The sequence below is a fragment of the Oncorhynchus masou genome, chromosome 11 (assembly GCF_036934945.1).
Source record: "Oncorhynchus masou masou isolate Uvic2021 chromosome 11, UVic_Omas_1.1, whole genome shotgun sequence".
In the NCBI taxonomy this organism is placed as follows: Eukaryota; Metazoa; Chordata; class Actinopteri; order Salmoniformes; family Salmonidae; genus Oncorhynchus; species Oncorhynchus masou.
Window position 1 is genome coordinate 60,013,053 of NC_088222.1, and position 114,919 is coordinate 60,127,971.

Here is a 114,919-nt window from a genome sequence, read left to right on the forward strand (position 1 = left end):
GAATGTAAACCGATGCTTGCATTATTCAGTGGCACATTGTGTTCAAAATCTGTGTCTCATTTAATATTAATATTCAGTGTTGTCTAAAAGTGGAAAGATTAAGTTACCCTTTATAGTAAATTGCACTGTATTAGCAAATGGATTTCAAGTTGCTCATTTGTATTTATTATGGATCCAAAATTCAAAAGGCACTCGCACATCTGAGCAATCTTATTTGCAGGTGCATGGCAACAATTGAACAAGATGAAGGAAACAGGAACCCGCACACTGCTCTTGGTAGTATCACTGATCTTTAATAAGCTTACGTATCGGCCTCACAGCCTTCGTCAGAGCTTTTGTGATTTTTTTTTTTTTACATTTGCACCCTTATGTAGACCTAGCCCCACCCACACCCGTTCCACACATCAAAGGGGATTGGAGGCAAAGGAAAAACAAATAAGTGCTACCAAATATAACAATATGCATTTCATAAATATTACAAAAATGTATAAATAAGACATATGAAACATGTCTGTAAAACCACAATGAGGACATAGCAAGATTTAATTCGTCATTGGGTACATTGTACAAAAAACAGGCCTGGGTTTGATCCCTATGTCACAACCGGCCGTGACCGGGAGACCCATGAGGCGGCACACAATTGTCCCACAATTGTCCCAGTGTCGTCCGGGTTAGGGGACGGTTTGGCCGGGCCGGGATTTACTTGTCCCATCGCGCTCTAGTGTGGCGAGCCGGGGGCTGACTTCGGTGGCCAGCTGGACGGTGTTTCCTCCGACATAATGGTGCGGCTGGCTTCCGGGTTAAGCAGTGTGTCAATAAGCAGTGCAGCTTCGCATGGTCGTGTTTTGGAGGACGCATGGCTCGTGAGCTTCGCCTCTCCCAAGTTCGTAGGGGAGTTGCAGCGATGGGACAAGACCGTAACTACCAATTGAGGAGAAAAAGGAGTAAAATACATTATATATATATATTTTTATTTGGCCTTTTGTTAGTAGCTTGGTGTTATTATGTGACGTGGGGTCTCTTTGCCAGGGCAGACACTGCCTAAAGCGTCCCTCCCTGTGTGCTCATTGGCTGGTCTGGGTGAAGAGGACATCACGTTGCTGTATAATGGCTCTGCTCTAGTCTGCCAGAAGAGAAAGAAGCTATGAACAACTGGTCATGGAGATGTCACTAGAAACATGCTTCACAACAGCTGTACCTAGATGACCATCATGTTTGGATTTATTGGTGAAGAGGAGGAAGTGGTGATATCGTCATAGACAGCCTGGGTCTCTACAATAGGAGCTGTGTCTGCAGTAGGAGTTCATCTTACAATATATCCAGCAAACCAAACAAAAGTGCACACTCTTAGGCTGAATCTCAAATGGCACCCTATTCCTTAGTGCAGGGTTTCCCAGATTCCAAGCTCTCTCTACAAAATCAAAGAGAAATAATACAGTTTGTAACCATACTGTACCTGTAATGAAAGAAAGCTGTGAATATATACAACACAAAATATTACATTTAGAAGCAGACCATTGTGCAAAAATGATTAAACCAGTATCCAGCTATATTGTGTTGACAAAAACACTAATCACATTCACATACTGGTTTGACTTGGTTTTCAATTTCAATTAAAACTATGGGGCGCTGCAACAAATCAATTGAGCGAATCAATAAAAAAGTACTACTGTACCATAATGTTGTTCTTCATGCTCATTTTCAATATGTTTTTTTTGCCATTTTCTTCTTGATAAGGCACACAAGTATCAGAAGTAGAACAGTAAAAACTACTGGCAGCCCAACGTACAATTCTGTCGTCCCTGTAGAAGTAAAAAATACAATACCCTGAATTTGTATTGTAGAACCTTGACATTCAATAAAAAGTAACTTGACATGAAATAGTAAGAAACATAAGATGTAGTAGGAGAAATTATGATGAGTGTCATTATAGTCAACATTTGAAACTCTTTAAATGAGGCCATGTGCAGATCAAAGATGGAGTTGGTGATCAACAGTACGAGAGGACTTCCTGTCCAACTCATCTTTAGTTCCCTGCACACCTCCTACCATTCTTCTTCACTGGAACCTTCTGCCCTCCATTTCCTATAACCTTTAAGAAAGCAACTTACATTTTCAAAAACTACAACAGGTTTCTAGCCAGGGGGAGGAATTTTTCAGGTTCTTTGGTCACAGTGAAACTGATTTTATTTTAAATGGCCCCCGATTACCTTTTCTTTTTACCTTTTTGACTACAGAATGGAGAAAATTGCCATTTTCACAGAGAACCGGTATGATGCTGGCTATAATGAAAATGAATGAAGGTTAAAAAGTGGTGAAGTTCCCCTTTAACATGTATCTCACACATTTTCAGTTGCAGTTACCTCTGAGAGATTCTATATGTATCCTGTTCATCAGGCAAACAGTATGAATGTAAAAACAAATATATGTCGTTACCTCTTAGTTCTTTTTTTCTTCAGTTAGCAGAAGCATGATGCTGGTGTTGGTCTGTCTAAACTGGTTCTTTGCAATACACCAGTACGGGGCCTCTGGTGCCTCTCCTAGAAATGATAATAATAGAAGATTTCAACAACCAAAAAATGGGAATAATGAAACTGTCCTGGTACCTGTTGTCAAACTTACTGAGCTCTATTTTAACAAACCTAACTCAAATGGTAAATCTTAGCACTGGCAATAGCATTATAGGTTCTAGAGTGTATCTGAAATATTTTGTTGTATTTTCACAACCGGGATTATGGGCGCAGTAGCTGGCAGTGGCACAAACGGGCTGGGTTTTGATGACTAAACAAGTTGTGGGTGTGTCGAAGCCTTGGCCCCTCACTTGTCAATCAGAATGTGCTCCATGGCTAAATACAGTGCCTTCAGAAAGTAGTCAAACCCACATTTTGTTGTGTTACAGCCTGAATTTAAAATGTATTAAATGTAGATTTTGAGTCACTGGCCTACACACAATACCCCATAATGTCAAAGTGGAATTAGATTTTTAGAAATGTTAGCACATTCATGAAAAACCAAAAGCTGAAATGTCTTGTCAATAGGTATTTAACACCTTTGTTAGGGCAAGCATGAATTAGTTCAGGAGTTGCTTAACAAGTCACCTAATAAGTTGCATGGACTCACTCTGTGTGCAATAATAGTGTTTAACATGATTTCTGTACCCCACACATACAATTATTTGTAAGGTTCCTCAGTCAAGCAGAGAATTTCAAACACAGATTCAGCAACAAAGACCAGGAAGGATTTCCAATGCCTGGCAAAGGCCACCTATTGGTAGATGGGTAAAAAAAATACTAACATTGAATATTCCTTTGAGCATGGTGACATTATTAATTACACTTTGGATGGTGTATCAATACACCCAGTCTCTACAAAGATACACGCATCCTTCCTAAGTTAGTTGCCAGAGAGGAAGGAAACCTGTTTTAAAGTCAATGGTGACTTTAAAATGGTTAAAGAATTTAATGGCTGTGATAGGAGAGAACTGAGGATGGATCAACAACATTGTACTTACTCCACAAAACTAACCTAAATGACAGATTGAAAAGAAGTTGTTCAGAATAAAAATATTCCCAAAATATGCATCCGGTTTGCAATAAGGCACTAAAGTAAAACTGAAAAAATGTGTCAAAGAAATTAACTTCATATCCTGAATCCAAAGTGTTATGTTTGGGGCAAATCCAAAACAACACATTACTGAGTACCACTCTCCATATTTTCAAGCATGGTGGTGGCTGCATCATGTTATGGGTATGCTTGTCATCGGCAAGGACTACAGAGTTTTTTGGATAAAAATAAACGGAATTGAGCTAAGCACAGGCAAAATCCTAGCAGAAAACCTGGTTCAGTCTGCTTTCCAAGAGATACTGGGAGACAAATTCCTAAGCCACAATAACCTAAACCACAATGCCAAATATACACTGGAGTTGCTTACCAAGATGACTTTGAATGTTCCTGGGTGGTTTAGTTAAAATTTTGACTCAAATCAGCTTGAAAATCTGTGTTAAGATGTGAAAAAGACTGTCTAGCAATGATCAACAACCAACTTGACAGAGCTTGAAGAAAAAAAAAGCAAAGCTCTGAGACACTCACCCAGGAAGATATTTCTGTATTTCATTTTCTATACATTTGTTTTCAAAACATGCTTTCACTTTGTCATTATGGGGTATTGTATGTAGATGTTTGAGATTGAAAAAAATAATTTTGAATTCAGGCTGTAACACAACACAATAAGGAATAAGTCAAGGCACTATGTGGTTGCTTCAAGTTTAGTATTTACAGTTTTTCATGTATTGCATTGTCATCAACTCCAATTCGAATGCTAGTCCATTATAGCCTAGTTATATAGCCTGCCCCATACTTGCTAAATAATTTGAACATGTTTTCAGTCCACATTGCATTGCTTCGGTATGGAAATAAATTGCTATACATCGGCTATAGCATTCACACTTATATAGGCACTAGGCCAGTCTGGACATGGACATGCCACACGTCAATAAGCAATATTCAATTCACTAGGCTAATTATAAGGCCCAAAAAGACAGTGTATAATTCTAATCAAATTCTAATAAAAACAAAACAACTTGTTTTAAATAGGCTGTCTAAATAAAGGTACAGGCACCATATGTCATGTCTTGTTATGTCTGTTCCTGTCCTTTCTCTTCACTCCGTCTCTCTCTGCTGGTCTTTTTAGGTTACCTTCTCTGTCTCTCATTCTTCAGCTGTTCTACATCTCCCCTAACTAGCTCTTTCACTCTTTCCCACCTGTTCTCTCTTCCCCCTCTGATTAGGTCTCTATTTCTCTCTCAGTTCCTGCTACTTTCAGTGTCTGATTCTTGTTTGTGTTTTTGATGCCAGAAGCAAGCTGTCGTCTCGTTTGCTTCCACCTTGTCCTATCCTGTCGGAGTCTGCCTGGCAGGTGCATCCTGCACTATACTACGTTCTTTTTGTTCCATTGTCAACGTTGGAAGAGGATTTATGCCATTCCTGTTTTTCATTAAAGAACTCTGTTTTCTGTTAAAACCGCTTTTGGGTCTTCACTCAAGTACATAACAGAAGAATCAGACCAAGAATGGACCCAGCGGCTCCGGACCCTTTTCACTCCGCCGTCGAGATCCAGGGAGCGATGCTAGGCAGACACGAGGAGGAATTGTCTGCTGCTCGACATGCCGTTGAGACCCTGGCCGTCCAAGTCTCCGACCTCACAAGACAGGTTCACCAACTCCACCTCGATCCACCGCCCACTTCCAGGGTTTCCGAGTCTCCGGAGCCCAGGATCAACAACCCGCCCTGTTACTCTGGGGAGCCCACTGAGTGCCGCTCATTCCTCACTCAGTGTGATGTGGTGTTCTCTCTCCAGCCCAACACTTACTCCAGGAGCGCAGCCCGCATCGCCTACGTCATTTCTCCCCTTACCGGACGGGCGCGTGAGTGGGGCACGGCAATCTGGGAGGCGAGGGCTGAGTGTATTAACCAGTTTCAGGACTTTAAGGAGGAGATGATACGGGTTTTTGACCGTTCTGTTTTTGGGGAGGAGGCTTCCAGGGCCCTGTCTTCCCTATGTCAGGGGAATCGATCCATAACGGATTATTCTATTGAGTTTCGCACTCTCGCTGCCTCTAGTGACTGGAATGAGCCGGCTTTGCTCGCTCGTTTTCTGGAGGGTCTCCTCGTCGAGGTTAAGGATGAGATCCTCTCCCGGGAGGTTCCTTCCAGTCTGGACTCCTTAATAGCCCTCGCTATTCGCATAGAGCGACGGTTTGATCTTCGTCGCCGAGCTCGTGGAAAGGAGCTCGCGTTCTCCGTTGCTCCCCTCTCCACATCACTGCCACCTGCCGCATCTCGGCCAAGGAGAAGGAACGGAGAATCACCAATCGCCTCTGTCTCTACTGCGGCTCCGCTGGTCATTTTGTCACCTCATGTCCAGTAAAAGCCAGAGCTCATCAGTAAGGGGAGGGCTACTGGTGAGCGCAACTACTCAGGCCTCTCCTTCTGGATCACGCACTACCTTTCCGGTCCATCTCCGCTGGCCCGGTTCATCTGCTTCCTGCAGTGCCTTGATAGACTCTGGGGCGGAGGGCTGTTTTATGGACGAGACCTGGGCTCGGGAACATGACATTCCTCTCAGACAGTTAGGGGAGCCCACGGCCTTGTTCGCTTTAGATGGTAGTTCCCTCCCCAAGATTCAGAATGAGACGCTGCCTTTAACCCTCACTGTCTCTGGTAATCATAGCGAAACCATTTCTTTTTTAATTTTTCGTTCACCTTTTACACCTGTTGTTTTGGGTCATCCCTGGCTAGTGCGCCATAACCCTTCTATTAATTGGTCTAGTAATACTATCCTATCCTGGAATGTTTCTTGTCATGTGACCTGTTTAATGTCTGCTATCCCTCCTGTTTCCTCTGTCTCTTCTTCACAGGAGGAGCCTGGCGATTTGACAGGGGTGCCGGAGGAGTATCACGATCTGCGCACGGTGTTCAGTCGTTCCAAGGCCACTTCTCTCCCTCCACACCGGTCGTATGACTGTAGTATTGATCTCCTTCCGGGAACTACTCCCCCCCGGGGTAGATTATACTCTCTGTCGGCTCCCGAACGTAAGGCTCTCGAGGATTATTTGTCGGTTTCAGACTGTTGGTCGCATTTTACGCAGTCTTTCTTTTCGTAACCCTGCGTCTTGGTCAGAACAGCTCCCCTGGGCAGAGTACGCCCACAACTCGCTTCCCTCGTCTGCTACCGGTCTATCTCCTTTTCAGAGTAGCCTCGGGTACCAGCCTCCGCTGTTCTCATCTCAGCTCGCCGAGTCCTGCGTCCCCTCCGCTCAGGCTTTTGTCCAGCGTTGCGAGCGCACCTGGAAGGGGGTCAGGTCGGCACTTTGCCGTAATAGGGCGCAGACTGTGAGGGCCGCTAATAAGCGTAGGACCAAGAGTCCTAGATATTGTTGCGGTCAGAGAGTATGGCTCTCCACTCAGAACCTTCCCCTTAAGACAGCTTCTCGCAAGTTGGCCCCGCGGTTCATTGGTCCGTTCCGTATTTCCCAGGTCATTAATCCTGTCGCAGTGCGACTTCTTCTCCCGCGCTATCTTCGTCGCGTTCACCCGGTCTTCCATGTCTCCTGTGTTAAGCCCGTTCTTCGCGCCCCCGCTCGTCCCTCCCCCCCATCCTTGTCGAGGGCGCACCCATCTACAGGGTTCGTAAGATTTTGGACATGCGCCCTCGGGGCCGTGGTCATCAGTACCTAGTGGATTGGGAGGGGTACGGTCCTGAGGAGAGGAGTTGGGTTCCCTCTCGGGACGTGCTGGACCGTTCGCTGATCGATGATTTCCTCCGTTGCCGCCAGGTTTCCTCCTCGAGTGCGCCAGGAGGCGCTCGGTGAGTGGGGGGTACTGTCATGTCTTGTTATGTCTGTTCCTGTCCTTTCTCTTCACTCTGTCTCTCTCTGCTGGTCTTTTTAGGTTACCTTCTCTGTCTCTCATTCTTCAGCTGTTCTACATCTCCCCTAACTAGCTCTTTCACTCTTTCCCACCTGTTCTCTCTTCCCCCTCTGATTAGGTCTCTATTTCTCTCTCAGTTCCTGCTACTTTCAGTGTCTGATTCTTGTTTGTGTTTTTGATGCCAGAAGCAAGCTGTCGTCTCGTTTGCTTCCACCTTGTCCTATCCTGTCGGAGTCTGCCTGGCAGGTGCATCCTGCACTATACTACGTTCTTTTTGTTCCATTGTCAACGTTGGAAGAGGATTTATGCCATTCCTGTTTTTCATTAAAGAACTCTGTTTTCTGTTAAAACCGCTTTTGGGTCTTCACTCAAGTACATAACACCATAACTGCTCCCCGTGGCCACATAGTACAGGCAAGTTAACTTAGACTATGGATGGTTTTACACATATCCAAACTTTTCACAGGAGCTGGATAAAGATCCAATATAAAGAGAAGGGGACATTTCCACTATGCTTGGTGTTTAATTCAATTAAACTAATTAAACTAAATGTGAGGAAACAAATTGTTTTTTTTATGTTTCTAAATACGAGATTTCTCCTACTATCCAGTCGTGGGTGTCATGGCTGGATAGGCTGTGCTTTGGCACTGAAAATCCATGCCATTATCAACTGAATCACCATTAAGAACTGCCTTTTGTGGGTCTTAAAACTTCCCATTTATAGCTGCATTAAATTGCTTTTAAGGACACACCTCAAATATTGCCACCCCTCCCACCTTTGTGCAAGTGTGCTGATGTTAGACAGTTAAATTGCCAAACCTGGTGTTAGGGCTGGAAAATGCCCGTGTGATATTTTAAACTAATGTGAGATTACACTTGCACCTACTTAGCACCAGCTGAAAATAGAGCCCAGTGACTCATTATGCGCTAGGTCTATGACAGACTTGTGGGTATCATCAGTAGTATATTTTCCGCATTCACATGCTAGTCGGAACAAGAAATCTCTAAAATTTCAGACTTGCTAATTGGTTGTATATAGTTATACACGTGCCGCGTTCAACCAGTTAACAAATTTTACATTTCTGAGTTTCCTTGTTTCCGACTAGCACATGAATGTGGCATATGATTATGTTCATGTAAGCTCTAGTGTTATTATTTGAGATCTGTGTTTCCTGACATTGGGGACGTGAAGAGCAGAATCAACAACCTCTGCATCAGAAAGACAGTTGATTTGTGAGAAGGTGTTAAGCGTGGACGGTGTTAACCCATGTTAACAGTTAGCCAAATGCCAGCTGCATAGTACCAGTTGCCTGACCTTGGCCCCAAGTCAGAGCAGGTCCACTGAGGCCATGGTCCGGTGAGACACTGGAGGTGCCAAGGAGGTGAAAACACCAAAGTCTGAGCCTTTTGGGTAAAACACTGGGGTAAGACCTTTGTGGAAATTCAACATATTAATATAATATTAGTATAATAATAACAGTATATTATTCTTATATAATAATATATCAATAGTAATGTACTATTGTCTGCCTACTTGATCATACTGTCCGTTGGACTGTACCTGAGCTGCAGGGATGTGGAGAGTCTCGCTGATATTGTGGCTGCTACTGCCTTCCCGTTGCCACCACATCTGTGGCCTGGGACTTCCATCTGCAGTACAGTTGAGAGTCAGGGAGGATCCAACAGCCACGCACAGGGAGTCCTGTGTCGCAGCCCCATAGTGGTTCCTCACAGTCACAGTGCTGGGCCCATCTACAATGGAAAGACAGACTACAATATTACTGTACATTCAGTGTGATGCTACTTTTAGCATGATATCAGTACTGCACATACATCTCAATTTAGATTGTTGCTACTGGAGACTCCGATTGTGGGAGTGAGTCACATATTCTGTGGTATAGACTCAGATCCATTTGTGTATCTTGCCCTTTTCTCATTTGGCCAGAGTGGATGAGACACCATACAGGTGCACTCAATGGACTTGTTCACTGCCACAGGGATGGACCTGAGTTGGCAGTGCAGAGAGAAGGTGCCATCTGTACTGTTTATGCTGATGGTGTCATTGCCTGGTGGTACATGGTGAGGACCACAAGATCAGAGAAGATGTACATCTCTGGCGTAGAACCTGGTGGTGGTGCAGACAAGTTGCCCTATCACTCTCTGAGCTTTGCTCTCTGGTCTTATATGAACAGTGGTGGGCTCCACTTTGACATGAGAAACAAAACAGAAACTGATTACTATAAATAACATGATACTTGATGATTATTTATCTTTTCTATATTGGAAAATGGTTTCTACTCTATTCTTTGACTTACAGTACGGTTTAACCTTGGTTCCGTTTCCTTGAATTCTGGTTGCCCGGTCAGGATTTGGCATTTCACTTGACAATATTGCACTTGGTTGAGCCGGTGGCCCTCAATGGTAATTGAGTATGCACAGACTAACAAGTATTTTGGTGAAATAGCATTTAAACAGTTCATAACTCCAGTTCCATTGACATCCCTACTGGGTGATGCTATGTAGAAGTTGTTAAAAATCAGTTTAGTTCCATTTCCAGTGTATGTGAATTGGCAGTGTCAGGTTACAGCGGCTCCAATTCTAGCTCTGATATGTGCAAGCTGATATAAGATCCTCACTGAACTTCTGGAGAGAGTTTGCTGCACTGAAAGTAAAGGGGCTGAATAATTTTGCACGCCCAATTTTTCCGTTTTTGATTTGTTAAAAAGGTTTGAAATATCCAATAAATGTCGTTCCACTTCATGATTGTGTCCCACTTCTTGTTGATGCTTCACAAAAAAATACAGTTTTATATCTTTATGTTTGAAGCCTGAAATGTGGCAAAATGTCGCAAAGTTCAAGGGGGCCGAATACTTTCGCAAGGCACTGTATATGTTGATTGTGGCCTGTGGAATGTTGCCCCACTCCTCTTTAATGGCTGTGCGAAGTTGCTTGATATTGGTGGGAACTGGAACACCCTGTCGTACACGTCGATCCTGAGCATCCCAAACATGCTCAATGGGGGACATTTCTGGTGAGTATGCAGGCCTTGGAAGAAACGGGACACTTTCAGCTTCCAGGAATTGTGTACAGATCCTTGTGACATGGGGCTGTGCATTGTGATGCTGAAACATGAGGTGATGGTGGTGGATGAATAGCACGACAATGGGCATCTGGACCTCGTCATAGTATCTCTGTTTATTCAAATTTACATTGATAAAATGCAATTGTGTTCGCAGTCCGTAGCTTATGTCTGCCCAAACCATAAACCCCCCTGAAATGTATGTGGATGTTCAATGATTCAGTAAGCATTCATTAGGCATCATAAGTGAATGAGACGAACAGACAATATAGTTACAGTTCTCATGGACAAGGTTTTCCTCACCACACATTTGTAATGTTGATAAGATATAGGACACCAATAATGGGTACATGCCTAATAAATCAGCTCCATGAAAAAGCTCTCTTTTCTTCACCGCACTGTTTCATTCGGATAAAAAGATACCTCACTTGACTCATGACCTATTCTGACCTCAATTGATTCCACCCACACAGACAACCAGACTTTCAAGTCAGGATGACCAAAGGGGTATATTACAAAGCAGGATCAATGAGTTAGCCAACTAACTTAAATATTCTGAAATAAATATATATTTTTAAAGTTAAGCTTGAAATAGGTATGGTCTCATTGACTCATCAACCAAAAACACATACTTAAGTGAAGCTTTCTTAAACAACTCGAAACAACTATTGATTTTCTGGTTCATTATCAAAGTTAGCTGGCTAACTCATTAATCTTCCTCTCTGATCAACTGCATTAGCAATAGTCACTGGAGAGATCATTCACCTGTAGTATCTCTCTTGCACTAAGTCCACATGTCACATCCTTCTCTGTTTCACAACATTATTTATTAATGCTGTGATATCTACTATACTTGCCATGCATGTTGATTTTGGATTGGAAGGGGTATAAAGTCAGTTACGGTGACATCTTGCAGAACATCTAATTGTTGCCAACCAGTATGGCAATGGAACATTTAGAATGAACGACTGGGTAGATACAGAACAAAAAGACTGAACAACTGGATCATGTCTCTAGCAACCGAACCGATTTAGCAGCCGGTTTGGGTACAACTCTGTATTTGTGTTGAGACTATATCTTGTGGAAGGATGAAATAGAATGAATCAAATTCATCACAATAACATTTTTTATGAAAATGTGTCAACCATTATTTGAATATGTTGGTAACCTGTTGTATGAAAGTGATTATAAACTGGGTGGTTGGAGTCCTGAATGGTGACTGGCTGAAAGCCGTGGTACACTGCTCAAAAAAATAAAGGGAACACTAAAATAACACATCCTAGATCTGAATGAATGAAATATTCTTATTAAATACTTTTTTCTTTACATAGTTGAATGTGCTGACAACAAAATCACACAAAAATTATCAATGGAAATCAAATTTATCAACTCATGGAGGTCTGGATTTGGAGAGACACTCAAAATTAAAGTAGAAAACCACACTACAGGCTGATCCAACTTTGATGTAATGTCCTTAAAACAAGTCAAAATGAGGCTCAGTAGTGTGTGTGGCCACGTGCCTGTATGACCTCTCTACAACACCTGGGCATGCTCCTGATGAGGTGGCGGATGGTCTCCTGAGGGATCTCCTCCCAGACCTGGACTAAAGCATCTGCCAACTCCTGGACAGTCTGTAGTGCAACGTGGCGTTGGTGGATGGAGCGAGACATGATGTCCCAGATGTGCTCAATTGGATTCAGGTCTGGGGAACGGGCGGGCCAGTCCATAGCATCAATGCCTTCCTCTTGCAGGAACTGCTGACACACTCCAGCCACATGAGGTCTAGCATTGTCTTGCATTAGGAGGAACCCAAGGCCAGCGCACCAGCATATGGTCTCACAAGGGGTCTGAGGATCTCATCTCGGTACCTAATGGCAGTCAGGCTACCTCTGGCGAGCACATGGAGGGCTGTGCGGCCCCCCAAAGAAATGCCACCCCACACCATGACTGACCCACCGCCAATGCTGGAGGATGTTGCAGGCAGCAGAACGTTCTCCACGGCATCTCCAGACTCTGTCACGTCTGTCACATGTGCTCAGTGTGAACCTGCTTTCATCTGTGAAGAGCACAGGGTGCCAGTGGCGAATTTGCCAATCTTGGTGTTCTCTGGCAAATGCCAAACGTCCTGCACGGTGTTGGGCTGTAAGTGCATCCCCCACCTGTGGACGTCGGGCCCTCATACCACCCTCATGGAGTCTGTTTCTGACCGTTTGAGCAGGCACATTTGTGGCCTGCTGGAGGTAATTTTGCAGGGCTCTGGCAGTGCTCCTCCTGCTCCTCCTTGCACAAAGGTGGATTTAGCGGTCCTGCTGCTGGGTTGTTGCCCTCCTACGGCCTCCTCCATGTCTCCTGATGTACTGGCCTGTCTCCTGGTAGAGCCTCCATGCTCTGGACACTACGCTGACAGACACAGCAAACCTTCTTGCCACAGCTCGCATTAATGTGCCAGCCTGGATGAGCTGCACTACCTGAGCCACTTGTGTTGGTTGTAGACTCTGTCTCATGCTACCACTAGAGTGAAAGCACCGCCAGCATTCAAAAGTGACCAAAACATCAGCCAGGAAGCATAGGAACTGAGAAGTGGTCTGTGGTCATCACCTGCAGAACCACTCCTTTATTGGGAGTGTCTTGCTAATTGCCTATAATTTCCACCTGTTGTCTATTACATTTGCACAACAGCATGTGGAATTTATTGCCAATCAGTGTTGCTTCCTAAGTGGACAGTTTGATTTCACAGAAGTGTGATTGACTTGGAGTAACATTGTGTTGTTTAAGTGTTCCCTTTTATTTTTTGAGCAGTGTATATCAGACAGTATACCATGGGTAACATTTTTTTTTTACTGCTCTAATTACATTGAGAGTCCTGTGTAGTATTTTGATACTTTGTGCAAGGCAGTTGATAAGCATTCAAAACTTTGTGGATGGAACTTCCCGAGTGGCGCAGCTGTCTGAAACACAGCATCGCAGTGCAAACTGAACAGTAGGTTAACTACCTTGTTCAGGGGCAGAACAACACATTTTTGCCTTGTCAGCTCGGGGATTCGATCCAGCAACCTTTCGGTTACTGGCCCAATGCTTTATAAACTGTGTTGTTCGAGCCCTGAATGCTGATTGGCTGACAGCCATGATAAATCAGACCGTATACCACGGGTATCACAAAACATTTATTTTTACTGCTCTAATTACATTGATATCTAGTTTAAGGCACAGGGAGGTGAGGTATATGGCCAATTTAGCATGGCTAAGGGCTGTTCTTAAGCACAACGCAATGTGGAGTGCCTGGATACACAAACCCCCGAGATGCCTTATTGCTATTATAAACTGTTTACCAATGTAATTGGAGCATGCGCGTGGTATACCACGGCTGTCAGCCAATCAGCACCCAGGGCTCGAACCACATAATTTATAATGCTTAATAATGCCTTCGAAGCAGGTGTTTGAAGGATATATTGGCACAGTTGCCGGTCCGAGGCGATCCTCCAAACACTGGCTTGTCTGACATTATCACTAAAATAATGCAGAGTATATTTGTGTGGTGGAATTGAGTGTCTATAGTTCATTCTTATATGTTCTATGTTTGAGCTGCTTTTGAAAGCAAAAGTCGAATTGACAACATTATTGGCATTGTTGAGTTTTATTTTCATAATGCAAGCTAGGACTGATAGCTATTAGTTGCCGTGGTAATCAAACTATCTAGTAAACTTGCTACCTAATCGGTGGATGTTGAACAAATGTCTACAGGCAAATTAACACATTTCTATTGGCAAATGTGTTAAGTTATTGCCATGGTGTAAAGGGTATAATCAACATGGGTCTCTATGAGTTCTCTGGAAAATAACGCAACTCTGTGGAAGGTCAGTTCCACTCCGATAGCGTGTCATGAAACATCCCTTTCGAGTCGTTCATTATTTTCCAAAGAACGCATAGCCCTCGTTGACTATTCCTCACATAAGTGTTGTGCTTTGTAGATTTGATGTTTTTTTAATGTGTGTATAATGCCTGTATACATACCCATATGCTACACTACAGGGTGAGGGTGCTGTTGTGTGTTTAGAAATATGTGGATCAAGTAGGACACCTAGTGGCCTTTTAAATCAACTTCACATTTTCCCTTACAAAAACAGATTACAGTTTCGAAACTGCAGTGGAAGTGCAGTAACTGTCGTCAACTGTAGTATTTTGGATGCTGTTAAAAGGGCTAAGACTTACTTATACCGTATTAATTTAACGACTTATTGTTCTTCAGTCAATAGATGTAATTATTTATTGACTGGAAAGCAGAGAACAGAGAATTACACAAGCTGGATAGAAACTAGTCCTGTTTTTACTATGTTTACTGTCAACCAGAACTTACTTTGAAATTGGAGGGGGACCCTTACCAAAATATGTTGCCGTTTTGAAACTGCAGTAAAAGTGTAGCAACTGCAGTTAACGGTGGTATTTTGGAAGCTGTGATTGCAGAATAACTGCAGTGTACTGCACTGTTATTTTGGACGCAGTATTTTCAGATATACTGCATTCTAACTCCAGTAATACTGCACTCTTTTTTCGTAAGAGGATATTTTTCCTCAACCCTAACCGACCACAGTCCCTCATGATTACAGTACTTAACACATCACACATCTTTCAGTTATCCACAGCAAAAACCCTTATGCTGCAAAGGGGACTCACTTTCATGTCCCCATAGCCTGATCACCATTCTGTTTTACTGATGCTTGAAGTGAAACAGAATGGTGAAGGCTGCGATCAGGCTGGTTCCAACTTGTTCATGTCCCCATGGGTCAAGGCAATGTTTTGATAGTGCTGGTGTTATTAGGGGCTGTGTTAATGGCATGAGAAGGAGATGAAGGATTGTGGCCTGTCATGGAAAACCATCACCAAACCAGCAGCTCTCTCGTGGAAGCTTCATGTTCCACATAGGAACAAAGACGAGTAAGTTAGTAGGTTAATGGCTCAAAGCGACTTACAGTAGTGAGTGCATATATTTTCATTTGAACTGGTCATCTGTGGGAATCGAACCCACAACCCTGGCATTGCAAGTACCATGCTCTACCAACTGAGACACGCAGAACCACACTGTGACACATGGGAATGCTTACTTTGGCCATCGGTACACAGAGTGCTGATCTGCATTGCAAAAGAGCCCTAACTTTGTTTCATCGGTCCACAGAACATTTCCCAAGGATTAAAAGCTTGGAAAGTTCAATCAGGACCTTTTCCATGTAATTTTTAGCAGTGGGGTCTTCCTATGTTTACCAATGACCAAATGAAGCATTCAAAGAAAATAACACCCAATCAAATGAAGCATTCAAAGAAAATAACACCCAATCAAATGAAGCATTCAAAGAAAAGAACACCCAATCAAATGAAGCATTCAAAGAAAAGAACACCCAATCAAATGAAGCATTCAAAGAAAAGAACACCCAATCAAATGAAGCATTCAAAGAAAAGAACACCCAATCAAATGAAGAGGAGGCCAGCTAATACAGCGGGGTTGCTTCACTGCCTCTGGTACTGGGGGCCTTGAATGTGTGCAAGACATCATGAAATCAGAAGAATATCAAGTTGTTTTGGAGTGCAATGTTCAAACCAGTGTTCAAAAACTGAGTCTACGTTGAAGGTTGTGAGTCATCCAGCAGGAAAACAACTGCAAACAATCAAAAAGTACACAGGAATGGTTAAAGAAGAATAACTGGAATGTTCTGGAGTGGCCAGCAATGAGTCCAGATCAGAAAATCTATTACGAGATCTGAAAACAGCAATTGGTAGAAGGCACCCCTCAAACATTAAAAATTGGAGCAGTTTGCAGCAGAAGAGAAAGCAAAATTGCCAGTAGAAAAGTGGGGCAAGCTCACTGATGGCTACAACAACAAGCGTTTGTCTGCAGACAGTTATCTTGGCTGTGCAACCAAGTACTAGCTCCGGGGTACCAAAAACTTTGTCAATGCCATTTGTTTATATTTTCAAAATTAAAGGGGGGCTGAACTGGCTGATTTCGCCTTGGTTATCCTCATTAAGAAATGCGAATGAGAAGACCATATTTGTGTGTTGGCAGTGGGGTTTGATGTAGGTGTTCCTTAGGTGTGTCGTTATCTCATGTCACTCAGAGTTTGATTAAGCTGAATAGTGGTGCACCGGGCTATGGCCTGTTACGTGGCTGGGCAAAAGCGGTGAGGGAGAAGCGCCCTTCTCAAATCGAACAGTAATCTGCGCCGCAGGGTCGTATTGTCCACAAGGCAGCAGGGTGCATCATTAAGAAACACACAACATGTATTTTCCATAAAGTATACACTGGGTGTAAAAAACATTAGGAACACGTTCCCCTTTTGCGCTCAGAACAGCCTCAATTCGTCAGGGCATGGGCTCTACAAGGTGTCGAAAGCTTTCCACGGGTATGCTGGATTGCAGTTCTTGATGCACTCAAACCAGTGCACCTGGCACCTACTACCATGCCCCGTTCGAAGGCACTTCAATATTTTGTCTTGTCCATTCACCCTCTGAATGGCACACATGCACAATAAATATCTCGATTGTCTCAAGGCCTAAAAATCCTTCTTTAACCTGCCTCCTCCCATTCATCAACACTGATTGAAGTGGATTGAACAAACTACATCAATAAGGGATCATAGCTTTCACCTGAATTTAGCTGGGTAGTCCATGTCATGGAAAGAGTCGGTGCTCCTAATGTTTTGTACACTCAGTGTACGTTTGAATTTTCAAACTAATTTTACTTGAAAAGGCACATAGAGCACATACATTTTTATTAGGAGAGCAAACCCTATTGTGAAAACTGGGGATTCTAATTCATTACTCCACGTGGTTGAAATACTTCACTATGGTCAAGTTCCCCTGCACAGACGTCATCTCCATCAACCAATCGTTGCGTGCCATGCCATTGACATTGCCGTTGGTCACCAGATTGCTATAACATATTAGCTAAACACATTATATGTAAAATACCTGGGCAGAGGAAGGGGTCCCTTTGTTTTTAGCCAAATTTGCCATCAGCAATGAACGGGACACCCGGCTCACACCCGGAAGGGAACCAGGTTTCAAAAGGAATGCAATCACTTAACCCAGTGCAAACTCTGCCCTCCCCCTCACTCAAACATGTCCTAGGCCAGGGGTGTCAAACTCATTCCATGGATGTTCTAGGCGCTGCATGTTTCCCATCTCCAGTTCTTGAGTACCCCCAACAGTACACCTTTCTATTGTAGCCCCGGACAAGCACACCTGATTCAACTTGTCAACTGATCATAAAGCCCTCGATGAGTTGACTCAGGTATGTTTGTCCAGGGCTACAACAAAAATGTGTACTGTTGGGTGTAATTGAGGACCAGAGAATCACTGCTCTAAATAACTCAATTGGGTAGTTATGCTGTCTGTAAAGTAATGGGCACGCTCTAGGTTGAACCTGCTGCTATGATTGGATAGAGCGCAGCCGTTTCTTCATTCATCGACTCCTTATTGTATGACAATTTCTCTGGTCAGTTCTCCTCGCATGTTTTGCTCCAATCATTTAGTTTGTCGTTGTCAGCTGGTTATGATAAATAGTTTGGCGAGGACAATATATAATAACTAACAAGTGGAGCAAAAGTACGTAAAAAATATGAAACGCAGATACGTGTTCTGACTGCCTGCTTCAAGTTTTGAGGACACTCACACACACACACCTCGGCTGCTTCTGATCTGCAGCTTTCGTGGTCTATAAATGTGCAAAGCATTTTAGGCATTTTAAAACAATACTCGATTATGAGTATCATCCAATCCAATATATCAACTGTCAATTAACGAATATGACTATGGCCAGATCAATTACTGTGATTATGTTTCCCTTGAAACAAAGTGCCTGATTGGAGGCTACTTGAGGGCATAGAATGTTAGCAGGGGGAGCCACGAGGTTGGTCAGGTTGGCCGGTGGTAGCTGCTGGATTGACCAGGTTTGCATGGTTAGACGCTAGTTTGGCCGGGGTAGCCGCTTGGAAGGTCACTTAGTAGGCCACTTGGTAGGCCCGTGTGGCCACGTGACTGTTTTGGCAGCTTGGTTTGCCATAGGAATGCCAGTTGGCCGAAGTTCCCTTCCCCCACCATTGCGTTACCTTCCCGGGTTTCGGCACCATGAAAATAGCTCTAAACTGGGTGTAGGATAGGTGGGAGGTCATGCAATAAGTGTATCTGTAAGAATACAATGAGAGAGGAGGGTGTCCTTTGACCATTTAATAATTAAGGTTAGCTCTTTGGTCTTCCAGGCTTAAATTATGTGTCACGTGGGACTAGGTGGGTGCAGGAATCAGACGCAGAGAGAGTTCCACTGAGGTTAAGTGCTTTACTCAGGGACAACAAAATAATAAGCTCAACAAATACAGGGCGCTGGACACACAACGAGACAACCCAAAAACCACAGGGTGCCAAGTTTAAAGAAAATAAAATCCACCACTACCTAACATGCACACACGTAGCATAAAGACAATCCACCACTACCTAACATGCACACACGTAACATAAAGACAATCCACCACTACCTAACATGCACACACGTAACATAAAGACAATCCCGCACAACACAAGGGTGGGTCTACCTACTAAATATAGGGAAGCTAATTAAACCAAACAACAGAAACACAGGTGAAACTAATAAGACAAAACAAACAGACAAACGAAAAAGGGATCGGTGGTGGCTAGTAGGACGGTGACGACGACCGCCGTGCACCGCCCCAACAGGCAGGGGAGACAACGTGACAGTACCCCCCTCCGTGACGCGTGGCTCCCGCCGAGCGCCGCCCGAACAGGCAGGGGAGCCAACTTCGAGTAGGATGGTAACGACGACCGCCGAGCACCGCCCGAACAGGCAGGGGAGCCAACTATTTGCTGAAGAATTTTTCCTGGTAAATATTTAGCTATCCTTCTGTTTATGCATGCTGTTTTAATATTTTTTTTTACATAGATTAGTTATTTGAGACGACCATGATAAGCAGTTGTCGAGCTGCACTCCCAGGAGTTTGGTTTCTGCCACTTCTTCAATTTGTACTCCTCCCATACTTAATTGTATCCCATGCTGTTTTGGCCTTTTCCTAGTTGAACAGATCAACATAACTTTGGTTTTCTTGGTGTTTAAAGCAAGTTTGTTTTGGCAAACTCATTTCCTGATATTCTCCAAATCTCCTTGTAAAGCTTGCTGTACCTGTTGAACCGATTGTCTTGCTGCATAAATTGTAGTATCATCTGCAAATATAGTAGCTTGAGTTTCAACCAAGGCATAGGGAAGGTCATTGGTATATATTAAGTAGAGAAGTGGCCAAAGGCAGCTGCCCTGCGGTATTCCACAGTTTAACACATTAGAGGAAGAAAATGAACCATTGATATAGGTGGACTGTTTCCTGTCAGTCAGTCTGAGACTTGGAGTAGTTGTTCCTCTTGCCCTGCAAGGGCCATGGCTTTTGTGGAGCGATGGGTAACGATGCTTCGAGGATGGCTGTTGTCGATGTGTTCCTGGTTTGAGCCCAGTTAGGGGCGAGGAGAGGGACGGAAGCTATACTGTTACACTGGCAATACTAAAGTGCCTATGAGAACATCCAATAGTCAAAGGTATATGAAATACAAATGGTATAGAGAGAAATAGTCCTATAATTCCTATGATAACCTCAACCTAAAACTTCTTACCTGGGAATACTGAAGACTCATGTTAAAAGGAACCACCAGCTTTCATATGTTCTCATGTTCTGAGCAAGGAACTTAAACGTTAGCTTTTTTACATGGCACATATTGCACTTTTACATTCTTCTCCAACACTTTGATTTTGCATTATTTAAACCAAATTGAACATGTTTCATTATTTATTTGAGGCTAAATTGATTTGATTGATGTATTATATTAAGTTAAGATAAAAGTGTTCATTCAGTATTGTTGTAGTTGTCATTATTACAAATAAATAAAATTGGCCGATTAATCAGTATCGGCTTTTTTTGGTCCTCCAATAATCGGTATTGCGTTGAAAAATCATAATCGGTCAACCTCTAGATTCCAATTGGGATTAAACATTGCTTTGCAAGCAAGCATGATGTGACTTCATGCTAGTTTTGCTGGTGACCAAGTTCATGTGTCCAAAACACAGAGAAGGCTGGTCAAAAGTGAAAACACAGTGAAACCCCAAGCACCCAGAATTTTTTTCCCTATCTGTGGTGAGTTTGTAAAGCCTATCACGACTACCCATGGACCCCGCTTACCTCCTCCAGAGCGATATTCGGGGAATCCTGATACCTGCCTGGGTTTTCTTTCTCAGTGCTCGTTTATTTTTGAGCAACAGCCATCTTCGTTTTCTTCAGACCGATCGAAGATAGCGTATATATAATTAAGCTAATGTCAGGAAGGGCGCTCTCCTGTAAACAACAATCTGCTTTTTGCGGTCATTTGGAAGAATTCATGGCAGAGTTGAGAAAGGTTTTTGAGTCTCCGGTATCCGGGAGAGAGGCGGCCAGCAAACTGCTTGACTTATGTCAAAACTCCCGTAGTGTGGCAGACTACTTGGTGGACTTTCGCACGTTGGCCGCCGAGAGAGTGCCTGGAACCCGGAGTTTCTTTTCGATACTTTTCTGCACGAATTATCTGAGGAGGTAAAGGATGAGCTAGCTGCTCGGGAACTGCCAGTGGACTTTGACTCTCTTATCGCCTTACCCATTCAAATTGATTGATACCTAAGCGAACGCAAGAGTGAGAGGAGGTCTGGTCTCGGGCACACTCACATGGAACCCAAACCGGCTGCGCGTGTGTTCCATCATGCGCTATCGTGCATAAATTTATTTTGCCCCCCCCACACCAAACGAGATCACAACATGCAGGTTAAAATATCAAAACAAACTCTGAACCAATGACATTAATTAAGGGACAGGTCAAAAAGCATTAAACATGTATGGCAATTTAGCTATTTAGCTTGCACTTGCTAGTTCACGTTAATTTGTCCTATTTAGCTAGCTTGCTGTTGCTAGCTAATTTGTCCTGGGATATAAACATTGAGTTGTTATTTTACCTGAAATACACAAGGTCCTCTACTCCGCCAATTAATCCACACATAAAACGGTTAACCGAATCGTTTCTAGTCATCTCTCCTCCTTCCAGGCTTTTTCATCTTTGAACTTATATGGTGATCGCACAACAACCGGCAACAAAGTTTGTCTTTCAATCGCCCACGTGGGTATAACCAATGAGGAGATGGCATGTGGGTACCTGCTTCTATAAACCCATGAGGAGATGGGCCAGGCAGGACTTGCAGCATGCGATCTGCGTCAGAAATAGGAATGACTTCTATTTTAGCCCTTGGCGTCTCAGACGCTCGTTGGCGCGTGCGAGCAGTATGGCTGCAATAATTGAAGAACATGGATTTCTACATTTATTTTGCGATGCTGGCGCACACGACATATCCGGTCTGGTCAGCATGTCATGTACCCGATATGGTGCATTCACCTCATATGAAATCTGGAAGTTTCCGAAGACAGCTCTTCCGAGAGGAGTCTAAGTCGCCTGAGCTCTCTCGTGAATCTACGACAGGTGAGTTGGATACTCCTGAGCCTATGCAGTTGGGAAGAACTAGGCTACCAGTTTGGGAGCACTCACAGAGGATGAATAATAACTGTTGTCTGTACTGTGGAGGGGTAGTACATTTTATAGCTAACTGCCCTATTAGGAAACCCTTGTCTCTAGTGGGTACCAGTACTATGGTGAGTCAGACTCGGAGTTCCCTAATTCCCATCACCCACACACCCCTTTTTGCTCTTGTACTGTGGGGAGACCAATCGAAGTCTCTCCAAGTGCTCATTGACTCTGGGGAATGTCTTATGGATGCCACGACAGCTTCAGAGCTTGGTATTCCCATTCAGCCTCTCTCGGTGCCCGTGGATGCTAAGGCATTAGACGGCCGCTCTATAGGGTAAGTCACCCATAGTACTGTGCCCATTCAATTACAGGTTTCTGGTAACCACAGTGAGACCATACAGTTCCTCCTCATTGCATCGCCCCATGTTCCGGTTGTGTTGGGATTTTCCTGGCTACAAAAACACAATCCTTTGATTGACTGGACCACAAACTCCATCCTGGGTTGGATTCCTTTTTTCCATTCCCACTGCCTTCAAGAAGCACAGCCAACCTCAAGTCGTCCTCCTCAAGATGTTAGCAAGACTGTGGATGCCTCTGCTATTCCTACTGAATACCAATACCGTGACCTCCTGGAAGTGTTCAGTAAGGCACGTACTACTTCCCTTCCCCCGTGCGTGCCATCCTTATGATTGTGCCATTGACCTTCTCCCAGGCACTACACCACCTCGGGGCTGGTTGTATTCTCTGTCCGGACCAGAGACAAAAGCTATAGAGGAGTACATAGAGGAGTCTCTGGCCACTGGGGCCACCCATCCTTCTGCATCTTCTGCCGGAGCAGGGTTTTTCTTTGTGGAGAAGAAGGACAAGACCCTGCACCCATGCATTGCCCACTGGGGACTTAACAATATCACTGTCAATAATTGTTACCCCCTACCTCTCCTCTCCTCTGCATTTGAACCTCTCCAGGGGGCTACCATGTTGGACCTTCGGAAATGCCTACCACCTGGTTTGGATATGCGAGGGGGATGAGTGGAAGACAGCCTTCAATACAGCCAGTGGACATTATGCATTTTGGACTCACCAGCACCCCAAGCTGCCTTGGTCAATGATGTACTTCGGGACATGTAAAACCGGTTTGTGCTCGTCTACCTGGACGACATCCTGTTTTTTTCCCGATCTGCACAAGAACATGTACTCCATGTCAGACAGGTCCTTCAGCGCCTCCTGGAGAATCAATTGTTTGTGAAAGCCGAGAAGTGTGAGTTCCACCGCTCTTCTATCACCTTTCTGGGATATGTCATTGCTGAGGGCAATGTTCAGATGGATCCTGGAAAGGTGAAAGCAGTGGTGGATTGGCCTCAACCAACGTCCAGGGTGAAGTTGCAACGGTTTCTTGGGTTTGCAAACTTCTACCGTTCTATCATTCGGGAATACAGCACCCTGGCGGCCCCCCTCTCGGCATTCACCTCCCCCAAGGTCCCGTTAAAATGTTGGAGTGAAGTGAGAGCCATCCTGTCCCAGCGATCTGCCCAGGACCAGATGCTTCATCCCTGTGCCTTCCTGTCCCATCTTCTCAATCCTGCTGAGAGGAACTACGATGCTGGCAACCAAGAACTCCTGGCAGTGAAGATGGTGTTGGAGGAGTGGAGGCACTGGCTGGAAGGAGCAGAACAGCCATTCCTGGGCTGGACCGACCATAGAAACTTGGAATATCCCCGTTCAGCCAAGCGCCTCAATTCAAGGCAGGCCAGGTGGATCCTCCTGTTTACCAGATTCAACTTGACCATTTCCTACCGTCCTGGGTCTAAAAATGTGAAGCCTGATGCTCTCTCCCGCCTATACAGTTCCTCTGCCACACCCTTGACTTCCGAAACTATTCTCCCTGCCTCATGCCCACAATGGTCCCTGACGTCTTTGCCTTCGTCACCGCATGCACTGTTGTGTGCTCAAAACAAAACAGGATTCCACAGAATACTCATTCTGGCCTCCTGCAGCCACAACCGGTTCCTCATCGTCCCTGTTCTCATATATCTCTGGATTTGGTCACTGGGCTCCCTTCATCTGATGGCAACATTGTCATTCTAACGGGTGTTGACCGGTTCTCCAAGGCTGCCCATTTCATCCCTCTCCCCAAACTACCTTCTGCCAAGGAGACGGCCCAGCTTATGGTGCAGCATGTCTTCTGGATCCTAGCTACTGCTGTTTGCCTTACCACTGACTGCTGGACATCAAGGGTAACCACTTCTTACATGTCAGTTACATGTCACTTCATTGAAGATTTTTGATGTCTAGCTGTCTTCTGGACTGCTTTGAGTTCAGCGGCAGACACACCTCAGAAAACATGGCAGAGGAACTGTTGAGAGTGGCCAGAGAATGGCAAGTAGATGGAAAAATGGTCTGTTGTGTTAGCGACAATGCAGCTAACATAACCAAAGCCATGAAAATGTTTAAATGGACCCATCATCTATGTCTTGCCTACACAATCAACCTGATTTTAAGAGATGCTCTGAATGTGATGAAGCCCACTGTGGGCAAAGTGAAAACAGCTGTGTAATACTTCCACAGGAGCACAGTCGGTGCTGAAAAACTAAAGTCTACACAATGCCAGATGAGGACGCCTGAGCTGAGGCCTGAACAAGACTGCACTACAAGGTGTAATTCAACATTTTATACGTTGAAGCGGTTTCTTGAGTCAAAAGATGCCATCATCTCTACCCTGGCCATTGTCAATGTCCCTGTTGATGCTCTGACCCAAGAGGAATGGGAGGTGGTGGAGGAGGTGTGCAGAGTCCTGAAACCCTTTGAGCAGGTCACTGTGGAGATCAGTGGAGAGAGGTACAGTAAGCAGTTATTACTACATCATTATTTAATCCAGTATTATATATGTATATGAGCAGAGGTAGAATGTAGTATCAGTAGACAAAACATGAACCTGAACTAATAAGTTACTGATCTCTCTTTTTAGCTATGTAACACCCTCAAAAATTATAATCCTGTGTAAGGGTTTGCAGCGAATCACAGCCAGCCGCCACAGAGAAGCAAATGTAACCGCAAGACATGTGACAGAGTTGAAGGACACCCTATGTTCACAGAAAGTTCCACGGAATGGAATATAATCACGTGCTATCAGAAACTGTTGCACTTGACCCCAGGTTTAAAAAGTTAGCCTTCAGTGATGCCAGAGCAATTGATGAGGCTCTTCAAAGAATAACCTCAGCAGCAGGGAGGGACAGCCCCAGCAGTCAGCTGGCTCGGGCACCAGGGCAACAGGAAGAAGAGGGATCAGATGGAGAGAAGCACCAGCAGTAGTGCCACAAACGTCTGCCTTCAAGAAGCACAGCCTTCCTCAATGGAGGTCCATAATGGAGGTCCGATCCTATTTGGAGGAGCCCCCCCTCATCTGCAGATCCTCTGAACTGGTGGAAGAACAAGGCCTCTGTCAACCCAGGGAGACTCTGCATTGTGGCCACATCCGTTCCCTCTGAGAGGGCCTTCTCGAAAACGGGACAAATAATTACTGAGAGAAGAAACCGCATCAGCTCCTCGAAAGTGAGGCAGCTTGCATTTCTGAATGCAAATCTCTCATAAAAGCAAAATATGGTCAGCATTGCTGTGTGCTGCTGGTTATAACATGGCAATAAAGAAGAGAGAGATGAGGGACCAGTTTAATGTTTTAAGTGGGATGCTGCAGTTTTTCACATTGTTATTTATTTTTCTTTGATATGGGGCAATATTCTATAATTATGTTGTTCAGATTCTATTAGTTTTGAATGGGTAGATTCATATGCACTTTGTTTATATGCATTAAAAAGTTAGACTTTAAATACAAATGTTTAATAGCATTAGTTTTCATAATAAGCCAATGCATTGTTAAATACATTGTGGTTAATGTAGAGTATGATTTCATTTAATAATTTCATTAGAATTGTTTTAACACAAATCATAGTAAAACTATCGCAAAAAAAAAATACAAAACATATATTTTTTAAAGAGTTGTTTGGGAGCCAAAAGACCCGGCTCTTTTTGGTGAGATGAGCTGAACGAGCCGGCTCACTGAAAAGAGCCAGAATAGTCTTTCTAGTCTCTTTCTCTCGTTGTTGGACAACATGCCTCAGACGCTTCAGAAGCTTTTGGTTCGTAGTAGTGATCGGTTACAATTGAAGAATACCTATTTTTGTAGTACAGTGATTGGGCAGTTATATGGCAATGATTTGACTGTTTTATGCGATAATAGTGCAGTGATTGGTCAAATGTTCAAGCCCTTGCATAATATGCGGGAAATTGTTGATTTTGTAAAAAATCTAATGTGTGATAGCAAAATCCTAGGGGGGCTGCTTAGTGGTGGTAGTAAGAATACATGGATGAAGTCATCGGATTTCCTTTCTCGGACTATATTCAAATGCCAGTAAGCATTCTGCAAACCGTGGCAAAGGGAAAATTACAATGACACAACTTATTACAGTAGCTAACTAAATACTGTAGCTAGCCGGCAATGTAGCTAGCAAAGCTAAAGGTAACAGGTTAGCAAAACCATCTATATCATTTTAACCAAACAAATTGTTTTCAAAATATTAGCTAGCTAGTATTGATGAGGCCATGCAAACACTTTCCTCACGCTTAAACATATGTCTTCAAATTTGTGGAAATGTGCCTGGGAGCCTAGTGGTTAGAGCATTGGGCTAGTAACTGAAAGGTTTCTGGATTGAATCCCCGAGCTGACAAGGTACAAATATGCTGTTCTGCCCCTGAGCAAGGCAGTTAACCCACTGTTCCCCGGGTGTTGTGGGTGTCGATTAAGGCAGCCCCCCGCACCTCTCGGATTCAGAATGGTTCGGGAAAATGCGGAAGACACATTTCAATGAAGGGATTCCGTTGTACAAGTGACTAGGTATCTCGCTTCCAAAATACAGGTTTTCTGGACACTTGTAGGTGAAATGGTAATGAGCTCCCCCACTGTATATGCTTTTGATAGCCTATTTTGTGGCTGCTATATCGTTTAAAAGCCAAATCTGTGCTCAGATGACTCAGCTTGCGTAACTGTCAAGTGTAGACAGGGTCTATGAATCTCAGTGCAAGTGTGGTTCAGTGGAAGCTGGTGGGAGGAGCAATAGGAGTATGGACTCATTGTAGAGGCTAGAATGGAATCAATGGAACAGAGTCAAATGTGGTTTTCATATGTTTGATCTGTTCGACACCGTTCCATTAATTCCATTCCAGCCATTACAATGAGCCTGTCCTCCTACATCTCAACCTACCAGCCTCCACTGGTGTTGTTAGTGTCTGCCCTGAGATTAGAAGTTTGGGGGTTCAATCCCCGGTTTTGAATACCAAAGACTCTAAAAATGGGATCCAATGCCTCTCTGTTTGGCACAGCATTATACACTGCTCAAAAAAATAAAGGGAACACTTAAACAACACAATGTTGCTGTTGTGCAAAAGGACAACAGGTGGAAATTATAGGCAATTAGCAAGACACCCCCAATAAAGGAGTGGTTCTGCAGGTGGTGACCACAGACCACTTCTCAGTTCCTATGCTTCCTGGCTGATGTTTTGGTCACTTTTGAATGCTGGCGGTGCTTTCACTCTAGTGGTAGCATGAGACGGAGTCTACAACCCACACAAGTGGCTCAGGTAGTGCAGCTCATCCAGGATGGCACATCAATGCGAGCTGTGGCAAGAATGTTTGCTGTGTCTGTCAGCGTAGTGTCCAGAGCATGGAGGCGCTACCAGGAGACAGGCCAGTACATCAGGAGACGTGGAGGAGGCCGTAGGAGGGCAGCAGCAGGACCGCTAAATCCACCTTTGTGCAAGGAGGAGCAGGAGGAGCACTGCCAGAGCCCTGCAAAATGACCTCCAGCAGGCCACAAATGTGCATGTGTCTGCTCAAACAGTCAGAAACAGACTCCATGAGGGTGGTATGAGGGCCCGACGTCCACAGGTGGGGGTTGTGCTTACAGCCCAACACCGTGCAGGACGTTTGGCATTTGCCAGAGAACACCAAGATTGGCAAATTCGCCACTGGCACCCTGTGCTCTTCACAGATGAAAGCAGGTTCACACTGAGCACATGTGACAGACGTGAGAGTCTGGAGACGCGGTGGAGAACGTTCTGCTGCCTGCAACATCCTCCAGCATGACCGGTTTGGCGGTGGGTCAGTCATGGTGTGGGGTGGCATTTCTTTGGGGGGCCGCACAGCCCTCCATGTGCTCGCCAGAGGTAGCCTGACTGCCATTAGGTACCGAGATGAGATCCTCAGACCCCTTGTGAGACCATATGCTGGTGCGGTTGGCCCTGGGTTCTTCCTAATGCAAGACAATGCTAGACCTCATGTGGCTGGAGTGTGTCAGCAGTTCCTGCAAGAGGAAGGCATTGATGCTATGGACTGGCCCGCCCGTTCCCCAGACCTGAATCCAATTGAGCACATCTGGGACATCATGTCTCGCTCCATCCACCAACGCCACGTTGCACCACAGACTGTCCAGGAGTTGGCGGATGCTTTAGTCCAGGTCTGGGAGGAGATCCCTCAGGAGACCATCCGCCACCTCACCAGGAGCATGCCCAGGTGTTGTAGGGAGGTCATACAGGCACGTGGAGGCCACACACACTGCTGAACCTTATTTTGACTTGTTTTAAGGACATTACATCAAAGTTGGATCAGCCTGTAGTGTGGTTTTCCACTTTAATTTTGAGTGTGACTCCAAATCCAGACCTCCATGTGTTGATAAATTTGATTTCCATTGATAGTTTTTGTGTGATTTTGTTGTCAGCACATTCAACTATGTAAAGAAAAAAGTATTTAATAAGAATATTTCATTCATTCAGATCTAGGATGTGTTATTTTAGTGTTCCCTTTATTTTTTGAGCAGTGTATATTGAACACAAATATAAATGCAACATGTAAAGTGTTGGTCCCATGTTTCATGAGCTGAAATAAAGATCCCAGAAATGTTCCATATGCACAAAAAGCTTATTATCTCAAATGTTTTGCACACATTTGTTTACATCCCTGTTAGTGAGCATTTCTCCTTTGCCAAGATAATCCATCCACCTAACAGGTGTGGCATACCAAGAAGCTGATTAAACAGCATGATCATTACACAGGTGCACCTTGTGGTGGGGACAATATAAACCCACTATAAATGTGCAGTTTTGTCACACAACACAATGCCACAGACATCTCAAGTTTTGAGAGAGTATGCAATGGGCATGCTGACTGCAGCAATGTCCACCAGAGCTGCTGCCAGAGATTTGAATGTTAATTTATTTACCATAACCTGCCTCCAACATCGTTTTAGAGAATTTGGCAGTACATCCAACCAGCCAAGGACCTCCCCATCCGGCTTCTTCAACTGCTGGATCATCTGAGACCAGCCACCCGGACAGCTGATGAAACTGTGGGTTTAAACAATCGAAGAATTTCTGCACAAACTGTCAGATACAGTCCCGGGGAAGCTCATCTGCGTGCTCATTGTCCTGCGTGCTCATTTCGAAAACAATTTGACCTGACTGCAGTTCGGCGTTGTTAACCGTCTTCAGTAGGCAAATGCTCACCATCGATGGCCACTGGCACGCTGAAAAAGTGTGCTCTTCACGGATGAATCTTGGTTTCAACTGTACTGGGCAGATGGCAGACAATGTGTACGACATCGTGTGGGCAAGCGGTTTGCTGACGCCCACATTGTGAACTGAGTGCCCCATGGTGGGCTTATGGTATGGTATGGGAAGGCATAAGCTACGGATAACGAACACAATTGTATTTTATCGAAGGCAATTTTAATGCACAGAGATACCGTGATGAGATCCTGAGGTCCATTGTCGTGCAATCCTTCCAACGTTTCAGCAGGATAATGCACGGCCCCATGTCACAAGGATCAGTACACTGCTCTGGATCAACATGTACGACAGCATGTTCCAATTCCCGCCAATATCCAGCAACTTTGCACAGCCATTGAAGAGGAGTGGGACAACATTCCACAGGCCACAATCAACAGCCTGATCAACTCTATGCAAAAGAGATGTCACACTGCATGAGGCAAATCATGGTCACACCAGATATAGACTGGTTTCCTGATCCACACCCCTACATTTTCTTTTTAAGGTATCTGTGACCAACATGCATATCTGTATTCCCAGTCATGTGAAATCCATAGATTAGGGCCTAATTTATTTATTTCAATTGACTTATTTCCTTATATGAACTGTAAATCAGTAAAATCTTTGAAATTGTTGCATGTTGCATTTATATTTTTGTCGATTGTAGATTGGGGGTAAGGCTATGGCCAAACAGAGATTTTGTGTCCAAAAATTATGGATACTCAGTGGCGATTTTAGCATGTAAATCTTGGTGAAGCAAAGAGCAAACTCCCCCCCCCCCCAGTAAACCCACTACACTACACATTAATTGCACTATAATGGTGACAAACAGTGCCCATAAACTGTTAGGGCCTACATAAAGCTGTCCCAACAGCAGTCCCAACACCTTACCACTGCTACACCTGGCTATCAGTGGAGCCTTATCTGGCAGCCAAAAAATTAATTCAGGCTCATAAAAAACATATGGCTGACATGCTTTTAAACAAATGTGGTTTGTACTGACAATTGAGATGGACAAACTATGGCATAAGGGGATGTTGAGCGGATAAGAGGCAATCCGTAATTTCGATTAAGACATTAATGAGCGGCCTTGGACGGACGTAGTCAATATAACTATTTGTTCAGCTCTTTTGAAATGTACAGCGACAGAATTTAGAACTGTCACAGATCCCTCCGGAACTTTCATCATGCACACCTGTATCCTATTCCCACTGATAGTTATTTGTATATATGTGCCCTTTGGTTTCCATTGGGGGTCGATTATTGTTACAATGTCCGTTGGTGAGTGTGAGTACCTGTGCTGTGTGTTTTGGCTTTCATGCCATTGTGAATTGCGCAGATGATTATGGGTCTCGTCCCATGTGTTAATTATTGTGCTCGTGTGTATTTATTCGAGACAGCCTGAAGGAAGGAGGTCAGAGACCTGGCCAGGTGGTGCCAGAATAACAACCTATCCCTCAATGTAATCAAGACTAAGGAGATGATTGTGGACTACAGGAAAAGGAGGACTGAGCATGCCCCCATTCTCATCGACGGGGCTGTAGTGGATCAGGTTGAGAGTTTCAAGTTCCTTGGTGTCCACATCACCAACAAACTAGAATGGCCCAAACACACCAAGACAGTCGTGAAGAGGGCATGACAAAGCCTATTCCCCCTCAGGAAACTAAAAAGATTTGGCACGGGTCTTCAGATCCTTAAAAGGTTCTACAGCTGCAACATCGAGAGTATCCTGACTGGTTGCATCACTACCTGGTACGGCAATTGCTCGGCCTCCGACCGCAAGGCACTATGGAGGGTAGTGAGTACGGCCCAGTACATCACTGGGGCTAAGCTGCCTGCCACTCAGGACCTTTATACCAGGCGGTGTCAGAGGAAGGCCCTGAAAATTGTCAAAGACCCCAGCCACCCCAGTCATAGACTGTTCTCTCTACTACCACCTGGCAAGCAGTACCGGAGTGCCAAGTCTAGGGTCCAAAAGGCTTCTCAACAGTTTTTACCCCCAAGCCATAAGACTCCTGAACAGGTAATCAAATGGCTACCCGGACTATTTGTATTGTGTGCCCCCCCCAACCCCTCTTTTACGCTGCTGCTACTCTCTGTTTATCATATTTGCATAGTCACTTTAACTATACATTCATGTACATACTACCTCAATTGACCCGACCAACCAGTGCCCCCGCACATTGGCTAACCAGGCTATCTGCATTGTGTCCCGCCACCCGCCAACCCGTCTTTTACGCTACTGCTACTCTCTTGTTTATCATATATGCAGTCACTTTAACCCTATCTACAGGTACATACTACCTCAATCAGCCCGACTAACCGGTGCCTGTATACAGCCTCGCTACTGTTATAGCCTCACTACTGTTATAGCCTCACTACTGTTATAGCCTCACTACTGTATATAGCCTCGCTACTGTATATAGCCTCGCTACTGTTATAGCCTCACTACTGTATATAGCCTCACTACTGTTATAGCCTCACTACTGTTATAGCCTCTCTAATGTATATAGCCTCACTACTGTTATAGCCTCACTACTGTTATAGCCTCACTACTGTTTTTCACTGTCTTTTTACTGTTTTTTTATTTCTTTACTTACCTATTGTTGACCTAATACAATTTTTGCACTGTTGGTTAGAGCCTGTAAGTAAGTATTTCACTGTAGGGTCTGCACCTGTTGTATTCGGCGCACGTGACAAATAAACTTTGATTTGATTTGATGACTGCTAGCTTGCTAACTAAGATTTTGAAAGTATGATGTTGACATGTCAAATCAATGCTATTGTAGATATAATGTTCTTTGACGCCATTTTATGTGTCGCCAATGACCTTGAGCCTTCTTGGATGGGCACTTCTAATGTAACCCTATGGCAACACGCAAGGGGCTTAAATATTCAAGCTCTACCCATAGATTTTTCGGTGACATAGTGTCCCCATGAATGACAGAACATTGAGCCAATCACGGCGCTACTAGAGAACATTATCAACCCCTACGCTCCTGTATTTTCTGCTGGCTGTCCCACCTGCACAGAAAGCACTGAGCTTGGCTGAAACACCTGCATTTTGATGCTGCCTTACTCAAGAAAGTAATAAAGAGACCAAGTTTGTATAAGGCTTTATTAACTCAATTAATTATTATTATTTGTTTTACATTGTTTGCAAACTGATATGTGACACATATTAATGCCAGAATAACATCCAAAACAGCCCCCCCCAAAATAATGACCACTGCTCATACAACAGAAACAGGAGATCCTGTTTTCTGTCTGGACAAGGCTTAGATAGGCCATACCAATTGTATCAAATGTTTAAAGGCCCGTGCAGTCAACAACTTGATTTTTCTGCGTTTTATACATATTTCCACACTATTATGTTGGAATGGTACGTTCAAATTAAGAACATAAATATAATGCCCTTTTAGTGTTTGAAAAGACCGCCTGAAATTCAGCTTGTTTAGGTGGGATGGAGTGCTGGTGGTAAATCACCAGGCAGTAAATTAGTTAACTGTGTGCGGACAGTTAGCAGCACACGTATGTGGGTTTCACTGATATCGCTCGTTGTGTAGCTATTTTAGAAAGAGTGAGTGTAATAGACATAAGCACGTGCCGAAAACTCAATCCACAGCTAGCTAGAAATGTTGCCAATGGAGCTAGTAAATATGATCATTTTCTATAGCTCAATAAGGTTGGTTTGTTTCAAAGACGGTCACGTGTATTTGCAAAAAGAGGATCAATGGTTTTGAGCCCGGTATGGGGACAGTGGAGGAAGATATAGCCTACTGTTAGATGCACACAGACATCGGTTTCTCCGCCCCATTTCTCTAAAAAGCTAAGGGATGGGAGTTGAAAAAAATGTAACCATTCTCAAATTCATAGACAAACCTATGGATGCAAGGACTGATCATCCATGATATCAAATAGTTTTAACCATGTTTTGGGGCTATACAGTGTTTGTTTACATGCACGTTGTTTACAAGCATTGGAGTAAAACAAGCGTATATTTGGGGTTATGACGGTACGATAGTTGAACTATGCTTATGAGACAAGTTATATTCTTCAAGAATCAATTATTAGGCCTATATATCATTGATTTGTAAGTCCAAAAATTGATGTAGCAACTAACGATTCTAGCTTTAAACATGACTTCATTTGAAGCGCTTATTCCGTGAAACATTATAGCTGCCGGTCGTGTCAATTTGTAGGCTATGTGCCAGTATAGGCCTATACTGTGTACATTTAATTTACAATGAGATTCCATGTGCGAGTATGACTTCTGAATAATTGGTGTGCATTTTCTTCGTTCTACCCTACCTGGTTGTACAGTGTAACTGTACATGTCCTGAACATTATGAAGACATTATATCTTGCTGTCTCAGAACAATACACAACTGTAATGTTCTCTCTGTTTGGTTGATTCGGGCTGTCGTTCAAGCCATCCTCCAATCACGATCAGCCTTACATGATAAGGCTATTTTCACTCTGTATGTACAGTACTCTCTGTATGTTGTAAAAACGGTTCTGGTCAGAGAAGAACATTAAGCGAGGGTGAATGAGGTTGACAACGGCTCAGTTGGAGCACCACGCTTTAGTTACCTTTACATTCTGGGTGGCCTGTTGTAGGTGAGTGCTGGAATACTTTGACTGTTACACTTTATTTTCCAAACACTCCGATCCCTCACTGTAACGCAACACCCAGGAAGCTATATTAAGTAGTCACACACGACTGAGACACAGGCAGTGACTTTCTGCTTAAAACAGTCTTTTTTTCTCGCTAGTCACATCTTTTCAGTGACGTTTTCAAGCACGTTGCATAGAGAAAGTTTGTTTAAAATATGTGTGTTGTAAGGCCAGAATCTGAATGGGTGATGACACGGCTAGGCCAGTCAGTGCTTGGCTGTAGACATCATACTGCACAAGGCTTTACAAGACCATAGCCCTAGAACAGTTCGAACGGGGGAGGGTAGATTAGAGAAGATGCAAAATTTGTTCGAGGAAAACGAAAGTACGCCACTGCGACCTAATGTAACTGATCATTTATCTGATTTCGATATAATTCGTGAATTTTCATATTTAGTTTGGTGATTTCAGATTGTTGAGTTGCTCTGTAGCGTTCATCCGGTGAAGAGAGTTCATATTTGTGTTATTGTACAGCCAGTGCCGAACTGTTATGTGTCAATAAGTTTTAAGGTGGACGCAGCTGGGGATGAGAGGGCCCTGGCATTCGAGCTGGGTATCAGAGGTATGTTTGAATATGTAGTCTAGGCTATATGCCGTCATGACAGAGAACTTGTTGGTATTTTAACCCTTATCAAAATCACAGTGTCGTTTTCACCTAAACCACTCAGTCATCCAGTGTGAGGTTTGTATCAGTGTATCGCCGCTCTCGAAGTGGTCAGCGTGGTGCTTTTTTGTTTTTCGTGAATTATTTAATGTCTTCAATGGGCTTTCATTTATAAACGTGTTGTTATAATCGTAAATTCCATCCCCCAAAGCCGTTTGGTGTACATTTTAAGTCATTGTTCGGTAAAAAACGACCATGCAAAAGACTGAGACAACATGTACGACATGGTAAAGCGAGAGTATTTGCATTCCTCTGAGAAACGGGAGCACTACCCCTATGAAATGCACGGCTACATTGTTACTAAACGAATGATGGCAGCGTTCGATTGCGTGAAAACAATCAAATTAGTGAAGTTTGGTTACAATTCCATGGATGTTTGTCACTTGTAGTCGCTCGTGGCCTTTTGGAACCATTGCATGTTTTGCATACGACACGTTCAGCAGGCGGGCTGGAGCAATTTGAGTCTGAGAGCTAGCAAGCTAACAAGCTACTTTTATTCCTAGTAACTGGTAGGAAATGGTGACTATGATGCCAATTAAACGTATTGCTGCAAATATCTGGACGGAAAATCCCTAGTTTAAGTAATGAAAGGTGCCGATTTGTCCATGTGGAATACCTTTGTCAATGAATGCATACGAGTTTGACAGGAGTGAGATTTATACTTCATTTTCCCCAAAGCAAGATGGACTCTCATTCGCTTGTCTATCCTTTCAGACCCTAGATCGACATTTTGCATAGATGCTAATGTGAGCTTTATACTAAGGACTTTGTGTTAGGTAAACAAAATATTAGTTTATACTAATTTATGAACAATGTTGCTCATGTAATGTTTACGGTGGGTTCACTTTATTGATTCCTTGACAGCCTAATCGGGTTTACAGTCAGCACCGGTCTTAGCAGAAAATAACCGCTACAATAGTAAGGTATAGCCAATCTTTTCGACTGAACTGTATTTACCTGATATTGCGTATTTTATTATGTACTGAGCGTTAACTGGTCTATTGTCTACGTTCATGGGTTTCTGAAAAGCGCCCATGTACGATGGACTGCACAGATTTGGAATCGACACCGTGTTTCAACAACAACAAATAATGTCCCACAATAGTTCGAAGCCTAATCACATATTGAAGACTAGACTACACACCCGTTTTAAGTTATTGTCACGGTGATGATTAATAAACATGTTTACTATGGCTACTGAAGAATAAAACTAGAATCCTAGCCTCTGTGGTTCTTTGGTGCGTTAACCAAGCATTGCAAATGTATCGCTTGACTGAGAGCAGTGTCTTGTATTTTATAGGTCATCATCATCGCATGACAAAGCCTGACTGACAGATTCATCTTCATCTTTCAGATACAGCTTTTCCATAGTCTGTGCCTAAGTAAGTATGCCTGCAATCCATCCCATATCCTCCAGGTCAAGGTTTCTTCTCTTCTGTTTACCTATTTGTCAATTGCCCATGGTATCCACTCATTGATATGCCATAATGCCTCATGTTATTATACCCTCATATTAACAATATAGCCTGTGTCTCATCATATTAATATTACATCATTGTCATACCTGATTTGAGTGTAAGCACAATAATCATTTCTATGGTTATGTCAATAATTGCGCAGTGTAATTGAGATATAGCCTTCTAATTAAGATGATTTATGTTTCCAAATTACATAATTACTTTATTTAAGAGTAATTCCTACAATCCTGTGGTTGCATAACCTGCACACTAACGAGCTGATTCAACAATGGTGAAACAGTGTGACTCGGTCTCAGGTGTGTATGCACACTATGCATGCCTCCCCCATAGCACAACCCTCATAGGGCTCTGAGCTTGTCTTGACCAACCTGACCAGGAAAAACTCAGGGCCCTTGTTAGGTCACATGGTAAGGAAAAACTCAGTGCTCAATTCTAGTACATGATTTGTAGTTGACGCTTTAATAGTATGCAAAGATTCAGATGTTCACTGCATAAAAGAGACCAGTTTGACCAAAGTTAAAGGTTATGCAATGCCTTCAAAAAGTATCCACACCCCTTTACCTTTTTCACATCTTGTTGGTACGAAGTGGGACCTTTTTTTGTGGGTCAACGATCTACACAAAATACTCAAATGCTTTGCACACTTCACTTGTATAATATTTGCCCATTATTATATAAAACAAAAAAATGTCATGTTGATTATTGTTAGACAGTCGATTTAAGTCAAATCTGTAACTAGGCCACTCAGGAACATTTAATGTTGTATTGGTAAGCAACTACAGTGTGTATTTGGCCTTGTGTTTTAGGTTATTGTCCTGCTCAAAGGTGAATTTGTCTCCCAGTGTCTTTTGGAAAGCAGACTGAACAAGGTTTTCCATTAGGATTTTGCCTGTGCTTAGCTTGGTTTTCTTTTTATTCTAAAAAAATAAAAAAATAAACCTAGTCCTTGCTGATGACAATCGTACCCATAACATGATGCAGCCACCACCATGCTTCAAAATATGAAGTGGCACTCAGTGATGTGTTGTTGGATTTGCCCCAAACGGTTTTTTATTTATTACCTTGATTCAACTAGGTAAGTCAGTTAAGAACAAATCCTTATTTACAATGACGGCCTAACCCGGACAATGCTGGGCCAATTGTGCGCCGCCCTATCACACCCGCCCAATCACGGCTGGGTGTGATACAGCCTGGAATTGAACCAGGGTCTGTAGTGACACCTCTAGCATTGAGATGCAGTGCCTTAGACTGCTGTGCCACTCAGGGCAAAAAAGTTGATTTCGTTGCAACAGTGTTTGCAGTATTACTTTAGTGCCTTATTGCAAATAGGAAGGATGCCTGTATCTTTGTAGTGACTGGGTGAATTTATACACGATCCAAAGTGTAATAACTACACCAGGGTTATTCAATGTCAGATTATTATTATTTTCTACCCATCTACCAGTAGGTGACTTCTTTGTGAGCCATTGAAACCCCCCCTGGTCTTTGGTTGAATCTGTGTGTGAAATTCACTGCTCGACTGAGGGACCTTACAGATGATAGTATGTATGGGGTAGCCATTTGAAAAATCACGGTAAACACTATTACTGCACACTTTTACTTCTGAACTTACACTGAACAAAAATATAATCACAAGTGTTGGTCCCATGTTTCATGAACTGAAAAAATAAGATCCCCAAAATGTCCCATATTCCCCAAAAGCTTTTTTTATTTTTTATTTTGTGCACAAATTTGTTTACATCCCTGTTAGTAAGCATTTCTCCTTTGTCAAGATAATCCATCCACCAGACAGGCATAGCATATTAAGAAGCTGATTAAACAGCAGTCACCGTTGTGAACAAAGTGCCCCATGGTGGGGTTATGTTACTGGCAGACATAAACAACGAACACATTGGCATTTTATTGATGGCAATTTTAATGCATAGAAATACTGTGACGAGATCCTGAGGCCCATTGCCGTGCCATTCATCCGCCACCATCACCTCATGTTTCAGCATGATAATGCACGGCCCCATTTCACAAGGATCTGTACATAATTCCTAGAAGCTGAAAGTGCCCCAGTTCTTCCATGGCCTGCATACTCACCAGACGTGTCACCCATTGAGCATGTTTGGTATGCTCTGGATCGACATGTACGACAGTGTGTTCCAGTTCCCGCCAATATCCAGCAACTTCACACAGCCATTGAAGAGGAGTGGGACAACATTCCACAGGCCACAATCAACATTCTGATTCAACTCTATGCAAAGGAGATGTCGCGCTGCATGAGACAAATCGTGGTCACACCAGATACTGACTGGTTTTCTGATCCACGCGCCTACTTTAAGGTATCTGTTGACCAACAGATGCATATCTATATTCCCAGTCATGTGAAATCCATAGATTAGGGTCTAATTAATTTATTTCAATTAACTGATTCTTATATGAACTGTAAGTAAAATCTTTGAAATTGTTGCATTTAATGTTTAATAACACAAAACAACAAAAAGGCTGTAACATAACTTTTAATGTGGAAAAAGTTAAGGGGTGTGAATACTTTTTGAAGGGACTGTACATGTAACATTTCCACATGCAAATAGCACAAGATGCCAATTATAATAGTAATGAGGGATAGACTTGCACATGAAGACAATTAACTGTCTGATACCAGCACTCTAATCATTGTTGTTAAAAGACAAATGTCTTTTTGTTTATTTTATCACCTTGTTACTCCACAAGATATCTGAGAAATGTATCAAGATGTTATATGGTGGATTAATGGGGCAATCTGCAGTTGCTACATTCATTTTTGGATTTTTAATTAATGAAATGTACCCATTGATTCATCAAGAATATAACAAATGCCTCATGAGATTAGTTAAACTGTCGTCCCCCATCAGAACCCAAAATATAAGCATGTTTTACGCCAATGTTTGTAAACAAAGTAAATGTAAACAAACCCTGTAAAGCCTCAAAATGGACTGACCATCCATGTTGATATGGATGGTTGGTCAATGCATCTATCTCTATCCATGCATTTGAGTGGTTACATTTCTCCCACCCAGTCCCTCAGCTTTTTACTGAAAGACTGGTGGGAAGCCTGCTCTCTTATTGTTTCAACTGTGGATTGCTCCTATTAAGGAACTTAGAGGCAAGTATCTATCAAAGTCCTGAGGTGAATACTCGGATGGTAGCTAGATCTATTCAGGATTTTTTTTCATTTTTTTAACTAGCCAGCTTCAGATTCACATTCCAACGGGCTTCATCCATTTTAGGAAGGTGGATATTGATATTGTACCTGCCGCTAACGCAAGCCAGGTTTGTAACCGCACGTGCATAGCCCAGCGAGTCGAACACCAAACTCTTAATTGAGACAATTCTGAAGCCGCAATCCAAGAACAAGTCAGTGCCACATTTAAATCTCTAAATCAATATGAAAGAAAAGTTATCCTGCAAATAAGCTATTAGAAGTGCTGTCCTTTTATTTATGCGTATCGCTCTTGACGTCTTTGGTGTCCTTGTCAAAAAGCAACCTTTTTTCCCACTGCTATCGATAAAATGATTTAAGTCATACGAAAGTTTTTACTGCACAGGAAGTTTGAAATACATCCTGTAATTGCTAAATGTTTAGTGTGATAGGTAATTGAATAAGGGCAATTCCACCACTTTTCAACCTCATTTTCATTATTTCCAGTACAATACTAGTGTCTACATATGTGAAAACAGTGCATTTCTAAAAAAAAATATGAAGCTTATGTTCTACCCGATGACATCATCAAAAGCATGAGTTGGCGCAGACCCAGAGATAATTAGTTAGTGTAGAGGTGCTGACTAACAGAGAATAAACTGTAAGCTATAAAGAGTCTCTTATTTATTTTATCTTTATTTTACTAGGCAAGTCAGTTAAGAACAAATTCTTATTTTCAATGACGGCCTAGGAACAGTGGGTTAACTGCCTGTTCAGGGGCAGAACGACAGATTTGTACCTTGTCAGCTCAGGGATTTGAATTTGCAACCTTCCGGTTACTAGTCCAACGCTTTAACCACTAGGCTACCCTGTCGACACACCTAGTCAAACCAGGGTTTTTCTTAATTTGTACTATTTTCTACATTGTACAATAACTTAAATAGCGAATAAAGGACACTTTTCCCCGTGATTTATTTTCATGCCAACCAGTTATACTATACTCCTCTTTTCAAGAGAAGCAATGTGCTTAATATTAGGAAGGTTGAGAAATGAATATATTAGGCCTAGCCTATAGAAAGCTGATAGGATCCTCTTTTTGATAGAGGCCCATCACTGTTTTCTAACGCAATTGCATAGTCTATGGCAGTGGTTCTCAATCCTGGTCCTGGGAACCCAAAAAGGGTGCATATTTTGTTTTTTGCCCTAGCACTACCTGATTCAGGTCAAAGTTTGATGAGTTGATCATTTTAAATCAGCTGTGAAGTGCTAGGGAAAAAGCAAAAATGTGTACCCCTTTGGGTAGCCAGGACCAGAATTGAGAATCACTGGCATATAGAAATGTTGTCCAACATGAGCTCATGGGCTCTTATGAAGTGTTGGGTTAGATTTTCGATTACATTTGCATTGATATCAGGGTGATTTGAGAGATCATAGAGTGCTGGGTACCAGGTAGTTAGCAAGTTTGGTAGGCTACTAATGACGTCAGCCACATCAGAGCTTGGAGAAGCCTAAATACCGTGACGAAACGGTTACATCGAATTAGACTGCCATACTCGTGACCGTTGTTGTGGTGGTAATACGGTCACCGTAAGTATTGGGACAGTGACACGTGTGTTGTTTTTGGCTCTGTACTCCAGCACTTTGGATTTGAAACAAATACATTTGTTTCCCTGAAATGGGGGTGGGGTGAGAACTACAGTATGTACAAAAAGTGCTGTAATTTTTAAACAGTTCACCTGATGTGGATGAAAATACCCTCAAATTTAAAGCTGTGTCTGCAGTGGTGTAAAGTGCTTAAAAAATACTTTTAAAGTACTACTTAAGTCATTTTTGGAGACATCTGTACTTTACTATTTATATTTGACTACTTTTATATCACTACATTCCTAAAGAATATGTATATACTTTTTTACTCCATACATTTTCTCTGACACCCAAAAGTACTTGTTACATTTTGAAAGCTTAGCAGGACAGGAAATTGATCAAATTCACACACTTATCAAGAGATCATCCATAATGCCTCTGCGCTGATGACTCACTAAACACATGCTTTGTTTGTAAATGAGTGTTGGAGCATACCCCTGGTTATCCATAAATTAAAATATGAAAATTGCCATCTGGTTTGCTTAATATAAAGAATTTGAAATGATTTATACTTTTACTTTTGATACTTAAGTATATTTCAAACCAAATACTTTTAGACTTTTACTCCAATAGAATTTTACAGGGTGACTTTTACTTGAGTCATTGTCTATTAAGTTATCTTTTACTCAAGTATGACGATTGAGTACTTTTTCCACAACTGAGAGTCTGCACCTTAAACCTCAGTTGTTGTAGCGTTTCAAATCCAAAGTGCTGGAATACAGAGCCAAACATGTCACTGTCCAAATACTTTTGGACCTCACTTTATGTAGACTCTGGTATGGCGCTGTAGATAATGAATATGAGGTTGAAAAGTGGCGGAATTGCCCTTTTAACAAAAAATATATTTTTCTATTATAATAAAATATGAGGGCAGTGAAAAAATATTACAAATACATTGGACCCAGCTATCAATTACATTTATTTTTCCTAAGTATTGAATACAGTAGTTCATTTACAGAAATTGAAGGATAGATACTGCATACCCTTTACAGTAGAGTAAATACACACAGATGTGAGTTAATCTGATCAAATGCTGTGGTATCACAACCTGCCCTAAAACACAGACTTGTCTTCTTTTGTCAGATATGAGGTTCTTTCTATACCCAAGTATTGAAGTGTAGAATCTAATGGTTGTCAAATCATATTTTATTGGTCACATACACATGGTTAGCAGATGTTAATGCGAGTGTAGCGAAATGCTTGTGCTTCTAGTGCCGACCATGCGGTAATACCTAACAATTTCAAAACAACCCATATGTAAAATGTATGCCCACATGACTAAGTTGCTTTGTATAAAAGCATCTGCTAGATGGCATTGCACCACACACGCAGGGGTCCTGTGTGGCTCAGTCGGTAGAGCATGGCGTGGGTTCGATTCCCGCTGGGGCCACCCATATGTAAAAGTAGTGGCCCCAGCCGACTTGTAAGTCGCTTTGGACAAAAGCGTCTGCTAAATGGGATATATATAAGTCCAAACTATTCTGCAAGCGTATATCTACACATAGAATTGTGCACTCCATTGACCACACCCTGGCCACAGTGATGATGCCATCAGCCAATTAGAGACATGGGCAGTCTGGTGTTCAGTCTCAAAGTACTTTTGAAATGGCAGCCTCAATTTACTGCTAATTCTGTATCTTAGTACAAAACTGAGTGACCTTACCAAGCGATTTTGGCCTTTTGGTATAATATATTGGTTTTGGAAGGACAGTCACAGGGACCAGCGTTTGAGCCCTCGTCAGGGTGTCTAATTAAAGGGATCACTTTTTCATGACCTTTAACCTTTAGTCTCTGTTACTACTATGGCCAACACCAGCAGTTGCTCAAGAGACTAAAGAATTCAGTCAATTAATCAATCCAATGTATTTGTATAGTGCTACTTACAAAGTCATTGATCAGTGCGCTCAACAAAACCCAACACCAAATGCTCCAACATGAATTTCCCCTAGGTAAAGATCTGGCATCTGCTTCCCCTCCCCCAATCCTAACCTTAAAACAACAATCCATATTGGTGAAACTGCGTGTCCATTTGTGATATTACAACAACAAAGAAGTTACTGCAAACAACATACTGTTGCACGGGCGATAGAGCACAGTATGTATTGCACCTTTTTATTTTTTTTGCGTGATGCTCAGCTCAGCAACAAAACCAATACCTGTGGTGGAGTGGCCAGTGACGCTGTTTCGCAGATGCTTTAAGCATTAATGGGGAAAACTGACCCAAGATCAGTGTCTAAATGGAACTTGATCCTATGCCACAATAAGTTGTGAGTGAACTCTGACTATCTTTCTCCCCCCTCCAGGCTTGGCTGCGCCATGAAAGGTGGAGGAAGGGGTAAGGAGCCTCCTGTGGAGGTGGAGGTGAGCGGCAAGCGGCCCAAGCGCAAGTGTCTACAATGGCACCCGCTACTCTCCAAGAAGGCCCTGGACTTCTCGGAGGAGGAAGAGGAGGAGGACGAAGAAGAACTGGAGAAGGTTGGCGTCTTCTTTTGCAGATCTGGGATGCATTCAGTAGGCACGTTTTGAAATGATGAAAACATTTTATTGGTCAAGTACAGATAGTTTCAGACTAGAGGTTGACCGATTAATCGGAATTGAGGATTAATTAGGGACGATTTCAAGTTTTCATAACAATCGGAAATCGGTATTTTGGGTCCCGATTTGCCTTTTTAATTTTTAATTATTATTATTATTATTATTAATACCTTTATTTAACTAGGCAAGTCAGTTAAGAACACATTCTTATTTTCAAAGACGGCCGAGGAACGGTGGCCTTGTTCAGGGGCAGAACGACAGATTTTCACCTTGTCAGCTCGGGGGAGCCAATCTTGCAACCTTACAGTTAACTCGTCCAACGCAATAACGACCTGCCTCTCTTTCGTTGCACTCCACAAGGAGACTGCCTGTTACGCGAATGCAGTAAGCCAAGTAAGTTGCTAGCTAGCATTAAACTTATCTTATAAAAAACAATCAATCATAATCACTAGTTAACTACACATGGTTGATGATATTACTAGATATTATCTAGCGTGTCCTGCGTTGTATATAATCTGACTGAGCATACACGTATCTGACTAAGCGGTGGTAGGCAGAAGCAGGCGCGTAAACATTCATTCAAACAGCACTTTTGTGCGCTTTGCCAGCAGCTCTTCGTTGTGCGTCAAGCATTGCGCTGTTTATGACTTCAAGCCCATCAACTCCCAAGATGAGGCTGGTGTAACCAAAGTGAAATGGCTAGCTAGTTAGCGTGCGCTAATAGCGTTTCAAACGTCACTCGCTCTGAGCCTTCTAGTAGTTGTTCCCCTTGCTCTGCATGGGTAACGCTGCTTTGATGGTGGCTGTTGTCGTTGTGTTGCTGGTTCGAGCCCAGGGAGGAGCGTGGAGAGGGACGGAAGCTATACTGTGACACTGGCAATTCTAAAGTGCCTATAAGAACATCCAATAGTCAAAGGTTAATGAAATACAAATGGTATAGAGGGAAATAGTCCTATAATTCCTATAATAACCACAACCTAAAACTTCTTACCTGGGAAAATTGAAGACTCATGTCAAAAGGAACCACCAGCTTTCATATGTTCTCATGTTCTGAGCAAGGAACTGAAACGTTAGCTTTCTTATATAGCGCATATTGCACTTTTACTTTCTTCTCCAACACTTTGTTTTTGCATTATTCAAACCAAATTGAACATGTTTCATTATTTACTCGAGGCTAAATTGATTTTATTGATGTATTATATTAAGTTAAAATAAGTGTTCATTCAGCATTGTTGTAATTGTCATTATTACAAATAATAAAAAATATATTTTTTAAAAATTGGCCGATTTAATCGGTAGCGGCTTTTTTGGTCCTCCAATAATCGGTATTGGCGTTGAAAAATCATAATCGGTCGACCTCTATTTCAGACCTACTGAACATGACCCTGGACTTCCAGTCTTTAGTCTCTTGCCGTAGTCTTACTTGGCTATTGCTCCATGATACATGTACACAGTCTATTTGTTAGTTCACTGTATATGATGCAGTGACCTTTGACTCCAGTATAGAACCACCAGCCTCAGTACTTAACCCCCTCTATGAAATATCTCTCCATGGCTGGATGTGGGGGCAGACAGACAGTGCTGGTCTGAAAGGATGTGCGAGGCTGCTGCAGCCCTTGGATTTGAAGTACCTCATTGTTTCTGATCATGTTAAAACAATTTGTTTCTGGGTTAGGGGTCAATTCTGAATTGGGAATTGCTGATTAATTCCCATTCAATTTGATATACACTGAGTATACAAAACATTAAGGACATTAAGGTCCATGACATAGACTGACCAGGTGAATCCAGGTGAAAGCTATGATCCATTTTAGATGTCACTTGTTAAATCTACTTCAGTCCATGTAGATTAAGGGGAGGGGACAGGTTAAAGGAGTTTTAAGCCTTGACATGGATTATGTATGTGTGCCATTCAGAGGGTGAATGGGCTAGACAAAATATTTAAGTGTCTTTGAACGGGGTATGGTAGTAGGTGCCAGGCGCATCGGTTTGAGTCTGTCAAGAACTGCAACGCTGCTGGGTTTTTCACGCTCAACAGTTTCTCGTGTGTATTAAGAATGGTCCACCACCCAAAGGACATCCAGCCAACTTGACACAACTGTGGAAAGCATTGGAGTCATCGTGGGCCAGCATCCCTGTGGAACGCTTGACACTTTGTAAAGTTCAAGTCCCGATGAATTTAGCCTGTTCTGAGGGCAAAAGAGGGTGCAACGCAATATTAGGAAGGTGTTCCTAACGTTTTGTACACTGTGTATAGTAAATGGGTTGTTCCAACAATTTAGGGGCCTTTTGAGTAGTGTAACTTGGTGAAAAAAAGATTTATTTCACCTGATTTCTACATTCTGTCATAAAGAGCACATGTTGAACTTAATAAAAAAAACATGTTTTCCCAACTCAAAGGTTAAATAAAAAGATAGTATATTAAGTGACAAATAAAGTAACAGGGCTGACAATGTCATCTTAAATCATCCATGAAGCCCCTTGTGACTGGGGGAATGGAAGCTTGTTCTTTGCAACAGGGAAGGACAAGAATGTAATTGTTAGACATGCTAGAGGAAATGTACTATCTATGGATAACAGGGTTGATGTGGTCGACCCGCTCAGCTTTCCACCACACAACACCAGAAAAACCATCAAAAACAGTAGAACTAGTTTAACTGCTTTTACACTATGATTTGACTATGATGTTCAATGTTTCTTTCGAAAAATATATTTTAAAAGCAATAGTTTCAACCATATTAAAATGAGATTTAAGTTCAAATAACAGTGTTGACCTTAAAATGAGAGTGAGTTTTGTTTTTTTAAAGTATTTGTGCACAATTTCTACTTAAAATATCAAACGGGGACATAAGGCACTCATTTTGTGGAATGACCCAAATACCTTGTGTAAAATATGATTGAAACAATGTAACTGTCCAGTGTTTCCAGATTTCTATGAAATATTACCTAAATATTGATGCGAGTAGAGCGCTGATTGGCCAGCTCAGCCAATGAGCCAACAAATCATGTTCTATGAGGAAATGGCAAGCATTTTTAAAGCCCCAGTGCAGTCTAAAATGTGATTTTTCTGTGTTTTTGAAATAAATAATTCCAAAATTCTGCCAATAACAGCAAGTTTTCTGTTTTCCCCTCCCTATTCAGACAGTCCTAGCAAAATTCTTGCTTGAGAAATTGGTCTTTGCTAAGAAGCTATTTTTGTTTTAATAAATGCTAATAATCAGTAAGGTACTTAATTGTGATCCAGAAATGATATTGAGATAAAAATGGCTGCATTGGAGCTTTTATTTATTTATACAAATTTATTTAACAAGGCAAGTCAGTTAAGAACAAATTCTTATTTACAATGATGGCCCACACCGGCCAAACCCGGACGACGCTGGGCCAATCATGTGCCGCCCTATGGGACTTCCAATCACGGCCGGTTGTGATATCTTTAAAAGGTCTGTTTAAAATACAAGATTGAGGTAGGGTTCTTTAAAGTGTTGTTTTTCCCCCTCCAACTTATGCTTTGGCCACAAAGGAGTATAGGATATGTCAACAACCATTATTTGTGTATGATTTAACAGAATATTCGCTTTTTAAACTTTTTTTCAACAGTTGCTTAATTTCTGAATCACCGTTTTTGATAACTAGTTTTGTATGTAGTCTAGAAGTATTCACTTTCATTTTGTCATGTTTAAAAATACATTTAAAAAAAAAGGTAAATCCATTTGAATTCAATCACTTTTTGACAGCACCCCATTTTGATTTAAATGAAACCATTGTCCAAATCTTTGCCCATTGTAGAAGTGCTCAGAAAGTGACTTTTTGGACCTGAATGGCAAAACATTCAAGAGATAAGGGTGCTCAAAGTTAACCCATTTTGCATACTCAACCATGATATGAGACATCCATGTTTTCACCACTGGAAAAAATAAACAGTTGAGATTTCTATAATTTAAAAGCTTACAAACTATTGTCATACTATTTTATAATTTCTTGAAAAACAGTTGAACAAATTGTCTTTTTTTAACTTAATACAATAAAATAATGATGCATATTTGCATATGTTGTAGCTTAGACTCTTATTTTAGAACTGAGGTTGTGTTGTGCCCACCTTAGTTTGAGATGCTCCTGAATACAGTGTGGGTGTTATGTTTTGGCTAATACATCTACTAAAATGAGAATAAAATTGACATTTCAACTCGCAAATTAGTACAACAAAGATCAATGGAGGTCCACACCAGAGAATGTTGACATGCATGGGAATATATGTTTTAAATTATACTCTCAATCCTAGAAATATAGATTATCCAATAGACATGACCATTTTAAGTTGACATTTGACAGTGGGTGGACCGGTTGTCATCTTTGTGGTAGTAATTAGAAGACAAAATGTCAATTCAATTTCAATGGTGTACTAAATTACAGTGGTCTGAAGGGGTAGGTCCATTCTATGAAATCTATTTCTAAGATTTGAAATGACACCCACCCTGTATTCAAGAGCAGATGATGTAAAGTAGGGTCTAAGCTACAACATATACGAATATGAAACAAATCTGAGTTTACATGTTTTTTTTTTTAAATCATTTACATTTAAAGTTAAAAGTAAGTTTTATATAACCAAGAAATTAAATAGTTTGAGAACCCTGTTTGAAAGCTTTTACATATCAAAGTCAACCATTTAACTTTTCAACTGATGAAGACATGGATGTCTCATGGTATGGTGGGGTATGCAATATGGGTCAACTTTGAGAATTGTTATCTCCTGAATATTTTGTCATTTAGGTCCAAAAAGTCACTTTCTGACCACTTCCATGGACAAACCGGTATAGAAAGTTTGGTTAAAATCAAAAGGGATGCTGTCAAAAAGTGATTGAATTCCAATGGATATACCCAAAAAGGACATTTTGAATTATTCCCAAAGAAATATCAACTGAAACAATCGAGCCTTACCATTGTTATGATGATGATGATGATGATAGTGGTGGGGTAGAGATGATAAAGATTGAAATATCTATCACTGATGCATCTGTCCACAGCCATTGCTGGTCAGGGAGAGCCGGGGGCCGGAGGTGGCATGCGGGGGGCCCATGGAGGTGGAGGAGGACTCTTCAGAGCACCGGGCCCGCCGACCCATGAACGCCTTCCTGCTTTTCTGCAAGCGCCACCGTTCACTGGTGAGGCAGGAGCACCCTCGGCTGGACAACCGTGGTGCCACCAAGATCCTGGCTGACTGGTGGGCTGTGCTGGAGCCCAAAGAGAAACAGAAGTACACAGACATGGCCAAGGAGGTGAGCACCGCCAAAACCCTGTTCTGGAACTGTCAGGGGGCGAATCCTAACGTCATTTAAGTATAATTTTTACATCAATGTATGACTAAGTTAAAATTTAACTAAAGTTAGGATTCGCCCCTTTCTGTTTCTCTAAACAGACCATTCCATTTGATTTTGTCATTTGAGGAGAGTACTTTAAATTGAGATTATTTTTCCTCTGGACTGGCAGAGTTCAGAGCGAATGAACCCTGATTTGTGCGGTGTGACAATCAGATCAAGCGCTCAAACTCTAACACAGGATCACAAGCAAACTAATTTGAAAGACTATACTGAGACAACACCTCTTCAGTATGTTCTGCATTTTGCTAGAGTAGGTATTAATTGCTTTGTCTTTCTTTTGCTGATAACCATTCTGGCTTTGTGTCGTCTTCCAGTACAAGGATGCCTTCATGAAGGCTAACCCAGGCTACAAGTGGTGCCCCACCACCAACAAGCCAGTCAAGAGCCCCTGCCACACTGTCAGCAACGCACGCAAAAAAGTGTGGTCTTTCCCTTCCAACTCCCCTAAGGGCTGTGCCACTGCCAAGAAAGTGCCCAAGACTGACAGCACACCACAGCTTAATTTCGCCATGGCAGGTACGTCAAGTGATACATTTCTGGGTAAAACAGCTTATAAAATATGAATGTCATGTCTCAGCATAGCTGCCACTGAATTACTGTCGAATTAGTAAAGATTAATCCCACCTTGCCTTCATTTTGTGCCTTCCCAGATCCCACAAAGATGGGTGGCCTAAGCATGCTACTGTTGGCTGGGGAGCATGCCCTTACTGCCAGAGAGGTATGTCACAAACTGCACTGAACAAAAATATAAATGCAACATGTATAGTGTTGGTCCCATGTTTCATGCGCTGATATAAAAGATCCCTGAAATTTTCTACATGAACAAAAAGCTTATTTCTCTCAAATGTGAGCCTTTCTCCTTTGCCAAGATAATTCATCCACCTGACAGGTGTGGCATATCAAGAAATTGATTAAACAGCATGATCATTACACAGGTGTAGTGGGGACTATAAAAGCCCATTCTAAAATGTGCAGTTTTGTCACACAACACAATGCCACAGATGTCTTGTCTCAAGTTTTGATGAAGTGTGCAATTGGCATGTTGACTGCAGGAATGTTCACCAGAGCTATTGCCAGCAAATTGAATGTTAATTTCTCTACCATACCATAACCCCACCGCACCATGGGGGGCAGGCATAAGCTATGGACAACAAATACAATTGCATTTTATCTATGGTTATTTGAATGCACAAAAATCAGTGACGAGATCCTGAGGCCCTTTTCTTTTTAAGGTATTTGCGACCAACAGATGCATATCTGTATTCCCAGTGATGTGAAATCCATAGATTAAGGCCTAATTTATTTATTTAATTGACTGACTTCTCCAAATGAACAGTATTTCTGTAAAATCAATGAAGTTGTTACATGTTGCGTTCATATTTTTTTTCAGTATAGGTCCTGGGCTGTAGTGCAGCAATTCACCACCAGGGGACGTCAGAGTTATATGAGTTTATAAAATAACGTAAAGGCCCGGTCTAGTGGTTTTTCAACTCGTCAAACTGAGTTTATCCATGTTGTGCAACAACTTTAATCTAGAAATCATTCTTTTAGTGGAAATATATCTGAAGGACTTAAGTCATTCTCTCATTTGTTGGAAAAGCACTGTGAGATGCAAATTCAAAGATCACGCTATTCAAATGTTTGTGATGAATGTGTGAATTTAAGCGTGAATTGAACCTCCACAGATTTCATCTAGTTCTTCAAAGTCTGGAGCCACAGATGTCACTAAGCACCCTGAGAACTCCTCCCTATTCCAACTTGCTGAGGTAAGACCACATAGAATGGGATGGTTCTCTTGAACGTCTTGTAACACTATTTAGTAGGCCTGTCACGGCAACCGCAGTCTTACACAAGTTTGTTGATTTTATGCCAATATGCATAGATGTATAAAAAAATTGCCTACATTACATTTATTATCTATTTGCATAGAAATGGTTGTTTGCTCTTAAAGTAATCCTACCATACCCAACACACCAAATATGCCACAACCATAACGTTCCCTAAAATGATGGCACTACTATGCCTTTTCTGTGACCTATTCTGCACTGACTTTACATCAAGCTGCAATAGGGAAAAGGAAGTGAGGCTCATTCCTATTGAAATGGGTCAGCCAACCATCCCTTTGTCCCTTTCCAGCTCTCCTCCAGCACACTTCAGCCCAGTTTAACGGACACAGCTGGCAAGGGGAAGCCCTTGAGTCGGGGGGACCAGGCAGAAGTGGGTATTCTCAGGAAAAGGCTATTTGTGACTACATCATTTAGCTCAATGTTATTGACCTGTAACATTCATAGGCGAGGTGCCAACTGCTCAGCATGCTTACATACTGCATGAGTATGTAATTTTATCATTCTACATGATATTTTAATGTGCTATTAAGTAGTTGGTTTTTAAACCGAGTGGGGTACCTTCCTGCTTACTGAAATCCACATCAACAAAATTCAAATCTGCCAATACTTCCACTATTGGCTCTTCCTAATGTGTGGGCATGCCTTAAGGGAGGGCACAAATGAAAGCATTCAGTATATACCTACCATAATATTTAGTCAAGTCACAAATATGAACATACCGGTACATAATCCCAGGATCTTTATCTCCCTTCCCATTTTTCCCTAGACGTGGTCTGGCACCTCACAGCAGGGAAAATCTGACGTACCCAAGATCAACGTCAAGGCCCCTCTTTTTCAACTGGCAGAGGTACAGTCATTACGCTATCTCAAGTCTGCCACTCTGCATGACTACATGTACTTTATAGTATTGTCTTTACTATGCAAAGTGATGTTTTGTCTAACTATCCTCTGTTGTCAATTAAAGCAGATCTCTGATTCAAGCCAGTCGACTGCACCGGAGGGAAAGCAGTGTAGCCAGTCGGCTCTCTTCCAGCTCGCTGAGGTACTGCATGCCCTCCATCACAAAACCTTTAAGGGTCCATTTAAGCCCATTTGATATTACTAAAATCTTCAAAACCCCTATAGTGGAAATTACTAATAGTTATCTCCAGCACTTTCACAATCATGTGACTACTGAAATGTTAATTTATGTGCACTGTTGTGTTTGGTATAGATGTGTTTGGCCTCCGAGGCAGGGAAGATGGAGACACAGGACGATACCTGTGCCCCACACATCAAAACTGAGATGGTGGTCAAGGAGGACACTGGAGGCAACATCACCGATTTTCCTCTTTCCTCTCCCCCATCTTCCTCCACTTCTTCCTCCTCCACGCCCACCAACGCCAGTCCACCGCTGCTCAGCGTTCAAGCGGCCAGCGTCAAAAAGAAGAAGAAGAAGAAGACTCAAGAAGCTACTGCCAGAGAGCCACCCAAAGCGGTGGACAAAGACAAGATCCCTCGTCCTGGCTCGCCCAAAAAGACCCTCAAAAAGCGACCATCGTCTGAGTCTGAGTTGGAGAGCCTCCTCTACACTATCGAGGCAGTGGCTAAAGGTGCCTGGGGCAACGCCGAGGAGGATATACCCAAGAAGAAGGCTAGTACCGCCGTCGTTACCATTCCAAGAGAGCCCAGCTCACCCAAAAAGAAGTCCAAAGCCAAGAGGCCCCTGAAGGCTAAGGAAGAGGATGAGATGGAGGAGGACAAAGAGGATGGAAGTCGCACAGAGCTGCCATCGACAGTGGAGACGGCAGCGAATCTAGCAAGCCCCAAGACAGAGGCTGAGGAGGCCAGCATCGGCAGCACCCCGGGCAGCACGGAGAAGCCCACTGCTCCTCCCAGCCCCCTGCACAAAGTCGAGGAGAAGCAGAGGGAAGCGGAGGCCAACGCTGAAGGGTGTGGCTCAAGGAAGTCTGAGAGAAGCTGCAAGGGGGCGCTGTACAAGACCCTGGTGTCGGAAGGAATGCTGACCTCACTGAGGGCCAACGTGGACAGAGGTATGTATTAGTAACCCCCTGCCCAATCTCCACAATGACTGTCAGTATGCTGTTGTTTTGCACCCATTCCGAGTAAGTTCCTGTATTTTAATTTTACAGGTGGCTCCTCTAAACTCTGTTTCTGTATGTCTGTGTGTGTTAATCAGGCAAAAGAGGCTCTTTTCGAAGTGGTTCTGATGAAGGGGGCTGGACTGACGAGACCTGGGCTTTCTCACAGATGGGACCCACTAATCCCAAGAAGCTAAAGAAGTCAAAATCCAAAGACGAGACGACGCCAGGGTGAGTTCCCGGTCCAAGAACATTTTACCCCAAAAAGTGCTAGGTTTTATCACTGAAAACTAAATGAAATATGACTAGTGGGAGCAGAATATAGCGAACGAACAATAAGCCCGTTTGACAAGGGGCACGTCCATCATGCGAGGATTCAAGTTTGCACTAATGGAGATTGGCTCAGTGCGTTCGTGGTTTGATGCTCTTTGCATTTACGCCACAAGTCTGTTTTGTTTATAGACTATTAGTGAATTGTTGGATGTGGAAAATACATGATTCTTTCAGTGTCTATTTAACTCGCTCCGCTTTCTTTGCGGTGTAATGGGGTCCTCTGTGTGCAAGTTTACATCTGACTTTGAGGAATCCCTGAAGAGAGCAAATAGGCCAGGTTAGGTTATGGGCACTCCTACGTGTTTGAAATATTAATGAGGGCACCTCCATAAGCATTTACAATGATGTTGGTTCGTCCCATTCATATTTTTAGGGGTTTTCAAGGGTCAGTGTTTAATGGGTCAATGTCCTGCTTGAATGACATGGATAATAAGCTACTTCGTAAAACGGTTTATAGCTCAGTAATCGAGGAACATAGCAACAGTGGGCCTTAGTTATCCGATCAAGGCACACTTAAAACACGCAAGAGGGAACTTGAAAAGGTAATATTGTGTTGGCATTTCGATCAAAATATTAAAAACAACAGTGACAAACAAATGACAACGCGTTTCCGCATGATGAAAGCCTTCATGAAGAAAGTGGAGCTGAGCATGTTCCCACCCGTATCTAATCAACAACATACCTTTGCAGTTTGGGGAAACTGGAGGAGGAGTTTGAGAAGAAGTTCAACAGCCTGCCGCAGTACAGCCCTCTGACGTTCGACAAGAAAAGCGCCATCGTCACCAAGAAGAAAAAAACAGACGTTAGCACAGCACCGGAGGAACAACCCCCAAAACCTGCCAAGGGTAAGCTGGGAATGTTACTGGAATGTTCACCGAACATTTCAATATGTTTTGACAGAAGCCATCCATCCGCATCCCATACCGCTCCTGTTGCTCCTCGCTGTCAGGAACTTGACCACATTGTTACCATTTAACATGGCATGCAATGCTTTTTTTTCTATTTTTGTTTTTTGTTATATCAGGTCCATCTTCATCTCAGAAAAAGACTTTATTCCACAAGATTGTTAGCAAGTACAAGCAGAAAAAGGAGAAACCCAATACTGTGGACAAAGGTGAATTAGAGCATCATGTAATGTCTGTGGATTGTAATCCTGTTGTGAATGTTCTTGGCATGGTATTTACACATAGTTGGAGATAATGGACACATTACTCAATGTAAAAAAAGTGACAACGTAAGTACCAAGCGTTTTTATTTCACATTGAATTTAAACACGCGTAAAATATTCTCTCTTTAGTTGTTGAACAAGTTTTAAACTGCAAAGTGAGGAGTAAATAAATAGTGAGCCATCGAGCAGAAAAGGGTCTTGGCCAAATCCATTTTTTGCAGTCAATTCATGATTTACGCTTTAATTATCTTGGAGTTAGGTGCCCAGATCTCAAGTTAGAATTTTGGTTCAATAATTCTAAAATGAGTGGGTCTTTTCAAATGTTATCCCCTCTCAGACATAGCGATGCATAGTGACTCCCCCATGTCAGACTCGGCTGCCAAGGCCAAGCAGACCCTCGCCCCATGTGCCACCGCCACGCTTTCCTCAGAGGCCATGGGAACTAGCGCTAGCATACCGGTGGGCAGCCAGAAGAGGAAGGCTAGGAAGAGCAAAATAACCCACCTGGTGCGCTCGGCCGACGGCAGGGTGTCCCCAGCAGAGGGTAAGTCTTTCCTAACAGGCAACAGTTTATTCTGTATACTGTATGTGAGCTGGAAAACGCCAAATGAGGGATTAGCTGTGCATGCCATTTGGAGAGGCCATTTTGAATGACATAGCCTCATGGCATCTGCTTTGGTCCGTTTTATCACAGAGGACAAAGTCAGGGACCTGACCCCGGAGCAGGACGACAAGCCATTACCCCGAGAGACTTTATGCAACGAAACAGGGTGCTACAGTGCACCCAAGCTGGAGGAAGCAGATAGAAGCAGTGCACCCGAAGTCCTGCCCGCCTTCTTTAGCCTGTCTGCCCTTGCCGAGGTGGCAGCCATGGAGAACATTCACAGGTAGGCAGCCAGAAATATAGGAAGAGGGACTCACCTTTGCTTCAAGGAAGCTGTTCCTTTTCAACTTTTGTTGAAACACTGTTAAATTTTTCTCTGTACCCTTTGAACGTGAATGCGCTATGTTTTATTTTCTATCAATTTGTGTCCTTAGATAACCAGGGAGTTTCACATCTAATCTATGACCTTAAATTATCAATCAAGTACAAGGGAGGAGCCAAAACACTACTTCACTATGCAGACAAAAAAACATCCGAACACAAATGCCAAGAACAAGAAGTGCATACCTTGATTGGTTGACCTTTTACCAACTTCTCTTCCTCCTGTACCAGAGGCCAGTGTGTGATTGGCGACAGCCAGAAGGAAATGGCCCAGACCCCTGTCCTCATCTCCTGCGCTGACCAATGAAGTGGATCAGCCGCCCTCCTGCCTCCAGCAAAACGAAATGGACGCTTGCGTGTTGTGTGCGTTTTAACTTTTAACCTCCGACTCCTCATCCTGTTCTGGAAGGAAGGAGATGGAACGTGACTTGTGGATGGATCCCTCTGTGGTGAATTAGCTCTGGTCTGAGGGGGAAAGCGGGGTAAGAACCCCCCCCCCTCCCATCCACTCACCTTCTAAGTATTCTCCTGAACCCTTCCCTTGGCAGTAGGATGTCGCCTCCCTCCTCTTCCTGTACGGTCCTACCTACTTAGAGTACCCTGAGGAAGGCAGGTTGTGTTCACGTTAATGTGTAATCTTTGTCCGATATTACGCCATTTTAAGGTCAAGTTTTGCGAACAAAAATTGCATTTCAAAAAAAGAAAGGAAACCTACACACGATCAGCTTGACCACTTGTAAGAGAACATCTTCCCCCTTTCACACACTGTTGCAAAGTCCCCTCCACCTAGCATACCTCAATGTAGGGATGAGTCGAATCTTGTGGCTTCCTGCACACCTTCCTGCTTGAACAAATTGACACAGCTTGGTAGATAGTCCTTTGTGATTTATTTCATGTGCTACCCTCATTTTGATTTGCCTATTTAGTGTGGTCTAGAGATAAAGCAGACCTCTTAACCTTCCACACCATGGTCAAGTATTCCATATTACTCCATTCCTTGCCTTCCCACCAGCTTAGTAACTGCTACTACAGTGATCTGTGTAACCTTCCTTGTCAGTTTGAACTCAACATATTGAGGCTCTTGCATTTGAACTTAAGCTTACATTTAAGCTTAGATGGGAGGCCTTTGGTTAGCATGTTGTAAGTCTGAACCTGCCTGTTTTACCTGGCAGTTGGTCCCCTACAGTGGGGCTGAATTTGATGAGAAGCAAAGTTACTGACAGGATGGATGGTTCTCCATGGCCGTAACTCTCTCATTACGACATTAGCCGTACCTCAACCACTGCCATCCCATCCACCGCGCAACCATTCACATGAATCTTACATCCGTTTGAATATACTTGAATGATGAAAATGCATTTTGTGTCAATACTTGATCTTATCGCAGTCTGCGTAGCATCTACAAGGCTAATCCAAATGTGTGCTACTAGTTTCCTAAGATAGTTTTTTAACAAAGAACACTGCACTAACGTAGGAGGCGCTTTTAAGATGTAACTTTTTCTCAGTAGGGCAATGTGTTTTCCCCGGTCTCTCTTTGTTTTTCCTACTAGCCTTTGAGATTTTCTTATGCCAAGTAACGGTCCACTCTTAGGCAATGAGAATAATTAAGGTTTTGCTTTTGAACGTATTTGTTTTTCAGTAACAAGACAATTGCTTTTAATGCTTTGTTTTATTTTTTTATTTAGTTAAAAATGTATTTTTTTTGTATGTTCTAACCGAGGTAGAACAGGCTAGTATCCATTCCATATCCAAATAGCTGATCCTTGTGTCCATTCTTCTGTTTACAGTGTGTGAGCTGTAGTAAGGTTGGGGGACTCTTGAAGTCTGCACTGGGTGTAAGCTAATCAGATGGAAAAAGCTGTCTCAGGCTTATACAAGTAGTGCAAGCCAGTTCCAAGATCGAAGAGTCCCCAATGATATGTCCTCCATGAAATTATCATTATGCTATATTATTATGAGTCTTCTGTTTCTAAGTTGACCAATACTCTTTTTCTTAGGTCTCACATTCAGCCATGCTTCTCTCGCTGTTGCTTTTTCTTTAAGTTTATTGTCCTTTTTATATTAGATTCTTCTCCTTCACTTAAGTGTATTATGATGCTGTTGAACTAGATTTTTATTTTTTTTGCTTTTATCTTGTGTTCCCAACCTCGGTTTTCTTTTCCTGAGGCCTAGTTTACTGGATTAAGACTGTTGTCAAAAAAGCTCATACACAAAATAATGCATCAATGCTTACTGTACCTGTTAAGCAAATGAGCACTGAGATGAGATGCACTGCTTCTAGAAGGGTAGTTTCCACCTGTAGTTTCCAGAGTTTGTATTCTTAAAGCAACTGCATTGCCATTTCTGGGCTTCGTCTGAATGATGTGTGCTGTCAGGGCACAACATTAACTATTTAAAAAGGCTATTAGCTCAACCCTATTATTGTCCAATGGTGGTACTTAGTTTTAGCCAAGGGATTATAATGCCACAAAGTAGAATATATTGAAACTTTATTAAATATATCCTTACCAGTCAGGATTGGACTGACTTGTAGGGATCCGAGCAATGCTGTATTAGTTTATTTATCCCTAAAAGCAGGCAAATGGACTGTAAACAAGCAGACCTAAATCATGACTTTCAAACTCCCAAGCTTGAAGGAAAGCTTTTAAAACATTTAAGACTTAAATATACTGTATATATTTTCCAGGTTTGAGAGAAAATAAATTGAAGGGTGACTAAAGTCGTCCAAGCAGTAAACTACGCAGTTCTTCCACTGATAGACAGCAGTGTTGTTCTTTCACACATATGAAGCAATTGTCTTCCCCAAAAAGAGCGACAATGTACATGCTTGTAACTAGTGGTTTTGAGACATTTGCCAAAGAAAAGGGAAAGTTGTCTTTTAAATGAGAATTCTGTTGAAAACGAAGGTTAGCATAGCAGTTGCACTGCATTTTCTTGGTGTATAGATCTTCAGGTAACAAATGTATTATATCAGCACAACTAATCCTATATATCTGATGGGTTTCCTAAGACTAAAACCCCAAGTGGGAATGGTGTACGTTGTACTGGCACCTTTTCAATGCCTCTTTTAATAGACAATATTTGCACCTTATGATCCAAACCAAAATGATATCATGATGATCTTTAAAAATGTAATATCATTAAGTGAAATTAAGATTACACAGGTATTTATGTCCATCTTATGACATTATGCATTGAAGTATTTTGATCTAATTTGAGCATTTTAGAATCAAGTCGGCAACCAACCCCACACATCTTCAAAAACAGCCATAATATATCACCCTCAACCTTTTCTATTTAGAAAATGCCTCTATAAAATCCCTATATTATTAGTTATTGAAATGACTATAGACTATATCCTTTTGTGCTAGTACTGTCTCTTGAATGTAATCGATTTTGTACATGTATTTTTCTAATTCAATTTAGGTCTTGACTCTACTGTGTATGTATGCGATGGTGGACTGTTTCCACAGGTGAATAGTTTGTTACAACCTATGGTCCTCATGACGATTCAGCTGCTGTGCTGGGAACTCTGTGGAGTTGTAAGTCATTGTGACTTACCTGCCAACGTCTGTTAAAGTTATATATGAGAGAGATTTTTTTTTTTTGTAAGGGACCGTGTCACCCCGGACGGAATTATTTGTTTCTTCTCTGCAGTTCAATGAGGCTCTCACTTCAGGAAAGGGTGAAACCAGGGACACTCACGCAATTACAAAGAACAATTGCCAAACCCTCTGTATTCAAGCTTATTTATTACAATTTCTTTTTTATAACTGTTCATTTAGTTACAAAAATAGAAAAACTGAATATGCACCCAGATTTAAAAAAATAAACTTTCTCCCTTTACAGGAATGTAGATCACGGCTTCCCTTTTGTTCTTCTGAAGAGATGACGCCAGATCTTAAGTTCCCTCTGATAGCTTGTATAATGTGTGCTCAATCTTATTTATGTTAATAGTACTGTATCATGACATGTATGGACTTGATTGTTACAGCCCAGTTGTTCAATGCAGCCTTGCCTTACTGGAGCCCCTGCTTAGTGAGGGATCCCTTAGCCATCGCCCTCAGCCCCTTTCACTGAGTCATGTCATAACACTGTCTGCCGACGCAACTATTATTCCTTGAACACCTATTAAAGTAACCTATATTAAACCTTTTCATCTCACCACAGTCTCTTCTTCGACATCAAAGTGTGATTTCTGGAATCTGTTTAACATTTTCGTTACTCTGGTAATTGTTTAACATAAGCATTCTGTTGCAGCACGGCGCTCCAACTGTTTGATCTGGCTAAATTGGGGAACTCTAGCATAATGGGCACTTTAATGCAGTTTCGAATAAATGTATGTGACAATTCTCTTTGTCTTCTACTCATTCTGGGATGTGAATAACCACTTGATTAACCCTTATCCCAAACCTCCGATACATTTTTGGATTCCTCTGATCACTGTGACGCCACTTAAAGGTGCTGCTGCATGGTCATTCTGACGTCTGCATTGGCCGTGCAGCATTTACGATGATATGGGCTCTGCAGAAGTTAGGGTATTCATACTTCTAACGCTTCGACGAGCAGCACAGAGCCAATGATTTTTGTAACTAAACCAAGATAGACCACAGCCTGTTGTTTCAAATGGGCGCAAATGAGTCCAAGTGCGTAGAACAAGCAAGGAGGTGGGCAGAGCCTTTGCAATCCTAAACAAGACCTTTTTTTTTTTTTACTTTGGCAAAGGGTAAAGTCTACTAAACTCAGTCCACTCTGTTCGTAACATATTCTAGTTTTGGGAACAGAACTCTATTGAGATCAAATGTTACATGATCAGTATGTTGGCCAAAATCCATCTCGTTCCATCTTCTCCCACTGCTGGACACTTGGCTTCCTCTCGCTATTTTGTAGTGCATCCGGTGAAATATGTGTCTCATTGTTCTGTGGCAGAGCTGTTGTGAAGGAAGTGAGTTTGTGTTTTAAACAGGACCTCCCGCCATCACCTACCGTCAACCAATCATGTCAATGCAGAGCTATACAGAGCCCTCTGCATTGTAACACCATTTTGGGAGGCGCATGGTGATGCTGAACGAAGCATAATTTGGCCTATGCGTGCCTCCGGAGGCTTCGCTATTGTGTCACACCATCCAAACGGTGCCTCCGATCGCATTTTTCGGATCAAGCATAAATTGTCTCTTAGGCTGGCCCGATGGTGGAGTATCCAAAGTCCTCCAGGGGCTCAGTTGTTTTCTGTTTGGAAGGAAGTCTGTGTAGACGTATGGCAATGGGTTCACTTCTTGTTCAAGCTGCTCCTAGAGGTGACACAATGCACTGAGCTAAGGCATTAACAATGTTCCACATTGCTTCATTGAGTGACAAAGTAATGGCCCTTTTGTTACTGTCATTGTGGGTTTTTTTTTACCAGTTAATTTCCAATCTCAGCATACACATGATTCTCTGTCACGGTGGTGTTTTTTAGGAAGGAGAAGACAATCTGTTTTTAATGGAACGTTAGGTCCTGCATTTTACATTTCAGACTCTTTAGATGCTTTCTTTAAATTATGCTCTGTTAGTACCTTTCCTGTTTTTGACAGGGTTCTGCTCCTCGTTGCAAAGTCCTGTTAAAATCAACAGGCAAATAAAATAATAGAAGGGATGGACTTTTGTCCATAGAAGTACAAAAACAAGGGATAACACTTTACAGGTATAATGCATTGTACAACTTGTCATAAGCATGCATGAACCCGACTAATAAACAGGCATTTGATGAACGTGGATGCATAGAGACATCACATTAAGCCTATTTATAAGAGAGAGTGGCTCATATTACACAACACATTATAAAGCATCTGGATTTATCGGTTAGTGATGTCAAGATATCTACGGAATGAGTAAAAACTGAATCTGAAGCACAGCAGGCAATGTTGGGTAGAAAGACAGGGACAGACAAAAATGGATTAGAAGGATAATGTGATGTACTTACAAATGACTGACAGTGATATATTAAATGGGACCATAGTGTTATTTGTATAAATTGTGACATGTAAAGTGTTGGTCCCATGTTTCATGAGCTGAAATAAAAGATCCCAGAAATGTTCCATATACACACAAAGCAAATTTTTCTCATTTTGTGCGCACATTTTTTTGCATGAATTTTCCAAGCTGTTCAAAAACAGTCTTAGTGTATGTAAACGTCTGACCCACTGCAATTGTGATACAGGGAATTATAAGTTAAATAATCTGTCTGTAAACAATTGTTGGAAAAATGTTTGTGTCACGCACAAAGTAGATGTCCCAACCGACTTGCCAAAACAATAGTTTGTTAACAAGAAATTTGTGGAGTGGTTGAAAAATGAGTTTTAATGACTCCAACCTAAGTGTATGTAAACTTCTGACTAAACCCCCCCCCCCCCCAAAAAAAAAAATGTTTTATATGCATGCCAACAAAGCTACTACAGAACACAAACAATACATGAATTGCTTTATAACGGTGACAAATAGTGCCCACAAACTATTAGAGCCTACATAAAGCTTTCCCAACAGCACCTTAACACTGCTACTCCTGGCTATCAACGGAGCCTTGTCTGGCAGTGAAACAGTTCATTCAGCCTCATTTACTGCCTTTAAAAAACACATAGCTGATACGGCTGACATGCTTAAACAAATGTGGTTTCTACTGACAATTGAGATATTTAAACTATGGTATAAGGGGATGACGAGCGGATAAGAGGCAATCTGTAATTTCGATTAAGACATTAATGAGCGAGCGGATGTAGTCAATACAACTATTTGTTTAGCACTTTTTGAAATAAATGTACAGCGACAGAATTGAGAACATGGGCCGTTCTTACAGTATTCTCCCTGTAGTCAGAACCATAGGATAAATAAAGGGGGCGTATTATGCAGATAATGGTAACTTTTACACTATTCAATGATTGCATTTCTCTAAAACAGTATAGGCTATATGTGCACCACCAAGTCCGAACAGTAGGCAAAATTAAGAGGTGGAAAGGGGACCAAATTATTAGGATGAGGCAGATGGGCTACTAACAGCTTACTACACAACATACACTTAGCATTACTCTCTTAGCTACAGTATACACAGACCTTCATGTCTTAAAGTAATGATTGACTGCTGTTTCTCTTTGCTTATTTGAGCTGTTCTTGCCATAATATGGACATGGTCTTTTACCAAATAGCCCTATCTTCTGTATACCACCCCCTACCTTGTCACAACACAACTGATTGGATCAAACGGATTAAAATCACCTTTTAACAAGGCACACCTGTTCATTGAAATGCATTCCAGGTGACTACCTCGTAAAGCTGGTTGAGAGAATGCCAAGATTGTGCAAAGCTGTCAAGGCAAAGGGTAGCTACTTTGAAGAATTTCAAATGTAAAATATATTTAGATTATTTGTTATTTTTTTGGTTACTACATTATTCCATATGTGTTATTTCAAAGTTTTGACTTCTCTATTGTTCTACAATGTAGAAAATAGTACAAATAAAGAAAAACCCTTGAATAGGAAGTTGTGTCCAAGTACTGTAGTTTAACCCTCAACTCATATCCTAGACCTAGGCCTAGATTAAATCAGTTCAGTGTTAACCCGTGATAACCAGTACCTGCATAGCAGATTGTTTTTCTTTAGGTTATATGTCGGAGGTGTAACTGCATTGGAGCTGTCAAATCAGTGAGCGGCTGCTTGTGTGGTCATTGTCACAAAGCCACATATGCCCCACCCGCGCCAGAAGTTTTGAAAGAGAAAGTGTAGGCTATATAGAAATTATGACCCTCAAATTGAAAATCATTGAACAAAATAATGAGGATTTCTATCAGTCTAATCGAGGTGTAGATTACATTACACATTCCAGGGTTCCCTGCATGTGATTTCTCCTTTTAAATGTTACGTCCCCTATGTAGGTGACTTTGATCAGTTCTGGTCTGGTTCCGTTCTTCATTTTTGTTTACAGAACGCTCTGTGAATGGCGCCACATCAATTGCTGTGCACTCCGTGACAGATGTGGTTGTCCTGCTTTGCATTCAACTCTCTGCTCTCATCTGAGATGTAGTTTGTAATATCTGACACCCTATTTGCATAGGGAGCAAAACGTCACATTTTCTGGCCTATCCAGACAAAGGATCGATTTCCCCTGGCTGTAACCAATGATGCTGTAACCTAAAAATTGGTGTCAATGGGAGACAACCAGTTATGTAGACCGTAACTGAACATGATTTTTTTCAAAGGTAAACGGCCTGAGTTAACTATCTTCATTTATCCACCATCTTTGACCGAACGTAGCAGACGTTTTTCTTTCTGGTCCTGACGAGATAAAGACTGTTGGTGAAGGTTCTCTTCTGCACTGTTGAACCAATCCAGTAAATGCGGAGTGTCGCCTTGTTAAAGGCACTGTTTTCCCAAAGTTCTGTTAACGCCAGCGAGGGCAGGTGTTCGGCAGGTGGGAGCGAAGGACACTGTGTGCTAGCTTAGCCAGCTAGTCTTAAGGAGGACTCCTGTACACAGCAGGCGGGGGCAAAACAACGAGCTAGCAAACAGTGTCGCTAACTATCAAACTAGTTAGCACATGGTGTCGCCCAATCCTTCTACCTGGTATGCTGGTGGGGACGTCCGGTAGACAGTGTCCTTCACACCCGCCTTACAGGCACAGTTTTCTCCAGTACACAGGTGGGGGCGAGTTAGCTAGCACATGCCTGCTGTGCTAGCGTGAGGAGGGGGCGACAGGTAGACCAGTGTCCTTCGCTTCCATCTGTCGGGCACTGTTTTCCTGCAGTTCTGTAAATGACGGTGAGGGCAGGAAAGAGCGAAGGACATTCAGATAATATTTTATTTCCCTTTTGACCCACGTTCAAAAGTGTCACACAAGCATGAAGATGTCGTGATTGGGGGTCATTATGAAGGAACCAATGGGATGCTTGAAGAGGAATGCCCAGATGCAGAAACGCCCCAAATTGCATGCTGCAGTTGCCCACTATTGTTGTCGCCTGCCTTCCTGCCTTTGGGACAATGACTCCCATTGTTAGGGTGGAGACATGAGCATCTCGTCAACAAAGATCCTGAAGTGGGTGGATCTGCTTAGCTCTTAACACCAGCCCAGAGAAGCTCCGAAAGACACACTTCTGTGGCATTATGTTACTGCAGAGAGTGAAACGGTCAGTGTCCCAGTCACGTCCTCTACCACCTGCACTTACACAGCAGAAAGCCTCACCAATTCAAGGATGACATCTGAGGATTTTGCTGCCGCTGCCTTCTTTCAATGGGAGCTGGAGGCCTCAAAGCAGAGGGAGGCAGTGAGGATTGAGCGAACTGAGGAAAGAGAAAATTCTCAGAGCAGCATTCTTCTGGCCGTCTGTACAGGTAATGCCACCAACCAATTTGAGAGAGGGAGCAATAACTCTATAAGGAAGACATCCCGTACAGAGCACCTGGATGTCCCGTTGAAAGACCGAGGCGTCTCCGGGTGAGAGTGATGCGTATCGCTCAGCTTTGACTGCTTGGGGAGCCATCGAAGAGAGCAAAAACCAAGCCATGAGGTCGAAGGGATTGTCCGTAGAGCTCCGAGACAGGATTGTGTCCAGGCACAGATCTGGGAAAGGGTACCAAAACATTTCTGCAGCATTCAAAGTCCCCAAGAACACCATGGCCTCCATCATTCTTAAAAGGAAGAAGTTTGGAACCACCAAGACTCTTCCTAGAGCTGGCCACCTGGCCAAACTGAGCAATAGGGGGAGAAGGATCTTTGTCAGGGAGGTGACCAAGATCTCGATGGTCACTCTGACAGAGCTCCAGAGTTGCACTGCGGAGATGGGAGAACCTTCCAGAAGGACAAGCATCGCTGCAGCACTCCACCAATCAGGCCTTTATGGTAGAGTGGCCAGACAAAAGCCCCTTCTCAGTAAAAGGCACATGACAGCCGGCTTGGAGTTTGCCAAAAGGCACCTAAAGGACTCTCAGACCATGAGAAACAAGATTCTCTGTTGTAATGAAACCAAGATTGAACTCTTTGGCCTGAATGCCAAGCGTCACGCCAGGAGGAAACCGGGCACCATCCCTATGGTGAAGCATGGGTGACAGCATCATGTTGTGGTTTTTCAGCGGCAGGGACTAGGAGAATAGTCAGAATTGAGGGAAAGATTAACGGAGCAAAGTACAGAGAGATCTTTGATGAAAACCTGCTCCAGAGAACTCAGGACCTTAGACTGGGGCGAAGGTTCACCTTCCAACAGGACAACAGTCCTAAGCACACAGCCAAGACAATGCAGGAGTGGCTTCAGGACAATCTCTGAATGTCCTTGAGCGGCCCAGCCAGAGCCCAGACTTGAACGGCATCAAACATCTCTGGAGAGACCTGAAAACAGCTGTGCAGCAATGCTCCCCTTCCAACCTGTCAGAGCTTGAGAGGATCTGCAGAGAAAAATGGGAGAAACTCCTTGAAATATCCTTGATTTGTTCGTCAAAAGAGAGATCAGGGTCCAGAGTAACGCTGAGGTCCTTCACAGTTTTATTTGAGATGAGAGTGCAACCATCAATATTAATTGTCATATCTAACAGAAGATCTCTATGCTTCTTGGGACCTAGAACTAGCATCTCTGTTTTGTCTGAGTTTAAAAGTAAATATTTGCCTACATCCACTTCCTTGTCTGAAACACAGGGTAGGCAATTTTGGGGCTTCACCATGTTCCATCGAAATGTACAGCTGTGTATCGTCCGCATAGCAGTGAAAGTTAACATTATGCTTCTGAATGACATCACCAAGAGGTCAAATATATAGTGAAAACAAAACCCTGAGGAACACAGAAACGTACAATTGATTTGTCAGAGGACAAACCATCCACAGAGACAAACTGATATCTTTCCGACAGATAAGATCTAAATCAGGCCAGAACTTGTCCATGTAGACCAATTAGGGTTTCAATCTTTCCAAAAGAATGTGGTGATCGATAGTGTCAAAAGCAGCACTAAGGTCTAGGAGCACGAGGACAGATGTAGAGCCTTGGTCTAACACCATTAAAAGGTAATTTACCACCTTCACGAGTACAGTCTCAGTGCTATGATGGGGTCTAAAACCAAACTGAAGCGTTTCATATACATTGTTTGTATTTTGGAAGGCGGTGACAACAGCCTTTTTTACATTCTTTGAGAGGAATTGGAGATTCGATATTGGCCAATATTTTTGTATTTTTCAAGAGTCTTTATTCTTGCCACTTTTAGTGAGTTTGGTACACATCCGGTGGATAGGGAGCCGTTTATTATGTTCATCATAGGAGGGCCAAGCACAGGAAGCAGCTCTTTCAGTAGTTTAGTTGGAATATGGTCCAGTATGCAGCTTGAAGGTTTAGAGGCCATGATTATTTTCATGAATGTGTCAAGAGATATAGGATGATTGGAAAATTGGATAATCGAGCAGCAGTGAGGGCTCTTCGGTATTGCACAGTACTGTCTTTTCAAGCTAGTCGGAAGACTTCCAGTTTGGTATGGCACCATTTCCGTTCCAATTATCTGGGAGCTTGCTTCAGGGCTTGGGTATTATCTGTGTACCATGGAGCTAGTTTCTTATGACAAATGTTTTTTTTTTAGCAGTACGACTGCATCTAGGGTATTACGCAAGGTTACATTTAGTTCCTCAGGTGGTTAACCAATTGTTGTACTCTGACGTCCTTGGGTAGGTGGAGGGAGTCTGGAAGAGCATTTAGGAATCTTTGGGTTGTATGAGAATTTATAGCACGACTTTTGATGATTCTTGATTGGGGTCTAAGCAGATTATTTGTTTGCGATTGCAAACGTAATAAAGTCACAACTGGCCTCATGGTGAAAATTCTTTGTGGTTTCCTTCCTCTCCGGCAACTGAGTTAGGAAGGCCACCTGTGTCTTTGTAGTGACTGGGTGTATTTACAGTATATACACCATCAAAAGTTTAATAACTTCACCATGCTCAAAGGGATATTCAAGGTCTTTTTTTTAATTACAATTTTTTTTTTTACCAATAGGTGCCCTTCTTTTCAAGGTATTGGAAAACCTCCCTGGACTTTGTTGTTGAAACTGTTTTAAATATACTGCTTGACTGAGGGACCTTACAGATAATTGTATGTGTGTGGTACAGAGCTAGGTAGTCGTTTAAAAATAGTGTTAAACACTATTATTGTACACAGAGTGAATCCATGCAATTTATGGGACTTGTTAAGTCCATTTTTACTCCTGAACATATTTAGGCTTGTCATAACAAAGGGTTTGAATACTTAAGTCATTTTGTCTATGCATTTTTTTATTAATTTGAAAAAAATAATTACACTTTGAAAGTATCGGGTATTGGGGTAGGCAGCGACAAAAAATTTCAGAATCCATTTTCAATTCAGGCTGTAACACAAACAAAGTGTAGAAAATGTCAAGAGGTGTGAGTACTTTCTGAAGGCACTGTTCACTTTTATATCAAGCAGTTGTTAGATTTAGCAGAGCTGGGCTCTCCTTGTCCCCCGGCAGGTAAACCAAACGCTCTGCACCTTACTGTGACGTTTTATTGATAAAGACCTAATAGACACAGCCCAACATTCAAGCAAAGAAATTTACCTGAATTTGCTGTGGGCAATAGAACTGTTTTTCTGTGGAATTGCTCATCAAAATCAGCCAGTTTAACATCATGCCATTGCTTGCTGGACCGATCAAAAGTTTGACTGTCATACACACAGGTGTAAGGTGCAGTGGCTAGCTCAACATAAGCATGATGTGCTTTTTCCTGCCAGAGATGTGAGAGTTTGCTGTTTGTTGACTTTAAAGGAGACAAGAATAGTCAGACTTCCTTTTAAAGCATATATGTGTGATTATAAAACATGGGTTAAACTATTATGAGCTGGAACATCGGAATTATTGCGTATATTTTAAACTGGTTCTACAATCCTATAGTAGCTAATTATAAACAAGTACACTCGTATGAAATACCGAATATGGAAAATGAGTTAAGCCATGCTTATAAGGACACACATTTCAGTTGACCTTCACCTCTACATTTTTGAGTGTTGAACAGTCCTTTACACTTTATTATTTGGAAATTGTGAGATTTTTCACCAATGGACATACTTTTAACTCCAGGACTCCTTACTGGAATGTTTCTTTCTAAGTGGACTGTAGAGTAGTGAGTGAAACTACTATAAACATATTATTCACAGATAATGAAAACATAAAACACAGGTTCTACCATGTAAACATATTAATTCATTTAATAATTGGTGTGTTAAGTTTCATTAAGCACTTCCTAAGACTACTTGAAATAAAACAATGCAATTTCTTTCACATAACAGTAAGTCTATCCTAGAAAAGCACTTTGTATAAAGTGTATAAATATTTACAAACATTTATATACATCTATGCATCCTTCTGTCCTCCTTTCCACAAAGTACAGTAATCAGATGGTGGACAATGAAGGCAACATGTCCTTGACTCAACAGGAGTCAGTTGTCTGTCCTCAGTCGAAGGCCAGGGTCTCTGGCTCTCCAGTGGTGGAGCGAGGAGCAGACAGAGTGTCTGACTTCTGACCCTCCGCTAAGGCTTTGAAATGCTGAAACAAGGAGATGTTTTTTAGTAAGGGAGGACTAAACATTATCATTGAAAAATAGCTAAATAAGTTACATTACTATGGACATTTCACCAAATTGTGCTATTTATAGTTTGTTTATGGTGCTGTTCTGCAAAATTGGCTTTATAACCCTTTTGTCAGAATAAAACTATTGAAAGAACATGACAATCACAGCAAGGATGATGACAATGTCATGCCAATGGTCCCTGCCTAACTAAGAGTTAGGCGAGTAAATACTGTGGTACCTGTGAGTTTTTGAACTCAGAGTAAAGAGTGAACAGCACATGGAGTGAGTGAATCCGGCTCTTATAGATGGGGATGTCGAGGATGCCTTTGAGAGTGGAAAAAGCAAGGGTTGTATTCAGTAAGGCATAACAAAAAAACTGAAATTGGCATTTCATAGAGGAGTCCAGATTGTCCCACCCCATTTTATCCAAATGTGTTACAAGCAGACAGATGTTGTTGAATGCATTGTGTGCAGAGAATTTTAAAAACTCACCACATATGACCTCAATATACTCGGTCAGATCACAATTGATATCGGCCGTTGGTAGACTAACCTAGAAAAAGGCGAGAAAGGGTTGCGGTAGAGGAGAAAACAGAAAACAGTTTTGACAATGGTTGGGCTTTTGCATTCTGTGCCAAGGGAAGGGAACACAGCAACTCATGAAGGACAGCAGAAGTTGATAAGAAAGCTTTATTGTTAGACTGCTGCCCTATATACAGTGCCTTGCGAAAGTATTCGACCCCCTTGAACTTTGCGACCTTTTGCCACATTTCGGGCTTCAAATATAAAGATATAAAACTGTATTTTTTGTGAAGAATCAACAACAAGACACCTTGCCGAGTCCATGGCTGTTCTGAGGTCAAAGGGGGGTGCAGCTCAATATTAGGAAGGTTCCTAATGTTTTGTACACTCATTGTACATATATACTGAACAAAAATATAAACACAACATGTAGTGTTGGTTTCATAAGCCGAAATAAAACATCCCAGAAATGTTCCATACCTAAAAAAAGCTTATTTCTCTCAAATGCTGTGTACCAATTTCTTTACATCTGTTAGTGAGCATTTCTCCTTTGCCAAGATATGCCACACCTGTCAGGTGGATAGGTTATCAAGAAGCTGATTAAACAGCATGATCATTACACAGGTGCACCTTGTGCTGGGGACAATAAATGGCCACTCTAAAATGTGCATTTTTATCACACCACACAATGCCACAGAAGAGTTGAGGTAGAGTGCCATTAGCATGCTGACTGTGGGAATATCCACCAGAGCTGATGCCAAAGGATTAAATGTTAATTTCTCTACCATAATTCGCCAACAATTTGGCAGTACGTCCAACCGGCCTCACAACCGCAGACCACGCCAGTCCAGGACCTGCACATCTGGCTTCTTTACCTGTGGGATCATCTGAGACCAGCCACCCGAACAGCTGATGAAGCTGAGGAGTATTTCTGTCTGTAATAAAGCCCTTTTGTAGGGAAAAACTCATTCTGATTGGGTGAGCCTGGCTTCCTAATGGCTACGCCCATGCTCAGTCATGTGAAATCCATAGATTAGGGCGTACTGAATTCATTTCAATTGATTGATTTCCTTATATGAGCTGGAACTTAGTAAATTTGTTGAAATTGTTGCGTTTATATTTTTGTTCAGTATACATACACACACATATATACATACATATATATATAGCAAGTCAGTTAAGAACAAATTCTTATTTACAATGACGGCCTACCAGGGAACAGTGGGCTAACTGCCTTGTTCAGGGGCAGAACGATAGATTTTCACCTTGCCAGCTCTAACCACTAGACTACCTGCCACCCCTATATTCCAGACTTTGATATTGCTTGTTCTGGTTTCGTAATTTCCTTATTTTTATTTCTTGGATTTGTGTGTATTGTTTTGTATTGTTCGGTAATACTGCACTGTTGGTGCTAGAAACATAAGCATTCTACTGCACCTGCGATAGCATCTGCAAAATATGTGTACGCGACCAATAAAATCAAATCTGAGTATCCAATGTGGGGTATGAAAATGAACCGTGGCCACAATGTGTCCAATTAAGGCTGCAATTAGACAAGTCAACACCAAAACAGGAAATGATAGACAGGAAGTAGCTAGCTAGCAGGTCAAATTGCATGCTGTTTAAAATATCCATTGTTCCATAGATAGATGAGCAGATTCAGTTCAGGTTTGGTGACTAACCTTTCCAAGCAGCTCTTCAAATTCAGGTGGCCACTCCTGCATTAGAGTATCAATGTCTGGCATGGACCTGGAAAAATAGAATACACCCATCGTTTCATGCATATCAGTGGATACATTCCAAAGTCCATACTAGCACACCACATACATACATTTCTTCCTTCTTAGTAGTATGCACTTTTGGCACAGAGTTTGGCACAGAGCCAGTGTCTATTCACCTTCACAGAAATCACAGAACTGACTTAGAATCAGATAATGGTCAGAGTCTGTGACAGTATCAGTACCAGTTTTAGCCAGTCCCAGATCTATTTGTGCTGTATAGCCAATTCTTATGGTTGTTGGCTACACAGCACAAACAGATCTGGGAACAGGCTCGGGCAGCACCAGTACTCTGAGGTAAAGTAAACATTTGCCTGGTGTAGTGGACGGTGGCTGGGGGTTTGGAGCGATGGAGCTCACTGATGCTCTCGATCCAATTCTCAATGGCTTTGGGGTTCTTCTCCGGGTTCTCCACACTTTTCACTTTCACCTCCTGTGCAGCGCACGGAGAGAAGGGATCAATGAATTTGCAGTGTGTGTGTGTCTGTCTGTCTGTCTGACAGCAGTACCCATAGTTATGTGCACAGTCTGATGTAAATTGTGCCCGACTGTGGGGGATTTATAAACCGCACTGTGTTATACTTGTTGTACTTACAGCAATGTTGTGCTGCTTGCTGTTCTCAGAGAGCCACAGTGACAGGACAGTGGGGTCTGACTGCTTGGTGCAGGGCTCATCCAGGACCAACAGCCCCAGGTTGTCTGCTTTGCCATCGGGACGTGGGACCTGAGGTTACAATGGAACAAAGTCATTGACAGTAGCCCAGCTCGGAGAACTTATTATTAAGTTTACACAAAATTGGACATTTCACCAGTGTGATTCCATCAAGCAGGAAAGAAAAGAATTGGCACCATAAAATAAATGTGAAGCTAAGAGAAAATGTGTTTGCTTGGTAATGCTCACTTTAAGGAAGGCATCAATGTCTCCCACTGCTGGGATGAAGTCGGGTATAAAGGGTTTAAGCTTGTGGTCTAGTTCAATGGTCTGAGGAGTATACCTGCAGATTCACAAACAATGTTACTAAAAATATATATAAAATAATTCAGCGGAATTGTGGCTTGGAGCAGGGGCTGGTTTTCAGCCTGTGTAGAAATGTCAATAAGTGGCATATTCAGCTTGGTCAGCTGTAAATAAACACAAACAGCTCTGTAGCTGAGCTGCAGGCGCCACTCACCGGGTAATGTACTGAAACAGCTCTTTGATCTCTGCAGTGACAGGAAGGTGGTCGTAGTCTGCCGGGTCATATGCCCTGCAAAGAAAAGCATCAGATTTGGGATGTTCGTCTGTTTACAATTAAAATTAACTACAGTGCTGTGAAAAAGTACTTGTCCCTTTTCTGATTTTCTCTATTTTTAAACTGAATGTTATCAGATCAACCAAAACCTAATATTAGATCAAGGGAACCTGAGTGAACAAATAACACAAAATGTTGATACTTATTTCAATTATTTAATTAACAACATTATTCAAAACCCAATGCCCCTGTGTAAAAAAGTGACTGTCACCTTTAGCTGCCAATGACCGCAACCAAACGCTTCCTGTAGTTGTTGATTGGTCTCTCACGTCACTGAAGGAATTTTGTCCCACTTTTCCATGCAGAAATGCTTTAACTCAGCGGCAATAGTTGGTTTTCGAGAATGAACTCCTTGTTTCAGGTCTTACCACAACATCTCAATCAGGTTGAGGTCTGGACTTTTCAGCCATTCTGATGTAGACTTGCTTGTGTGTTTCAGATGATTATCTTTCTGCATGACCCAGTTGTGCTTCAGCTCACAGACAGATGGCCTTTCATTCTCCTGTAGAATTCTCTGATACAGAGCAGAATTATGGTTCCTTCAATGATGGCAAGTTATCCAGATCCTGAGGCAGCAAAACATACCCAAACCGTCACACTACCACCATCATGCTGAACAGTTGGTATGAGGTTCTTCCTGTGGAATGCAGTGTTTGATTCATTTACATTACATTACATTTAAGTCATTTAGCAGACGCTCTTATCCAGAGCGACTTACAAATTGGTGAATTCACCTTCTGACATCCAGTGGAACAGCCACTTTACAATAGTGCATCTAAATCATTAAGGGGGGGGGTGGTGAGAAGGATTACTTATCCTATCCTAGGTATTCCTTGAAGAGGTGGGGTTTCAGGTGTCTCCGGAAGGTGGTGATTGACTCCGCTGTCCTGGCGTCGTGAGGGAGTTTGTTCCACCATTGGGGGGCCAGAGCAGCGAACAGTTTTGACTGGGCTGAGCGGGAACTGTACTTCCTCAATGGTAGGGAGGCGAGCAGGCCAGAGGTGGATGAACGCAGTGCCCTTGCTTGGGTGTAGGGCCTGATCAGAGCCTGGAGGTACTGCGGTGCCGTTCCCCTCACAGCTCCGTAGGCAAGCACCATGGTCTTGTAGCGGATGCGAGCTTCAACTGGAAGCCAGTGGAGAGAGCGGAGGAGCGGGGTGACGTGAGAGAGGACCTGGAGCACTTGCCATCATTGAAGGAACTATGGATACTGCCCTCTATTAGTACGTTTACATGCACACTAATAATTCGATATTAAATGGACTAAACACCTTACTCTGCTTATCTTAAATCAGTGTACGGTCATAATCGAAGTAAGCATACGCCGAATAAAACAATAGGTTTTCTGAGCAAACTTTCAAATTATCAGGACATGTTAATGCCTTAAATTAGAATTACAGTGGTGTATTAGATCTGTGCATGTGCTAGCACTAGCAGCTCAGGCTTCCTTTTTTGCCGAAGTCAAAATTTGTTTTGGAAAAACTAAAAGTATGCATCTTAAAAATTGTTTTCCCATACAAACTTACAAATGTCAACTCAGAATCAAATAGGCATCACAACAATAACATGGTCTCTGTGGTGGAACGTTTATTTTGATTGACGATTTTCTGCAAGGTAGACTGATTTCAGATGTGTCCATGTAAACAGGCTTATTAGGGAAATCATTCTTCTGGCAAAGCATGTAAATGTTTAAAACAAACTATTATATTAAAATCGTATTATTGTGTGCATGTAACCGTCAGGCCATCCGTTCGTGAGCTGAAGTTGAAGCGCAGATGGTTCATGCAGCAAGACAATGATCCAAAACACAAACAAGTCTAGTGCGGACCCATCACACCACATCAGAAGGTTTGAAACAAAGAATGGCTGCAACAAATGTAAAGTTTTCGAATGGCCTAGTCAAAACCAGACCTAAACCCAATTTAGGTGGCGGGAACTGAAACAAGCAGTTCATGCTCCAAAACCTGCAAATGTCACTAAGTTAAAGCAGTTATGCAGAGAAAAGTGGGATAGAATTCCTTCAAAGCGATGTGACACTGAAAAACAACTACAGGAAGCGTTTGGTTGCTGTCATTGCAGATAAAAGGTGGCACAACTAGTTATTGAGTGTTTAGGGGCAATTATTTTTTCAGATAGGGGCATTAGGTGTTGCATAACTTTGTTTATTAAATAAGTGAAGTAAGTATGACAAATGATTCGATATTTATTCACTCTGTTTCCCTTGATCTAATTTTAGGTTTAAGAACTGTTAACATTCAGTGTCAAAAATATACAAAAATAGAAAAAAATCATTAAGGGGGCAGATACTTTTTCACAGCACAGTAAGTGTGTATGGATGAAACAATCTTTCTGTGATAAATGTTGAACACAGGACTGAGGGAGTTTTTCAGGATAAAAAAAAAAAATCATGGAATGGAACAAAGCAATGGCAAAATCCTAGAGGAAAACCTGGTTGTCTGATTTCCACCAGACACTGAGATGAATTCACCTTTCAGCAGGACAATAACCTAAAACACAAGGCCAAATCTACAATGGAGTTTTTTACCAAGAAGACAGTGAATGTTCCTGAGTGGCAGAGTTACAGTTTTGACTTAAATCTAAGACCTGAAAATGGTTGTCTAACAATGATCGACAACCAATATGAGAGCTTGAAGAACTTTGAAAATAATAAATGGGCAAATATTGCACAAACCAGGTGTGAAAAGCTCTTAAGAGACCTACCCAGAAAGACGCTGCCAAAGTTGCTTCTATAAAGTATTGACTCAGGGGTGTAAATACTTATGTAAATGAGATCTGTATTCAATTTTCAATACATTTGCAACAATTTCTAAAAACATGTTCTCACTTTGTCATTATGCGTCATTGTGTGTAAATGGGTGAGAAAAACAAATCTATTTAATCCATTTTTAATTCAATAAAACAAAATGTGGAATAAGTCAAGGGGTATGAATACTTTCTGAAGACACTGTAGCTGCATAAAGCATTTTGTGAAATTATCCTCCATTCAGATTTGTTCCTATTAGAAAATATGACTTTTCCCTGTACCTGGCCTCAATAGAACTGCCTCTTATTCAATTCTAAAACTGACCTGCACGTATAGCTCGGCTCATCTTCTGTTGTCTTCTCCCTATCGAGATACTTAACCATTTCTGGCCCTGGCTGTCTGCTCACAAAATGTACATGGTTATTATTATGAGCATATAGGACCTTCATGTAACAACTCAAAGACCTCTCTCCTCACCTCCTTCTTAACCCACATAGGAGGAGAAGATCCAAAGTCCCTCCAATCGGACCTTCTCCTCCAATGTGTTTTAAGATACTCAACTATCTCTGACTCTGGCTGCCTGCTCACAAAATGAACACAGTTATGATGAGCATATAAGACCTTCATTTGACAACTCAAAGATGTTCATGCCAAGTTTGAGGCCCTAAACCCTGGCATCAAAACATTTTGTGGGTCCGTCTACTTTGGGTCCGATGAGCTGAGGATTTAAAACACTGTGTCCAACTTACGAAGATGGTATAATGGTGTGTGTGAAAAAAATATATATATCGTTGATCAACATTTTAAGCTAAACATTCTGATCTGTCTCATGAGCCTCATTGCTTTTAGAGCGTTTTCTGCATGTAGCCTAAAGGCCTGGGCTATTATATGAAATAGGCTATTTCATTCTCGCACAGAACAACATACTTTTCTACTATGGGGTGAGGTAGATTGACATACATACTTTTCTACTATGGAGGATAGTAGATTAACATAGGCTAGTGATTTACTGTTCGTTATTTCTCCTTGATGGCTGAGGAAAAGTAAATGTGGACAGTTATTCTAACATAAGCGGCACTTGAGTTTCAAGTTTGGGGAAGCTATTCTGACCATAAAAAATGCACCTTTATAATAAACCATTCCATGCATCCTCGCATTTGCAGACTTTCTACTATAACTCAATCTCTGTTCACAAAAAAGACTGTTCAATGCGGCACATAGTGGTGTAGAGTTGGCCTAGGCTATTTCACAGGAAAATGTGGGCCTTTCATAAACACATTTCATGCAATTCTACTACATTTTCTATGACTGGAGAGATTAGCAGAAACCTTTTTTAATACGACAAAAATTCAGTGGTGGAAAAAGTATGTAATTGTCATACTTCAGTAAAAGTAAAGATACATTAACAGAAAATGACTGAAATGAAAGTCACTCAGTAAAATTTTCATGTCCTGTTAAGCATTCAAAATGTAATGACTACTTTTGGGTGTCAGGGAATATGTATGAAGTAAAAAGTACATTATTTTCCTTAGGAATGTAGTGGAGTAAAAGTTACCCCCAAAAACTACTTAAGCAGTACTTTATTTTTACCTAAGTATTTTACACCACTGCAAAAATGACAAGGTAGCATACTCTGGGCCTACGTAAAGGGGAGAAACAAATACAATGACATCCATTTAACCTGAAGGAAGAAGAATTATTGTCCAAAAACACACGAAAGTGGCACTGACCCAATGATAAAGACAGTGAATATCCACACTAACCGTGGATATGGCTGGTGTTCTCCGCTGGTGCCAATAAGATAGCCTTTCGCTCAAATAAGTTGAGAATTGTCATAATTAAAAGACAGATTGAAGTATTTTCATTGTCTTCCATTTAGGCCTACAGCAATAGCCATTTTGCTTTCCAAACTGCTTTTCTGTGATATTTTTTTACATTAAAAAAAAAACCTATTGCGATATGGGTCTATGCTTTTCACTAATAGTTGAAACTAAACAATCATTTATTTGATATTTGCCACTCGCTCTTGCACAAATTGCAGGCCCTTCCGACTGTAGGCTATGCGATTTAAAACAAACCACAGCTTTTTGGTGTAGTCTTGCTCCCAGGCAGACTAAATAACTTTTTTGCCCGCTTTGAGGACAATACAGTGCCACTGACACGGCCTGCAACGAAACCATGCGGACTCTCCTTCACTGCAGCCGACCTGAGAAAAACATTTAAACGTGTTAACCCTCGCAAGGCTGCAGGCCCAGACGGCATCCCCAGCCGCGCCCTCAGAGCATGCGCAGACCAGCTGGCTGGTGTGTTTACGGACATATTCAATCAATCCCTATCCCAGTCTGCTGTTCCCACATGCTTCAAGAGGGTGTTGGAGGAAATCATAGTTGAAATGATTAATTATGTATACATTTCTATTAGAACCATTAAGTTTTAATACTATTATGTTATGGTATGAAATGTATGGGTTTTTTGTTTAAACTAGAACTGAAAATGTAGGTAAAACGCTGTACCTTGCGGGTTTAAGGGAAAAGGATGGTATATCTTTTCAGACAGATAAGAATGTTCTTTGATGTTCCATTAGTGGAGGAGAAAATGTCTTTTAGACAGATTGGAATGTTTGCTTTATGAGGGGAGTAGGAGACAATCTCCAGACCTGAAGACACTGCGCTATTGTGTGGATCGGAGAGAGTGTGAGAACTGATGACATCATTTTTATCTTCTCTCTTTAAAATGTAATGTATTTTGGGTGAGTACTCTCTTGAATTAAACGCTGTTACCTGACTTTTAAGACCGGGGCTCCGTCCATTCTTATAAAAATATTGGGTCTTAAAATCCCATAGAATGCATTGACAGAGTAATTAATTCTGATTGGGAAACAATACAGAGGAATTTAGAATTCCTTTAACAGAGGGCCACCATTGTTCCTGTTCCCAAGAAAGCTAAGGTAACTGAGCTAAATGACAACCGACCCGTAGCACTCACTTCCGTCATCATAAAGTGCTTTGAGAGACTAGTCAAGGACCATATCAACTCCACCCGACCTGACACCCTAGACCCACTCCAATTTGCTTACCGCCCAAATAGGTCCACAGACGATGCAATCTCAACCACACTGCACACTGCCCTAACCCATCTGGACAAGAGGAATACCTATGTGAGAATGCTGTTCATCGACTACAGCTCGGCATTTAACGCCATAGTACCCTCCAAGCTCGTCATCAAGATCGAGACCCTGGGTCTCGACCCCGCCCTGTGCAACTGGGTCCTGGACTTCCTGACGGGCCGCCCCCAGGTGGTGAGGGTAGGCAACAACATCTCCACCCCGCTGATCCTCAACACTGGGGCCCCACAAGGGTGCGTTCTGAGCCCTCTCCTGTACTCCCTGTTCACCCACGACTGAGTGGCCACACACGCCTCCAACTCAATCATCAAGTTTGCGGACGACACAACAGTGGTAGGCTTGATTACCAACAACGACGAGACGGCCTACAGGGAGGAGGTGAGGGCCCTCGGAGTGTGGTGTCAGGAAAATAACCTCACACTCAACGTCAACAAAACTAAGGAGATGATTGTGGACTTCAGGAAACAGCAGAGGGAACACCCCCCTATCCACATCGATGGAACAGTAGTGGAGAGGGTAGTAAGTTTTAAGTTCCTGGGCATACACATCACAGTCAAACTGAATTGGTCCACCCACACAGACAGCATCGTGAAGAAGGCGCAGCAGCGCCTCTTCAACCTCAGGAGGCTGAAGAAATTTGGCTTGTCACCAAACTTCTGATGCACAATCGAGAGCATCCTGGCGGGCTGTATCACCACCTGGTACGGCAACTGCTCCGCCCACAACCGTAAGGCTCTCCAGAGGGTAGTGAGGTCTGCACAACGCATCACCGGGGGCAAACAACCTGCCCTCCAGGACACCTACACCACCCGATGTTACAGGAAGGCCATAAAGATCATCAAGGACAACAACCACCTGAGCCACTGCCTGTTCACCCCGCTATAATCCAGAAGGCGAGGTCAGTACAGGTGCATCAAAGCTGGGACCGAGAGACTGAAAAACAGCTTCTATCTCAAGGCCATCAGACTGTTAAACAGCCACCACTAACATTGAGTGGCTGCTGCCAACACACTGACTCAACTCCAGCCACTTTAATAATGGGAATTGATGGAAAATGTAAAATATATCACTAGCCACTTTAAACAATGCTACCTAATATAATGTTTACATACCCTACATTATTCATCTCATATGTATACGTATATACTGTACTCTATATCATCTACTGCATCTTTATGTAATACATGTATCCCTAGCCACTTTAACTATGCCACTTTAACTATGCCACTACTCATCTCATATGTATATACTGTACTCGATACCATCTACTGTATCTTGCCTATGCTGCTCTGTACCATCACTCATTCATATATCTTTAAGTACATATTCTTTATCCCCTTACACTTGTGTGTATAAGACAGTATTTTTGTAATTGTTAGTTAGATTACTTGTTGGTTATTACTGCATTGTCGGAACTAGAAGCACAAGCATTTCGCTACACTCGCATTAACATCTGCTAACCATGTGTATGTGACAAATAAAATTTGATTTGATTAGTAACCCATTTTGAGTGATTTTACTTATTTCAGTATAGACAGGAGTAAGCTATATACATTTGGCAATTTAAATCCATTTACTTTAGGGAAAGACTAGCTTCCCCTAACCTAATGCATGCACAGCTTTTGTATTCTAACATCTTCAAAATGCTCATCGGCAAGAATGACATTGCATGATTTGTTAAGATTAATTACCATAAACTAAATGTGATTTCTGGCCTTCTGAGTACTGTGGCTGGATGCCCTAAACAGGTTGCGCAACCAATGCATATGGATCTGGTAAATTTCTTAAATGCGTGGAAAAAATGTAAATGCTGCCAGTCAAATGTCCTGTGCCACATTCTCCTAATGGAAACCTTGGTGCGTGTGTGTGTACAGAGTTCTGTACATAGAGGTCTACTAGCAAACGTCACATTTGAGTGATATGCATGCATACTCGCAACAAACAGCATTGTAGCAGATAGCTAGCTACAGTATACACTGATGTTGGGACCATGACAAACCTAGCAGTGAGTGACCATGAAAACACGTTTGACCCAAGTTTAAATTGCTTAAGGCAATGCTACCAAATACTAATTGAGTGTATGCAAACCTCTGACCCACTGGGAATGTGATGAAAAAAATACAAGCTGAAATAAATCACTCTACTATTATTCTGACATTTCACATTCTTAAAATACCTCTTGAAACTCTGGGGGCGCAATTTCATTTTTGGATGAAAAACGTTCCCGTTTTAAACAAGATATTTTGTCACAAAAAGATGCTCGACTATGCATATAATTGATAGCTTTGGAAAGAAAACACTCTGAATTTTCCAGAACTGCAAAGATATTGTCTGTGGGTGCCCTAGAACGGGAGCTACAGGCAAAACCAAGATGAAACGGCAACCAGGAAACCAGCAGGATTTTTGAGGCTCCGTTTTCCATTGTCTCCTTATATGGCTGTGAATGCGAGAGGAATGAGCCTGCCCTTTCTGTCATTTCCCCAAGGTGTCTGCAGCATTGTGACGTATTTGTAGGCATATCATTGGAAGATTGACCATAAGAGACTACATTTTCCAGGTGTCCGCCCGGTGTCCTCCGTCGAAATTGGTGCGTCTTTTTCAGCTGCTGGTATTTTTCCATGCGATTCTGAGGGGAAAGCAGGCTTCCACGAACTGCATATCAATTAAGAGATATGTGAAAAAACACCTTGAGGATTGATTCTATACAACGTTTGCCATGTTTCGGTCGATATTATGGAGTTAATTCGGAAAAAGTTTGACGTTTTGGTGACTGAATTTTCGGTTCGTTTCGGTAGCCAAATGTGATGTACAAAACGGAGCGATTTCTCCTACACAAAGATTCTTTCAGGAAAAACTGAACATTTGCTATGTAACTGAGAGTCTCCTCATTGAAAACATCCGAAGCTCTTCAAAGGTAAATTATTTTATTTATTTGGTTATCTGGTTTTTGTGAAAATGTTGCGTGCTAAATGCTACTCAAAATGCTAAGCTAGCTTAGCATACTCTTACACAAATTAGTGATTTGCTATGGTTCAAAAGCATATTTTGAAAATCTGAGATGACAGTGTTAAGAAAAGGCTAAGCTTGAGAGCAGGCGCATTATTTTCATTTTATTTGCGATTTTCAGAAATCGTTAACGTTGAGTTATGCTAATGAGCCTGAGGCTTTATTCACGATCCCGGATGGGGAGTATCAAGAGGTTAAAATAAAGTGGTGATCCTAACTGACATAAGACAGGGAATTTTTACTAGGATTAAATGTCAGGAATTGTGCAAAATTATTCAGCCCCTTTACTTTCAGTGCAGCAAACTCTCTCCAGAAGTTCAGTGAGGATCTCTGAATGCCGGATACAAAAAGATTTCCCAAGCTTTAAACATCCCAAGGAGCACTGTGCAAGCGATAATATTGAAATGGAAGGAGTATCAGACCACTGCAAATCTACCAAGACCTGGTCGTCCCTCTAAACTTTCAGCTCATACAAAGAGAAGACTGATCAGAGATGCAGCCAAGAGGCCCATGATCACTCTGGATGAACTGCAGAGATCTACAGCTGAGGTGGGAGACTCTGTCCATAGGACAACAATCAGTCGTATATTGCACAAATCTGGCCTTTATGGAAGAGTGGCAAGAAGAAAGCCATTTCTTAAAGATATCCATAAAAAGTGTTGTTTAAAGTTTGCCACAAGCCACCTGGGAGACACACCAACCATGTGGTAGAAGGTGCTCTGGTCAGATGAAACTAAAATTGAACTTTTAGGCAACAATGCAAAACGTTATGTTTGGCGTAAAAGCAACACAGCTCATCACCCTGAACACACCATCTCCACTGTCAAACATGGTGGCGGCAGCATCATGGTTTGGGCCTGCTTTTCTTCAGCAGGGACAGGGAAGATGATTAAAATTGATGGGAAGTTGGATGGAGCCAAATACAGGACCATTCTGGAAGAAAACCTGATGGAGTCCGCAAAAGACCTGAGACTGGGACGGAGATTTGTCTTCCAACAAGACAATGATCCAAAACATAAAGCAAAATCTACAATGGAATGGTTCAAAAATAAACATATTAGAATGTTAGAATGGCCAAGTCAAAGTCCAGACCTGAATCCAATTGAGAATCTCTGGAAACTGAAAACTGCTGTTCACAAATGCTCTCCATCCAACCTCACTGAGCTCAAGCTGTTTTGCAAGGAGGAATGGGAAAAAAAATTCAGTCTCTCGATGTGCAAAACTGAGAGACATACCCCAAGCGACTTACAGCTGTAATCGCAGCAAAAGGTGGCGCTACAAAGTATTAACTTAAGGGGGCTGAATAATTTTGCACGCCCAATTTTTCAGTTTTTGATTTGTTAAAAAAGTTTGAAATATCCAATAAATGTCGTTCCACTTCATGATTGTGTCCCACTTGTTGTTGATTCTTCACAAAAAAATACAGTTTTATATCTTTATGTTGGAAGCCTGAGATGTGGCAAAAGGTCGCAAAGTTCAAGGGGGCCGAATACTTTCGGAAAGCACTGTATATATATATATATATCTTCATTCATTCCTACTTAGATTTGTGTGTATTGGGTATATGTTGTGTAATTTGTTAGATATTACTGCACTGTTGGAGCTAGAAGCACAAGCATTTTTCTACACCCGCAATAACATCTGCTAATCACGTGTATGTGACCAATACAATTTCATTGATCAGCTTCTTGATATGCCACACCTGTCATGTCAGGTGGATGGATTATCTTGACAAAGGAGAAATTATCACTAAAAGGGATGTAAACAAATCTGTGAACACAATTTGAGAGAAGTCTGCTTTTTGTGCATATGGAACATTTCGTGGGATATTTTATTTCAGCTCATGAAACCAACACTTTAGATGTTGTGTTTATATTTTTTGCTCAGTATATATTATTCGTCCGGTTCTATTTGTGATCATTTACCTTGCCTCACTGGCTTGCTAGCTTATTAGGTAATCAATCCTCCGATGAAATCTGCGATGTTGTAGAAGACGATAACCATCTGATTACTTGTTTGCTGACTTGCATGAACTGCATCTAAAGTTGAATGTGATCATACTCACTTCCATGTAAACAAACCAGATTCTGATTCGGAACTGCGCGCATAACTTTTCATGACGGGATCATATATCAGTATATGCGTCTATAACCTACTCAGTGTGTGCACTGAGATTTGACTGCACTCACCCTTCCGGGGCGGATCCCGGCTCACCCTCCTCTTCATCAGACTCAGTCTCATCCGAATCATCATCTTCCTCCTCCTCTTCTTCCTCATTCTCACTCAAGCCAGGCTGGCCGTTCCTTTGCTCCTTTTTTGGCTGTCGTTGGTAGAACACAAAAGATCGCCATAAAATATCTACCTGAATGTGTTGGAATAGATACCTCTAGCTAGCTAATATACTTGGTCTGTCACCACCAGTCCAATTCATGATATATTTAAGCAGTAAGGATCGAGCGGGTGTGGTATATGGCCAATATATCACAGCTAAGGGCTGTTCTTATGTGCAACGCAGAGTGTCTGGATACAGTCCTCAGCCTTGGTATATTGACCATATACCATCAACCCCAGAGGTGCCTTATTGCTATAATAAACTGGTTACCAACATAATTAGAACAGTAAAAAAATGTTTTTGTCATACCTTGTCATATATATATATATATTACCACAGCTTTCAGGCCTCGTACCACCCAGTTCATAACAATTCTTATACCATGGCATTGTTGAATATTCGTTTCTGATTGGCTTGAAGGGCATTATAGCATATGCATCATTGTCTCTCACTCACAGTATATAATCAGCATGGTAGAATTCAATGACTATAGTTCAGTCTTACATGTTCTACAGTACCAGTCAAAAGTTGACACACCAACTCTTTCCATAGTTTTTCTTTATTTTTACTATTTTCTACATTGTAGAATAATAGTGAAGTAATCAAAACTATGAAATAACACATGGAATTATTATGTAGTATCCAAAAGAGTGTTAAACAAATCAAAATACATTTTATATTTGAGATTCTTCAAAGTAGCCACCCTTTACCTTCATGACAGCTTGCACACTCTTGGCATTCTCTCAATCAGCTTCATGAGGTAGCCACCTGGAATGCATTTCAAGTAACAGGTATGCCTGTAAAAGGTCATTTGTGGAATTTAACCCTAACCCTAACCCTAACCCACACTATTTGCACCACCCGCTGCTACTCTCAGATATTATCTATGCATAGCCACTTCAATAACCCTACCTGCATGTACATAATTACCTCCACCCCAGTGCCCCCGCACCCTTACTCTGAACCGGTACCCCCTGTATATAGTCCCACTATTGTTATTTACAGCTGCTCCTTAAATCATTTGTTTTTATCTCTTACTTTTTAAAATGTATTTTGTTAAAACTGCATTGTTGGTTAAGGGCTTGTAAGTAAGCATTTCACTGTAAGGTCTACACCTGTTGTATTAAGCACATGTGACAAATACAATTTGATTTGACAAGATAGGGGTGGTATACAGAGGATATGGCTATTTGCTAAAAGACCAAGTACATAGTATGGCAAGAATAGCTAAAAAAAACAACAAAGAGAAATGACAGTCCATTATTACTTCAAGATATGAAGGTCAGTCAATGTGGGAAATTTCAAGAACTTTGAAGGTTTCTTCAAGTGCAGTCGCAAAATGCTTGTTCTGATTAATCCAAATTTGGGATTTTTGGTTCCAACCACTGTGTCATTGCGAGAAGCAGAGTAGGTGAATGGATGATCTCCGCAAGTGTGGTTCCCACCGTGAAGCATGGAGGAGTTGTGATGGTGCTTTTCTGGTGGCACTGTCTGTGATTTATTTATAATTGAAGGCACACAGCCTTCTGCAGCGATGCTTAGTGGGACTATCATTTGTTTTTCAACAGGACAATGACCTAACACACCTCTAGACAGTGTAAGGGCTATTTGTACAAGAAGGAGAGTGATGGAGTGCTGCATCAGATGATCTGGCCTCCACAATCAACCGATCTCAACCCAATTGAGATGGTTTGGGATGAGTTGAACCGCAGAGTGAACGAAAAGCAGCCAACAAGTGCTCAGCATATGTGGAAACTCCTTCAAGACTGTTGGAAAACTATTACTGGTGAAGCTGGTTGAGAGAATCCCAAGAGTGTGCAAAGAGTGTGCAAAAGGACGGCTACTTTGATGAATCCCAAATATATTTGGATTTGTTTAACAGTTTTTTGGTTACTACATGATTCCATGTGTGTTATTTCATAGTTTGGATGTCTTCACTATTATTCTAAATTCAGTAAAAAAAGAAACATCCTTTTTTCAGGAGCCTTTCTTTCAAAGAATTCGTAAAAATCCCAAAACTTCACAGATCTTCATTGTAAAGGGTTTAGACACTGTTTTCCATGCTTGTTCAATGAACCATAAACAATTAACTCTGAAAAACACCAAAAGAAAGATGCCCAGGGTCCCTGCTCATCTGCGTGAACGTGCCTTAGGCATGCTGCAAGGAGGCATGAAGACTGCAGATGTGGCCAGGGCAATAAATTGCAAGTTCCATACTGTGAGAGGTCTAAGACAGCGCTACAGGGAGACAGGATGGACAGCTGATCGTCCTCGCAGTGGCAAACCACGAGTAACAACACTTGCACAGGATTGGTACATCTGAACATTACACCTGCGGGACAGGTATAAGATGGCAACAACAACTGCCCAAGTTACACCAGGAACACCCAACCCTCCATCAGTGCTCAGACTGTCCACAATAGGCTGAGAGAGGCTGGACTAAGGGATTGTAGGCTTGTTGTAAGGCAGGTCCTCACCAGACATCCCCCGCAACAACATTGCCTATGAGCACAAACCCACCGTCGATGGACCAGACAGGACTGGCAAAAAGTGCTCTTCACTGACGAGTCACGGTTTTGCCTCACCAGGGGTGATGGTCGGATTCGCGGTTATCATCGAAGGAATGAGCGTTACACCGAGGCCTGTACTCTTTAGCGGGATTGATTTGGAGGTGGAGGTTCCGTTATGGTCTGGGGTGGTGTGTCACAGCATCATCAGACTGAACTTGTTGTCAATGCAGGCAATCTCAACGCTGTGCATTACAGGGAAGACATCCTCCACCCTCATGTGGTACCTTTCCTGCAGGCTCATCCTGACATGACCCTCCAGCCTTACAATGCCACCAGCCATACTGCTCATTCTGTGTGTGCTTTCCTACAAGAAAGGAATGTCAGTGTTCTGCCATGGCCAGCGAAGAGCCCCGATCTCAATCCCATTGAGCACGTCTGGGACCTGTTGGATCGGAGGATGAGGGCTAGGGCCATTCCCCCAGAAATGTCTGGGAACTTGCAGGTGCCTTGGTGGGAGAGTGGGCTAACATTTCACAGCAAGAACTGGCAAATCTGGTGCAGTCCATGAGGAGGAGATGCACTGCAGTACTTAATGCAGCTGGTGCCCACACCAGATACTAACTGTTACTTTTGATTTTGACCCCCCCCTTTGTTCAGGGACATATTATTTCATGTCTGTTAGTCACATGTCTGTGGAACATGTTCAGTTTACATCTCAGTTGTTGAATCTTTTTATGTTCTTACGTGTTAAGTTTGATGACAATAAATGCAGTTGACAGTGAGAGGACATTTATTTTTTGGCTGAGTTTACAATGTAGAAAACAGTAAAAATAAAGAAAAACCCTTGAATGAGTAGGTGTGTCCAAACTTTTGACTGGTACTGTATGTTTGAGCTGCCTTTGAAAGCAAAAGTCAAATTGAAAACATTGTTGAATTTGATTTTCATAATAGCAAGCTAGGACCAATGGGCTCTCCGGAAGGTGGTGCAGTCTGCCCAACGCAACACCGGGGGCACACCGCCTGCCCTCCAGGACACCTACATCACCCGATGTCACAGGAAGGTCAAAAATATCATCAAGGACATCAACAAAGCATCCTTCACTCATGCTGCCAAACATACCCTCGTAAAACTGACCATCCTACCGATCCTCGACTTCGGCGATGTCATCTACAAAATACCCTCCAACACTCTACTCAACAAACTGGATGCAGTCTATCACAGTGCCATCCGTTTTGTCACCAAAGCCCCATATACTACCCACCACTGCGACCTGTACGCTCTCATTGGCTGGCCTTCGCTTCATACTTGTCGCCAAACCCACTGGCTCCAGGTCATCTACAAGTCCCTGCTAGGTAAAGCTCCGCCATATCTCAGCTCACTGGTCACCATAGCAGCACTCACACGTAGCACGCGCTCCAGCAGGTATATCTCACTGGTCACCCCCAAAGCCAATTCTTCCTATGGCCGCCTCTCCTTCCAGTTCTCTGCTGCCAATGACTGGAACGAACTGCAAAAATCTCTGAAGCTGGAGACTCTTACCTCCCTCACTAGCTTTAATCACCAGCTGTCAGCTCACAGATCACTGCACCTGTACATAGCTCATCTGTAAATAGCCCACCCAATCTACCTCATCCCCATACTGTATTTATTTATCTTGCTCCTTTGCACCCCAGTATCTCTACTTGCACATTCATCTTCTGCACACCCTACCTTTCCAGTGTTTAATTGCTATATTGTAATTAATTCGCCACCATGGCCTATTGATTGACTTACCTCTCTTATCCTACCTCATTTGCACAAGCTATATATAGATCTTTCAAATGTATTATTGATTGTATGTTTGTTTATTCCATGTGTAACTCTGTTGTTGTATGTGTCAAACTGCTTTGCTTTATCTTGGCCAGGTCGCAATTGCAAATGAGAAATTGTTCTCAACTAGCCTACCTGGTTGATAAATAAAGGTGAAATATATATATATTTTTTTAAAACACTCGAGCCATGGGCCTATTCACCCTGCTACCATCCAGAAGGAGAGGTCAGTACAGGTGCATCAAACCTGGGACCGAGAGACTGAAAAACTGCTTCTATCTCAAGGTCATCAGACTGTTAAATAGCCATCACTAGCCGGCCTCCACCCGGTTACTGAACCCTGCACCTTAGAGGCTGCTGCCCCATGTACATAGACATGGAATCACTTGGTCACCTTAATAATGGAACACTAGTCACTTTAATAATGTTTACATACTGCTTTACTCATCTCATCTATATATACTGTATTATATTCTACTGTATTTTAAATGTTTTAGTCAATGCCACTCCAACATTGCTTGTCCTAATTTATATATTTCTTAATTACATTATTTTACTTTTAGATGTGTGTGTTGTTGTGGATTGTTCGATACTACTGCACTTTTGGAGCTCGGAAGACAAGCATTTCGCTACACCTGCAATAACATGCTAAATACGTGTATGTGACCAATAACATTTTATTTGATGGTTTGGTTAGCTAAACTAACACGTCTGTTTGTTTGGTTACCAGGGCAACTACTGTAGCTATCTAGTAAACTTGCTAGCTAATTCAGTGGCTGTTGATGACATTTCGTGCATCAAATGTGTTAAATTATAGCCAAAGCATAAATGGGATAATCAGCTCGGGGCTCTATGCGTTCTCTAGAATACAATGTTACTGCGTGGGAGGTCAGTTCCACTCTGCTAGCGCGTCATGGAACACACCTTCCACGTCATCCATTATTTTCTATAGAACGCGTAGCCCCTTGTTGATTGTCCCTTACATAATCACCTTTACATCGTCGTCAAATTCATCACTGCTGTTGTTCGCCATTTCATACAGCGGTCTGTTCTTTTTCCTTGAGACTTGTAAAGGGGAGAAAGTTGAGATGTTGTTAGCGATGAGGGGGTACAGTCGCAGCAGGGGTTGAACCAGCAGCAACCCTGTGCTTATGGTGAGAGTGCACTACCACCTGACTGTGCCATAAAAGGTCCAGACATATTGGTTGAGGCCATAATGAACTCATATCGGGGTTAGGGTTGCTATAGGGTCTAATAAATAGCATCACGCAATTTGCTTCTGAATTGCATGAAATACACTTTTAGTACCTGGTCTTCGTGGAGTCGGTGTGTACACACTAGCGATTTCCTCGTAGTCGTTCACCTCCAGGCTCTCGTCATAGGGCTGGTTAGTTATGAGCTTAGTCTGAAGATGCGATAAATCACTTAATGACTTGACAACATGCAAACTATCCGAATGTAACATTACTGTTAAGGAATGTAGTAGGCTACATGCAAACTTGCTGTGCACGTTGGGTAGCTGGATAGCTAGCTAGCCAGTTAGCTAATGTGAGTTGTTGGCAGTACTTGTTGACAAGGCCACAGGAATTACATTTAAATAAACCCTGTTAGCTAGCTAACAGTTAGCTACCTAGCGTTGCCATAAAAGTTGGATACATGAGCAAAACTAGCATGAAATACCAATTCTGTACAGAATGTAGTGTGAACAATTATTTCGTGAATTTGTGAAAGATAATCTGAGTTTTTGGTTACCTTCTGTTTCTCTGCTCTATCCATGAAAGCCAGTATACCGTCACCAAGGGATACCAAGTCTCGCGATGCCACCCTTTGTTGGCTCTCTTGGAGAGAGGTTAGAAATGGGAAATGGTACCACAAATTGTATACAAATCTTAGCAGTACCACAGGAGGTTGGTGGCTCGTGGTAATGGCTGGAGCAGTATGAGTGGAATGGTATCAAACACATAGATCCATGTGTTTGATGCTATTCCATACTCTCCATTCTAGCTATTATGAGCCGTCCTCCCCTCAGCAGCCTCCACTGAGATGTACCAAAAATTGGTTAATAAAACAAACGGTCACACAATGATTACACAGACCATTGGCTTGAGTATCTGTGCACATTTATTTAGATAAGCGCAAACATTTTTTAACAAGATCATTTATGTGACACATTTCAAGTATGCTAATGCATAGAACTAGAATTCTAAGCATATGACATGTAGCTAGTTCATTCATTATTCAGGTAATGTGCAGGTCAAATCTATATACAACATTAGTGGATTGATACATAGACATTGCAGAATCACTGGTTGATACCACACTATCTCAGCAAAATGTTTCACCAGCCACAACATGCACATTTCTGGAAGTCACCTTGAAGAGAAGTGTATTAAAGACATTAATGATGTTTAGCGTTAGCCAAAATCAGACTTGAAGTGTGAGATGGACTACATTTTTATAAGTAAGGGATAATTAACGAGGGGCTATGCGTTCTATGGAAGATAATGAACGACATGTAAGGTGTGTTCCACTATGCCCTAGCTGAGTGGAACTGACCGTCCATGGAGTTGCAATATTTTACAGAGGATGCATAGAGCCCGGAGTTGATTATCCATTTTAAACCATGGCTATAATTAAACATAGTTTCCACTAGAAATGTGTTGGTAGAAATGCGTTCAACATCCACTGAAGTACCTAGTAAGTTTACTCGATAGAAACTACTGTGGCTATGGTAACCAAACAGACATGTTAGTTTAGCTAACCAAACCATCAGTCCTAGAATGCTATTATGAACATCAAATTCAACAATGTTTTCAATTCGACTTTTGGTTTCAAAACCAGCTAAAACAAAACATGTAAGCATGAACTAAAGCGATTTATTTTTACATGCTGATATACCGTGCTTCATGGGGAAATAATGCACGCTTGAGAATGCTCTTCAAGCCAATCAGAAACGAGTATTCAACAAGGCCATGGTATAAAATCCAAATATGAGATGGCATGACATCTCATATGGAAAAAAATACATGCACACAGCATTTCAAGAAGGCACAACAAGGAATAAAATGCATCTATCTGTACACTCCCAGTATCAATAAACCACATTTCAAGAGATAGAATTTGTATATTTTAAAAGAAGACTAACAGTGCTCAAAGACATTACACAATGCACATAAATCAAGTGCATAAAAACGAAATCCACCCAACCACCCTTCATTCTGAACCTCTGTGCTTGGACCAGGGTTGTTTATTGGGTGCCATATTGAAGAAAACAGCAACTACCTGTATAATAAGTAATGCTCATATTCATTGCACGTTGCAAAAACGTTTTCCGTTAATTTCACCTAATAAACACAACCCAGATGCGTAACATGCATCAGAAACAGAAACTATAATATAATAATAATATATCCCATTTAGCAGACGCTTTTGTCCAAAGCGACTTACAAGTCGGCTGGGGCCACTACTTTTACATATGGGTGGTCCCAGCGGGAATCGAACCCACGACGCTTGGCGTTGCAAGCGCCATGCTCTACCGACTGAGCCACACTGGACCCTACTATCAACACATCTCTTACTGGTGTTGCGACAGGAGCATGACTGATTCATCTTGACTAAATATTGTGGCATCGTGTACTACAGAACAAAGCACGATGGGTCAGGGACCCCATTGCAGCTGGGTATAGTAGTTTATTCTTAGCTTGAGCAGCAGACAGCAAAACATAGAACCTAAGGGCTTTTCACACAATGGAGTTGAACCAAGCCGAGCCACACAAACCAACTGTGCTAAAAAGGACAATCTGAAAATAAAATTTCAGAGCCAGCCCAGCTTGGTTTGGGTCAGCATGAGTGTGAAAAGGGTAATAGTGTACAGTTGCAAGCTGTTGTATCCATTGTGCCCTGTGGCCCTCAAGTGTTCCTCTTGGCGTGGATGAGTAGGTCCCTCTGCAGGTCTGCCTCCAGGCTTCCCACCCCCACCTTACTGCCCGGCGGGTCGGTGACCAGGGTCAGCTTGTTGAACACCCCACGGCCAAAGTAGTCCGCCACCACGGAGAAACCATCATTTGAGCACCGCAGCTGAAATACATAGAAATAAGTGAGCCAGGATAAAGAAATGATAGTGTACACATCAGTTCTGAAAAAAAAATATGATAGTGTTAAATTTACTTTCCTCTTATAGTAGTGAACTTTATATTGATCTTTGGACTTGATAGATTAAGTGTTGCACTATTACTACATCTTATTGAATGACTATTGACTACTACAGTATATAAAACTGTTGTAGTAGTTTCAAGTCATGTGCCAATAAAACATACTTGAACACAAAAGGAGGGAGCGAGAGAGAACAAGAAAAGGCAAGCAAAGAGGGTATTTTCACTTTAGTCACCCCCCTCAGCAGTTACCACAAAATATCAAATCAAAATGTTATTAGTCACATGCGCCGAATAAAACAGGTGTAGACCTGACAGTGAAATGCATACTTACGAGTCCCTAACCAACAAAGCAGTTTAAACAAATACAGATAAGTAAATAAAGAGCAGAAGTAAAATTACAATAGCGAGACTATATACAGGGGGGTACCGGTACAGAGTACCGAGTTAGTTGAGGTATAAAAGCGGTATAAAAGAGGGGGGGATGCAAATAGTCTGGGTAGCCATTTGATTAGATGTTCAGGAGTTTAGAAGCCTCTTGGACCTAGACTTGGCGCTCCTGTACCGTTTGCCGTGCGGTAGAAGAGAGAACAGTCTATGACTAGGGTGGCTGGAGTCTGACAATTTTTATGGTCTTCCTCTGATACCGCCTGGTATAGAGGTCCTAGATGGCAGGAAGCTTGGCCCCAGTGATGTACTGGGCTGTTAGAAACTATCCTCTGTAGTGCTCAGAGGCCGAGCAGTTGCCATATCAGGCAGTGATGCAACCAGTCAGGATGCTCGCGATGGTGCAGCTGTAGAACCTTTTGAGGATCTCAGGACCCATGCCAAATCTTTTCAGTCTCTGAGAGGGAATAGGTTTTGTCGTGCCCTCTTTATTGTCTTGGTGTGCTTGGACCATGTTAATTTGTTGGTGATGTGGACACCAATGAACTTGAAGCTCTCAACCTACTCCACTGCAACCTCGTCAATGAGAATGGGTGTGCTCGGTCCGCCTTTTCCTGTTGTCCACAATCATCTCCTTTGTCTTGATCACGTTGAGGGAGAGGTTGTTGTCCTGGCACCACCCGACCAGGGCTCTGGCCTCCTACCAATAGGCTGTCTCGTCGTTGTCGGTGATCAGTCCTACCACTGTTGTCATCAGCAAACTTAATGATGATGTTGGAGTTGTGCCTGGCTGTGCAGTTATGCGTGAACTGGGAGTACAGGAGGGGACTGAGCACGCACCCCTGAGGGGCCCCTGTTTTGAGGATCAGCATGGTGGATGTGTTGTTACCTACCCTTACTACCTGGAGGCAGCCCGTCAGGAAGTCTAGGATCCAGTTGCAGAGGGAGGTGTTTAGTCCCAGGGTCCTTAACTTATTGATGAGTGTCGCAAGCAATTCATGGCTACAGACGTGAGTGCTACGGGTCGGTAGTCGTTTAGGCAGGTTACCTTAGTGTTCTTGGGTACAGGCACTATGGTGGTCTGCTTAAAACATGTACTGGTACTACAGACTCAGACAAGGAGAAGTTGAACATGTCAGTGAAGACACTTGCCAGTTGGTCAGTGCATGCTCGCAGTATACGTCCTGGTAATCCACCTGGTCCTGCAGCCTTGTGAATGTTGACCTGTTTAAAAGGCCTTACTCACATCGGCTGCGGAGAGAGTGATCACACAGTCTTCCGGGAACAGCTGGTGCTCTCATGCGTGTTTCAGTGTTATTTGCCTCTAAGTGAGCATAGAAGAAGTTTAGCTCATCTGGTAGGCTCGTGTCACTGGGCAGCTCAACAAACACACAAAGATGAAAGCGGAGTGACTAGGGCTGTCAGTGTGTGTCACCTGTCTGGTGAAGTGGTCGTGCAGGTCTCGTTTCTGGTCCTGGGCCCGCAGCATGTCCATGACCTTCCGGTTTTCCGGTGTGCAGGTGGGACACTCGGCCTCACTCTCGGCGTAGCTCTCAAAGCAGTGCTGGTGGAAGGAGTGACTGCACAGGAAGTGAACAGAGGGCAGCTCGAGGGGGCTGTTGCACATGCTGCACTTGGTCTTCTGGAAAATCTTTGCGCTGTGAGAGAGAAAAAAGAAAAATCAGTACAGTTTCATGTAATGGTCTTTGAGTTCAAATCAAGCATTCAAAATACAGCAGGGCTTGACAATAACTTTTTTTAGCCATTTATTCTTTGGACAAGTAGGACACATTTTTTACTTGTCCGAAAGCTCAAGTCACTTGTTCTCCCCCCAAAAAGGTCTGTAAGACCATGGGCCAAAACGGTGACAAAATTGTGTTGTATGATGCAAGGAACCACTTCACAAAATCAAAATAATTATTAATCACTGGTATTGACAATAGAAAGCTGCTGGTCTCTGATCCCATGCATTATATCACCTGCCGGTGTGGCCTTGAGCAAGGCACTTAACCCCCCATGAAGTAAAATACTGCACTGATAGGCTACTATATATATAACCCTCCATCTGAAGCGCTACTGGGTGTGCAGGACTTTGATCCAACCCTGCTCAAACATACCCGAGTCAGCTTATCAAGGTCCTGTTGAGCAGCTGATTTTTTGTACAATCTGGTGTGTTAGAGCAGGGCTGGAGCAAAATCCTGCACATCCGGCCAACAATCCACCTTGCAACATTACAATTCTAACCAAAAACTGTTTGTCTTTATAAAGTAATTCCCTCATTTAATGAACCAGGGATCACATGGCTAAGGTGGGCGACTTCAAAGCAAAGTAGCTAACTAAGACAAGTTAATCTATACTGAACAAAAATATGAATGCAACATGTAGTGTTAGTCCCATGTTTCATGAACTGAAGTAAAAGATCACAGACATTTTCCATATGCACAAAAAGCTTATTTCTCTCAAATAGTGCACAAATTTCTTTACGTCCCTGTCAGTGAGCATTTCTCCTTTGCCAAGATAATCCATCCACCTGACAGGTGTGGTATATCAAGAAGCCGATTAAACAGTATGATCAATACTAAGGTGCGGCTTGTGCTGGGGACAATAAAATACCACTAAAATGAGTAGTTGTCACACAACACAATGCCAACGATGTCTCAAGTTGAGGGAGTGTGCAATTGGCATGTTGACTGCAGAAAAGTCCACCAGAGCTGTTGCCAGAGAATTGAATGTTCATTTCTTTACCATAAGCTGCCTCCATCATTTTATCAAATATGTCAGTACGTCCAACCAGACTCACAACCACAGTCCACAGGTAACAACTTCAGCCTAGGATCTCCACATCCAGCTGCTTCACCTGCGTGATTAGCTGAGACCAGCCACCCGGAGAGCTGATGAAACTGATAAGTATTTCTGGCTGTAATAAATCCCTTTTGGTCAGGAAAAATAATTCTGATTGGCTGGACCTGGGAGGGCATGTGCCTGGCTGGGGATCCCACTGGGGATCTAGGCACATGCCCTCCCAGGTCCACCAATGGCTGCACCCCTGCCCAGTCATGTGAAATCCATAGATTAGAGCCTAATTAATATATTTCAATTGACATATTTTCTTATATATAAAACTGTAACTTTGTAAAAACATTGAAATTGTTGTATTTATATTTTTGTTCAGTATATTTACACGTCTAGAATATTACGTTTTCAGGGGAGACCTTGACAGCATAGGAGTTACTTGTCAATTAGGTATTTCTTTTAGGTACTTTTTACCCCTTTTTCTCCCCAATTTTGGGATATGAAATTGGTAGTTAGCGTTTTGTCCTATCACTGCAACTCCCCTACGGAAATCGGGAGAGACAAAGGTCGAGAGCAATGCTTCGTCCGAAACACGACCCTGCCAAGCCGCACTGCTAGCGTAACCCTGAAGCCAGCAGCACCAATGTGTCAGAAGAAACACTGTCCAACTGGCGACCGAAGTCAGCTTGCAGGCGCCTGGCAACAAGGAGTCGCTACAGCACGACGGGACAAGGAAATCCCGGCCGGCCAAACCCTCCCTTAACCCAGACGACGCTGGGCAAATTGTGCACCACCTCATTGGTTTCCCGGTCACGGCCGGCTCTGATACAGCCTGGGATTGAACCTGGGGCTGTAGTGACACCTCAAGCTGCCTTACACTTTGAACACACAGACAGTGTCACTGCGCAAAATAGTATGCATCGTCATCTGGATATGTATGCAACAAAAGTTCAACATTCAACTTTGAGATTTACAATGCAATCTGATACACGTCAAATCAGTTTTCTTGATCTTCTGATCTTGTGTGAAAATAATGTTCCATACATTAATCTTTACAGGAAACCTACTGATCGTAACAGTTTGTCGAGGGCTGACAGTTGTCACCCACTTCCCTTGAAAAATAGTTTGCCTTACAGCCAATTCTGTCGAATCAAAAGAATTTGCAAAAAACAAAAACAAAGCTGAGACGCAAAGAAAATTCAAGGAGAGGGAGTACAAAAATGATCAGATTAATACTGCCATTGAGAAAGGTCATGTTTTGTTTTGAGTTTTTTCAAGTTCAGTCTCGTAATAAGTATTCTTGCGTTCTAAGTGCTCTGAACAAATTAAGGGAATTTTTCAAACAATGGCACATTCTTAAATCCGATGATAGTCTCGGTAATGTGTTTTCTGACCTTCCCTTGGTCGTATTCTCACAGGGCAGAAATCTCAGAGACCAATTGGTACACTGATTTACCACCCCAAGATATCCCTGCACAACGTGTATTTGCACCCCTACTGGATGGAAACTACAAGTGTAATGGCTGTGCTCAATGCAATGGCACTTACAAATGAAGATCCTTCAAACACCCCCAAACAGGGAAACAGATCCCAATCAAAGGTGTTATTACGTTCTCCACAAGGCAGATATTTATCTTATAACTTGTCCTTGTGGTAAAAAATGATGTGGGTAAAAGAAAGCGCAAATTAAAAGTATGTATCTCAGAGCATCGTAGCACCATTAGGTGCAAAAACTCGACTTACCCAGTTACGACCCACTTTTTTGAAGCAAACCACTCGATATCGTCTCTGCGTTATATTGGCATCAAACATGTCACCCTCCCTAGGAGAGGGGGTGACCTCGATAACTTAGTTACAACGTTAATTTGTTAATTTAAAGACCCTTGCTCCCTTCGGTCTCAACGTTGACTTTGATCTGAACCCATTCTTGTGACTTTGCCATTGTAATTGTTTGTAGGCTTATGTAGTCTAAATTGATTCTATGATCGTATGCTATTCATTTGTTTTTTGCATGTCATTTTAATATTTGAGAATTAACCTAATGATATTAGGCCATACTTGGCCATGATTAGACACCTCTGTGTGTGTCTTTTGACACTATATAAATGAGTCCCCCTTCAGTGTTTGATTATACCCTGATGAAGACAGCCTGCCTGTCGAAAAGTTGGAAATACATTTTTTGCATCTGAGCTCTTAGTGTGCGGTTCTCCTTTATTTTCAACTTCTACCATTTCTGTCAAGCTGTCTATGCATACAGTTTGACGCATACGTTTGATAAACCCAATGTATGCACCACACCGAACGCACTGCAACTGCCTCTGCAACGCAATACTGCAAGAAATTTGAGATTTGGCAAACGCAGCGTTTCATTGGAAATGAATGTAATTCTGGTGTACAAAAATGCAATGACGCTGTCGGTGTGTTCTTAGCGTTAGACCGCTGTGCCACTTGGAAAGCCAATTAGGCTATTCTAAGAAAATATATATTTTTTTTTACATTGGCACAAGTAAATTGCCCGTATTGAATAGAGAAGAATGCCATCTTTCCAACAATGTCAACACATTTTCAACACCCAATTTTGAGGGCTTGAGAGAGTTCTACAAATCGGAGTATGCAACATTGGTTTCAACTGCGTGTCGGTCATTTTCAGTTATACACGAGTACCGGTGGAAAGTTTTAGGACACCGGACATGACAATTACATTAATATATGCAAATAGCTAAATAGTTAACTAGCGAAACAGCCAATTCAAAGCTTATTGTGTAGTTTGGCTGGTTATCTAGTTTGTCTGTTGTATACCAATATTTTACCTGCTGCTGCAATCTTTCTCTGGCAACGGCCCACTCGCACACACAGGTGATACAAACACCATGTCTTTTCCAGGGTTTTCTGTGTAACATAAAATGTGCTATAACTGGGCAAATAACGCACTAACTAGCAATGATCAACTCATGTTGGTCTAAAAAAAAAAAAAAAAAATACCGCTCGTGCAGGTCAATGCAGGCCTACAATAATTCTACTCCGATGCGCTCTGCAGAGATTGGGAGGACAGTGCGCAACACATCGCATTTGAGGACACTCTGATCCAATTGTGATTTGAGGAACCTAGTTGTTTGTCATTGTGATTTGAGTGTCTTTTTGTCCATTCAGACAACTTAAATCTATAATCTGCTTGTCCAATTTTTTTTTTTTTACATGCGCCAGGCAAGCGTTGATGTGGAGCCTTGTACAGTAACAATTTGCATCGAAGTGCAGCCACCAAACAAATTGAGATTGTGTTTCTTAGACACTTCTCACCCCTTATACATGTCAGATGAACTGGATGGATGGAACATGGAGGAAACTGAACAAGACCCAGCTCTAGGTGATAGGTGTTGTTTTAGGACTGGACTTTGGTTAGGATGGTCCTGTCCCTCACCTGCTTCGGAGTTCCTGGATCTCGGCGCGGAGGTGGGCCGTCTCCTCGCGGTACTGGCGGATCTTGCGCTCATCGTCCTCAATCTGCTGGCTCTCCCTCTGCAGCTTGTTGATCAGGTAGTCCTTGATGACCGACAGCGTGGCTGTGGAGTTGTGTGCCAGCGTCTGCACCACTGTGGACCAACACGTGCATAGACATGCGTGCACACACACAAACTTAGCAACAGTGCCCAATAAAATGATCCCACTCTGCTATAATAAGGCGGCCAGTACTTTTCCTATGAGCATATACAGTACCTTCAGAAAGTATTTACACCCCCAAAGACTTGTTCTACATTTTGTTGTGTTACTGCCGGAATTCAAAATATTTTTGTTCCTCATCCATCTACACACAATGACAAAGTGTTAACACATTTTAGACATTTTTGCTAATTTATTGAAAATTAAATATAGAAATATCTAATTTACATAAGTATTCTCACCCAAATCAATACATGTTAGAATCACCTTTGGCAACGATTACAGCCGTGAGTCTTTCTGGGTAAGTCTAAGAGCTTTGCACACCTGGATTGGGAACATTTGCCCATTACTCTTTTCAAAATTCTTCCAGGTCTATCAAATAGCTTGTTGATCATTGCTAGACAACCCTTTAAGTCTTGCCATAGATTTAAGCAGATTTAAGTCAAAACGAACTCAGGAACATTCACCGTCTTCTTGGTAAGAAACTCCAGTGTAGATTTGGCCTTGTGTTTTAGGTTATTGTCCTGCTGAAAGGTGATTTCATCTCACAGTGTCTGGTAGAAAGCAGACTGAACCAGGTTTTCCCGTAGGACTTTGTCTGTGCTTAGCTCAATTCTGTTTCTTTTTTTATCCTGACAAACTCCCCAATCCTTAACAGTTACAAGCATACCCATAACATGATGCCGCCACCACTGTGCTTGAAAATATGGAGTGTGGTACCCAGTAATGTGTTGTATTGGATTTTCCCAAATCATAACACTTTGTATTCAGAACCAAAAGTTTTTTGCGGTATTACTTTAGTGCCTTGTTGCAAACAGGATGCATGTTTTGGAATATTTTTATTCTGTACAGGCTTCCTTCTTTCACTGTCAATTAGGTCAGTATTGTGGAGTAACTTAACAGAGGCTGGCTCAACAACATTGTTCTCCTTTGGAAAACCTCTGGTTAAATCTGTGTTTGAAATTCAGTGCTCAACTGAGGGACTTCACGGATAATTGTACGTGCAGGGTATAGAGTTGAGGTAGTCATTCAAAAATCTGGAAAAACACTTATTGCACACAGAGTGAGTCCATGCAACGTATGTGACTTAACAAAGGGGTTGAACGAACACTTATTGACTTAAGACACTTCAGCTTTTCATTTGTAATGAATTTGTTCCAAAAGACAAATGAACAATTCCATTTTTACATTAATTCAGGAATTGCATGTATGCCAGTGACAAAATCTAAATTGAACCCATTTTAAATTCAGACTAACAACAAAATGTGGGAAAAGTCGAGGGGTGTGAATACTTTCTGAAGGAACTTCCGGGTTAAGGTTCACTTAACCTGGAAAGTTCATCATGGATGTGCACATGTGACGTCAAAATAGAACTGAACACTCTAGCCAGTGAGACATTCAATGACAGGAAGTGGAGGAAAAATACCCCAAAGAAAGTTTGAGTTTCTTTTAAGTTGGTGAGGTCTGATATAATTCAGGCAGTGATTAGTAGGCAAATCTCTACAGAAAGCCCCAGAGTCTTCATCTATAGAGAAGGAGAGATAGAGAGAAAAACTGCAAATATAGCCACTGGCTCACGCTCACCCAATAGGGGAGGCATCAGGTTGTTCTGGTCGATGTGCTCCAGGACTTGGCTGATGTAGGCCTTGCAGTCCTCCTCTTTGCGGGCAAAGTATCCCAGCGCCTGCTCCCACAAGCATACTTCCTGGTCGCCGTAGCGCTTACAGGCCTCCACCACTTTGCCATACTCCTCATTCTGCATGTGGTAGTGCATGATCTGCTGGTACCTAGACAAAGGAACAGCAGCAACTACATTTACATTTACATTTAAGTCATTTGGCAGACGCTCTTATCCAGAGCGACTTACAAATTGGTGAATTCACCTTATGACATCAATTCTAATGTCAACTCGTGATAAAAATACAATTCGACAGTTACATCACAATATCGCTATGTTTTGTTAGGTAGCGTTAGCTAGCACTAGTTGGCTAAACCTGCTGTTCTCCATCTTTAAAAAAATAAAAATAAATAAATAAATATAGACCCATCATGTTTTCAGCCCTTTTTTTAATCAAAGACTAATGAAAACTAATTGTCTCAAGCTCTGTCACCTCTCTGCAGCAGACATATGCTGAGAAATATGTTTGGAACATCGAATCGCATATAATAAAATCGCAGTATCAAACCGCAATACATATAGAATCGTGAGAATCACAATACATATCATGAAGTCCCTGGAAGTCCTAAAGTCAACACCTGGCCAGCAGAGGGCACTCTAACCACAGAGCACAGTTTCATCTGGTTCATATGAAAGATGACTTTACCCTGCCTTTTGTGGAGGAGAGAAGACCATGATTGCACAGATTCATAGTACATACCAGACATGGCTATTTGTTTTAGCTATAGTATAGGCCTACTTCCAATAGCTATTCAGATGAAAAGAGCTCAGAGAAAAATGACACAGCATCAGTTCTTTGGTTAAATGCTAGATCTATGTGAAACTACAGTAATTGACATGTCATGAATAGCAGTAGTGTACAGTAGTGGATTTAGTAGTGCCAACACACACACAACTATATATCAATCAAATTACATCATTGACAATATCAGTACGCCAATAAAGTCCAAGAAGTCCAGTGGTGTAAAGTGTAAAAATACTTTAAAGTACCACTTAAGTAGTTTTTGGGAGTATCTGTACTTTACTATTTATATTTGACAACTTTTACTTTACAATATTGCTATAGAAAATAACATACTTTTTTACTCCATACATTTTCCCTGACACCCAAAATAACTGCATTTTGAAATGCTTAGTCGACAGGAAAATTGTCCAGTTCACGCACTTATCAAGAGATCATCCCTACTGCCTCTGATCTGGCAGACTGATTAAACACACATGCTTGGTTTGTAAATTATGTTGGAGTGTACTGATAGCTATACGTACATGCATATAAAAAAAAGAAAGAAAAGAAAATGGTGCCGTCTTGTTTGCTTAATATAAAGGAATTTGAAATTATTTATACTTGCACTTTTAATACTTAAGAATATTTTAGCAATTACATTTACTTTTGATACTTAAGTATATTTAATACCAAATACCTTTACTCTAGCAGTATTTCACTTGGTGACTTTCACTTCAGTCATTTTCTATTGAACGAGTGTAGACTTCAGGGAGAAGCAGAAATATTGGAATTGGGATCGTGTGTTTCAGACTGGAGAGGTTTAGAGACAAGAAAACTCACAGTTTGCCCTTCTCATAGAGGTACAGGACCCCTTCTTTGAAGTTGTGCATCTGGCACAGGACGAGGGCCTTGTCAAATACGGTGTTGTCGCTCCTCAGCAAGGACAGTGCTGCCCCCTGCAGGACCTTCTTCCTCTGCCAGACAAAATAGAAAGAGGACAGTCAGAAAGACCAGACAAAACCAAACATTTGATACTCCAGACAAAAAGGTAAGGAAAGGTGTTTGTTCAGAAAATGCAATAACAAATCATTTAGGCTGCAGGTATGTAATCTAATATGAAACATTTGGTAAATGTCTATCTACGTGAATTTAGGTTGTTTGAGTGAACACGAGGCAGTTTTCCATACAGATTATTGTCTGTGTTCCCATCACCTCAGAGTCTTGTTCATGTGCCCAGTCCTGCAGCCGTAGTTCCAGCAGTGTGTCATACACCCCCTGAGAGGAGAAGGGCTCCACCTCAATCATGTGCTCCAGGAAGGCCCTTAGCTCCCGCGGGTTATTAGCAAACACAGAGATGAACTCCTCTGAATTTGCCTGGGAGATAAAGTTAAGTACAGTGAGTGCTGGTACTATTACCACCATTATTATCCATGATACATGCATTTTATCATCATTGTATCATCATTACATTAGAAGTAGTACCATCCTTATCAATATAAGCTGTATTACTTACGGTACACGTAATTGATAAAGCCACTTTAATTAGAGGAAGGATCTCATGTCCAAAGTGCTAATGCTGCTAGACTAGTAACGCTAGGACTAATGTGCTCAGCTGCCCGGGAGGTGAGGCCGCCTGTTAAGGTTAACCGCGTACCTTCTTGGCCATCGCCGGGGCTCTGTCCAGGCTGTCTCTTTCCATGGCATCCCGGCTGGGCTGGTAGTCGGTACACAGGCCCTTGAGAAGCAGTGTGGTGCCGTCGGGGACGTGGTGCATCAGGGTCTTGCCGTAGCGTTTCATGTTGCTCTCTGCCTGGTCGAAAGGAAGTCGTCCAATGTAACGCAAAGCCTCCTGGTAGTTCTGTATGGAACATAGAGTGAAACAAAGGGGTATGAATTTCAGTAAAGGCTTGTTCGAATCAGGTAGACTTTACCCAAGGGTATTAGAGGTTCTTTGTCCAATTATAATCATCAATTGTAAAGTGTTTATTCCCTCAATTTGATAAATATTTAAACTATCCTTAAATGTACATTTTGACTCAGTAATCTAAACACAGTAAAATGACATTGCTGCGCATTTCAACATTGTCCAACAGCCTGAAACGGACTCAAAGCTCTTCTATCTTACTTTATCAGGGACAAAATTAAGAGATCTGGCAGTTAGGCCATGTAAGCAGGGGGGACCTGGTGTCCATTTATCTAGCTCAGACAGCTCATCTTAACACTACTACATCCACTATTACTTTCTAGTCTCTTTCACCTTCAGGTCCTCAAGCTGGATCTTCAGGTACCACTTGTGGTGCTGGTGCCTCTCGGCCAGAAAGACTGCGTGACTGTGGTAGCCTGCCTGGCGCAGCACCTTGATTGCAATCTCCACGTCGAAGTGGACCTCGCTCTCGCTGCTCTGAAGGGGGTTGAACGGGAAAGGAGATGTCAGAGCCTTGAGACCTTCTGTGCATGATGTCATACATACAGTATCTGTCCATATCCATACACAGCAATGGGTTTTCTATCATCATTTTCTAATCCAAAATAGTATTCTGAAACCCTGGAATTCTTCTCAGGTCAATGATTATGATCCTGGAAAGCTACTTGGTGTGTATGCTTTTGTTCCAGGCCATCACTAAAACATCTGCTTCGACTACTCCCAGACTTAAGTCTGGACTAGAGATCGACATATTAATTAGCATGGCTATCCACGAGAAGATTGCGTGGCAGGCTGACCACCTGTTACGCGAATGCAGCATCAAAAGGACCTTGTGGCTGCAAGAAGGCAAGGTAAGTTGCTAGCTTGCATTAAACTTCTTTTTTTTTTTTAAACAATCTTCACATAATCACTAGTTAACAACAAATGGTTGATGATATTACTAGGTTAACTAGCTTGTCCTGCGTAGCATATAATCAATGCGGTGCCTGTTAATTTCTCATCGAATCACAGCCTATGGTACTTTAATTTCGCCAAACGGGTGATGATTTAACAAAAGCGCATTCAGGGAAAAAAAGCACAATCGTTGCACAAATGTACCTAACCATAAACATCAATGCCTTTCTTAAAATCAATACACAGAACTATATATATTTTTTTAAACCTGCATTTAGTTAAGATATTAATGTTAGCAGGCAATATTAACTAGGGAAATTGTGTCACTTCTCTTGCGTTCAGTGCAAGCAGAGACAGGATATATGCAGCAGTTTGGGCCGCTAAAAACTGTGAAGACCATTTCTTCCTAAAACACTAATTAATTCGCCAGAATTTTACATAATTATGACAAACATTGAAGGTAGTGCAATGTAACAGCAATATTAAACTTGTGGTTGCCATCCATTAGATAAAATACGTAACGTTTCTGTATTTCACTGAAAGAATAAACGTTTTGTTTTCGAAAATTATAGTTTCCGGAATTGACCATATTAATGACCAAAGGCTCGCATTTCTGTGTGATAAAGCTGTCTGATTGAGCAGTGGTAGGCAGCAGGCTCGTAAGCATTCATTCAAACAGCACTTTCCTGTGTTTGCCAGCAGCTGTTAGCAATGCTTGATGCAATGCGCTGTTCATGATTTCAAGCCTATCGACTCCCGAGATTAGGCTGGCAAAACTATTTTTTATTTATTTTTTTATTTCACCTTTATTTAACCAGGTAGGCTAGTTGAGAACAAGTTCTCATTTGCAACTGCGACCTGGCCAAGATAAAGCTTAGCAGTGTGAACAGACAACACAGAGTTACACATGGAGTAAACAATTAACAAGTCAATAACACAGTACAAAAAAAGGCGAGTCTATATACATTGTGTGCAAAAGGCATGAGGAGGTAGGCGAATAATTACAATTTTGCAGATTAGCACTGGAGTGATAAATGATCAGATGGTCATGTACAGGTAGAGATACTGGTGTGCAAAAGAGCAGAAAAGTAAATAAATAAAAACAGTGTGGGGATGAGGTAGGTGAAAATGGGTGGGCTATTTACCAATAGACTATGTACAGCTGCAGCGATCGGTTAGCTGCTCAGATAGCACATGTTTGAAGTTGGTGAGGGAGATAAAAGTCTCCAACTTCAGGGATTTTTGCAATTCGTTCCAGTCACAGGCAGCAGAGTACTGGAACGAAAGGCGGCCAAATGAGGTGTTGGGTTTAGGGATGATCAGTGAGATACACCTGCTGGAGCGCGTGCTACGGATGGGTGTTGCTATCGTGACCAGTGAACTGAGATAAGGCGGAGCTTTACCTAGCATGGACTTGTAGATGACTTGGAGCCAGTGGGTCTAAAGTGCCTATAAGAACATCCATTAGTCAAATGGTAGTCCGACCAATCGAATTGCACGCTTCAAGACTGCTTCGATCACGTGGACTGGGATATGTTTCGCATTGCTGCGAACAACATTGACGAATACGCTGAGTGGGTTTATTAGCAAGTGCATCGGCGATGTCGTACCGACAGCGTCTATTAAAACATTCCCAAACTAGAAACTGTGGACTGATGGCAGCATTTGCGCAAAACTGAAAGCGCAAACCACTGCTTTTAAATCAGGGCAAGGTGACCGGAAACATGACCGAATACTAACAGTGCAGCTATTCCCTCCGCAAGGCAATCAAACAAGCTAAGCGTCAGTATAGAGACAAAGTAGAGTCACAATTCAACAGCTCAGACACGAGAGGTATGTGGCAGGGTCTAGTCTTGCTCCCAGACGTCTACAGTCTTGGACCAGGACGTCTTGCTCCCAGACAGACTAAACAACTTCTTTGCTCACTTTGAGGACAATACAGTGCCACTAAAACAGCCCGTATATTTCAGCTTATATTTCTTTCATCACATTCCCAGTGGGTTAGAAGTTTACATACACTCAATTAGTATTTGGTAGCATTGCCTTTAAATCGTTTAACTTGGGTCAAACATTTCAGGTCGCCTTCCAAACGCTTCCCACAATAAGTTGGGTGAATTTTGGCCCACTCCTCCTGACAGAGCTGGTGTAACTGAGTCAGGTTGATAGGCCCCCTTGCTTGCACACGCTTTTTCAGTTCTACCCACAAAATTTATTTAGGATTGAGATCAAATCCAAGTTTGTCATGTGCGCCGAACAGTGAAAAGCTTACTTACAGGCTCTAACCAACAGTGCAAAAAAGGTATTAGGTGAACAATAGGTAAGAACTAAAAACAACAGTAAAAAGACAGTGAAAAATAACAGTAGCAAGGCTATATACAGTAGTGAGGCTATAACAGTAGCAAGGCTACATACAGGCACCGGTTAGTCGGGCTGATTGAGGTAGCATGTACATGTAAATATGGTTAAAGTGACTATGCATACATGATAAACAGAGAGTAGCGGTAGCATAAGAGAGGGGTTGGAGGGTGGTGGGACACAATGCAGAGAACCCAGTTAGCCAAATGTGCGGGGTCACTGGTTGGTGGGGCCAATTGAGGTAGTATGTACATGAATGTATAGTTAAAGTGACTGTGCATATATGATAAACAGAGAGTGTGTCATTGGGCAGCTCGTGACTGTGCTTCCCTTTTGTAGTCTGTAATAGTTTGCAAGTCCTGCCACATAAGACGAGCGTCGGAGCCGGTGTAGTATGATTCAATCTTACCCTGTATTGACGCTTTGCCTGTTTGATGGTTTTTCCTCACAGGGCATAGCAGGATTTCTTGTAAGCTTCCGGGTTAGAGTACCGCACTTTAAAATTGGCAACTCTACCCTTTAGCTCAGTGCGAATGTTGCCTGTAATCCATGGCTTCTGGTTGGGGTATGTACGTACAGTCACTGTGGGGACGACGTCCTCGATGCACTTATTGATAAAGCCAGTGACTGATGTGGTGCACTCCTTAATTCCATTGGAAGAATGCCGGAACATGTTCCAGTCTGTGACAGCAAAACAGTCCTGTAGTTTAGCATCTGCTTCATCTGAACACTTCTTTATAGACCGAGTCACTGGTGCTTCCTGCTTTAACTTTTGTATGAAAGCAGGAATCAGGAGGATAGAATTGTGGTTGGATTTTCCAAACGGAGGGCGAGGGACAGCTTTGTACACGTCCCTGTGTGTGGAGTACAGGTGATCTATAATGTTTTCTCCCCTCTGGTTACACATTTAACACGTTGGTGGAAATTAGATAAATCAGTTCTAAGTTTCCCTGTATTAAAGTCTCTGGCCACTAGAGGCGCCACCTCTGGGTGAGTGGTTTCCTGTTTGCTTATTTCCTTATACAGCTGACTGAGTGCGGTTTTAGTGCCAGCATCGTCTGTGGTGGTAAATAAACAGCGATGATACGTCCCTAGGAAAGTAGTGTGGACTGCTATTTATCACGAGATACTCTACCTCAGGCGAGCAAAATCTAAAGACTACCTTAGATTTCGTGCACCAGCTGTTCTTTACAAATATGCACAGACCTCCCCCCCCCGCTGTTCTATGTTGCCGGTGCAGCATATATCCCGCTAGCTTAATATCCATTTAATCTTTCAGCCGCAATTCTGTGAAACATAAGATATTACAGTTGATGTCGCGTTTTTAGGATATTAGTTATTGTCCAATGATTGCACGTTGGCGAGTAATATTGACATTAACTGCAGCTTTCCCACTCGCCTTCTGCAGATCCTTGCGAGGCATCCCGCTCTGTGTCCTCTGTACCTGCGTCTCTTCCTCTTGCCAATAACTGGGATGTTGGCCCTGTCGGGTGTTTGGAGAATGTCCTGCGCATCCTGCTTGTTGAAGAAAAAAATCTGTCTAATCCAAGGTAAGTGATCGCTGTCCTGATATCCAGAAGCTCTTTTTTTTTGCCCTAAGATACGGTTGCAGAAATATTATGTACAAAATAAGTTAAAAATAACGCAAACATATAATAGCACAATTAGTTGGGCGCCTGTAAAACTGCTGCCATTTCTCGCGGGGCCATTTTAGATCAAGGCTTATGATGGCCACTCCAATACCTTGACTTTGTTGCCCTTGAGCCATCTTGCCACAGCTTTGGAAGTATGCTTGGGGTCATTGTCCATTTGGAAGACCAATTTGCGACCAAGCTTTTAACTTCCTGACTGATCTCAAGATGTTGCTTCAATATGGCCTTATTTTCCTACCTCATTTTGTGAAGCACACCAGTCCCTCCTGCAGCAAAGCACCCCAACAACATGATGCTGCCACCCCCGTGCTTCATGGTTGGGATGATGTTCTTCGGCTTGCAAGCATCCCCCTTTTTCCTCCAAACATAATGGTCATTATGGCCAAACAGTTCTATTTTTGTTTCATCAGACATTTCTCCAAAAAGTACAATATTTTTCCCCATGTGCAGTTCCAAACCATAGTCTGGCTGGTTTTGAAGCAGTGTCTTCTTCCTTGCTGAACGGCCTTTCAGGTTATGTCAATATAGGACTCGTTTTTACTGTGGATATAGATACTTTTGTATCGGTTTCCTCCAGCATCGTCACAAGGTCCTTTGCTGTTGTTCTGGGATTGATTTTCACTTTTCGCACCAAAGTACATTCATCTCTAGGAGACAGAACGTGTCTCCTTCCTGAGCTGTATGACGGCTGCGTGGTCCCATGGTGTTTATACTTGCGTACTTTTGTTTGTACAGATAGACATGGTACCTTCAGGCATTTGGAAATTGCTCCCAAGCATGAACCAGACTTGTGGAGGCTACAATTCTTTTTCTGAGGTCTTAGCTGATATCTTTTGATTTTCTCATGATGTCAAGCAAAGAGGCACTGAGCTTGAAGGTAGGCCTTGAAATACATCCACAGTGTATGTAGTGCATGTAAACTTCTGACCCACTGGAATTGTGATACAGTGAATTATAAGTGAAATGATCTGTCAGTAAACAATTGTTGGAAAAATTACTGGTGTCATGCACAAAGTAGATGTCCTAACTGACTTGCCAAAACTATAATTGGTTAACAAGAAATTTGTAGAGTGGTTGAAAAAGTAGTTTTAATGACTCCAACAAAAGTGTATGTAAACTTCCGACTTCAACTGTGTGTGTGTGTGTGTGTTATATATAAAAATTGTCCAATTATTCAGTATCTGCTTTTTTTGGGTCCTCCAATAAATCGGTATCGCTAGTGAAAAATCATAGTCGGTCGACCTCTAAGTCGGAACCATGATTATCTGAACCCCCGGAATGAAAGCCTGCACACACCGTTAACTAACCCTTGGCTTACAGTTTAAATGCTAACCTTGATGAACTCTTCAAGCTTAGAGCTGTCCTTGAGCTTGGTGTAGCAGTTGAGCAGCAGGGTGGTGTGGTCGGCATTGGCCAGCGACTGCCGGTGCAGGGCCTGGAGGTAGGCCGTCAGGTTGTGGATCCTCTGAGCATCCAGAAACTTCCGGATTACGTAAGAAGGCTCCAGCTTCCTGATTGTGCTGAGGGAGGAAGTGGAAAAAGGTTGAGTTTTCAATTTACATTTTATGGAACACAACGGCAGAGGCTTTTGGTGCTGCCTTCTGTCTGCATTCAGTGTTTACTTCAGGCAGCCAGTCTACTCCCATTGTTGGAGCACAAAACCTTTTTTCTCTTTTAATTAAACACCAGTAGATTTTCCATTTCATTGTTTCTTTGATACCAACATGTTCGATTTAAAGCAATTGAGTTGGGAGAGCCCACCTTGCCTATACAACGGTAGTGGGAACACCAAGAATCCAACTGACAATCTAAATGCTTGAGGATTAGCAAAAAAGCAACTTGTTGATCATGTTAACAGGACTTGATTGAATAAGACGAGGGTGGGTAGCTTTCAGTACATCCAAGTTCGTAAACATAGCTGCAAAGAAACCACTACTAAGGGATACCAATAAGAAGAGACTTGCTGGGCCAAGAAACACAAGCAATGGACATTAGACCAGTGGAAATCTGTCCTTTGGCCTGATGAGTCCAAATTTGAGATTTTTGTTCCAAACACCTTGTCTTTGTGAGACGCAGAGTAGGTGAACGGATGATCTCTACATGTGTGGTTCCTACCGTGAAGCATGAAGGAGATGGTGTGGGGGTGCTTTGCTGGTGACACTGTCAGTGATTTACTTAGAATTCAAGGCAAACTTAACCAGCATGGCTACCACAGCAATACGCCAGCCCATCTGGTTTGCGCTTAGTGGAACTATCATATATTTTTCAACAGGACATTGACCCAAAACACATCTCCAGGCTGTGTAAGGGCTATTTGACAGAGAAGTAGAGTGATGGAGTGCTGCATCAGATGACCTGGCCTCCACAATCACCCGACCTCAACCCAATTGAGATGGTTTGGGATGAGTTGGACCGCAGAGTGAAGGAAAAGCAGCCAACAAGTGCTCAGCATATGTGGGAACCCCTTCAAGACTGTTGGAAAAGCATTCCTCATGAAGCTGGTTGAAAGAATGCCAAGAGTGTGCAAAGCTGTCATTAAGTCAAAGGGTGCCAACTTTGAAGAATCTCAAATTTATTTGGATTTGTTTAACACTTTTTTGGTTACTACATAATTTCATATGTGTTATTTCATAGTTTGTAGAATAATAGTGAAGACATCAAATGTAGAAAATAGTAAAAATAAAGAAAAACCCTTGAATGTGTCCAAAATGTTTACTGGTACTGTATGTAGTATTATCTATGTATTATGAAGTTGAAGTTAGATACATCAACCCCTGGATGAGATCATACCGGATGTACTGTTGGATGGCTCCATCGTGGTCCCCCTTCACGTAGAGGTGGTCACCGTACTGCCTGAAAATCTCAGACAGCCCGTCACTGTCCAAGTGCTGGCTCTTAGCCAGGTTGATGGCCATCACAAACAGATTCTTCTTGAAGAGCATCTAAAGACAGATTGAAGCGTTAAGTGCCTTGCTCAGGGGAACAATGGTAGTAAACAATACTTGGGATCTGAAACCTGTAGTTTCAAGTTGAATCTGGTGCTGAGTTGAACATAATACATTGGAGGGGAAAAGAAGGCATGATGTCAGTCAGCGTATTTTGGGCTAACCTCTAGCTTGGTCTGAGTGTCTTTCTCCTGCAGCACAAACATTTTTCCATCCCGAGTCAGGATGTAGAAGGAGCCCCATTCAGCCAGAACGTCGATGATGTCATCAAAGGAAGCGCTGTAGGCAATGAACTTGTTGTCCAGGTCGTAGATTGTCAAGATTTGTTTCTCTGAAGGAGATGTCTCTCTACTCCCAAATTCAGACCTGAGTAGAGAACTTGTATTCAATACATTGTCATAGGAGATAATATCACCTACAAATATGCATGTTTGGTTGAATCTTTAAGGGATGTTCTTCACAACAACAAAAAATTACTGTTTTTTTCTTTCTACTTACAGTCAACATAAATTGATTTAGTATAAAATGACTTGCATTTCTTTTCAATAAAAAAAGGAAATGACACCTGGCTAACCTTTCACCTTTATAAGGACTCATACTGACCCTGGCCTTGAACCTTAGGGGACCCGTTCAATAGAAATGACTGCTGTGCCACCCTCAAAGAGTTGTTCTTACTTGTTGGGAGACTTGGTGTCCCTGGTGAGCAGCAGGAGGTAGCCCCGGTGCCAGTGGGCCAGTAGCTTGTGCCCATCGAAAGCGAAACAGGGCCCCCGTTCATCAGGCTGGTAAAGGTAAACACACTCATCCCCCGCGACAATAAACTGGGAGTCCTGGGAGGGGTCTGTGAGTGCAGAGCAACGCAGCGCACAGCCGTGGGTGTCCAGTTCCAGTTTAGGGTACTCCTTCACTGACAAAGTGTAGCACTAGTCATGGGGTGGAAACAACACCAAATGAAACAGAAGTTAGTTAGTGCTCATGCTCCAAGGGAAAAGTAGTATGGCGACAGGCATGGGGTCAATGCCATTTCAAATCTATCAATTCAAATCCTCCTTGAAAATATGACACTGTCAAATATTGAATTGTACATGAATAACCTGAATTGATCTTAAACTTGTTTCTATGGATTTCACTTATCAGAGTGACATTTGAAAAGCTCAAATGACTTACATGGACTTTTTCCAGAGTGGCAACAAATAAGTGAGTGACTTTGCTCTGCTGACGGAAAGCGAGGCCCGTGATTGGACAGGTGCCCTCATGCAGTGTCAGGGTTTTACTGTGCCTGTCCCGGGTTATGTCACCCTTTGTCAACACCACACTGCCATCTGTGAAGCCTGCAATGACATGGGTATTATCAATTTATAACAGGGAGCAAACACAAATGTCAAAACCAAATCTCAACTATAGGCGACATAGGTAGTACTGAAGAACTGCCACTTACCAATAGCCATAAAGTTTAGGTTCTCGTGTACACTGAGGCAGGACACCTCTGTTGGTTTGTTCCCAGGAATTGCTGGGAATATTCTGGTACACAGAGGATTCCCGCTGTCACGCTTGTCCGGATTCCATACCTTCACCTGGCAAACAGTAACACAGCTGGGTTTCTAGTAACAGTTCACAAACAACTACCAAGGAAACTAAAATACTGTTTTTTGATAGTCAGTATTAAATATATCCTACTAAATGTCTTACCAGGGGGTTAATTCCTTGCTCGTCCTGCCCAACCGTGACCAAAATGCTGTGTTGTTTGAGCTGGTACAGGTGGGTCACTCTCAGCTTGTAAGCCTGAAAGGAGGACAACTGTAGGGAGCGTGTCAAAAACCAGATCTGACCGTCCATATGTAATTTATTCTGGTTCAAGGAAGCATAATAATTTTAGATCAAGAGAGACAAATGGTATTTTTGCATGGTTAGGGATAGAGGAGACAATTACAAAGGCAGGGCCATGTTCGAATACTCTTAAAATGTATATAAATTAGCCATAGGAATAAGAAGTGTAATGAATACAAGCAATGTAAATATGTACTCTTCTTAGTCGTATGACTAGCATGTATAGCAATAATAATTTCCTTACTTGCAGCTATCCAAAGAACATAATTTGGGCATATAAACTCAATTTCATTAACGTTCTTAGTTAACTTGCTTAAAATGGCAAGACTGCTTGAGAGGGATGTCTGGTTAGCAAGTTCGTTAGCTAGAATTGACCAACGAAATTAACCATGCTATGTTAACATCATGGAAACCACCGAAAGGATATCTCCAAGAACGATGTGGCCACGGCCCGAGTCACATGCAGATATGCCAACCGGGAGGACAAAGTTCTTCCCATTATCTCCAGCGTCCTTCACGGTCTCTTTATCAAAAAACACAAATCGTCTCCACTGTAAGAACGCAGCCATTTTCTTTGCACTGTCTGTATCCTCAGGGAAGAAATCATGTGATACACATCACAAGTCATGTGAGAGAAGGGGAGGAGGAAGAAGAGAATTGTAAATTATATATTTTTTTTAAATAAAATGTCAATCAACACACGAAATGAATATGTTTATCAATGTAGGTGGCAAACAATAAGGGTGAGGGTCACAAAATATAGTGGTTAACTGTTGATCATGTTCATTTTGAAATATCACCCATTCAATAGTGTTTTCCCCGCACTTATTTATTTTATGTATTTGACAGGGACAATGCACATCAATTAACATTTCTAGAAATGTGCCAGATTTAGCCCGTTTGCTAATTTTCATCTGTAGTCCCTGGGTTACATATTAAAAATATTGGTAGCCTCACAAACATTACTTACATAAAGTAAAGCTAAGAACTCGCTCAAATCAGGAAAAACAGGTACCAGTAAAGTAACAGATCAATCAATCAGTAATAAAAAAAAATAACATTGACTTCCACATTGTTTTGACTACAACAACTAGTACTCGACGACTCAATAGGTCCCCTTAATACGATGTCATGTAATTTACGCCCATTATTTGAACGTGGACCAATCACATATTGACAAAAATGTTGTTCTCGACAGCCATCACCGAAATGACCTATCACTCTGTAGTATTTGGAATGTGGACAACGGGCTCTGCCGCTATCAAAGCAACTGGGAAATCTCTGACTTCCGACATCAGTGCGTTCAAAACAACCTCCGGGAAAAACGAGCTCCGACTAGTGAAAATCGTTTATAACAGTCACCATGTGCGGCAGGGTGGCCTAGTGGTTAGCACGTTGGACAAGTAACCGGAAGGTTGCAAGTTCAAATCCCCGAGCTGTCCTTCTGCCCTTGAACAGGCAGTTTAACCCACTGGTGTTGACAATTGAAAATAAAAATGTGTTCTTAACTGACTTGCCTAGTTAAATAAATAAATCAAACTCGGAATCCCAAATCTGTAACTCGGGTATTTCTTTCCGACCT

The 114,919-nt window shown here is 42.2% G+C and overlaps 3 protein-coding genes across 7 annotated transcripts; 1 reads left to right on the forward strand and 2 right to left on the reverse strand.

The window, feature by feature from the left end:
• Positions 1–34,176: 34,176 nt before the first annotated feature.
• Positions 34,177–59,790, forward strand: LOC135548916 (HMG box transcription factor BBX-like). Of its 5 annotated transcripts, none has more exons than XM_064979003.1 (17): positions 34,177–34,306; positions 36,328–36,409; positions 43,619–43,790; positions 48,872–49,123; positions 49,540–49,741; positions 49,876–49,943; positions 50,911–50,991; positions 51,362–51,442; positions 51,839–51,919; positions 52,037–52,114; positions 52,286–53,105; positions 53,252–53,384; positions 54,177–54,331; positions 54,511–54,600; positions 54,992–55,198; positions 55,349–55,541; positions 55,871–59,790. In XM_064979003.1, exons 3-17 carry the CDS (start codon positions 43,632–43,634, stop codon positions 55,944–55,946), a joined length of 2,676 nt encoding a protein of 891 aa, XP_064835075.1. In that variant the 5' UTR covers positions 34,177–34,306; positions 36,328–36,409; positions 43,619–43,631; the 3' UTR covers positions 55,947–59,790. The 5 variants fall into 5 exon arrangements, with proteins under 5 accessions (XP_064835075.1, XP_064835077.1, XP_064835079.1 ...); XM_064979005.1 differs by having other exon boundaries at positions 52,040–52,114; XM_064979007.1 differs by lacking the exon at positions 55,871–59,790 and adding an exon at positions 55,693–55,859.
• Positions 59,791–68,831: 9,041 nt separating this feature from the next.
• ift46 (intraflagellar transport 46 homolog (Chlamydomonas)) lies at positions 68,832–90,208 on the reverse strand. Its single transcript, XM_064979009.1, has 12 exons — positions 90,103–90,208; positions 89,659–89,755; positions 89,342–89,415; positions 83,888–84,018; positions 72,685–72,759; positions 72,414–72,507; positions 72,108–72,236; positions 71,827–71,945; positions 71,417–71,483; positions 69,705–69,765; positions 69,451–69,536; positions 68,832–69,187 (listed from the first exon to the last, which is right to left on the reverse strand). Exons 1-12 carry the CDS (start codon positions 90,124–90,126, stop codon positions 69,095–69,097), a joined length of 1,050 nt encoding a protein of 349 aa, XP_064835081.1. The 5' UTR covers positions 90,127–90,208; the 3' UTR covers positions 68,832–69,094.
• Positions 90,209–90,453: 245 nt separating this feature from the next.
• On the reverse strand, positions 90,454–113,940 carry vps11 (VPS11 core subunit of CORVET and HOPS complexes). Its single transcript, XM_064979010.1, has 16 exons — positions 113,761–113,940; positions 113,200–113,344; positions 112,949–113,084; positions 112,678–112,841; positions 112,186–112,433; positions 111,675–111,876; positions 111,356–111,507; positions 109,899–110,085; positions 103,998–104,141; positions 103,395–103,598; positions 102,953–103,114; positions 102,581–102,714; positions 100,923–101,125; positions 99,100–99,271; positions 94,324–94,546; positions 90,454–92,427 (listed from the first exon to the last, which is right to left on the reverse strand). Exons 1-16 carry the CDS (start codon positions 113,904–113,906, stop codon positions 92,260–92,262), a joined length of 2,790 nt encoding a protein of 929 aa, XP_064835082.1. The 5' UTR covers positions 113,907–113,940; the 3' UTR covers positions 90,454–92,259.
• Between the last annotated feature and the right edge of the window lie 979 nt (positions 113,941–114,919).

Bases quoted from the DNA above. Each gene is read 5' to 3' on its own strand.
- ift46 (XM_064979009.1), bottom strand. From the start codon at position 90,126: ATGGATAGAGCAGAGAAACAGAAG. The intron at 72,237-72,413 runs GTGAGCATTACC...TTGTAACCTCAG, and splicing joins ACATTGATGCCTTCCTTAAA to GTCCCACGTCCCGATGGCAA. The intron at 69,537-69,704 runs GTGAGTTTTTAA...CCACTCTCAAAG, and splicing joins GTATATTGAGGTCATATGTG to GCATCCTCGACATCCCCATC.
- LOC135548916 (XM_064979003.1), top strand. From the start codon at position 43,632: ATGAAAGGTGGAGGAAGGGGTAAGGAGCCTCCTGTGGAGGTGGAGGTG. The intron at 52,115-52,285 runs GTACTGCATGCC...TGTTTGGTATAG, and splicing joins CTCTCTTCCAGCTCGCTGAG to ATGTGTTTGGCCTCCGAGGC. The intron at 53,106-53,251 runs GTATGTATTAGT...TGTGTTAATCAG, and splicing joins GAGGGCCAACGTGGACAGAG to GCAAAAGAGGCTCTTTTCGA.
- vps11 (XM_064979010.1), bottom strand. From the start codon at position 113,906: ATGGCTGCGTTCTTACAGTGGAGACGATTTGTGTTTTTTGATAAAGAG. The intron at 113,345-113,760 runs CCTTTCGGTGGT...TAAATTACATAT, and splicing joins CACATCGTTCTTGGAGATAT to GGACGGTCAGATCTGGTTTT. The intron at 94,547-99,099 runs GTGAGGGACAGG...TCTCTCTCACAG, and splicing joins ATCCAGGAACTCCGAAGCAG to CGCAAAGATTTTCCAGAAGA.